Source organism: Thalassophryne amazonica, chromosome 14, assembly GCF_902500255.1.
Source record: "Thalassophryne amazonica chromosome 14, fThaAma1.1, whole genome shotgun sequence".
Taxonomy (NCBI): Eukaryota; Metazoa; Chordata; class Actinopteri; order Batrachoidiformes; family Batrachoididae; genus Thalassophryne; species Thalassophryne amazonica.
In genome coordinates this window covers 85,152,785-85,259,680 of record NC_047116.1, presented here as the reverse complement: position 1 = coordinate 85,259,680, position 106,896 = coordinate 85,152,785, and the positions used below count along the sequence as shown (strand labels likewise).

The window sequence follows — 106,896 nt, the reverse complement described above, 5'->3', positions numbered from 1 at the left end:
TGTCCTCTTGGATTTTTGGAGATGTTGATTGATTTTCTGACATTTTATGGAGCAAACAAATCAATTTAATCAGTAGACGAATCAAAGGATTAATTGATTATGGAAATTATCATTAGTTGCAACCCTGTGAGCCCAAATGATACTGATTTTTTTGTGTGTGTGGGGGGGGGGTATAGATATTGGAGAGTGGGAAAAAAAATAGCAATACTGATATCTGCTGATACAGAGACAAAAATTTGCAGCATTGCTAACATTTTGTTTTCAAACCCTTATGACAAAGAAATGTAATTTAGGCTTTATGTTTTACAATTTAAATGTGGACATTATAAAGAACAATAAATTGTATTTTGGTGTACATCATTTTTGCAGTATTCTGTTGGCAAGCGCTGGTCACATTATTGGTGTCAGACTGGCAAGGATTACATAGTTTATATTCAATTTTCACATGTTGGTACTTTACAAGCTCCTGAAGATGAAAGTCTTGATGAATTAGTGCTGTGCGGCACATGATACTGTCAAGGTTGACATTATTGTGACTCGAAGGCACTCAAAGAGTGCATACCTCTGCTAAGGCCACATGTATTCAAGAAAATATGTTCCAGATCAAAACAAAAGCCCTAACGTTTTAAGGCATGATCCATCTGCTCAACAAGTTTCATCAACATCCGCTCACAACTTTTTTGAATTAAATGTTGGTCTGTACCTATCATCGTTTTGGATCTCAGTTCCAGAATATATTCCAGATAACTTCTAAAATTGAATCACCTATTTTCCAGAACATTATCTATCTGCTCATCAAATTTTATTGAAGTCAGTTCATTATTTTTTGAGTTATCCTGCTAACAAATAAAACCAGTGAAAACATTACCTCCTTGATGGACATAATAATAGTGACACTTAATAGTAATTGTATTATTGCAATAGGGGGAGACTTTGGGTGTAAATCCACAACTACTGTAATAATTCTTACAGCCACTATGGTAATATTGTAATAGTGGTTGAGTTTCCTGGCTCATTAAAATAATTATTATGGAAGAGTTTTTGAAGAATGTAGACATGCTTATATTTGTGGAAGGAACTAATTAATCTGTTGTGATTTCACTTTGATGTAGCACATTTTTAATTTGTTTTTCTTGAGATTGATCCAGAGTATGTCCTTAAATGGTGTGCTTTAAAAAAACAAGAAAAACTGCATTCATCTTTGTTTTTGTCTTATTTAATTAGGCACAGAAATGTAACGATGTGTTCCACTTCATGGGTGCTCGTTATTAATGAGTGTTTGTGTTGCATTCTGAAACACAACTTGCACATCATAGGCGGTTCTTTAGAACCGACAAAGGTACAACACGTTCATAGTATCCGTCTCAGCTATAGCACCTCACAAATGTATTCACCTCCTTTGGGCTTTTACACATTTTAATTTGTTTAGGCATAAACAAATATTAAAATTTTCTAAAATTATCCTTTTTAAACTCCAACTGAAAGGCAATTCTGTACAATATGACATAAATAAAAATATCAACGCCAAGATGATTGTATAAAGAATAGGCCCCTTTGGTGTAACAGATGTAAATCATTCATTTTATTGCCTGTTTTCTTCAGACGGGTCAGGGGATGGATACATGAACATTTCCCAGACACTGAATATGTCTTGGATTTAATGTATGTCAGTTTTTAGCAATACAAACCGTATGGTGCTGTATGGTAAATCTGTCTGGAGAAGGCAGGCCTCAAAATCTGAGTGACGATGTAAGAAGGAGATGATTGAAAAGACACCCAGGGGCTGATGGTCTAGTGGTTAAGTGTTGGCTTGAGTCCAAAGATCATGGTTCAAATCCCCACCTGACTGGAAAATCACTAAGGGCCCTTGGGCAAGGCCTTTAATCCCCTATTGCTCCCGGTGTGTAGTGAGCGCCTTGTATGGCAGCACCCTGACATAATTGTAAAGTGCTTTGAGCATCTGATGCAGATGGAAAAGCATCCATTTACCATTTACGCCCAGACAACCCTGAGACGTTATAGACTTCTGTGGCTGCATTTGGACTTTTTCCAACTTTCTTAAAGCAAAATATTAATATTTTAACAGGTTGACCTTGTTAAGTTTTAACCTCACAAAATTTGAGTTGGGTACTGCAAAAACTCACTGTATCTACAAAATTGTTTGAATCAAATACATTTAATCAGATACATTTCTCACAATGTGTAGTTTGGCCACCTGCTGGACATGTGTGGAACTGTTGCTGTAAATCATAATGGAAATTAGGAGCAGGTGTGGTTCAACTTGCATGTCTATTTCTTTTATTTCTAAAGCTTTGGTCTCGTAGCCTCCAAAAACACCAATACTGGTGTTTAATTAATCAATACAATTTTTTTTTTCCTCCAGTAGAGCTGGAATGTGCAAACACTATGTGGAATTACAGGATCAAATTGTTTTTTCCTTGTTGAGCCCAATGCGCCCAGTTTACATAGGATAGGCCTCGTCAACCCAGTGCCCTTGGGCACCAGGCAACCCGCCGGTAGCCTATGGGGTGCCCAGAATGGATGTTCTAAAAAAAAAAAAAAACACTGACTACTGCAGTTTTCTAAATCATAGATGGCTAATTTAAAATATATATGCATTATTTTGAATGTTTTTGTGTGTTAATACTTCATGAAGTTTAGAGCAGAACCATTTTTGAAAATTTACTCTATTTAAAATGAATGTTCTATGAATTTCATTAAGAACTAGAGCACTGCGTTCGTAGAGTGCAAACCTCCACCAACACTAGTTTCCAATTACACAAAATTTTTATTTTGGAAAAAATGTTCAAGGTCAAAGTCCTGTTCGAAGTGGCTTTTCATAAGATAAATTTGATGTGATAAAATGTCAGGAGTATGAGTTTAGTTCATGCACTTGAATCAAAGTTTTTTTGGTGGTGGTGTCAGGTTTGTTAGTTTTTCAAGTTTTTCTGTTTCTGAATTCACAGAACATTGGTTATCTCTGCTATGCACAATTTGTCATCACTTTTTTGTCACTTGGTGTGCGACTGATAACTGGAAGATAGAAAAACAGGCATAAAATTGGAACTTCTATCCACTTTTGGTGGTGTAGGTAAATCTACAACAGAAAAATAATAATGATTGAGGCACTTTTGATGGAGATACAAAGCACCAAGTAAACCAAATGGGCTTTTCAATCTAAAATTCAAATGTCCACAAAATCCACAATCTGGATCTGATGTGGATCAAACTTTGTCAGTCGATAAAGGATACCATCCTACATAAGGCTCTCAAATAGGAAAGAAATCTGATCTTTCTTGACGGTTATGCATGTTTGAAAATTCTTTCAATGTTAAAGATAGGAATTCTATGATTTTTCCTGACTTTGACCTATGACCTTGAAAATTGAATCACTTCTTGCCTATCAGGAGATGAATCTTCAGTAAAAATGTCATAATGATATATGAAAAATTATGGGCTCCAGGCTGTTCACAAGCAGACAAGCGAAGACAAACGCAACCTTCGCTGGCAGAGCTAACAAACAGAGAACTTGCTTAAATGTCTACCAATGCAGCAGATAACTGAAATAATCCTGAAAATGGTGATAGAAGCACCAAATTCAGTACAAATAGTCCTTTTGAAAAACAACTGGCCACTTGAATTTTCAATAGGCAGCCCGGTAGGGTTCAAATGAAGAATTACACAGGGGTCAAAATTAAAACCTCTAATCATATTGAAAACTACACCGCATTATTTGTCTGAACATAAATATTCCAAAAGGTATAGTTTGGACTATCTATGACTGAATGTTCTGGAGGTATGAGGTAAAAACAGCAAAAATGGTGACAAAGGTCAGTTTCAGTATGTACAGGGGTCAAAAGTTAAAGTTGCTCCAATTTTGGTAAAAAAAAAAAAAAAAAGGTGCAAATTATTGGTTGAGATAATAGGATTAATGAATGGAATAGTTTTAACTTTGTTAAATGTCACCCAGTAACATAACTAAGTATGACACATGGTCCAAACTATTCATTTTTAAAGCCCTATTAACTAAACCAATACTTTGCGTCACTTTTTACCAAAATTGGAGAAACTAACTTTGACCCCTGTACAAACTGAAACTGACCTTTGTCACCATTCTTGCTGTTTTAACCCCATAACGCCAAAACATTCAGTCGTAAACAGATTGAGTATACCTTTTTGGAATCTTTGTGATCAGACAAATAATGTGGTATAGTTTTTAGCAAATAGAAGATTTTAGCTAACATTTCCTCAGTGCTGTCAAGTTTGACATAGACTCATTGAATGTTGACACTGTGACCTTCACAGTAAAAGTCTTTCAATTGCCTTTTGCATTAAAATGCTTATTGTGAAATACCGTTAGAAAAGTGAACAATCTGAGGTCTGATTTAAATTTGCTATGAGTAAAATCCAGGAGCGATTCTTAGTGCTGCTATATTTACAAAAATCAAACGTGGAAACAACACATTTTATTGACCGCTGTTCTTAAAACCCACTCTGATGGAGTTGGTTATATTTTTTTTCATCCCATTATCAAAATTGTTGCCATTCAGTTACTGGACATTCATTAATACTCGTGGTGGAATCAGGGCCTTTCTTTATTCGCTGGGCCGAAGGCAACGTGCCAAGTGAGAGTATAAGGTGGTCTGGCTCTGCTGGTCAGTTGTTTTTATGTCTGAGAAATTTGTCGTCAGGTCGATCTCATTGTGTTTTATTTTATAAGGTTTGAATTTTCCACAGTGAAGTGTGGAGAGCCTCAAGGTTCTGTTCAAGGTCCACTGTTGTTCTCTCTGTATGGTGCAGCTCTTGGTCAGATTATCTCACTGTGATGCTGATAACTTGCAGATATTCATGTCTGTTTATGTCAGTGATGTTGTAAAACTGGAGGTTTATCTGGCTGCAGTGTGTCAGTGAGGATGCTAACTGTCAGCATGTTGTCATTTATTTGCAGTGAAAATCGCTCTCTGAAACCGAGAAGGAAAAATATCACCGACAGTAGACAGAAGAGAGCGAGTGCCATTATGAACTCCACCCAGCATGGACGCCCAACAGGACTGTGAGTAAAGAGTCAGATCGAACATGTCGTCTGTTAAATGTGAGGCGTGCTTTTATGATTTCATCAATGAAGGAAGTCTCAAGTATTTTATTTTGTTTGGGGTTTTTTTTGCAGGGCATAAAGAGAAAGTCTTATAGCCAGACGGGGACTGTAGGGAGGCGTTTGATTAAAAGACAGCAGGACATTTAAGAAACACAGCCGCCATTATGATCTTTTCAAATTAAAGTCCTTCAATATCAAAATTAATCACTAGAGTTTTAATAAAATGGTGAAATGAAGCGAGATTGTTGATGTTCTTGTTATTTGTTTGCAGAACCCAAAAAAGTCCGCAAAAAGTGGAAGGAGCCACAACAAACTATCACAAGGCCGACAACGAGGTTGAAAACTAATTATTACATTTGAAGTCATGAAAGAGATTGGTGCATTTTATGGAGAGCAGCACCAACATCTGAACGGTCAACACCCGGAACAGTGCGGCCTCCCCGCAACATCACAGAGCAGATGGTAGTGTGCACGCTCTGTGCACGTGCACAAGCTTGTGTTGTGTCAGTGAGTGTGTTAACTGACGGTGTGCTGTTGTCTGTTTGCAGCAGAATTTTCGAACTGTGGAGCAGAAGAACATTTGTGTCTGTCTGTGTCACGAGTTTGTCAGAAAGGTGAGAAAGAGTCAGATCATACACGTTGTATGTTAAGGTCGCTCACACATGTAATCCTGTTTTTAGCAGCTGACATCATGTCGAAAGTCTGAATGATTTTCTTCCTTTTTGTGTGCAGGATGAAAAGTCAAAACATCTTGACACTGACAGTCAACCAACAACTTCAAGCACTTTATGTTGATTTTTATTATATATCATTATGTTTTCAATTCACCTTAATTCAGAAACATAGAAAAATGTTTTTCTGTTCTGAGGAAACCACAAAGCCAGACTCCAACTGCATGTTGAGCTCTTAAAATGGTTTTAACTACACTGTTTTTCCAAGTCTCTTAAAATCACTAACAGTCATTTTACCTGGCACACTTAAGTATGTATTAAATCTGCAAAATTGACATACTTGTGTAATTAATAGTTTTCTCTGGTGCATCAGCATGCATGTTTTTTCTTAGTTCAACATGCAGATCCACATTGGTTCAAGTAGTTTTTGACATCTGCCTACAAACAGATTTGACAGACTGTTTGTTCTCCTCAATTATTGATGGACATGAAGTTAAAAATGTATTCAGTGAGGAACAGTTCACACATCCATCCTGACTTCTCAATAAAAGTCTTATTTACTGTAAATTCTCAGCATGTAATGTTACACCTCCCTCATGTTTTGGTGCAAAATCAGGTTCAAGGTCACTGTGCAGCTCAACTGACGGTTCTTCACTCAAGATGTCCTCCAACAGATACAAAACAAAAGCTGCATAGAATAGAATTTGTGGAATATCACTTAAATTTTTCAATAACTGGTACAAGGTTCTTCAATTTTAATCATTTAGCTTTCAGGTTTTATGCTGCATTTTGTATTACATTAAAAACAAACCTCTTAATGTGGCAAATGTAATTCGTTATTGAATATGTTTTTCTTTTTCTTAATGGCACATAACCCCGTTTGGTAGTGTTTTGGTTTCAGGTTTTGCTTTATTTGGTTTATTATTCATATTTATTCAAAGTGTGCCATTAACTGTATCCTACTTTATGCACATTCATGATGTACAAACTTACATTAACGGGACATTTTACTAAATATTCTGAATACACAACATTTGAGCATTTTCTTTTATTTCTGAACATATTTTGTTTTGTACCCAAAATTCAGGGATGCTCATAATTCTGAGCAGAACCGTACAGAAAAATTGTGAACCAAAAGCATCATGCTGAGCTTCATACTGGAAAAAATGAATGTATTTAATAAAACAGCTCACTTAAGAAAGCAAAGGGAACACTGATATCGGAAACATAGAATAAATATTTCTGTAAATCTTATAAAGAACAATTTATTTTTAAATGGGTCCATTAAAAGGAGTTTAACTGACGAACTGATCAGAGCTCACGAGTCTGTAACCACACAGAGTCTTTAGAAGAAGTCTGCTGCAGTGGGTCGCTGCTTCATGGTGCTTTTGGGGGTGCTGGTGTTGTATGGCTGGGGGGGCCTGGCTGCCGGTTTGTTTGCCTTTTGTGTTTCCTCCCAGGTGGCATGCATTTGGGACTGAGTGGCTGTGTTGCTGAGGCTGTTAGGACTTCACCCTGATCACCTGCGACTCGTCAGGACTCACAGCTGAGGTGCATCTGGAGGGATTGGAGTATGTTGGCATTTAAGACTGAAGTGCACAGTGTGCATTTGCCAGAGACTCGACCTTGTGACCAGACGGGTGAGATCGTTGTCTTGGGAGCCATCTCATCAGCAGCGGATGCTGAGAATGTCCAGGTTTGATGCACGGTCTGTGAAAGAGGAGAGGGTGAGGTCTCACGCTCGTCAGCACACTTCCTGAGGTACGTTGGATTTTGTGACTAACAGTTATACAGTCAGTAAATGTGGTGTCCCTCACACCTTATTGTATTGAGCTGTATGTTAGTCATGTATCAGCTTCCACTGCGGTGGTGATTTGTGAACGGGATGTTCCATGCCTGCAGGTTGGAAGCTGATCAGTAATCAAGCCAGGAAGTGTTTGCTGTTTGTACACCTTTAAGTGTTCTGTGTGTAGAGTGTGGACTCACATAATGGTTCCTTCTTTCACAGACTCGGTTGTTGCGGCCACCTGGGGGTGTCGGCGGGGTCCTTGGGTCCGAAACACTTCTGGCTCCGGACCATTAGCGCTGCTGGGAGCGCACCACGCCAGACCGCACCTTTTATTATTATATGATCACTGTTATGTATTAAATTCAGTTAGCCTTTGTACCGTGCTCTGCTTATTTCATACTGGGTCCTTCAAACGCTGGTCGGTTCTCCGAGCTGCGTCCGACACATAACAGCTGGGTGTCCTCTTCCTGGTATTTGGGGTCTTTTTGACTTTGGTGGGAAATGGTGTGGGCGGAGACTTTAAAACCCCAAACTTGGGCTTCTGCTGAGGGTCAAAGGGCACTCGTGACGATCCATCTGGACTCACAAGCAAGCTTCGATCGCTTTTCTTAAACTCTGCAACCACAACAAAAACAGCCAATGAGGCAAAATTTACATCTGTTAAGAAGTATTAGACCATGAGCCTGAAGCCAACTTTGACCAGTTGGTACCAGTAAAGGTGACAACACTTACAAAACCAGCCTCAGTATACTACAGCCTATACAATGCAACTGTTGTGTGTTGGGGGGTTTGGCTGGATGTTTTTGTGTTGTTTTCTTTTCTTTGCTCTCCAGGTGGTATGCAAACTGGTTTTTGTCTGTGGAGAAGGTGCTGGCAGAAGAATCCTTCACCCTCATCAACATTATTGGCTGCACTTGTGGAGGATGTCCACGTGCAGGCCTAATGACTCGCAGCACCTGTGGATGATGCTCACGTGCAGACTTAAGGACTTTCAGCTGAAGCAGATAATTAGATGGCGTTCTGCATTTAAGCCATGAGTGGTTCAAGCAAAATTGCCGGGAACTCGACCTTGTGACGTTCGTTTGTGAGACGCTGAGGACCGTGCCTGTGAAGGAGGACGGGTGAGGGACACATGCTGTCAGCACACATCAGAGGTGATTGATTGTCTGAATAAGTGTTAATAGTAATTTGGTATTTTGTTACTCAGTATATTTGAACATTGATGAGAATTGTGTAGCTCGCTTCTCACGGCCGTGGCGTGCGGACTGATGATCCTCCACCTGTTGTGAGAAGCTGCTCATTTACATAAAGCTTAAAGTCAGACCTGAATGTGTTGCTGATAGCGTGTGCCTTTGAAGGATATTAGTTGTAGCTGTTGACTTACCTCACCTCTTCTATCCTTCACAGAGTCAGTTTGTCATGTCCACCTGGGGGGTGTTTGGCGGTGAATTTGAGCCCAGAAATGCTGGGCTTCGATCCCTTTGGGCGCTGGAGAGCGCGCCGTCCTTCACTCCGCCAGACAAACCATATATTATGTTGTACACAATTATTACACGGAAAGGGAAATAAATGTTTTGTTTTTGGAACCGCTTTCTGGTTTAGCGCTGGGTTCAGTCAGACGCAGGTCTGCTCCTCAACCCGCGTCGGCACATAACAGCAACAGCATTGTTTGTACTGCGTGCAAATATATAACTGAACCAGTGCAAAAATGACATAAAGCTGTCATACAATTTTCTAACATTAACAAATTATAAGAGATGGACAGTTCATATGCACAAGTCAAAGTGTGGCTCTGGATCATCAAAACCAGGCCCTTTGGAGGCCACCTCAGACACACACACAGAGCTTGAATTTTGTGATGCAGACAGGAGTTCAGCTGATGGTTTTTGCCTGATTGAGGTTCGATCAACAGATAAATTCTGTTGTCAAAGCTAGTTTTTGCCAACTTCGCCTTTTGGCTAAAATAAAGCCTTTCTCAGTAGGACTGATCTTGAGACGGCCATTCATGCTTTCATCAGCTCCAGACTTGATTATTTTGTAATGCACTTATTCGGGCATTAATCAGTCATCTCTTGCACGTCTCCAGTTGGTGCAGAATGCTGCTGCTCGTCTTTTGACAAACACTTTTAGACGTGAGCATATTACGCCCATCCTGTACTCACTCCACTGGCTTCCAGTTCGTCTTAGAATTGATTTTAAAATTTTAATGTTTGTTTTTAAAGCTATTTATGGCCTTGCACCTCCCTACTTGTCTGAAATTTTAACTTTGCGCACCTTACAGTAGGACATTAAGGGCGTCTGGGCCAGCTTTACTTAGATGTTCCAAGGGTCAATATATAAACGCTGGGGTGATCATGCTTTTGCGGTAGCTGGCCCCAGACTGTGGAATGAGCTACCTCTTGAGTTACGTACTATTCCTGACCTAGCACTTTTTAAATCTAAGTTAAAGACTTATTTATTTAAATTGGCTTTTAACACTTAGTGGGGAGGTGACATGTTCTGTTATTTTTATGTTCTTTTTTTCTGTGTTGTTTTAAAATTTTATATGTGTTTTATTTTTGTAAATTTGTGTTTTTAATGTTAAGCACTTTGGACACCAGTCGGTGCTGTAAAGCACTTTATAAATAATGTTGATTGATTGATTGATTCTGTTCCAGTTCCCCTCAGAGTGCCTGAGACCAAGTCGTGCACTTTGGATGGTTCTGGATCACGCCTCCTCACGCAATGATCCAGAATATCCCAAGGCATTGAGATCTTGGAATGTGGAGTCCATTCAAGTCACAAATATTATTTTGTCTCAACAGCAACCTAACTGAAGAGATGTTCACATTAAAAACTATTGCAACCTGGTTCTGTAGATTTGAATCCAGCTGATCAACAGGTCTTTCTCATGTTGATCTCATTGTACCACAGCCAAATATTATGTCAAAACAATGCCACGTGATATTTAAACACAGTATTGCCCTTAATTATAGGGAAAAATTTGGCAATGATAGTTTGTAATTCTACTCCACTTGTTCGAGTGGCAAAAAAAAATCTACTTTAACAACATTAAAGAATATTTAAGTCAGTTTTAAAAAAATATTTAACATAATTGCTATATCAGAAACATGGATCAATGAAGATAAAGGAATGGATTTTGAACTGGATGGATATGAATTAATTGTGTAAACAGAAAAACTAAGAGTGGAGGAGGAGGGCTGTGTATGTGGATAAGAACATGGATATAAAATAGTAGACAATATGACCAACTGTGATTGATAACTTATTAGAATGTATAACTATTGAAATATGTGAAGAAAAAAGCAAAAATGTATTAGTCAGCTGTATATATAGAGCACCAGGATCTAGTATTGAAACATTCACTGACTGTATGGGAAAAACTGTTCTCAAAAACTAATCAAAAAACTGTGTTCATTTGTGGTGACTTAATATTGATCTGCTCAATCCAAATAAGCATAAAATAACAGATGAATTTATCAGTATAAGTACAGTATGAGTTTATATCCAAAAATCACCAGGCCAAGCAGAATTACATCCCATTGTGCCACCTTAATTGATAATATATTCAGCAATGATATTGAGAATAACACTGTGAGTGGATTATTATGACATTAGTGATCATCTACCAGTTTTCATCGTTTATAATAGAAACCATCGGCGGAATCAGCCAGAGGAGAAAATAAAATACAGGCGAGGTGCGGACAGAGGAAAACATGAACACACTAAAGAAGGATTACAGGAGCAAAACTGGAAAGGTATACAGTGAAAGTGATGTTGATAGTGCATATGAAACTTTTTTACAAATACTTACATCATGATATGATAAAAATTGTCCAATTAAACAAGACTACAGAAACAAAAAATCCAAGATCGACCATGGATGACGAAAGGGTTACGAAATGCATGTAATAAGAAAAATACACTGTATAGAGAATTCATAAAACTAAAGACTAAAGAGGCAGAAAATAGATATAAGAATACAAAAATAGATTAACTAATATTATACGGGTATGTAGGAAGGAATCTTATAGTAACATATATAATAACAAAACAATATTAAAGGAATATGGATATATTAAATAGCATTATCAAAAATGGTAATAAACAGTTACCCTCAGTATTTCATGATAATAATGTCAAGAAGGAAAATAAGGATGAAGGTAGTCAACGGTTTTAATAATTTTTTTTGTAAATATTGGACCAGCTTGGCAGAAAAAATTCCCGATTCCCAATCTGAGGATTTGGATAATAATCTTATAGAAAGAAATCCGGTTCAATGTTTCCCTCACAGCAGTGGATGGAATGAAATATAGACATTGTGAATAATTGTAAATATAAAACATCTACCGATTAAATGAAATTAATATGGTGGTGGTAAAACAGGTCATTGAATGGATTGTAGAACCATTAACATACATCTGTAACTTATCATTTCAAACGGTAAATTTCCCAATCAAATGAAAATAGCTAAGGTTGTGCCGCTGTATAAGACTGGGGATAGACACCACTTCACAAATTATAGACCTGTTTCTTTGCTTCCACAATTTTCCAAATTATTAGAAAAGTTATTCAATAATAGATTAGACAAAATTCTAAATAAACATAAATACTTACTGATAGTCAATATGGATTCAGAGCACATAGTCAACATCACTGCATTAATAGAATCAGTGAGGAGATTACAAACGCCATAGACCACAAATACATTCAGTTGGAATATTTATAGACCTAAAAAGCTTTTGATACAATAATCATGACATATTAATCAATAAACTTGAAACAGTATGGGATTAGGGGGTTGGTGTTGCACTGGGTGAGAAGCTACTTAAGTAACAGAAAACAGTTTGTGAAGTTGGGGGAATATACAATCATCATGCTTGACATGCTTGTGGCGTCCCACAGGGGTCAGTATTGGGTCCAAAACTGTTTCAAATTTATATAAATGATATTGTCAATGTTTCCAAAATATTAAAATTAGTATTATTTGCAGATGACACAAGCATTTTTTTGTTCAGGGGGGATTTGCCGGAGTTACTTGAGGAGGATCAGTATAGAAATGGGAAAATTGAAATATGGTTTGACAGAAACAAATTATCATTAAACTTAAGTAAAACAAAATACATGTTATTTGGCTATTGTAATACAGACTACAGGTTCAGTTACAAGTCGAGGGGGTAGATATTGAAAGGGTACATGAAATAAGTTTCTGGGTGTGATAATAGATGATAAGATAAAACTGGAAGACTCATATAAACATATACAAAGTAAACTGTCAAGAAGCATTTCAGTTCTAAACAAAGCGAAACATATTCTGGACCACAACTCACTCCGCATTCTTTACTGCTCACTGGTTTTACCATATTTACAGTACTGTGCAGAGGTATGGGGTAATACTTATAAAGGTACAACACAATCACTATCAGTAATGCAGAAAAGAGCTATAAGAATTATTCATAATACTGGCTATAGAGATCATACAAATCCACTATTTTTACAATCCAAATTCTTAAAATTCACAGACTTGGTTCATTTTCAACAGTACAAATTGTGTATAAAGCAATAAACAATTTACTTCCAGCAAATATTAAAAATATGTTTTTAACAGATCAGGGGATTACAGTCTGAGGGGAAATTTAATTTAAAGCATCAGTGGGCACGAACAACATTAAAAGGTTTCTGTATTTCTGTCTGTGGGGTGAGGATGTGGAACAGATTGGGAGTGGGGCTCAAGCAATGTCCAAGCATGAACCAGTTCAAACAGCGGTACAAAAATATGTTTTTTTCTGGTATAGGGAGGAGGAAGGGTACTTAGGGTTAGGGTGTTTTTGTTTTTTCCTTCGGCTTGTAAATATATAGTATTTGTATGTAAGTAGTATGTGTAGGTGTATATTTATGTTTGTGTATATATATGTGTATATATGTATATGTGTATGTATGTGATGTGTGTATGTATCTATATATGTGTATGTATATGTTATATCTATTGATATCGATTTTAGGTGTGTAGGAATCTATGTGTATATGTGGCAAAGGGTATTACTGGTTGTGGGGAAGAAGGGGTAGGGTAAATAAGCTGATGCTTCACCCTACCCTTTTCGGACATGTTGGGTACACCGTAGGAACTTTTTTTGTTGTTGTCTTTACTGATCTATCTTGTAATTGTTGTTGTATCAAATGTTCGAAATAAACAGTTTTCATTCATTCATTCATTCATTCATACTTGTGCAATCAAGTGAAAAGAGCTTTAGAATAATCTGAACACAATCAAATTTTATTGCTTTAGGTTATTCGCATCCATGGCATGAACAAACATCATTATCAGTTTTAGAGCAAAAGTATTTGATATTTTTGGGTGTTGCATTAGAGGTTTGGGGCAGTGTTAAACATGGTGAACAGCCATTGGATTATTCGGCATATGTGACCCTGTAATGTCATAATTAGGCATAACAAATTATGTAAACTATTCCTTTTTAAAAGCCCAATTGTGATGCATGTATCTCCTGAAAGGATATGTATCACAATACTTGGGTGCCAATTCATACTCATCACATTGCTTGAGAAATGCAATCCTACTGCTAGTGGTTGGTTGCTCGAAAATGAAAACAGTTAATACATTTCTAAAGGTACACATAAACCTCATGTGCATTTCATTATAAATGGGTGATTCTTTAACTCTAGGCACTATTGGCCTTGTAAATGTAATTTCCACCACACCATTGCCTTACAATATAAAGCGCCTTGGGGCAACTGTTTGTTGTGATTTGGCACTATATACATGTGCTCTGATGTCACTGTTTATCTCCATAGAAACTACCCAAACAATCTTTCATACAAACTGTTTAAAAGGGACCGTTACAGTGTTGTGGTGGAAAATACATCAATAGTGTGGGACAACTACATTTTGTTTAAAAAAATCACAACAGTTGTATGACATTGAATACCCCAATTACGTTTTGATTATTTTACTGATATTTTATTCAGAGATATTTTAAAACATTAGAAAAACGTTTCTTTAGCATTCATTTTTATCATTGAAGATCAAAAGTCTGGGTGTGGGACAAGCACAAAACGGCAATATTTGCATATAATGATGCTGAAAAAAGGTGAAAAAGTCATCATAGACTACTAGAACAAATTTCTTAACACACTTTCATTGTAAAGATAACTATAAAAGTGTGATATTTCCCCTTTTTTCTGTTTTTCATACAATATGATCAAAGGACATAATAAGTGCCCGTAGTCTAAGAATCACCCAAATATGATTAATGATCAACAGTCAAGCAATACTATTTCTAAAAAAAAATGCCTGTCACATTCGTGAGTGAATAAATTCATTTCTCGCCTTAAAATTAAACTCACAACACCCCATAATGACAACATGAATAAAGTATTTTTAATTTTTGCAAATTAATTTCCAAAAAAAAAAAAATGAAGAAATCATGTGCACATAAGTATTCACACAGGGTGTGAATACTTATGAATATTTTGTGCTTGCATCATTGTCCTGCTGAAAGATGAACCGTCGCACCAGTCTGAGGTCAAGAGCACAGTGCAACAGGTTTTCATCCAGGATGTCTCTGTACATTGCTACATTCATCGTTCCCTTTACTAGTTACTTATGCAACCCATCATCTTGGCTCTTATATTTTTATGTAATTTATATAAAGTTGTAGTGATGTAACAGTTGATTTAATTGTTGCTATTGTTTTTGTTTAAAAAAGGTGATTGTGCATCTTTTTTAAATTATCGCCCTATTTCAGTCTTGCCATGTTTTTCAAAGATCTTGGAGAAACTTGTTTATAAAAGATTAAATAATCATTTGCTTAAGAACTCAATTTTATATAATCATCAATATGGATTTCGGAAAAATCATTCAACTTATATGGCTTTGATCGAACTATTGGATAGAATTCATTCAGCTTTGGATAATAATGAATTTGGTATCGTTGTGTTCTTAGAGCTTTCAAATGCTTTTGATACAGTAATTCATGAAATTTTGCTCTCAAAGTTAAACAAATATGGATTTAAGGCAACGGTACATACATAGCTTAGTAATCATTTATCTGAGAGAAAACAGTATGTTTTTCTAAATCTGAATCAGATATCAATTCGTCAGAGTGTGGAGTACCCCAAGGTTAATTTTGGGACCGTTATTGTTTACAATAAATATTAATGATTTTGTATCTGTTTCTACTACTACATTCCCATTGTTGTTTGCTGATAATACTATCCTTTTTATTTCCAGCAAAGATATAGATGGTTTGGTTAGTATCTTAAATAACGATCTTATCTTTTGAATTATTCAATCTGGTTCAAAGCCAATAGATTATCGTTGAATATTAAAAAATCAAATTTTATGTTATTCGCTGGCAATAAAAAATGTAATCATGGTCTCATTAAAATGTGCATCGGCAACGAAGTAATATCAAGGGTCTCATCTACATGTTTTTTGGGTGTGTGGATAGATGAGAAACTGTGTTGGAAAGAACATATTGATAATGTTTGTTAAAAAAAATAATCAAGTCATAAGCAAAATAAGACATTTAGTACATCACAAATGTCTTTTAACATTATACAACCCCTGGCAAAAATTTATGGAATCACTGGCCTCGGAGGATGTTCATTCAGTTGTTTAATTTTGTAGAAAAAAAGCAGATCACAGACATGACACAAAACTAAAGTCATTTCAAATGGCAACTTTCTGGCTTTAAGAACACTATAAGAAATCAAGAAAAAAATTGTGGCAGTCAGTAACGGTTACTTTTTAGACCAAGTAGAGGGAAAAAAAATATGGGACTCACTCAATTCTGAGGAAAAATTATGGAATCATAAATTTTCATCCCCAAACTAACACCTGCATCAAATCAGATCTGCTCGTTAGTCTGCATCTAAAAGGAGTGATCACACCTTGGAGAGCTGTTGCACCAAGTGGACTGACATGAATCATGGCTCCAACACGAGAGATGTCAATTGAAACAAAGGAGAGGATTATCAAACTCTTAAAAGAGGGTAAATCATCACGCAATGTTGCAAAAGATGTTGGTTGTTAGTCAGCTGTCTAAACTCTGGACCAAATACAAACAACATGGGAAGGTTGTTAAAGGCAAACATACTGGTAGACCAAGGAAGACATCAAAACATCAAGACAGAAAACTTAAAGCAATATGTCTCAATCGAAAATGCACAACAAAACAAATGAGGAACGAATGGGAGGAAACTGGAGTCAACGTCTGTGACCGAACTGTAAGAAACCGCCTAAAGGAAATGGAATTTACATACAGAAAAGCTAAACGAAAGCCATCATTAACACCTAAACAGAAAAAAACAAGGTTACAATGGGCTAAGGAAAAGCAATCGTGGACTGTGGATGACTGGATGAAAGTCATATTCAGTGATGAATCTCAAATCTGCATTGGGCAAGGTGATGATGCTTGGAACTTTTTGTTTGGTGCCGTTCCAATGAGATTATAAAGATGACTGCCTGAAGAGAACATGTAAATTTCCACAGTCATTGATGATATGGGGCTGCATGTCAGGTAAAGGCACTGGGGAGATGGCTGTCATTACATCATCAATAAATGCACAAGTTTACGTTGATATTTTGGACACTTTTCTTATCCTATCAATTGAAAGGATGTTTGGGGATGATGAAATCATTTTTCAAGATGATAATGCATCTTGCCATAGAGCAAAAACTGTGAAAACATTCCTTGCAAAAAGACACATAGGGTCAATGTCATGGCCTGCAAACAGTCCGGATCTTAATCCAATTGAAAATCTTTGGTGGAAGTTGAAGAAAATGGTCCATGACAAGGCTCCAACCTGCAAAGCTGATCTGGCAACATCAATCAGAGAAAGTTGGAGCTAGATTGATGAACAGTACTGTTTGTCACTCATTAAGTCCATGCCTCAGAGACTGCAAGCTGTTATAAAAGCTAGAGGTGGTGCAACAAAATACTAGTGATGTGTTGGAGCGTTCTTTTGTTCTTCATGATTCCATAATTTTTTCCTCAGAATTGAGTGATTCCATATTTTTTTCCCTCTGCTTGGTCTAAAAAAGTAACCGTTACTGACTGCCACAATTTGTTTTCCTGATTTCTTATAGTGTTTCTTAAAGCCAGAAAGTTGCCATTTGAAATGACTTTAGTTTTGTGTCATGTCTGTGATCTGCTTTTTTTCTACAAAATTAAACAACTGAGTGAACATCCTCCGAGGCCGGTGATTCCATCATTTTTGCCAGGGGTTGTATACTGTTGTGCTATGTTTGTTTTTGTTCGGGAGTGGGTTTTCGATAAGCCTTTTTGGCCTCCACCACTCCCTTGCATATTATTCATATTGTATCTTTTTCTTTTATTGTTTTATTTTTATATATCAATTATTTTTGTATGAATTTTATTTTTGTGCTAAATAAACAAATCAAAATCAAATAAAAAACAATGCCTGGCATTCACACCAAAGATTTCAATCTTTGTCTCATCAAACCAGAGAATTTTGTTTCTTATGGTCTGAGAGTCCTTCGGGTGCCTTTTGGCAAACTCCAGGTGGGCTGCCATGTGTCTTTGACTAAGGAGTGGCTTCCATCTGGCCACTCTACCATACAGGCCCTACTAGGAGATTGCTGCAGAGATGGCTGTCCTTCTGGAAGGTTCTCCTCTCTCCACAAAGGAATGCTGGAGCTCTGACAGAGTGACCATCAGGTTCTTGGTCACCTCCCTGACTAAGGCCCTTCTCCTCCAATCACTCAGTTTAGATGGGGGGCCAGCTGTAGTTCTGGTGGATCTTAACTTATTCCATTTATGGATGATGGAGCCCTCTGTGCTCATTGGGAACTTCAAAGCAGCAGAAATGTTTCTGTTCCCTTCTCCAGATTTGTGCCTCGAGACAATCCTGTCTCAGAGGTCTACTCCACAGACAATTCCTTTGACTTCATGCTTGGTATGTGCTCCGACATGCTCTGTCAACTATGGGACCTTATATGTAGACAGGTGTGTGTCTTTCCAAATCATGTCCAATCAACTGAATTTACCCCAGGTGGACTCCAACTAAACTGTAGAAACATCTCAAGTATGATCAGAGGAAACAGGATGCACCTGAGCTCAGTTTTGAGTTTCACGGCAAAGGCTGTGAACACTTATGTACATGTGATTTCTTAGATTTTTATTTTTATAAATTTGCAAAAGTCTCAAAGAAGGCTTTTTTCAAATTGTCAGTTTTTCAGGGTAACTGTGACACAAAGAGCGTAGCCGCTGTGTACGCACACAGAGGACAAAATCCAGACTAGTCTCACTCATCTCCTTAGCCACAAAGGCTGACAATATAGGTTGAGGGAAAGATAGCAGGAGAGACGTCGAAGGGCAGAACGTGGATCTTCCCCTGAGATCCCTGGTCCCATGCCTTCTTCCTTGCACTCCACTGAGAGTGCACACCCCGCACCTACAGCCACCCCTGCCAAGGAGCCTATACAGCTCAGCAGAGTGTGATTGACCTCAGAGGAGAGAAAGTGTAAATCAGAGGCTGGGCAGTGCCTTTATTGTAGTGCCCAAGGGGAATGTCCAGTTCGACCAAAAGGCAACGCTCACCAAAAGACCCCAGGCTATTGGTGAGCCATACTCATGCCACGGGTGACCGCACTGTGTGCCCTAAAGTCCCAGGTACATTACTTTTTGATAATCAGACTTTGCAGTTACAGGTGTTAATCAATTCGAGCGTTGATGCCAATTTCCTTGATCAAAGTGTTGTGGTGGCACTGCCCACTCCTATCCAGGTTAGCACATTAGATGGCACACAGCTTCCCACAATTACTTACAATGGTCCCTGTCACCTAACCCTAACCACCGTGAGTCCAAGCCTGGAGTGGCTAATCGGGAGGAATGTTTGAGCTGTGAGGGCCAGTGTTCACTTTTTATTTTTTGGGGGCCCTGTGTTCAGTCATGGCACTGGGTTGATCACGTATGTTGCTACTGCCATTGCTGGGCCGCCTCCATCTGGTGCGCAGGATCAGAAAGATGGTGTGGAGAAGGTCAGGATTAAAAAGAGGCAAAGCTGTTGAACTTTACCTGCAAACCACTGTTCAAGTTAATTAATTATCAGTTTAATGAACTGTGTGGTGTTGTGGCATGTAACATAACATTTTATAATGTAAATTATCAAGTTGATGAATTGTGCAGCGTTGTGGCTTGTAACATAACATTATATCATGTAAATTACAGTATGATGCGATGCCACAAAACTGGGCAACTTAACTTGCAGATCCTCAGAGACAAAGGCAAGATCCAGCACCAAGCACCAGCCATGAGCCCACAAGTCCAGAGTGGGCAGGTAGGACTGCTCATTGAGTGAATATCACTGGTATGAAGGAAGGAGACAGATGAAAATGGGTCTGTCGATAGTTTGGATGACTTTGCTCACACTCGGTGACAGGATACACGAGGTCTATCAGTATCCTACCTTTTTATTTTTTTCAAAAACTATATAAAACCTCCGTTGGAAGCCTTAAGGACAAGTTGGAACATGTCCAGCTGTTAAACAATTTCTCAGATACTCACTCAACTGAAAGCCATCAAAAGCCACCTGGTTTTTACAAATGGTTATCAACACGGAGGTGTTTTTCCTGTGGCGGCGCACCGCGCCGGCTGCCTGCCGACGCGCCAATCCGTCCGCACGTCTTTCATTACAAAATCTCCTTTAACAGTGGAATGTCCGGATAAACTGCTGATCCCGACCTCTTCTGAAAGTTCTCTGTTCTCTCACGACGTCCTGGGTCAACAGAGGCTTAAATTTGGAGGTTTTCAGCTCGAAACAAGCTGACGACGGTGCCTCGGAGCGCTGCGTGACGTCCCGCTCCGTGGGAAGTCCTTAAAGCGACGGTAACACTCCATAATCTCTCATCAGCCGTTAAATTTTTCACCGAAAACCGTCTGAATTTCTCGAATGGTGTCCACTTCGATGTGCCTCACAGGTTCTGAAAAAATTTTGATCAAGCAAAGCGCCAGTCTCTCAGGAAGTTCCCAGACAATAAAAATCCGACAAAAGGGGTGGACCACTCCTCACTCAAAGCCTGCCCACAGGCGAATGACACAACTGACAGGCGTGAAAAAACTCACGCATGCACACGAGGGTTCAAGGTTGGCTGATGTAATCGCACGTGATTCAAATCCATATAGCTTTTGAAAAAAATAAAAAGGTCGGATACTTTTCTAAGTATACCTCGTACATACATTTTTTTATCTTTCTCGTCAAACCCCTAATATTGTATACGAAAAGTTTTCAATCACAAGTGGCTGAGTTATATGTCAGTGGGACAGACTAAAGATGTCCCTTCTGGAGGGTGACACTGTCAGGACAGCTAGTCGAATGTCACAAGGAAGCAAGGAGGATCCTTCCATGGAACAGCAGGATGTTGAACAAGAGAGCAAAATTTGTTCCTCCTGCAAAAACTGTCATTTGTGTTCATCTCAAAACACCCTTTCTCTGATCCCCGGAAGCTGAACAGGCTTTTCAGTTATTAAATCACCGGTTTACCACCACTCCCATTCTCATTCAGCCCAATACAGATGGTCAGTTCATCGTGGAGGTCGATGTCTTCAACATCAGGATCGGGGCCATCCTTTCCCAGGATTTTTGTGGACTCAGTTTTTTAAACATGACCAAAAGAAAAGCCAGTAATGAGTGTTTTCATCATGAACAACATCGCTTCTCTCTGAACCTGAGCTCAGACCATGATGCCAAATGGGCATGTCAATGAGCAGCAACAGCTTTGCGCATGGCTGCATATTAGTTTTCAAATTACTGTACTGTTCTGAATATAAGACTTCATGTTCTTTGAAATGCATCTGAAAAATTGGAATTATATTCGAGGTCTAAATCCAAGGTCATGAAAAGTCAGACTGCAGACTGAATACAGACGTAGATGCCGTACTGTCTGGGCCAGGACATATAATAAATAAACTGTTCAGAATTATTCATTTTCACTGAGCATTTCTATTTTCAGGGTCGATGGCACTGCAATAGCAGCCTGGGAAACTCTCAGACTCACAGTGATGGGGACAAGCCTCATACGTCCCCATCAGAAACATGGAACATTCTCTGAGTTTTTAGCCAAATTTCACAGCAAACAAAGTGAAAATGCAAAGAAAAAGTGATGATGCGGTGGAAAGTGGACATGTGTTAGGGTTTGTGTATGACCTGGAGCTCAAACATGTCAAAGCGGTTGTGCAGACGAGAGAACACAGCCACTCTGTCAAGGTGTGTACAACCCCAATTCCAGTGAAGTTGGGACGTTGTGTAAAATGTAAATAAAAGCAGAATATAATGATTTGCAAATCCTCTTCAACCTATAGTCAATTGAATACACCACAAAGACAAGATATTTAATGTTCAAACTGATAAATTTTGTTGTTTTGTGCTCATTTTGCTCATTTTGAAATGGATGCCTGCAATATGTTTCAAAAAAGCTGTGACAGTGGTATGTTTACCACTGTGTTACATCACCTTTCCTTCTAACAACACTCAATAAGTGTTTGAGAACTGAGGACACTAATTGTTGAAGCTTTGTAGGTGGAATTCTTTCCCATTCTTGCTTGATGTACGACTTCAGTTGTTCAACAGTCCGGGGTCTCTGTTGTCATATTTTGCGCTTCATAATGCGCCACACATTTTCAGTTGGTGACAGGTCTGGACTGCAGGCAGGCCAGTCTAGTACCCGCACTCTTTTACTACGAAGCCACGCTGTTGTAACACGTGCAGAATGTGGCTTGACATTGTCTTGCTGAAATAAGCAGGGACGTCCCTGAAAAAGACATTGCTTGGATGGCAGCATGTGTTGCTCCAAAACCTGGATGTACCTTTTAGCATTGATGGTGCCATCACAGATGTGGAAGTTGCCCATGCCATGGGCACTAACACACCCCCATACCATCACAGATGCTGGCTTATGAACTTTGCACTGGTAACAATCTTGATGGTCTTTTTCCTCTTTTGTCCAGAGGACACAACGTCCATGATTTCCAAAAACAATTTGAAATGTGGACTCATCAGACCACAGCACACTTTTATACTTTGTGTCCGTCCAATTCACATGAGCTCGGGCCCAGAGAAGTGTTTCTGGATGTTGTTGATGTATGTATGATGCACGTACTGGCTTAAGCAGGGGGACATGTCTGGCACTGCAGGATTTGAGTCCCTCTCTGTGCGTAGTGTGTAGCCTTTGTTACTTTGGTCCCAGCTCTCTGCAGGTCATTCATCAGGTCCTTCCATGTAGTTCTGGGATTTTTGCTCACTGTTTTCATGATCATTTTGACTGCACGGGATGACATCTTGCGTGGAGCCCCAGATCGAAGGAAATTATCAATGGTCTTGTATGTCTTCCATTTTCTTACAATTGCTCCCACAGTTGATTTATTCACACCAACCTGCCTGACTATTGTAGATTCACTCTTCCCAGCCTGGTGCACATCTACAATGTACTTCCTGGTGTCCTTCGACAGCTCTTTGGTCTTGGCCGTGGTTGAGTTTGGAGTCTGACTGAGGCTGTGGACAGGTGTCTTTTATACAGATGAGTTCCAACAGGTGCCATTAATACAGGTAACAGGTGGAGGACAGAAGAGCTTCTTAAAGAAGAAGTTACAGGTCTGTGAGAGCCAGAACTCTTGCTTGTTTGTGGGTGACCAAATATTTATTTTCCACCATAATTTATGAATAAATTCTTTAAAAATCCTACAATGTGATTTCCTGGAATTTTTTTTCTCATTTTGTCTCTCACAGTTGAAGTGTACCTATGATGAAAATTATCGACCTCTCTCATCTTTCTAAGTAGAAGAACTTGCACAATCAGTGGCTGACTAAATACATTTTTACCACACTGCAGATAATCGGCATGTGAATGAGATATATTCAAACATCTTCAAGCTGTTTAATGATTCATTTTGTGGTGAGCTGCATGAAATAATGAAAGACCAACAAGAGCTTTTTGGCTCTTATTTTCAGATAAAACAACACAGGGACAGCATCAAACACGATACACTTTTCACTTATGGTGACAACATCATGACACTTAACTCATTAAACCAGTTGAACTATAAAACACAATAAATCAACAACACTAACAACACTGTTAAATTAACATGAACCACAATAACATTTAAAACCCCAAAACCCAGAACTCCCATAAAGAATTGCAACACAACAATTTACAGGTTTAGTGACCAGCCCGGCGATCACTCCAAATTAATTTTGCTGAGTATCATTATCATGACATTCAATTATTTTCATGATTACGCATTTCTTAATGCAGTTCAGGTTATATGATTGGTTGATTTTACTGTTCATTCATATGCAGGAGCACAGAGCGCATTTATTTTTTTTATTTCCCCTTCCCTTTCGATGACAACCAATCACAGCTTTTACAGCACCTAGCAATGAGGTCAACCCCGCCTAACCCTGCCTCCTCACTAAGATAGGAGTTTCTGTCAACTCCTTGCCCAGAGTTGCTCTCAGACACCTCTTGGGTCTCTCTGAGGCTGGGAGTCCTTGCCAGGATATTTTAGGCTAAGTTAGGAGCTCTTTGAGAGGACTTTGAGATGCACCAAGCATACGGGCCCTGGACCTTTTTTCTCCTGCAAAGATGTTAGCATCACCAATCTCCTCTGTCCAGTGACCTCATAACTTCATGAGCTCTTCCCAGGTGTTTCTTGATCTCAAAATGCTGGGGTAGATGTTTGTCACTGATGTCTATCATATAAATGGTGATTATAATATAGATTATTTTTGTTCTTATTATATTATTATGATCATCATCACTGGTTTATTATTTGTAATATATAAGAATAAAGTAATTTTGCCTAAACCCAGGAGCTTCATACACTAAATACCGTATGTAGTGTATTATTTTAAAAATGACTGTATAAATTTAAGATACATATAGAGAAGAAATCACACTCAGCCATGTCAGACCCCAGCACAGTTGTTATAAGGCAGACAGGTAAACATTTAAGGTCAACTGGATTTGGATAAGATTTTATGCTTTCAAACGAAAGTACTTGTGTCGTGTGTTGTACCACGTTCACTACAAGCAGCTCTTTCAGTTGTTTTGCAGAAAGCAGCTGCAGATTGTGAGCAGATCGGATGTTGGCCACACGGTGACCAGCAGCTTCCTTTCTGTCCACTCTGTGGACACATGAGTATGTCATCCTACCCACAGGGTGGGAGGTGCTCAGTCACTTGATCTGCCCTCTGAGCAGCAGTGCTCACCTGCTCAGGTGTCACTCTGAAGCAGGGAAGGAGCTCAGCAGGAAGACCACAGTGATGGAGGCCAAAAGAACAGAGGGAAGGAGTGAAAAGGAAAGTAGAGGACAATAAGGATAGTGATATGGTGATGGATAAAGTATGACTGATATTGGAAGATCATGGCACAATGACGAGAATCTTCAGGGACACTGGTATGTTAGACGTAATTCAAATATGTTCATCATTTTTCTTTATTACTCTGCTCTACATTACCTCCACCAGTGAAGTTAGAGGAGGTAATGTTTTCACTCCGGTTTGTTTGTCTCTTTGTTTGTGAACAGCCCGGAGCCCACAATTTTTCATATATCGCTATGAAATTTTTTACTGAAGATTCATATCCCGATAGCCAAGAATTGATTCAATTTTCAAGGTCATAGGACAAAGGTCAAAGCCAGGAAAAATCTTAGAAAATTGAAAAAAAAAATCCCTATCTTTAACACTGAATGTTTTTTGTTTGTTTGTTTGTTTTTAAGCTTAATTCAGTCAAAAAGATCAGATCTCTTTCATATTTGAGAGTTTTATGTAGAATTACGACGGAGTTTTAGGGCCACATTGACTTTCTTTTTTTTTTTTTTTTTGGACTTCGAGAAAAAAGTCATAATATTACAAGAATAAAGTCCTAATATTATGAGAAAAAAGTCAAAATATTATATTATGACTTTATTCTCATAAAATTATGAATTTATTCTCCTAATATTACGACTTTATTCTCATAATATTACGACTTTATTCTCATAATATTACGACTTTTTTCTCGTAAAATTACAACTTTATTCTCGTAATATTACGACTTTATTCTTGAAGTCTTAAAATTATGACTATATTCTCATAATATTACGACTTTATTCTCGTAATATTACGACTTTATTCTCGAAGTCTAAAAAAAAAATTCTATGTGGCCCTAAAACACCGTTGTATAGAATGGTATCCTTTATTGACTGACAAAGTTTGATCCAGATGTGAGCCAGATTGCAGGTTTTGTAGCCATTTAAATTTAACATTGAAACTTCCTTTTAATGTATATTTTACATTATTTCTTAATGAAACATGCGCCAATCACTCTCATATTTGAAGTGAGGTGCAGACTGGCACTCACCATTACCTGATAAAGTTTGATCCAGATATGATCAGGATTTTGGATGTTGCTGACCTTTAAATTTAACATTGAAACCCCCTTTTAATGTATATTTTACATTATTTCTTAATCAAACATGCCCCACTCACTCTCGTATTTGAAAGTGAGGGGCAGACTGGCACTCACTAGTGCCTGACGAAGTTTGATCCAGATCTGGCCCAGATTGTGGATTTTGTGGACATTTTAATTTAATTTTGAAAAGCCCATTTGGTGAACATTTTGCATTATATCTCAATCAAAAGTGCCTCAATCACTCTCATTTTTCTCTTATGGATTTACCTCCACCACCAAAATTAGATGGAGGTTCTAATTTTATGCCTGTTTGTCTTCCAATTATTAGTCAGAAACCAAGTGGCAAAAAGAAATGAAAAATTGTGCACAGCAGAGATAACCAATGTTCTGTGAAAATATCTGAAAAAACCTGATAACACCACAAAAAACTTTCTAGTACATGAAGTAAATACATCCTCCTGACATTTGATCACATCTAATTTATCTTATGAAAAGTCACTTCTGGACTTTGACCTTGCAAACTGTTTCCAAGGTAAAATTTTTGTGGAATTGGAAACAAGTGTTGGTGGAGGTTTGCACTCTACGAGCGCAGTGCTGTAGCTCTTTTTTTATGTGTTTCCCTGTCCTTTTCACTCAACACATTAATTTTCATCATCTTTTGCAGACAATGCTGCTACTGACACATTGAACCCCCCAACGGTAAGTGGACATAATTAAGTGGTGTTTACAGGAGTTGTGTTTTGTTCATCTTTCTGATTAACTGATTAAATCCACACATTATTTATTATCCCTAATGTTGGTCTGTGTGCTTGTGAACAAGATAACTAAAAATATTACTTGGGTGGATATGTCGAGATGATTAACTTTTGGAGAAAATCTGTCAAAGGTCAAAGTCATATGTTCTGCTATATCTCTGCAACCAACAGGGCTCGAGAGATGATCTAAAGTTTATATTGATCAGCAAGTGAGTGATGCCATGATGTCAAATTGTTCAAAAATGACATTGTTCATTTCTTTGAAGTTGCATGTTCCCTGTTTATAAATGAGTCCGGTTGGGAGTGAGCGGGTTCGAGTTAAACATCAGAAGTTGTGCTACCTTTCAACAAAAAGTTGACGGATTCTAAGAACCAGATTTTCTCCACAGGTTTTTGTCATCAAAACCTTGTGCACGCTCATAAGCTTGCATGGACTCCCAACATGAACTATTGTACATGGATAAATGTGAGTGTGCAGAGCTCACAGGGTTTACATCGGACCTCTGATGACTTTCATTTAGTTCATATACATATAACATACTGCTTAATTCTGCAATTGATTTTATATGATTTGCACTCACATTCACACTTTCGCTTAAAGTTTGAACCCGAGGATGCTCTTTCAACAACACTGCTCTCACTTCTACTTCAAACACAGGAGAAATATTATACATGTCTGTCACTTTTTCCTGTTAAGTCATCAGTAGATATTTTTTTAAGAGTTTGAATTTTTACTGTCCACGTCAGGCACCTGATTCAGAGGCTTCGGTGGAACCGGACGCCTCTATGATCGACATCGTCTCTCTGACTGAAGAAGACCTCCCCACTGTTGAAACCCCCACCACAGCCAACGTCAGCCCCCTGGGGAGCTACATCGCTTCCCCCCAGCAGGAAGAACGTCCTGTGAGCCCTGAAGAGCCCGAGGTTCCAGCTGCACCCAGCCCAGGCATGCCGATCACCAAGGTGCAGCCCTTCATGAGTGGTGAGGGTCAGTCAATGAAACAGAGAATGTGGGTTCAAACATAAACTGAAATAATTCGACACTGATCTCAGAACAGCTTTTCTGCTTTACCTTCTGCCTTCATTAATTTGGTTCAATTGAGTTTATTTATATTGCATCAAATCACAACAAAGGTGCCTCAATGTACTTCACACGGGTAAGGTGGAACTTTACCAACCCCCCTGAGCAAGCACATAGGCGACAGTGGTAAGGAAAAATATCCTCTGGCATTTTTAAAGAAGAAACCTCAAGCAGACCAGACTCAGGGGGGGTGACCCACTGCTTAGGTCATTCTAACAGATTACAGAGTTAGAAACAGTTACAAAAGAAAGTACCTAACAGTGCAAAGTCCACCTCAAGGCCAAGCCCACTGTGTCCAAAATCTTGATTTGGATGGGATGTTTCAGCAGTCACCAATACAGTAATAGACTGTCCTTGAACCGATTTCCAGCATGTAGCATCAGCCTCATCAGTCTTGCTTCCTGCAGCGGCACTTCTGGACGTCGTTGTTTTTCTGTGTTGATCCAGTTAGTTGTCATCCAAGTGGTCCAGGTCACACCCCATCCATTCACTCCACACGTGACTCTCAAAACTCTGCAGTCTCAGCAGCAATACCTCAGACAGAGAGAACAAAACCATGATCAACTGGTCAGAGCTAACATCACCTAAGGCATTAGTGTATTTAACAATAAAACAGAGAACCAGAGAGGGTACTAATGTGGTCTCCAGCAGCTAAAACCTATGCTTCAGCTAACAGACCCAGAATTTAGATATAATGAGGCTGAGACCTTCATTACCCCTCAGAGGCAGCTTTGGCCCCCAGCACCTTGGCTTTGGAAAACAAGCTCATTTCAACTTTAAAATGACCTGTGTTGAGAGAGAAGGAAGATGCCTGTTTCAGCTGCATTCATAGAAAATCCCATCTCCAGGGTTGTGTGGACTTGCGACTATGATGTTTGAATTTTACAGTCTAACTGCTGTGACAACCAGAAAATAAGGGTTTAATCTCTGATTTAGTACATTTCTGCATAGAAATTGCATGTCTGACAACCACACCTTATCCTGATTTTCCCATAATCCATTCAACATCCATTAACAATCCCAATGGGCAGACATGTCTAAGGATTATTACACAGACAAAACAACATTTCTGTTATTTATTAAAATATTACATCAGAGTTCACCCAACTTTGAGTTCATCCTCATCATATGTCCTTTTAATATGGTGAATTAAAACATGAAAGTATTTATTGTTTTTGAGTTACAATGTTAACTCAGTGATGGATGGATTAGTCTATCTATCTATCTATCTATCTATCTATCTATCTATCTATCTATCTATCTATCTATCTATCTATCTATCTATCTATCTATCTATCTATCTATCTATCTATCTATCTATCTATCTATCTATCCATCCATCCATCCATCTATCCATCCATCCATCCATCCATCCATCCACCCACCATCACTGTATTTTACTATTTGTCTAAGATTTTCCAAATGTTATTTATTTTTCAAGTTCCTGCACAGTTTGGGTTCATTAATAATTACAAAACCATTTACACTTACACCTCTTCTTTAGTGATCTTGAAGAACATGTTAAGATGAATGCAGAGATCAGAGTTTTTCTTGTCAAAGATTCATTACACAGAGTTTTTGACAGAACAGAAAATCAAAATCAACATGACTTAAATCAACAAATTCTTAATGTGAACCCCACAAAGTGAATATTCCTCATCACTGCCTTCTTCTGAGTCACACTCCAGTGTTTTAATGAGGTCCCCACTTTAATTTTTTTCAAAATCATTCATCTTGCAGAGAGTTTACCGATGTTATGTTACTGGATGTCACTTTAGGATTTCTCATCCTCACTCGACTTTGTACATGCGAAACTGTTGCGGTTATCAATCTCAGAACATGATAGGATGATATTGTTAGCTTATGCATGTAGTTATCCTCCATCCATCCATATGGAGGGAGCTGGATCCCAACTGACAGAATGCAGGAATGTCAGTTGAGTTGGGATGAACTTGTGTTACATAATGTCTGAAAGTCACTCTTCTGCATTCAGACATGTGCGGTCTATACTGGAACTTTTGAACTCCAGAACTTGCTCATGGGATATGGGAGCATTGGTTGAGGGTGAGTGAGAAGAGTATTTTATTTCAATGACTGGTCCATCATCATTACAATCACAGAATCACTAAGTTCAGTCCATTTTTACTGGGAATTTAATCACCTTCCTGTTTGCTTTTCAACCATCAATCATTGTGAAAACTGGACAACATACTTACTGTTACTGTTAATATATGTTCTGGCAATTCTTTATTGTGCTTTTAGTTTATTTTGTTAGTATGGCCGAAGCAGATGGACACCCCACTGAATCTGCTCTGCTTGAGGTTTCTTCCTCAGCTTGATTCCCCTTCAGACTGGAAAAATCACTGAGGTCCCTTGAGCAAAGACCTTAATCCCTAAGATGCTCCCGATCTGCAGTTGAACACCAGCATTAACACTGAACAAAAGCCAACAACACTACAAACATGTTTTGATTATTTTAACTCAACTGTGTTGGTGTATAGAAGCAAAACTACAAAAATGTCACTCTTCAAACACTTATAAACCCAAGTGTGGGAGTTATAGCCAATGTACAGAGAACTTCCGTTTTCAAAGCCCATAATAAATGTGACAATCACAAATTAAAGTTTGTGGCTAATAAATATAATCACTTTTACAGCCAGTTTTCTTAGACAAGTCACCACAATTGGATACATGAGCATTTCCAAGTCACTGAATACATCTTGGACTTCATTTCCAAAATTTATTAACAAATACAAAGAGTTTGGTACTGAACAGTAAATCTGTCTGGTGTAAAAAATTCTCAAAAACGCACCAAAATCTTGTCTTCGTTCAACATTTTGACAGCTTATGTACAAAATTCGAACAGTGCAGATGTTGATGATCTCTTTGTGTCTCAGCAGAAGATGATTTGGAGGTGAGCTGGAAGAGCAAACTGCTGTCGCATCACATCGAGCTGCTCTTCACGTCAGTCGTGTTGCTGGTCTTCATTCTGGTGCTGGGCATCGGCCTTGGAGGTGAGGACCTCAGAGAGCGCCGTGTGGACGTTGTTCTTTTGGCTATAAAGGAGCCATTGTACCATTGAGTGACTTTGCGGCATCAATATTTAAAGCAGCCCTGACCTGTTATATAATTTAGACTCTGCACAGTTTGGTCAGAAGGCATCAGGACAGCGACTCCCTTTTCAGCGTGTTAGCTGACCGGTATGTTAGAATATGCTGCTAAAACACAGACTTCTGCTTTGATTGGGGCCATAGAGCCTGTCAAGTTTTTGAAGACAAAGTTAATGCAGACCAAGTCATTTTCAACAAAATCCTTTCCAGTCATTGACTATCTGAAATTTACAACTCAGATGTTAGACTTTCTCAGGTTTCTACCACCATAATTCCTTATAATTCCTTGGAAGCAATTTAGGATTTTGACCCACGTGAGTTAAAATACAGCTGCATGATGCCACAAAGCACAGCATGCTCTTGTTTTGGGCTGTGACCATCTGTAGCCTGCATATCCAAATCTGCATAACAGACTGCACAGCACATCATCCAGCAGTGCCCCGCCCACATCATCCAAGAGTGCCCCGCCCACTGCCCAACTGAAAATGCAATGATAGACCTAAAAAAGTCCCCAGCGTTATCACAGTGAGCTGGCTGCAGCACCTCTGTGATACTGGATCACTGTCTCACATGTGTGACGGAGGCCACCAGGAGGCGCTGTGCATTAGTAGTTAGTAAACCACACTCCCCAACAGCTAGTAGGACTCTGGCCACAGGGGCAGAGGCCGGGTTTTAGCCTTCTGGTTAGAGTGTCTGCCTCCTATGTTGGAGATCGTGAGTTCATGTCCCGAGGGAAAATGCAGAAAAAAGCATACAGCCACTACATAAGCAAGAAAAAACACAGCAAAACTCAGTTTCCCAGCATGCCATTCAAGGGTCAAATAGCACTGCTATGCTACATTGCTACATATGCTAGTGTTAACGTCATAGAGCTGAAGAAGTGCAGTAGTCCTTCAAATATGACTGAAATTGAAACAAAAATCAGGTGTTGAATGAAATCAAGAAGACAGCGACGGACCCCATTACTAAACATATTCCATCATAGATCCTGTTGGGAAGAACTACTGGTAAAATCTGGACATATTTCACAATAATATTTTGTGAGATATCTGCTGGACACTGAAGACAACCTTCACGTCTGTCAGTTGTCACAACTACCGTGAGCTGCAAAGTTTTAACTTTTTGTTTGACAAAATGAGTCAGTGGGAGAGAAATGTTTTATCGTCTCTTTAGTAAACGTGTTTTCGGAGATGTAAGGCAGAATTCAGAGGCTTTCTCTTTGTTGTGTTGTGATTCTGATTCCTCCCACTCGCCCCCGTCAGGATGCAAACTCTTGATCTCTAACATAGGAGGTGGCCACTTTAACCAGTCGGCTAAAGACCCGTGCTCTAGCGTGAGTGGCCAAAGCAATAAAATTAGCTGCAATTTTTGTGATATTCTACAGAAATAAAGGTAGTTTATATCACAAAGTAACTTCTGTCAACTTTGTGAAAAATTTGAATGGAGTACACCTTTAAAATTTGATGTCATATTCTCAGGAAGCCAATGACAAAAGGCCAATAATGCTATGACATAACAGGCCTAGTTCTAGATTAAAACTCTATCAGCTGTATGTTGAATCGTCTAAAGCGTTCTCGTACTCTTATGTGGTAAACCAAAAAATAGTACATTACAGCGATCAGTTAGGCTCTTCTGAGATCCCCAATTCTCTAACAAAGGACATAGAAAATGTCTGATTTCTTACTAGACGTTTAGGCAAAGTCTTCTATCTCTGTATGTGAGAAAGGAATGAAGCTAACCCCCTGCATGAAATGGTATTTTCCAAGTAATTATCTTGAATCTGGCATGCAGGAACAAGATACTGACAAGTCCCCGATCGTCTTTGTCCTGGTCAATGTGGCAAGCAGAAAAAGTTGAACATTTTAAGCTTCTAATGAGACATACCATCGCTGTGTGTGGTGTTGCTCTTACAGCCAAGCAGTGGTAGAGTTTTACCATCATCGCCTCACTGAAATCAAAAGAACATCTGGTTCTACTGTCTGCAACATAATATATGAATGTAGTGTTTTTTGGAGGGTGGGGGGGCGACTCTGTGGTATTTATGGAGAATCCACTATACTGACCATTCACTGAGTCATATCAGTGGTGTACACAGAGCAGATGTAGAGCCAGATATTAAATTCCCCTTAATAGCAGTCATGCCCCACCTATTGACAGCATTTTTCCCCTCTATTTGAACCCACTCGAGGGATCTCACATGAGCCAGATTCTGGAGTGCACAAAAGCATGTGTGAGGGTTTTAGCATCTGCCATAGATATAATGGGTCTAAGTTATTGCAGTGTTATGCAAATGTAAGTGGGCAGTCTTGGCCACCTCTCTAATACACAGATCAAAAGACCACACTGAATCGAAAATCACCCCAATATTTTAACTTTATTGAATCACACAATCCTCCAGTGACAGGATTAACTGGACGTGAATATGTCTCTGTGTAGCAGGGCCAACAACAATCATCTCGGTTTCAAAGTAGAAAACTAGAAGACATTTACCTTTTCACTGCAGCCAAGCAACCCTTCAGTTTTGAGAGACATTACCTGCACAAATGGGCATGTACATCAGTAGATCATCAGGGTAAGAATGAAATTCGATCCCATGGTTATGTCGAATCTGACCAATAAGTGTTACATACAGCACAACAGTGGACCTAGAACAGAACCTTGAGGTACCTCATACTTTACTGTGTTAAAATCAGATGTAGCATTGTTGTTGCTGTTGCAGACACGCTGCGACTGACCTGACAAGTCAGATGTCAGCCACAGCTCACTCAACCAAAGAAGACAAAAATAATTTCTACAAGTCTACTGGAGGCATCCGCGCTTGTGATCAATCTTGGTGTAACTGTGTTTGTACTGTATGTATGAATGTTAGCAAGATGTCTTAAGAATGATTGATGTTATTTTGATCAATCTTGGCAGGACCATTGGGCTTGTGGATGAGAAGAAGGGACTTCATTATGATTGGTCAATGATCAATGACAGAAGTCAGATATTTTTGTTCACGAACTTGACTGTATTTTAAGAAAAAAAACAAACCCATGCAACATTTTCTCTACATGCCTGATAGTTTATTGTGGTGTTGCACACTGAGCACTTTTGATTTTTTTTGTTTCATTAACAGGGTTGTTTAAAAAATTATCAGCCCAATTTATCCAGAAGAATTTGGGTATAACTGAGTATACAAACATTAATTTTTTTTGGTAGAACAGTAAAAAAGGGCTTTTTCTGACTTCTCACATGGACCATGTTAAAGCTGGTAAAAATGTAGGAAATGGCTGGTGCTCTCAAAAAACAGCTTCTATCAACTTTTTGGATGGCTGTGGATAGAGTGAGTACCACAGGATCTACTCACCCAAACAGCGTTGGGTTGTAAATGATGTCAAGTGGTGTTGGTTTGCTGTTGGAAGCAGATCACAGCTCACAGGAGTGCAAGATGAGATGATTATCTGACTCAACATGGAGCTGAAATCAAAGAGGTCAGCTACTAAAGTTACACCAACTGCAGAAGAACACGTTGGATGAAAGTGGAAACCAACACGATAGAATCAAGTCAATCTGGACCTGGGTGTGTTATACCAGAGTTCAAGCACTGGATACAACACAGAATAGAGAATAAAACAGACGGGGCATAAAGGTGGTCTGAGTGGACGTGGAAACAGGACAATTGCTTTGAATGCATAATTCAAAAGCAGCAACGGGCCCTTTGTTTGATGTCGTGAATCATCTGTGTAGTGACATCTGATCATTTTACTCGAGTGAACCAGGTCTCGTAAGAGAGTCCTGCTGCTGTTATCATTCCAAGCTCGCTTTCACTCTCACTCAGTCAACAAAAGCCTGGATGTCGGTCGTGATCCAGGATAATCACAAACCCAAACACTCCAGCTCTTCATGCCACCTCCCATGTGCCATAATAAGGGTGTCTACTCACTCCACAAAGCGCACAGCAGCATTGATGACAAAGTCGAGGTCATTGAACCTTTCTTCCCTGATAAGGTGTGCTCAGCCAATCAGCTACTGACAGAAACCTGAATGAGCTAATCAGCTTGTGGCAGAGCAGTGAGAGGTGGAAAATGTGTAGGTTAGGTGGTTCTTGAGGATCGGGTTGCGAACCGCTGCTGTACATTACTGCTGAAAGTAGACTGCCCATTGGAACGGAACAGCAGAGTCACCTGTAAGAACCGTACCATCACTCGCCATGAGTACAGTCAGACAAGGTGTTGGTCTTAAAAAACCCAGTTCTTGAACTCTTCGGAAAGCAGGCCAGTGGTCCCTAGTTCACAAACTATGTGTCATATCCTCAACAAATACAGTTGTGCGTGAACGTTTGGGCATCACTGATAATTTTCATGATTTTCCTTTATAAATCATTGGTTGTCTGGATCAGAAATTTCAGTTAAATATATCATATAGCAGACAAACACAGTGATATTTGAGAAGTGAAATGAAGTTTCTAGTATTTACAGAAAGTGTGCAAGAATTATTTAAACAAAATTAGGCAGATGCATAAATTTGGGAACCTTTGTCATTTTATTTATTTGAATACATTTAGCACTAATTAATGGAACACAAAATTGGTTTGGTAAGCTCATTGACCCTTGACCTCCTTACACAGGTGAATCCAATCATGAGAAAGGGTATTTAAGGTGGCCATTTGCAAATGTTTTTCCTCTTTGCATCTCTTCTAATGAGTGGCAACATGGGACCCTCTAAACAACTCTCAAATGACCTGAAAACAAAGATTGTTCAACATAATGGTTTAGGGGAAGGATACAAAAAGCTACCTCAGAGATTTCAGCTGTCAGTTTCCACTGGGAGGAACATAGTGAGGAAATGGAAGACCGTAGGCTCAGTACTAGTTAAGGTCTGAAGTGGCAGGCCAAGAAAAATGTCAGATAAGCTGAAGCGAAGGATGGTGAAACAGTCATAGTCAACCCACCGACCTGCTCCAAAGACCTACAACATGATCTTGCTGCAGATAGTGTCTATGTGCATTGTTCAACTATACAGCGCACTTTTCACAAAGAGATGGTGGATGAGATAGTAATGCAGAGGAAGCCTTTTTTGCGTACATGCCACAAACAGAGTCACTTGAGGTATGCTAAAGCACATTTGGACAAGCCAGCTTCATTTTGGAATAAGGTGCTGTGGACTGATGAAACTAAAATTGAGATATTTGAACATAACAAGGGGCAGTATGCATGGCAGAAAAAGAACACAGCATTCCAAGAAAAACACTTGCTACCTGCAGTAAAATTTGGAGGTGGTTCCATCATGCTGTGTGGCTGTGTGGCCAGTGCAGGTACTGGGAATCTTGTTAAAGCTGAGGGTCACATGGATTCCAGTCAATATCAGCAAATTCTTGAGAACAATGTTCAAGAATCAGTGACAAAGTTGAAGTTACGCTGGGGCTGGATCTTTCAACAAGACAACAACCCTAAACTCTGCTCAACATCGACTAAGGCATTCATGGAAAGGAACAAGTACAACATTCTGGAATGACCATCTCAGTCCCCAGACCTGAATATTATTGAAAATCTATGGTGTGATTTTAAGCGGGCTGTCCATGCTCAGAAACCAACAAACCTGAGATGTTTTGTAAAGAAGAATGGTCCAAAATACCTTCAACCAGAATCCAGACTCTCATTGGAAGCTATAGGAAGTGTTTAGAGGCTGTTAATTCTGCAAAAGGAGGATCTACTAAATATTGATGTATTTTTTCTGTTGGGGTGCCCAAATTTATGCCCCTGCCTAATTTTGTTTAAAGAATTATTGCACACTTTCTGTAAATCCTAGAAACTTCATTTCACTTCTCAAATATCACTGTGTTTGTTTGCTATATGATATAGTTAACTTAAATTGCTGATCCAAACAACCAATGATTTATAAAGGAAACTCATGGAAATCATCAGGGGTGCACAAACCTTTACATACAACTGTACCTCCATCTCTACCCTTACTGCAAGAGGTGTAACAGGTCCATATTGGATCAGCGTCTTTACTAACAGATCAGATCATTTTAAAGATCAATTTTAAAAAGAAAAAAAAAGGGGGGGGGGGCAAATCTGATTTGCTTACCGTTCTTAAAAAGAATGTTAAGAACAATCAAAATGAGTAAAGACTGGCCATGATCCTGAATGAAAACAAGGTGTCCAATGATCCTGAATGAAAACAAGGTGTCCAATATATAAAACAGTATTTAAAATAAAATACTTAATACTTTTACATTATACTGTAATGTTACAAGCATTGGCAACACAGTGGGTTAGTGGTTGGCAATAAGGCTTCACAATGAGAAGCTCCCAGGTTCACTAACAGTACATTCACTTTCAGGTCTGCGGACCTCAGAGAGGGCTATACCACAGCAATGCAGAACATATCAAGCTCTGCCAGGAGTAGATGAACATGGTCATCCTTGCAGAGAGGACAGTTACTTCACGTACCCACCTTCAAGACCCAAATCAACTTGAGTCATGCTTCATTAGTAGGTTGTGATCACTGTCAGAGATATGTGTTAATCTTGTTTCTGTGTTTGTAGTTGGTCTGACCTGTGAGGGGAAGTTTCATTGCGGCTCAACGTCTCAGTGCATCAACGTGTTTGATCAGTGTGATGGCAAGGTGGACTGTGAGCATGGCGAGGATGAGCTCGGCTGTGGTGAGACACGCACACACAATTCTTTCAAGAAGTCACTTATCTAACAGTGTGTTTGAAATGTACTTACAGTGCAACCTGGAAAGTATTCACGTCAGTTAAATTTTCCCACATTTTGTTATGTTACAGCCTTATTCCAAAATAGAGTAAATTCATTTTTCCCCACAAAGCTCTACACACAGTACCCCATAATGACAACACAAAAAAGATTACATATATATATATATATATATATATATATATATATATATATATATATATATATATATATATTTTTTTTTTTTTTTTTTTTTTTAAATTTGCTGAAACTAAAACTAAGAAATCATGACAGAAATGTGCTGCAACCCGATCCTGGATAAGCGGTTGAAGATGAGTGAGTGAAATCATGTATGCTTAAGTATTCACACCCTTTGCTCAATACAGCACAGGAGAAAGTATGTCATAAAACTCATGTAAAAAAACTCACTGCCGGCCCTTTGAATTAAAGCTGAAACTCTACACTACAGGCACATGCAATGGTTAAATTTCAACTATATTGTGTTGGCATATGAGACAAAATCACACATAAAAAAATTAAAATCTGTTGATGTCCAAATACTTATGGACCTGACTGCAGAAACTGGTTGTGTTTTTAAATTACTCGAGGTACCAGGGACCCCAGTGTATCAGCTCCACCTTGTGTTCTATATTCAAAGATAATTTCAGTTTGTTTTCTTGAGCTGAACATGAATACTCACGTGGACATGTTTTAAGCTTTCTAAAATGCTCAGTAGCTCACGTGTTGGCGTCGTTTGTGTCAGTGCGTCTGAGTGGGAAGAGCTCGGTGCTGCAGGTTCAGACTGCAGGGATCTGGAGGACAGTCTGTTCTGAGGACTGGAACAACATGTTGGGCATCTCTGCCTGCAGACAGCTGGGATACTCCAGGTACAGTCCACACTGCATCTACATTTTCATCACCTTCTGCGTGTGCTATTGTCTCACATTTCTCACTGTTCCTCACTTTGTTGACATACTGTCTCTAGTCATGCTACAGAGCTTACAGTAAAAGTAAGTCCCTTCGGCTGCTCCCTTGTTTGCACTTGGGGTCGCCACAGCAAATCCAAGGTGGATCTGCATGTTGAATTGGCACAAGTTTTACGCCGGATGCCCTTCCTGACGCAACTCCACATTACATGGAGAAATGTGGCAGGGGTGGGATTTGAACCCGGAACCTTCTGAACTGAAACCAAGCGCATTAACCACTTGGCCACCACCCCTTACAGAGCTTACAGTGCATCTGGAAAGTATTCACTGCACTTCACGTTTTCCACATTTTATGTTAGTTTTATTCAAATTTTTCCTCAAAATTCTACTCACAGAACCCCATAATGACAACATGAAAAACGTTTTTTTTTTGTAAATTTATTAAAAATTTTAAAACCTAAGAAACCACATGCAGATAAGTATTCACACCCTTTGCTCAATACTTTCTTGATGCACCTTTGGCAGCAATTACAGCCTCAAGTCTTCTTGAATATGATGCCACAAGCTTGGTGCACCTAGCTTGAATATGATGCTACAAGCCTGGCATACCTGCCTGTCCATTCCTCTTTGCAACACCTCTCAAGCTCCATCAGGTTGATGCACAGTCATTTTCAGATCTCTCCAGATATGTTCAATCAGATTCAAAGGGTCACCCCTTTGAGTATGGTCTGCTTGAGGTTTCTTCCTCAGAGGGAGTTTTTCCTTACCACTGTTGCTCTGGGGGTTGGTAAGGTTAGACCTTACCTGTGTGAAGCGCCTTGAGGCAACTCTGTTGTGATTTGGCGCTATATAAAGGAAATAAATTGAAATTGAAAATTGAAGATTCAGGTCTGGGCTGTGGCACTCAAGGACATTCACAGAGTTATCCTGAAGTCACTCCTTTGATATCTTGGCTGTGTGCTTAGGGTCATTGTCCTGCTGAAAGATGAATTGTTGCCCCAGTCTGAGGTCAAGAGCGTTCTGGAGCACATTTTCATCCAGGATGTCTCTGTACATTGCTGCATTCATCTTGTCACGTGCCCGTGGCTCAGAGGACAGTGACAAGGAGGAGACACAAACGAGAGGATTAGAAAAATAGAAGTATTTATTTACAATAGTTTAAGTCAGTAAATTAAAAGGTGCAAAGATGTGCAGCTGTGCAAAAAGGCGCTCTGTTACCGGTCGGCGCAGTGAGACGTCGTAGAAAGAGAGAGGGAGAGAACCAAATGAATTAGTTGGGCCCACTTAAATAAGAGACAGGGACACCGGGTCCAGGTGCCCCTGATTATGGGCCCGCCCCGCTACAAGAACCCTCCCCCTTCAAAAGGGAAGTCCACCTAAGGACATTCCAAACCAATTGCAAACAGCACAATTTTTTCTTTTTTGTTAGTAGTACTACATTATATTTTTTTGTTGCACCAAAATTACAATATTTACAGCTTACCTATATTCAGCTATACATTTTTTTTCTTTACAAACTACTTTAAAATCTGATAGGACTAAGTTTTTTCTTCCATTTTCCATTATCAAACAAGAGAAGTTCTACCATTTGCAAGGAATCAAATTAGACTTAGCTATACAAGGCTAAAGATGACACCAATTGGTAAAGTCACAAGCTTAGCACACATGTCCTCTGCTGCACCTCCAGAGTTCCGGCGCCTGAAACTGGGGAGAGGCAGAAGAGAGACAGGCACAAAAATTAAGGCAACTTTGCTTTTTCCTTTTTTAAACTGGCGCACGTGACAAAGCATCAGCCAACAAGTTATCAGAACCTTTAATATGACGAATGTCTAAACTGAACGCCTGTAGAAACAGCATTTTCAACATTTTTTTCACAACTAAGTGACCAAAGTCATCATGAGCAACTCTGCGCACATCATCATGAAACATCTCAGGAACAACAATGTGAAAAATGGACTCACCAACAAAGTCACCATGACATGGGACCCACTTGCGCACCAACAGACCCTCCTGCATGAACCTGGAAGAACATTTTCAAACAAAACTGAAAGAGTTGGTTCAGACTTTTGATGCTGACTCCATTCCTTCACAGAGACAGATGCGGGGAGCTCGGGCAACAAGACCGAGCTCTCAAGCACATCCGACTCAGACGCACGTAATCCCAACTAGTCTCCCAGTTTCTGCTGCTGAAAAACATCCCCACAGCATGATGCTGCCAACACCATGCTTCACTGTAGGGATGGTGTGTGGTTTCCTCCAAACATGACACCTGGCATTCATGCCAAAGAGTTCAATCTTTGTCTCATCAGACCAGTGAATTTTGTTTCTCATGGTCTGAAAGTCCTTCAGGTGCCTTTTGGAAAACTCCAGGCAGGCTGCCGTGTGCCTTTTACTAAGGAGTGGCTTCTGTCTGGCCACTCTACCATACAGGCCTGATTGGTGGATTGCTGCAGAGATGGTTGTCCTTCTGGAAGGTTCTCCTCTCTCCACAGAGGAATGCTGGTGAGCTCTGGCAGAGTGACCATCGGGTTCTTGGTCACCTCCCTGACTAAGGCCCTTCTCTCCTGATCGATCAGTTTAGACGGGTGACCAGCTCTAGGAAGAGTCCTGGTGGATCTGAACTTCTTCCATTTATGGATGATGGAGTCCACTGTGCTCATTGGGACCTTCAAAGCAGCAGAAATGTTTCTGTGCCTTTCCCCAGATTTGGGCCTTGAGACAATCCTGTCTCGGAGGTCTGCAGACAATTCCTTTGACTTCATGCTTGGTTTGTGGGACCTTATATGTAGACAGCTGTGTGCTTTTCCAAATCATGTCCAATCAACTGAATCTACTCCAATTAAGTTGTAGAAACATCTCAAGGATGATCAGTGGAAACAGGATGCACCTGAGCTCAATTTTGAGCTTCATGGCAAAGGCTGTGAATACTTATGTATGTGAAAATTCAGTAAGGTATGTCTTCTATAATACATTCTAATTCTGAGGTAGAACTCTAGTAGTGTATACTAAGGTATATCTAAATATCTAAACAACAAAAAAAAGAGTAGAATACAAGAGTAGAATAGAGTAGAATAGAGCCACTTACATTGCTGTGAAAAAGTGTTTGCCCCCTTGACCCTTTACATGTTAGATTTTTATTAAGACATCAAAAAACAGAACAAAAATTCAGGCCTTGTATATTAGAATTCCTAAAATCATGCTCTTTAAACTCAGTGAAAGGTAATCGCTACATCATGAATTAAAAAAACTAAAATCTAAAAGCCAAAATGATGGTGTGAATAAATTAAGTGCCCCCTTTAGTATAGCACATGTAAACCATCACTTTTATATACAGTTTTCTTCGGACAAGTCAGGGGATGGATACGTGAACGTTCCCCAGTGGTGTCAAAAGTACACACATTTGTTACTTAAGTAGAAGTATAGATACTGCAGTTTAAAAACACTCTGGTAAAAGTTGAAGTATCAATTTGACCTCTTTACTCAAGTAAAAGTGAAAAAGTATGTGCTCCAAAACCTACTTAAAGTATAAAAGTATAAAGTAACCTTTAAAAAAAAAAAAAAAAAAAAAAAAAAAGGTAGATGCCACTATATGAATTGAAAGCTTAATTTAAAAACTGATTCGTTCTACATGTGGCCCAAGACCCCAAACCCAAAATTACTCCCCAACACCACCTGCACGAAAATGTTTCAATTCTAGAAGCTCTGAAATGCAATCTGGGACTATTCCAGACAATAAACTGCAGTGAGTGTAGCGTCCATTTAGTGAGAAAAAAAAAAAACAACTTTCCTTATTCACATTAATTCCAGTAGTATTCTGCTCTTACTAGGATGCAGTAGTTTTCTAGTTTAGCAGATAGTTCTGGAGGAAATCACTGAAGAAATTAACACATTGAAAATATGGTTTGACCGAAACAAACTGTCATTAAACTTAAATAAAACAGGGATGAAATGGAGGTGGAAGAGTCACTAGGTGTTCACAGGAAACACTTATTTATTTCTGTATGTATGTATGTTCATTGTTAGTTGCTTTTATATTTTATTTTCTGTTGTGTTTCTATTCAGGTTCTTTTTGTCTCTTTCTCTGAAATTGTATATAATAATTATCATTAGATTATTAATATATAAACAAAAATAAATTTAAGAAATATTACAATTTGAAAATAAATGCACCCGAACTTTTAACATTGAAAATGCCATAGACATGCTAACGCGTTAGCGTCGCTCCTGTTTTTAAGTTATAAAATACATCTATCAACTGTTTCAGAAGACCATAACAGGTTGGTTTAACATAGAAAAGGTAAATAATACTCACAGAAGTATGCTCTTTAGGGTTTTAGCGGGGGAAAATTAAGCGAAAGAAAGAAAGAATAAACGAAACAATAGGTCGAAGCATTGCTTCAATCTGCGAACCACTGCTTCGATTGGTTCAAAATCCATTCCTTTATCTTCATTGATCCATGTTTCTGATATAGCAATTATGTTAAATATTTTTTTTAAATTGACTTTATTCTTTAATGTTGTTAAAGTTTGCATACAGACTTCTGCTGTTGAAATGGATTATTGATAATTTGTTATCTGTTTTAATGATCCGATTAAACTGTTCATCTGTATAATAGCAACAACTGTCATTGATATTTGAGAAGAAATTATTGTCCGGGTCTATATCGTGCTCCAAGTCCAGTACATTGTGGTCTGTGTATTTAAATGTTCTCAGTTCTAGTTTTCCATGATCAGCAATCCTGTGAGTTATATCCTTCTTGTCTCCAGATGTAGATGATGTAGTAGATGAATAGGTTCCTCTGGTCTGTGTCATGGTGTTGTGATGTGTTTGTGTCCTCATACCTTACTGGTCATATTTGTCCAGTTCCTCGATGTTCCTGATTACCATAACCTTCGCTTGTTCTGGTGTTCCGTTCAGTTTGATGAATGTTTTGCAGTTGGATGTCCATGTCTGTTGAATTTTTCCCTGCTTTTTTAAGAGACGAGCTTTCCTGGCGATGTCTGCGTTTCTTTTGGTTAGATGTTCATTGATGAATACGTTTGTTCCTTTAAGTTTCCGTCCGTTTTAACGATGCCATTTTATGTTTTCTGTTGACAAACCTCATTATAACTGCTCGCTTGTCTCCATCCTCTCTCCTGGGCAGGGGGTGGCACGCTTCAATGTTATTACAGTCCATTTGAATACCTTTAGATTGCAGGAAGTCAGCCACCTGTTGTTCCACTGAGCTGGCCTCCTGCTCACTGGCCTCCCCTCCGCTGTCTTCTGACACTGCCCATGCGTAGGATTGAGGTTTAATATGAATTCCTGTAATAAAAACGTCGTTCATCCTTGTGTACTGTTCCAACTCCGCAACACGGTTCTCCAGGTGCACCAGACGCCGGTCTTTCTCGGCATTCTGGATCTGGAGAGCCTTCACTTCTTCCACCAGCTCCATAATGGATTTCTGCTGCATTTTAACAACAGAGATTTCCTCAGACAAAAAGTCCAGGGACTTCTTGATATCGTCTCCCTCCTCCGCCGTCAGTGCCTTCTTCGGACCCATGGTCAGATAAATCCGCGCTGGCACCTCGGTAAAGCCACGCCGGTAGAACTGCGCTGGCACCTCGGGCCTCGGTGAAGCCGCGCCAGTGGAACTGCGCTGACGCCTCGGGCTTCCGGTGGATGTGCGCTGAGGCGTCAGCGCACATCCACCGGCGCTGAAGCCAAGAGTAACGAGGCTGTTTGTTTTAAAAATGTAAGGAATAGAAAGTACAGATACTTGTGTGAAAATGTAATAAGTAGAAGTCAGAAGTAGGCAGAAAAATAAGTAATGGAGTAAAGTATAGATACCTAAAAAGTGTACTTAAGTACAGTAACGAAGTATTTGTACTTCGTTACTTGACACCTCTGACGTTCCCAAGACACTGACTATGTCTTAGACATTATTTACATGAATTGTGAAGAAATACAAACAGTATTGCACTCTATGGTAAATCTGTGTGGAGTAGATAGTTCTCAAAATGAGCGACTGTATAAGAAGGTGAAGAGTGAGGAAAGCCACCAAAACACCAGGACTGTAGGTGCCTGGTCTTGAGAACCAGGGATGGTAGGTTGAAAAGCATTTTTATCCCATGGGAACTCTCCCTACCCACCTAAGCAGCACAAGAAAATGGACATCATGTATATAAGTGATATTTACACAATAAGGGTAATAAACAACATATACAAGAAATATAGTTATATAATATTATAGGAGTAGGCTTCTAAAACCTAAATATTAATACAGGAGAAGATTGTAGTATACATATACCTAGTCTGTAGACTAGTAGTAAAATTAAATTATAGCTAGTAGGCTAAGTGACATGTGATTTCTTAGTTGTTTTTTGTTTGTTTGTTTGTTTGTTTGTTTAATTTGCAGAAATCTCAACAACAAAAAAACTTTTTCACATTGTCATTATGGGCCATTGTGTGCAGAATTTTAAGGAAAAAAAAAAGGAATTTCATCCATTTTGGAATAAGACTGTAACATAACAAAATGTATAAAAAGTGAAGCGCTGTGAATATTTTCTGGATGCACCGCATTACTCTTCAAAGGAACTTTTTATAAAGGAAAACAAAAATACACATATAGGGTGAAACACATGTAGCGCCTTTGCTCAGAAATCAATTAAATGAGAAAAGCGTTTGTTTCAGAGTGGTTACATTCCTAAAAACAAGGCAGAAGAAAAGATTTTGTATTAAATTTAGTCACAATAAAAGAAAGAAAGTGAATGAGATGTTTGAGCTCAACACAAGGTTTGCGAAATCTGCTTATAATATGTGCCTTCTTAGTGCTGTCATGTAATTTGCCTTCCAGTAATTCCCACCCCCACAAAGTCAGAGCGGTTATACTTTCATATGTTTAAAACATGGCAACACTGAGTATGTAACAGCTTCTAATGGGATTATTTTAGCCTTGTTTTTGATGTTTGGTTTCTTATCTCATGATACCTGGCAAAACTGTTCTGCACGAGATGAAAGGGTTCTGTGATATATATATATGTATAAACTCAGGACTTTACTACATTAGACAAATAAACCATTGTTTTTTTGCTTAAAATGGTTACATTCTATAACTCAAATAACATGGTCACAAACCTACACAACCCAGCGGAAAGGATTTTATGTTAATTTAGCAGGGAAAGGATGAGAGCAATGATGATGGTCAAGCGATGTACACAGTGAATGGGATCTGTGAGAGAGAGAGTGTTAATGCACAGGAATTTATCAAGCCAGAGAAGTAAATGGTTATTTTCTGATGGCTTAACAGTGGTTAAAAGTCAAAAAAGCACAGTCATAAATCCTCACAACTCTGCCACTCTTTTTTTTAAGCCGAAGCAGAGTTCTTCATTCTCTTTCTGTCTTGCTAACCTTGTGCTACCTAATAGGTGACCTGTGGGCTGTGTTTGTTCCACACATCCTACATTGTGGCCTGCCATGGCAATTGACAGATTCTCTGAAACTTAGTAAAATACTGTTGAGCATATTGAGCAATAGTGTAGCCATTATTTAGAATTTCTATTTTAGATTTAGAATATTAGTTTGTGTAAAAATATTACATTGAAATGTTTGAATATAATTAAAATTATGTAACTTGAAATTGGGTTGCCATTTCCTGTCATTACCAAAGCCTAGGTTGGGAGGCCAACTCATTGTTTATACATATGTTGGATATTTGAATTTTAGAATATAACCACACCTGCTCCTAATCTGTCATCCAACCAGTCTTCATTAACCATACATCAATTCCTGGACACATCTATGGGGTACCATGGCCAAGTCCTTAAGTATTTGAAGGGTGACACAATTTTTGTAATTTTACTTCTGTGCACTCACACAGTAAAGTTATAGTGAAATAGTCAAGATGTGCTTGTAGACTTTAGCTAGCTATCTTTAAGCAGATTTGTCATTGTTGATTACTCACACCCGTTCACTTGTTCACGTATGTGGCTCAAAAAACCGATACCCAGTCAAGACATGGGGGAATGTAGCAACCAGTCAAGAAAATTTTCAACATGTTCAAAACAGATTGTCATGTTCTGATACATTCACAAAAGTAAATAAATGGGTGTAACCTGTGTAGATAGGAAGCAGTATGAATCTTTTACTTTCATTGTACCTTTGCCTTTGTTGTTTCTGCTTAAATGTGGATTTGGCTGTGCAGTCACTTTGATCTCAGGTTCAAATTAAAGACTAAAATTAAAATACAATGCAGATTATTTTCTGTTTTGGAGCAGAGTGATTTCTTTGACTGGACCGGGAAGTGGAGCACTGCACAGGGGTCAGTGTGTGGGAAGGGCAGTGCTTTCATAGACTGTTCACTGACTTCTTTCAGTCTCCATTGGAAATGTAATATACATCCATAACTCTATGAAAAACATGCCACACTCCTCAGTAAAAAACAGTTTTCAGAAGTTAACAGATTTATCAGGGCTTTGTCGTAACGTCTTGTTATAAGCTCAGACATGAGCCTGCCCACGATATCGTTGTGAGCATGCCCAGTAGCTCCAGTGTCATGGGGCTGCATTCAGTCAAGTGGGCAGTCAAGGCAAATGTCCTCATTTTTGGAACAAGGATGTCAATCGGGGCTGAAAATTAGCAATGCAATGCAATTAGCAAAAAACTTGACTATCTAGAGGAAGTAAAAGTCGTAACAAGGTTTCCGTAGGTGAACCTGCGGAAGGATCATTAACTGACTTCCTTTTAATTCAGATCTGTCTGGTGTAGTCAGCTCTCCAAAACAGAGTGACCATGGAAGATGGAGGGTGGTGGCCTCGAAGTCAGAATAAGAACAGTGTATCACTGACTAAACCACACCTCACCTACAGCACAACATTAGTAAAGGCAGTTATTCAGTTCAAGTTTCTTCTACACCATAAACATCATCCATGATTTTGTGCTGTTGTCAATCAGCTATGTGGAGTCCCTCTACATCCCTTTGACCTCCATTGAACAAGAACTCCAGCTTAACCTTGTGTCCATCAACATGGCCCAGTCAGGGATCGTTAAACTGCAGAACACCACAAACCTCAGGTACCAAATGTTGCATGTTCTGACAATTCTGTGTTGTGTTTATATTTTGTTTGTGAGTTTGGCCAACACAGATGGTCACCTCACTGAGTCTGGTCTGCTTCAAGTTTCTTCCTCTAATCCAAGAACATCAGTGGAAGTTTTTCCTCACCACTGTTGCCAGTGTTCTTGCTCAGGGGCTGGGTCAGGGAATATCTTACTGGTGTGTAGCACCTAGGTGTGACTTGTGTTGTGATTTGGTGCTGTAAAAATGAATTCAATTGAAAACAAATCAGTGTGTGAGTGAGTGAAAACATTTGTAAATGAACGTGCACCTTGATGCATTAAAGGACAGTGAGACGTCAAACTTAGCAAACCTGAGACGCCTTTGAAAGTATTTAACGTGGATTCATGCTTTGATATTTGTTGTGTGCACTGTTTTCTGTAAAAAGTTACTGAGAATGTCAAAATGTTAGTATGCGTGATGTAACGTCCATCTTCTGTGTCCCTGCAGTAAGATGTACTGCAACACGAGGAAGGTGACCACGCTGAAATGTGTGGGTGAGGAAACACTGCACCAGTACTTTATCTTTGCTTAAATACAAATTACACACAGTTTGTAAAAATACTGTTGATTTTCTCATCTTCTAAGCAGCACAAATATGATCAAATCTGTTTGCACCCACTTTGGCCTCTGATGGATTACGTTATCCTGTTTTTTATTTCATTAAATTGCTTTTATTATCACAAGGTAATGCATTGTGTGTAGTATGCGATAGATAGATAGATAGATAGATAGATAGATAGATAGATAGATAGATAGATAGATAGATAGATAGATAGATAGATAGATAGATAGATAGATAGATAGATAGATAGATAGACAGACAGACAGACAGACAGACAGACAGACAGACAGACAGACAGACAGACAGACAGACAGACAGACAGACAGATAGATAGATAGATAGATAGATAGATAGATAGATAGATAGATAGATAGATAGATAGATAGATAGATAGATAGATAGATAGATAGATAGAGACATTTTGAGGAAAAGAGTAGCTCAGATGTATTTATCATGTCAGAAAACATTTATACCAAAATCATTCACACTGGAATATGTTATCAGTACTGATGTATAAGCATATATTTTTTTACTTTTGTTTATTGGCTTTTATATGTTTAAAAATAAAAACAGTATCCGCAAAGTGAAAAATAGAATATTGAAGGATCATTTCAAATGTGACATAAAGCCAGTAAGTATTAACTTTTAGACAATACAAAAAAACCAACAACAACCACAGAACAACAAAATATTATTAGAATATATTAGATGTATGATTAAATATAATATATAATTATATAATTATCATATAATTAAATATGCAGGGGTGGTGGCCAAGTGGTCAATGTGCTTGGTTCAGTGCAGAAGGTTCCCATGTTCAAATCCCACCCCTGTCACATTTCTCCATGTAATGTGGAGCTGCGTCAGGAAGGGCATCCGGCGTAAAACCTGTGCCAATTCAACATGCAGATCCACCTTGGATTTGCTGTGGCGACCCCGAGTGCAAACAAGGGAGCAGCCGAAGGGACTTACTATCATATAATTAAATACATTAGAATCCACCCTCAAAAAGCATTAAGGGAAAGCAAGAAAAGAAAAAAAAAACTTAGTAAATGAAGAACTTAAAAGGAGAATGTGTGTGCGTGCGTATATATATATATATATATATATATATATATATATATATATATATATATATATATAAAGCCAGTTGTGCAGTCAATAAGTGATTTGTAGAGCAGCCGCTGCCTCACTTTAACACATATAAAAGCTAAACTAGTACTAGTACTATAAAAACCAGTACAGATTGACTGAAGGAGGAATGAGTGGAAATTTTTTTTTTTTTCAACGTACTGAAAAAAGAGACGCAGCACATTCCAAAACTTATGAGCAGAGCCCTTGAGAGAGAGTCTATTTTTTTTTTTAGAATTTAAGAAAATAAAGAACATCTTGTATGCAGTGAATATAGGAAGGATTTGATGGAGATTTCCAATTAGTCATGAGTTCCCACGGGATAAAAAAGATTTTCAACCTACCATTCCTGGTTCTCAAGACCAGGCACCTAAGTGGCTCTACTCTACTCTTTTTTTTTTTTTTTTTAGATATTTAGATATACTTTAGTATACACTAGTATAGTTCTACCTTAGAACTGGAATGTATTATAGAAGACATACCTTACTGAATTTTCATGAATCAATACTGATGTTTGACCCTTCAGCCTTCAGTGCATTAACCTTCATGTGTTTCCAGAGATGGTGAAACCTATGTAACTTTAGATTATGTGTGACACGTTTGTTGTAATTTAAAGGTTTTGGAGTTTTTGTTGTTTTATTTTTATTTTTTTACACCATTTTCACTCTTACCAAAGATGGCTGCCACGCAAGCCAATTGTTCAGTATCCTTCAAGTAACCCAAATTCACTTTCATCTGTTGTTCCCCATGAAAGTGTCACAGAATATTCAGATTCCTGACGCAACTGCAGATGTACGAGATCAGCTGCTATCAACAATACTCAAGTTGGAGGAATTAAAGAAATTAATAAATGGTTTAAAAAATTAGATGAACTGTTTACAACCAACATTCTTCTATTCCTTAATCTAAGGCCTCGCCAGAATAATAATCCACATATAAGACAGGATTCATGCAGTCTGAAGCTCAGAAACGCACTGTGCTTCTTGGAACATGTGCTGACCTTTGACCCTCTGTGTGTGTGATCAGACTGTGGCTCACGCCCTCAGTACCAGACCCGCATAGTTGGAGGAAATGTCTCTGCGGCGGGTCAGTTTCCGTGGCAGGTCAGCCTTCACTTTAGCGATGCACACCGGTGTGGAGGCTCCATCATAACGCCACGCTGGATTCTCACCGCCGCGCACTGCGTCTTCAAGTAAGTCGCACAATAATACTCCTGAGTCATCAAAAGAAATCAGCTCGCCTCAGTCATTTTTTTGTACTGCAGTTTGAGAGATGGTTTTCTGCCGTCACCTCACGTCTCCCTGAAGTGATGCTGAACTTGTCTTCTTGGTGTCAGCTGAAGAAATGACTCACCTTTTACCAAAACAGGGTGTCAGATGACTCTGCCCTTTTTCTTGCCCTCCTTCGATTAAGGGTGTCGTGCCAACGTGACCACAGTACAAGGCACAAACTCTGCATCCTGCTTAAAGTTGTAAAAGATGGAGTCAGATTTCTAACCACAAGCGCCTCTAACCTGGCAGCAGGTCAGATCTCCAGCGCTACATTATGACTCCACGTGACCTGTGTCGAAATGTTTGGCTGATTACCGGAATTTGGCAAATGTGATTGTAACAGTGCAGTTTTGTGGGCTAGGAAAAGAAGATTTGGGGTTTATTCCACATTCTGACTGTATCTTGTGTTATTCTGCAGCCTTGCAGAGACCTCACTGTGGACGGTGAACGTGGGGCTGACCAAGCAGCCGCTTGACGGAGCGCGGTCTTTGGCTGTGGACCAGATTATATACCATGAAGGCTACGGACGCTCGGGAATGGACTATGACATTGCTCTGATGAAACTGAAGGAGCCGCTCATTTTCAATGGCATGGATCTCCTTTTTCTTTATTCATGAATTGTTGCTATTTAGATCAGTGTCAAAGTCTGATGAGAAAATTGATCTGAACTAGATGTTACTAGCTGATGAGAGTCAACAACTGTAAATCTGGGACATGGTACTCTGATGGAAATCTGTATACTGCCCGTCTAATTTGAGAACAGGTTACAGCTCCAAATGAGAAAATTCCACCGGAAGGACTCGGGAGCAAAGGAAAAAGTTAAATATTTAAATTCACAGTGATATTGTGCAGATTGTTAGAACAGTCTTTGGCGGAGGTCCCACTTATGATGATGTAGGGGTAGGTAGATCTTGAATGCTGCCATCAGAGGAAGACAGGGGCAGAGCCTACCCCCAGGCGTAAGACAGGGACCAACTGGTGGAAGTGGAGTGGAGGAGGTAGTGTACCGGTTAGTGACTGCAAGCAGCAGAGAGGTGAGTTAGAACTGACATTTTTAACAATGTGCATGTTTTCTATTGGTTGTGAGATGATGACTAGAAGGGGGACACACTGCTTCTTATTAGAGATTACACCTATCACTGATTAGGGGAAACTGAATGAAAGCTTTGATCTCAGTCTTCCAGGGAGAATTTACACTATGCTACATGTCTTGTATTTTGAAGTCTTTACAAGTGAGAGCAAAATATGAAATGCTGGATCCATGGATTGTCTGGAGTAGGACTGGATGTATAGGAAGGAGACAATTGTGGTAATTTAGCATCTGATTGGGATGCTTCTTTGACACCTCATGCTCTAGTTTATCAAAATGTCCTAAAATGTGCTGGAGGGATGACACATCTCATGTCTCCTGGAAATGCTTTGGGATCCCTGATGAACAACTGAAGGATGTGACAGAACAAAGGAAGATCTGAATTACACGCAGCCTTCTGCCACTGAGACCACAGCCAGATAAACAGTACAAGATGGATCACTCAAGCTCTGTATCAGTCAAACTTATGGTCTTTCACATTTTTGTTGTTGTTGTTATCAAACTGATTACAGTATAATGTAAAACGTAGTTCTATGGATGTGTTCTCTGTAGGTTTTGTGCAGCCCATCTGCTTACCTAACTTTGGGGAGGAGTTTGAGGAGGGCACCATGTGTTGGATCTCCGGTTGGGGAGCAACAGAAGATGGAGGTGAGTGTACATTTGGAAAACAAACGATGGGAGAATGAATGACTATGCAATCTATATGTCTATATGTGGCCCTGCGACAGACTGGCGTCCTGTCCAGGGTGTACCCCAACACATGCCCTGTCTCTGCTGGGATAGGCTCCAGCACCCATGGCCGATTTTGGAAAAGCAGCTGAAGATGTGTGTGTGTGTGTGTGTGTGTGTGTGTGTGTGTGTGTGTGTGTGTGTGTGTGTGTGTGTGTGTGTGTGTGTGTGTGTGTGTGTGTGTGTGTGTGTGTGTGTGTGTGTGTGTGTGTGTGTGTGTGTGAGAGAGAGAGAGATGTGAGTAGGCGTGGCTTTATATCCCAATCACACTAGAGCACAAATTGCACAAATGCCGTGCAAACTGACATTCGAACACCATTCGTGCTGCATTCAAGCTGCACTCTAACGCCTCGTACAGCATGCCGACAGCAGTCAGCACATTCATGTGTCGCTTGTGAATGGTGGTGGAGTCAGTTGTACCGCATCCATTGCCGTAGGAATGGACATTCCAACGTCATTCATGTAATTCGACCTACAGTCGAACTACATTCAACCTGCAGCACGAAATGCATGAATGCTGTGCGGTCGTACCGCTGTGTGCCTGCTAGCTCGAATAGCATACAAACTGGCATCCAAAATGGCAACTCACCAGCATTCGAAGCAGTCTGAGCACGTCCAGATTGTGCCCCCGATAAGCCAACACCCCCCCCCCCCCCCCCCGCATGCTGTTCAGTGCACAAAGGAAATATTGTCATGTGCAAAGTCTGTGTCACTCAAACATCTTGTGCAGTAGCTGTGAACATTGCGCAATCATGCTGAAACCACTGTGTCACAGCGAATCAGCGCATCTCCGTGACACACTGCGGCAGTCTGGACGGGGTCTAACAGCCATGATGACATGATAATATAGATGAATCCTCTGACACATGGGGTGGACTGACAGTGGATGTGTGATTACATGCTCATTACATTATACCGTGATCACAGACGCAGTGGCTCAGTACGTGTCAGAGCTGCGTCCCATCACGCATGGCTGAACAGACTGTTACAACTGTATTACACATCATACAACTGTTACAACATCTAACTCATATGAAGGACTGACATCGCAGCTGTACTACGGAGCCATCACAGTATGAATACGATATTGTGAACAGCTACTAGAAACTGATGGTCACTGTGTCAGAGCTCCAGCATTCCTCTGTGGAGAGAGGAGAACCTTACAGAAGGACAACTATCTCTGCAGCAATCCACCAATCAGGCCTGTATGGTAGAGTGGCCAGACAGAAGTCACTCCTTAGTAAAAGGAGGCACACGGCAGCCTGCCTGGAGTTTTCCAAAAGGCACCTGAAGGACTCTCAGACCATGAGAAACAAAATTCTCTGGTCTGATGAGACAAAGATTGAAGTCTGTGGTGTGAATGTCAGGTGTCATGTTTGGAGGAGACCAGACACCATCCCTACAGTGAAACATGGTGGTAGCAGCATCATGCTCTGGAGATGTTTTTCACCAGTAGGAACTGGGAGACTAGTCAGGCATGAGGGAAAGATGAATGCAGCAATGTACAGAGACATCCTGGATGAAAACCTGCTCCAGAGCCCTGTTGACTTCGGACTGGGGTGATGGGTCATCTTTCAGCAGGACAATGACTGTAAGCACACAGCCAAGATATCAAAGGAGTGGCTTCAGGACAACTCTGTGAATGTCCTTGAGTGGCCCAGCCAGAGCCCAGAAATGAATCTGATTGAACATCTCTGGAGAGAGCTGACACTCCTCATCCAACCTGATGGAGCTTTAGAGGTGCTGCAAAGGGGGTTTGGGGCAAAACTGCCCAAAGATAGGTACACCAAGCTTGTGGCATCACATTCAAGAAGACCTGAGGCTATAATTGCTGTCAAAGGTGCATCAACAAAATATTGAGCAAAGGGTGTGAATACTTAGCTTTTCTTTTATTACGTCTGCCAAGGACGTAATAAAATCATTGGCGTTTATTTATTTGTCTGTCTGTCTATTAGCAGGATTACATCAAAACTACTCCATGGATTTTGATGAAATTTTCACCACAAATAGATGTGTGATCATGGAAGACTTCATTAAATTTTGGAGGTGATCAGGATCCGGATTCTGGATCAAGTTTCACTTTATAGGCTTTTAAGGATTACCTCAAAACTACTTCACGGATTCTCACCAAATTTGTACCCCAGATAGATATCAGGGCATAGAAGACTCCACTGAATTTGGGAGGTGATCTGGATCCGGATCCAGATTTCACTTTATATAGGCTTTGAAGGATTATCAAAACTACTTCACAGATTCTCACCACATTTGCACCACAGATAGATATTAGGCTATGAAAGACTCTATTGAATTTTGGAGGTGATCCCGATCGGCAGACGTCAGAAATCTCAGATTGCTTGTTTTTAATAAATTGCCAAAAAATTTCAAAAAAACTTTTTCCATGTTGTCATTATGGAGTGTTGTGAGTAGAATTTTGAGGGGGGAAATGAATTTACTCCATTTCGGAAAGAGGCTGCAACATAACAAATTGTGGAAAATGTGAAGCACTGTGAATACTTTCCGGATCCACTTTTTAAATGACAAAGGCTCTTTTTCCTTAACTTTCATGTCATGGTGATGTGATGCACACAAGGAAAAAAATGGTTTTGTATGTTTGGAATAATTTAACAACTATTTTCAAATGACTGGGTTGCTCTTGGTTTTTATTCCAGGCGAGACCAGTCTGGTTCTGCATTCAGCCACAGTGCCACTTCTGTCCACCAAAACCTGTAACCAGGCAGGAGTTTACCACGGCTTCATCACCTCCTGGATGATCTGTGCCGGATACCTGGAGGGAGGCATCGACTCCTGTCAGGTACCACTGTTAGTGAGCAAGAACTTCAACTTTCACCGATTTCACACAGCGTGAATATTAGATATTTGAGATTTCTACGTGGAGACAGCTGGAGCACAAGAACATGATCCCCGCTGCAAAACAAAATATTTACTGTATAATATGTTCAAGTGTTTATCGTTCACCAAATAGAATTTAAAATAATGCAAATGACTGTAAATAGTCAAAGATACACAACAACTACAAAGCAAATTTGATGCCAACTTACTTCAGGGGATATCCTGTTCCGAAATTAGCTTGGCCATCAACACAGCCAACCTGTGACCACCATATTTGCAATTTAGCAATCGACTGGACAATGGAGAAGTGCATCATTTACAGATGTACAAACAGCAGTGCTGTTTCACAGAATTCACAAGGATTTTGTGAGGAGAAAACGAGTTGAGAGCAATTACAGGAAGGACCCGGACAAAAACACTGGGAACAGAGGGCCGTTTGTAGTGATCACCTCCAAGGTGTGCTTTCTATCACAGATGTTGTCCTTTCCTATAATTAATATGATTTTCAAACATGAGTAGCATCCATTCATTTCAGCATGTTCAGGATTCAAAAACTTGTTAGTGAATTGCATGTATCTTGACCTCAAAGTCTAGTCTCCTCACATTGACACAACAAAAACAGCACGTCACTGAATAATCAACGGCGTTATGGATACAACAAGAGACAAGACTCATTTGTTGAGTGCAGATTCTTCAGATGCTCCTGCGTGTCTCCTCAGGGAGACAGCGGCGGTGCTCTTGCCTGCGAGGTCTCGTCTGTGTGGAAGCTGGTTGGGGCGACCAGCTGGGGAACGGGCTGCGCCGTGAAGAACAAGCCGGGCGTTTACACCCGCATCACAAAGTCACTCACCTGGATCCGCCAGCAGCTGGAGGTCAGTACAGAACCACTGTCTGCCTCTTTTTAACTTCTGTAACTGAGTGACTGGACATCCACGCCCAAAGACCAAACACCACATCAAAATTCACCTTTGATCAAATAAGACCAACTCAGGATGAACGGTTCCCCTTTTATGGTGTTAATTATTTCGGTTCAGATAGAAAAACAGATCAAATGTAGTCTCCAGACTCCCATGTACCTTCTGGCAAACTGGAGCTGAAATTTCAGGTCTTTTTAAGAAAATCCCTCTCTGTGCCACTCCGTCATGAAGCTGTGTAACTGGTTTACTGTGCAGTTTGTCTGCTCGCCTTTAACTCCTCCGTACTTGTCTGTCTTGGTGGCTTCCCTCCTTCTTGCATAGATACTGTTCTTAAGAACTACCTACTCCACCATTCAGTACCAAACTGTTTTTAAAAGTAATTTTTTTTTTTGTATTAAAATGATAGTTTGCCCAGTTACTTATGGGCTCTAAAAATACAACCACTGTGACTACAAATGGCTGAAATTCCTGAATGATTAATACAATATTTTTGTTAAACTTCTCGAATTCTTACCAACAGCCTGCACAACAAGCACAACTTGTTTCATTTCAGTCCCACTGCGGAGGTGTGGCAGAATTACAAAGTGCGTTCAGATACTGTTCAAATATTTATGAAATTGATTTGATTGTAAGTGAGAGTTGTCACAAGTGTTTTGGTGGCTTCCCTCAGAGTAAATTTTGCACAGTCACACTGTCTGGAGAGACACTGATGAAGGTTCTCAGTCATTCAGGTACATTTACAGCAACCAGACTTTTGTTAGACTTCAGAGCTTTACATATTGGGGCAGCCACACAGTCTTACTTTTTAAAACTTCAAGCTGTGGATGTGGGGGCGAGCTGTTCCATTTCTGAATAACATGACCAAAGTATGTAACACCGGAAATCAACTCTAGACCTTTAATTGTTGTCTTGTTTTTCAATTTCCATTTATTTTCATTTATATAGCGCCAAATCAGAACAGAGTTGCCTCAAGGCGCTTCACACAAGTAAGGTTGAACCTTACTAACCCCCAGAGCAGCAGTGGTAAGAAAAAACTCCCTCTGAGGAAGAAACCTCAAGCAGACCAGACTCAAAGGGGTGACCCTCTGCTTGGCCATGCTACAGACATTGTTCATTAATTAAGAATTTAAAAACCACAACATACACAAAATAAATGCTTTTTGTCATGTCATTGTTTTAGTGACATCACCTTGACTACATTTTAATGATCTTGACTTTTGAATAATTTGCAAAAAAAAAAAAGTAGTAATCAGATTGAGACATTCACCTGAGGGATGTTCACCTGTTTGAATTATTTTGTGCACAGATGTACATGTGAGTGATTATAAACACACTTAGCTGTAAAACAACAACCAATTGTCCAGTTATTTTTGGCTCCACAGAGTTGAAAACCCGTCAAATCAAAGTTGACCATCTGCACAAGCAGCTCTGACAGCTAAAATGTGTGGATTTAACTTTATATGATGGCGACACCTGTCAGATGATGTGGTGTTGCTGTTTAACATTATCCTCTTGTTTTTCAGAGAGATGCAGCTCGCAGTCTGACAGGCGTCAGCATCAAACAGCTGACTCAGCTGCAGTGACGGCGTTCTGGATTCTGTTCTTTCAGGAGCTTCGACTGGACGGTTGGACAGGAAACGACAGCACGCCCAACCGGCTAGACGTTGTGCGAGACAACAACCTGCTGGATTTGTAGTCACGACAAATGAATCGAGCATTTTTTTCTGTATTTGAATTGTTTTGGCTCAGAACCACCCCAGTGCCGGTCCAGGGCCAAACCGAGGAAGCAAAATGAACAGACGTTCTGAAGACAGAGAGTTAGGCATCATTTATTCCAAAATAGAAAGCTCTAAGGCAAAACAGACAAAAGTGGACAACGGTTCAGAAAAGCAAGACAGCCGCAAGTGAGCAACAGAGAGCTGAGCCGGAGCCCACCCCACATCACGTCACGGTACGCATCTCTACAGCAGGGACGCGGACAGAACCCGGCCTGCTTCCCAACGGCTCTCTGGTTTCTTTGCAGTAGCATGTACGTGTACATAAATAAAAACTTAATGCGTGCAAAGAGTCCATCGGTTCTTGATGACCAGGGTTGGCATCTCTGTGGACACGGTCCCGGGTCCCACACACAAACTGTCCTGATTGTGTGATCAGCATAGTGTTCTGGATTGTGCATTTGAGAAGACCTACTTTTTTTTTTGTTAAATCGTAAAACCATTAAAAGACAATGTTATGGTATACACAATGTGGCTAAAACTGCAGTTGTATTTAGAAAAGTACTGCAGTTACAATTTTCTGTGCGAGATATGTTGCAGTGCTGCCGGCGCCTTACATCACCTGGAAAGTGTTCTGCAGTTTAGTGTCTTTTGGACTAATTTCACAGAGGATCAGGCGTCTATTTGTGCTTCTTGGCTAGATTTAATTTTGTTTGGTTTTTTTGTTTGTTTTTGTTTTTTTATAAAATGACACTAGTAAGGCCTTTTTAGCATTGTAAGTCTAAAACCAATTTAAATAGCAATTCTTAAATCAGCATTCAATTTATCTTTTTTTTTTCTTTTTTTTAGAAAACTTCAAAGAACCCTGGAAAACAGGGTTGCTAGTTTTAATTATGAATCTGTACATAAATACTTCTTACAAAACAAGAACACAAAAAATGAAACAAAAACCACTAGTTTAAATGTTTGTATATAAAAATAAGCATCTCTTTTTTTTAATCTCTCCGTTTGGCCTGCAGGGGCCGCTGTGAGAGCTGTGGAGTCAGTCATAAGAGTGCACACATCTACTCAAAACACAAGCATGCAAAAAAGTGAAGACAAACTCTTACACATACAACGTTAAAGTGTTGGCATCCAAAATGAGACTTTAGTCAGGGGGAGGGACCTTAAAAAACAAACAAACAAAAAAACAAACAAACTGACATTAACAAAGCAAACAAACTTGCTTCAGGTGTTTAACACTTCCTTTTTCTCTTCTGATTTAATCTTTTTGAGCTTACAGTATCATACAAAAAGTGCACTCGCCTACATCAGCTATGTTATTAGAAAACGGTATCTGAAATTACAGCCGCACACGCAGTAGAAACGGCTGGAGGACATGATCCCGCCATCTGTCCTGTGTGGTTGTGCTCTGTGTAAACCTAACGTGTGCGCTTGGGAAAGTGATTTGCTTGGCTTGATGATGTAGACCTTTTGGAGGGTTGTTCAGTGTGTAGTCGTCCGGTTGCGTGTCCTTTACTGCAACGAGTCGCTGTTGTCCAGACCCAGCCCGGCCATGTCTGCGTCATCGTCCTCGTCGCCGCTGTCTCCCGACTCATCTTCACTGTGACCACCCAGCATCACTTGCTGTACCGCCAGCGTGGCGCCGTCTGACGTCAGGCTCTGCAGACTCTCCATGTTCATGGTCACCATTGTACCTGTCGAGGAGGTGCAGGGACAAACATGAGGCTGAGGGCGTGCGGTTTTAATCACCTCCACACAATCAACAGACAGAAACTCCTGCGTACCATCTGGCATGGTAACTTGCTGGCTGGCTCCTCCTGAGGCAATGGAGTCGGGCCAAAAGCGCTGCAGCGGCCTGTTTTGAGGCGTTTTCTTCTTTGTTTTTGGCGTTTCAGAAGAGCTGGCATCAAGCATGGGCTGCAGGATTCGCCTCCGTGCATTTATAAACCTAGAAACGCCAAAATAATAGCAACTTAATTTTTGTTTGTCAGCATTCAGAAGGAAACAGGTGCACAGTAAACAAAATGTGTGTGTCTGGAGGTTGTTTTGTTTTTATATGCTGGAGCTGCTGACACATATTTCACACCTCATACCGGTTTGGCCATTTCAGTTCTTCAGGCAGAAAACTCAATTCCACCCGTCTAATGTGGGCGTACAGACATCTGCCCAAACAGCTCACAAAGAAAGAGCCAACTGATGAAGACTGAAACAAAACATGACCTGTCATTTCTCTTGCAGAAGCTTTGTTTCAGACCAACGGGCATCGAAAAACCAGACTTGCCAACCTGGACACGTTTTTCATTCCAGGCACAGATTTTGACATCAAAGTATGCTGCTACAATGTGTCACTCAAAAGTAAACATAAAAGCTCAAATAAATCTACACCTGCTGAAGAGCAGAAGAAGAGTTTGAACAATCACTTATTATGATGCCATCCTGTTGCCTGGCGTGTCCAGAATCCCGCTGGCAGAGACCACTAGCCTTGGAAGGACGCACAGGAAACGGTATACAAGGAAACGTACCAGCAGATGATTCAGTCAATTCTCTGAGCTCATATCTGTTCTCTGGACAATAAATGGTTTTATTCAACTTCATCACTGACGCAGTAATTCAGCTGGATGGGTTCATTTCATTCTGTGCTAAAGAGCACAGCAGAGGAGCTTGAGCATTCCCGTTCCCAACCTCACTACCTTCTACAGGGGCACGATCTATGAGCTGCATCGCCTCTCAGTATGGCAGCTGTAGTGCCACAACGAGTATAAGTTGCACATTTTTTCTGTATTTTCAGCTCTTTAATTTGGGATTTTTGTGCATCGCTGCAGTGTATTTTGTTGTTGTTGTCATATATTCTTTTATTTGGGCTGTTTATTTTGTTTAGTCATTTAATTCCTTGGAAAGTTTTAAAAATAAATAAAAAGGTCATTCTAATTTTATTATTAATAATGTAAGTGTAATTTTTCGGTATACAAGTCACACCAGAGTATAAGTCACAGGACCGGCCCCAAACGAGTTTAAAAAAAAAAAAAAAAAAAAAAAAAAAAAAAAACATACGGTAAATGTGGCAATATGGGTGGAATGACAGCAGAAAAATCGTGAAATCTTTGAAGGATAAATACTGACATTTTCCTGTAGTACTGCAAGTTTTGAAAGGGAGACATGAACATGGGTCAAGAATAGAACGGTGACACTAACGATCTCTCGCTGTCCTGAAAGCTGTGTTGACATGGATCTGAGACGCTTAACTCACCAGTTATTGACCTGCAGAAGAGTCAAGTTTGTCTGAGTGGCGATCTGCTTCTTTTCATCCTCTGTTGGATAAGGGTGCTGCAGGAGAAGGAAGACACTATCAGTTTTTTTTTTTTTTAAAGTACAGCTGGACTAAACCGAGAGTCAACCCACAAAGACTTACCCCAATGTGTTGGAAAAGCCACGAGCGCATGACATTGGTGGCGTGCTTGGGCAGAACGCCACGCTTGTTCTTAGTTGAGTTGTCGTCATGATTGAAGAGGTTTAAGTCCTGGTGAAACTGCAGTTGGAGCTGAGTACATAATATAATGAATAAAAAAAATAAAAAAAACACACTGTTTCCTGGTCCTCAATGATAGCAACCACAATCCAGAATTTCAGAGCTGAATATGGTGTACATTTTACAAAGTTACTTATTGAATTTTTGCTGACACACTAACTGACTGAGCAATATTAATCCTATACTTGCTTCAAGCCTGCAGTAAAACAATACGTCAGAAGTCTCTAATGAGCTGTTAGATGAGGCTCCAAGTAATGAAGCTTTCGGTGAAGCAATTGACTGGGAGTCTTGAAGTCCTCATCTTACTGTGTTTGTCATTGTATAATGTTCTTTAACAGGAAATTTCAGGCCAATTTCCATCTTCTGAAATATTCTACAAGCACCCACTTTACCAATAATTTTCTATGTAAGCAACAGTGTGTGATTGTTGCTTTTGTTCACTAAGGAGATTCCAGAAGAAAGCTATACACATTTGGACAACATCACAGAGTATACTGGTTGTCCAAACAGCTTTTCTATTTGTCCCAGACAACTGAACAAGTGTTAATGTCGAACCCTGGACAGATATCCTGCTGACAAGTAAATATTTGGGATGACATAACGCCACTGGCAGAGATAATTAATGCTAAATGCCTCACATTAATGACTGGGGTGCACTTTAAATTCATATCCAGTGTCTGGACCTTAAGATAAGTTGCCATTTTTTTTTATTATTTCTTTTATGTTAAGGTCAAAATATCACGTTTTTTAAAATTAAACTCATATGCTTTGAAACTCTGAACTCAATGCACAGTAATGATACCAGAGAAGTACCATCATACCTGATTGTTCTGGACGCGTATTGTTCCGGGTGAAAGGGCCTGTGTTACCACTTGGCCCTGAGGAGTGACTACTGTAACAGGCTGGTAGACTGTGCCACCTGGAAGGAAAGAACACACACAAACAATTATAATAAATCAGTAATATCGTGAGCTGCAGAGAGCAGGCAGCACAGCTCAGATCAAAGCGTCCCACTGTTACAGAACAACATGTAAAGAGTTATCAGAAGAGAAGAGTACCTGCGGGAGGGGTTGTATGCCATGGTGACATACCTGCGACCACCTGGGTGGGGTTGACGGCTGTCACGGTAACATTTCCTTGCTGCAGAGCAGATGCAGGAACCACAATTTGACCTTGAGGACTCATGGTCCCGGAGACAGAACTGGGAGTCTGCAAGACAAAGGTACACGGTACGATGCAGCAAGCTCAGGTCAAGTTTTTCATATTAATGGATAATTTCAGTGGGATGGAAACTCATTTCATCATATCAGCGACAAAACAGCAGAGGTTCTAAACTCTGCCCTCCTTTCAGTTTAGAAGAATTACACACTGAATTTATTTATTTTTTGTGCCAAATGTACACAATCGGGTGCCAAATTATCAGCAAGCCTAGGTCTGATGACAACCAACGCCACTGTTACTTGTTTCAGTCAACTCAAGAAAAATCTAATTTAATTTCTTCACTTGGTAGCTATTTCTCTCTCACCACACCCTCTCTTGATGAGATAATTTGAGATGTGTGCGTTACGTACCTGAGTCTTGGTCGGTGAGAAGCTTTGGGTTGGTCCTTGTACAGGGGAGTACGGACTACCAGGCTCACCACTCAGCAGAGTCTCGCTGTTCATTTTTGTCTTGAGGCAGGCAATGTAACGGCTGCAGAAGTCTTTACATAGGTCACTCACTTTCTCCAGCTCCAGCAAGTGGATCCGTAGGACCTGAATGGCTTTTACCATCTGGAGATCAAAGGTTAAAAAAATATATATATCAATGTTTTTTTAATAGACATTCATCAAATGTTGAACACTGGAGATACATGCATCTTTGCCAAAATGTATAACTTTGTTGTCTGAATACAAACCCAGTGTGGTATTTTGCTTAGAGTGTTAGCGGTACTACATATTTGGAATTTGCAGTACAGCCTATAACAACAACATGCACATGGCTTTTGTAGACTAGGGGTGGGACGACTACTGGCCCAAAGACATCAATGCCGCCACCAAGAAAAGGGAATCTCTCAACAAGTTCAACACTTTCACAGATACACTTCTGATGGCCGAGTCCAGGTCCTGGTTTTATGAAGCAGTACTAAGAGACAGCAGAGGTCACAAATCCCACTTTTTATTATATGGCTAAAAAAAAAAAAAAAAATCTATTTTGCTGTATTACGGTTTGTTTTGTAAATTAATCACAAACTATTTTCATAATGGATTCATCATTTTGAGCAATTTTTTTAAAGTTTCAAATTTTCTAATTTCAGCTTCATGTGAGTATTTTTTGAGGTTTCATTATTAATTTCTATACACCTCTTGGACAATAAACTGACTATCTTTGGATAGTCAACTAAACAAGACATTTGAGGAGGTCATCTTGGGTTTTGGGAGACACTGAAGTTTACACCATCTTCTGGAATATTCATCAAGAAAATAAATCAGATTAATCAATAATGAATACAATCATCAGTTGCAGCCCTGCACCTCAAAACTATTGGCTTGTTAGTCAGAAAAATAGTAAAACACCTGACAGTAGATTTTAGTGAGAAATATGGTGAACAAATTCAAGTCCGTCTGCAATGCAGGTCACAGCCGTCCTTAAAACTTGGTTCAAATGAAATATCAATGTGCACATGAAGCTCAGAACCAAAACATGTGCTTTAGGCAAGAATATGCATCTACTTTCTGTGTGCTCTTTGGCTGCTGATTTTTTCTTTAAAAAAAAAAAAAAACAACAACAACAAACATTGCAACCACTTGTAGTCAACCAAATTTAACTGAAAAAAGTACAGTATTTAAATATATTTAAAATGCCTAAAACTTTCAATTTCAATTTATTTTCATTTATATAGCACCAAATCACAACAGAGTTGCCTCAAGGCACATCACACAAGTAAGGTCTAACCTTACTAACCCCCAGAGCAACAGTGGTAAGGAAAAACTCCCTCTGAGGAAGAAACCTCAAGCAGACCAGACTCAAAGGGGTGACCCTCTGCTTGGGCCATGATACAGACATAAATTAAAAGAACAATTCACAAAACAAATATACAGGAAATGCTGTTGGTGCACAGGACAGGAGGGCGTCCAACACAAATAAAAATGGTAACAACTTGACTAAAGAATGGAAAAAATGCTCACAATATTTACAATAAGTAAAATATATTTTACCCATATAATTTCATTTAGGTGTGCTTCTGCAATTTATAAGACAAATTTGTATCTAATGCCCCGGTCACACGGCGTTAGCTGAACGAAGGAAAAAAATCCCAAAGTCACAAATACTTGACAAAAACTGGACGAATGAGCCTGGACTTCTCCCATCACCGAAAAGCCTGCGAGTGCAGCGTGTATAAAAGACCCAAACGAAACTAAAACTAACAAAAGAAAAAGAAAGCAAATGGCAACCATGACACTTTAAAACAAAATCAAAACATAGCACCAGCTTGTGATCAGCTGTAATGTCTTGACAACGTGTGCATGTACATGCACGTCTTAGCAAAAGACGTTGAGAGGCTGGAGGTTGGATGATGTTGGATGACAATCAACGCTGCCGGTACGGGAACTACGTACACGACGAGGAACTGTCAAGACAGAAAGCAAAATGGAATATGGACGAACTGAGGTCAGGATTCATTCACATTTTTCAACAGTTTGAGAATTCTGACCAAGCACCAGCTACAGAAACGAAGATGGACGAAGGTTAAACAACGTCTCTGAAAGTCAACATAAGTCCATATTTCTTATTTGGTTTGGCTTCGGTGTTCTTCGCTAGTGCTGTGTGACCGAGGCTTAACTTGATTTTTTTTTTTTTATAGTTATTTGTAGCCGTGACTAATCACCGGCTGCTCTCTTTCTGTTATGTACACATACTAACTAATTAATTCATGTTTGAATTTTAAAAAATTAGTTTTCTTACTGAATAATTTGTTATGTGAAATAGAAAAACATTTTCACTTGCTCAAAATAGTAGTCGGCAGCACTTGACATTTGCGTGCGTGCACACATACACACAGAGAACTCCATAGCCTGACCACCAGCGGCATCTCACCAGGTTGTCTAGTTCAGGGTCCTCACTGAAAAAGGGTTTGCCCTCCTTCTCCTGACAGCGCACAAAGTTCTCAATGTCCACGTCAAAGCTGGCAGAGGTAATGCAGTCGGAGCTCAGCGTGGACTGTTCACACTTCTCAAACAGCAGAGCCAGCAGAGGGAACAGGGGGTGCCTGCAAATGACAAATATTGTGTATGGAGAACTGTGCATGGCTCATATGTGCACATACAGTGAGGAAAATAAGTATTTGAACACCAAGCAATTTTGCAAGTTCTCCCACTTAGAAATCATGGAGGGGTCTAAAATTTTCATCTTAGGTGCATGTCCACTCAGAGCCATAATCAGAAAAAAAAAATAATAATAATAATTTATTTGTATGTTACTGCTACAAATACGTATTTCAACACCTGTGAAAATCAATGTTAATATTTGGTACAGTAGCCTTTGTTTGCAATTAGAGGTCAAACGTTTCCTGTAGTTTTTCACCAGGTTTGCACACACTGCAGCAGGGATTTTGGTCCACTCCTCCATACAGATCTTCTCTAGATCTTTCAGGTTTGGAGTTTCACCTTCCTCCAAAGATTTTCTATTGAGTTCAGGTCTGGAGACTGGCCAGGCCACTCCAGGACCTTGAAATGCTTCTTACGGAGCTCCTCCTTAGTTGCCCTGGCTGTGTGTTTGGGGTCATTGTCAGGCTGGAAGACCCAGCCGTGACCCATCTTCAATGCTCTTACTGACGGAAGGAGGTTGTTTGCCAAAATCTTGCAATACATGACCCCATCCATCCTCCCTTCAATACGGTGCAGTCGTCCTGTCCCCTTTGCAGAAGAACACCCCCAGAGTATGATGTTTCCACCCCCATGCTTCATGGTTGGGATGGTTTTCTCTGGGTTGTTCTCATCCTCTAAACATGGTAAGTGGAGTTGATTCCAAAAAGCTCTATTCTGGTCTCATCTGACCACATGACCTTCTCCCATGCCTCCTCTGGATCATCCAGATGATCACTGGTGAACTTCAAATGGGCCTGGACATGTGCTGGCTTGAGCAGGGGGACCTTGCTGCCCTGCAGGATTTTAAACCATGACAGCATCATGTGTTACTAATGTAATCTTTGTGACTGTGGTCCCAGCTCTCTTCAGGTCATTGACCAGGTCCTCCTGTGTAGTTCTGAGCTTTCTCAGAATCATCCTTACCCTACAAAGTGAGATCTTACATGGAATCCCAGACCGAGGGAGATTGACAGTCATCTTGTGTTTCTTTCACTTTCTAATAAATAATCATAACAGTTGTTTTCTACCAAGCTGCTTGCCTGTTGTCCTGTAGTCCATCCTAGCCTTGTGCAGGTCTACAGTTTTGTCCCTGGTGTCCTCAGACAGCTCTTTGGTCTTGGCTATGGTGGACAGGTTGGAGTGTGATTGATTGAGTGTGTGAACAGGTGTCTTTTATACAGGTAACAAGTTCAAACAGGTGCAATTAATACAGGTAAAGAGTGCAGAATAAGAGGGCTTCTTAAAGAAAAATTAACAGGTCTGTGTGAGCCAGAATTCTTGCTGGTTGGTAGGGGATCAAATACTTATTTGCAGCAGTAACATACAAATTAAAAAAAAATAAAAATCATGTATTGTGATTTCCGGATTTTTTTTAGATTATGTCTCTCACAGTGGACATGTACCTAAGATGAAAATTTCAGACCGCTCCATGATTTCTAAGTGGGAGAACGTGCAAAACCACAGGGTGTTCAAATACTTATTTTCCTCAATGTAATCGGGAGGAAAAAGAAAAACCTTTAAATATGCTGCTCCTTCCACATGGAATAATTTACACACACACAAATTTTTTTGTATATTTGTTGTGTATGTTATATCTCTTGGTTAAAAGCATAATATTGTGCATGCCAAAAATTTGACAACCTCGCGTACTATGCCATATACCAGCGTGCTTCAACGTGCTATTAACTTACATGAAACCTACCTATAACTTGTACACCGGTGTATTCAGCATATTTTTTCAAACTTCATTTACTGAACTTTTTTCTTTTAACAAAACCCGACAAACAGTAAAGCAAGATAGTTTATATATTTACTGCATGTCAACAACCACCTCCCCAACCAAAAGGCAAAACACACATACACACACAGACACACACACACAGAGTAACATTAGTGACTATATGGAAACTCAAAATAAATAAATCGATTATATTATTATTGATTTTATTTAACATTTTTAATACTTTGGCGTATGCAAGATAAACTGTCAAGGTGTAACAGGGCCTTTAACAAGCAAAATCAGTGGGATGTGGTTATGTTGCAAGGTATGCATTTATTATTTGTTAGTTAGTTTATCCAGTCTGGTTTATGCTTATCGGATGTATTTTTAATGCTGGCTGCACCAGTTAGAATGCAATCGGAAGACCAGTTAATCTCAGTAAATCTCTTCAAAATAAGGCAAATAATAATAATAATAATAATAATAATGATGCGCCCCCTACTGTGGCCCAGAGGGAGTGTCATTATCATTTTTGTATTTGAACTGCAAGTGTTATACAAAGTGTGCATGAAAAAAAGAGACAAGGATTTATCCTTCAACACGTAAAATGTTTTCTGAATCTTTGATTAGTGTGAAACATTTACCAATCTGCCAGGAGGGAGAGAGACAGAAAAAAAAAAAACAGTTAAAGTTCTACCGATATATGGAGGCTTTGTCTGCGTCCATTGGTGTCTGCGGCTCAGTGGGTGCTGGGCTAGGTGGCTCTGCCAACGTCCCCTCGATAAACTGCTGCTCCAAATTGTTGTCTGTTTTCACTATACCTTGCATCTATAGAAAATTAAAGATGTGAAGGAGAAAGTGAGGAAAAACAAAATCGGTCGTTAAAGGCGCTGACAGCAGATGTGAAGAGAGGCAGAGGATGAAAGGCATCATGAAGATGTCATGTGATGACAGAATAACTGCAGGACAAATCCTGTTACAGAGCTCACTTCATCATCAACACAACTTGGGAAGTCACAAGAGAATGATATGAAAACCACATCTAAAGAAAATAAAAAATAAAAAATAAAAGATTGTTATTAATACATTGTGGTAGATATAAACATCACAATATACGTATTGTGGCATGTACGCATTTAAATCTGCATCCCTTTCTGCTCATTTGACATTACAGTAACTACCAATCCTACAGTGTCTAATTCACATCTCAAAACTCAGAGAGAGAGAGAGAAAAAAAAAAATCACCTTTGGTCAGATTCATATCTGGCAATCAGATCTATCTGCAGATGGTATCATGATTTGAACCCATGTGCGCGTACCTATCACCTGATACGTGCTGAGTTCAGAAACATGCAACTATGACAGTGCTTAGTCCAACTGCCCGCTCCAGGCACGTTCACTGGCGCAGAGCCTAGTTGCTCCTGCTTTTTCTTTCAGACAGTTTCACCCCCATCTCTCTACCAGTGAGCCAGGAACCAAAACCATGTGACTTAGAACAACAATGACTTAGATTGAGCACAAACAGACTAAAAATAATCACATTCTTGGGGTGGAAAATTTGTCATTAGCCATAGGCAGCTCTCAGCTCTCTACATCGTCAAATTAGCTACTTAAAATGGTTTTGTAAACAATATGCTCGATAAAAACTGGGTGTTGCACGTTCGTACAATGATTTATTTTGTCAAGCTTATCAGACGAAATCATGTCTGCAACAGATTACCAGCACTGATGTAATGGCGGTAATAGCTCATCGGTTCTTCTGTTACATGCATGAAGCGTTCCCTGCATTTGGGTATGCACGCTGACTTATCACCACTAAAAATAACTCCACTGCCAAAAAGCCTAACACGCATACGTAGGTACTGTCATAGATGCTGACCTTTACCAATAGTCTGCTCAATAAACCTAAGCAAATAAGGTGAGAAAAACAGCACAAAATATAATTTAGAACTCAAAACATTTCATGCTTTTCAAAAGAAAGTTCTTTAAGTATTCATTCTTACTGCCAAACCCCTTCTCTCTTACCCACCTGCTGCTCTCCCTTTGTATACTTGTCTATGGAAAGGGACTGGGCTGCCATCACGTTCACTGCAGAGACTGCACACGCTGGAGCATTATAGAGAGCTGGGACAGGTGGCCAACCTACACAATACACATAACCGTCAGTCAGACCACCACACATCATCTGCACAGCGTCAAAAAAAAAAAAAATAAAAGTCTGCACCCTCTTCACAACTTCCTATATTTTTGCACATTTATTACAGATGTGCAAAATGTTACCCGATTATGAAATTCTGAACAGGAAACTGTTGGCGGTGGCTTTGGTGGCCTCCAGACCTAGACTTTCAAAAATAAAATAAAACAAAACTGACGAGTTTATTTAAAGCCACATGTAACTTCAAGATCACCAGTAGCGGTTTTTGGGAGAACTGGACAGCCGCCCTGGGTGGCACTTTTTTTTTCTTTTAATCACATATGGGGGGCACAAGCACTTTAAAAAAAAAAAAAAAAAATCATCCTGCATCACAAAGTGGTTATCACATCACTGTGTGAGGAACTTGCAAATTGGCACCCTGCTGCTGCAGGCAGGCGCCCCTGTGTGCTGAGGTGCACAGTACAGAACAGAAGCAGTGAGAGTGAGAGGTTCAGCGGTTGTCTCCTGCATAACTGGGGACAGGCACTCTCCTCCCCGGGCGTGCGCTCTGCTCCGCTTTGGTTCAGTCCAGACAGAGCATCCTGCTGCCCGTTTCCCTGCTCAGTGGGACCCTGCTGTCCAGCTCCACACCGTCTCCTCTCTGGCAGGGCAAAGTCCACTTAGGATGCAGCACAGAACCAGAACTGTCTGCGCCACATTTCTCTCTGCAGATCATCCAGTGAATGAGTCAGATAGCTAGTTTGTGAAATAAAAAGCATTTGAAAGCAGACAGACGGGGTGTAATAGGTCTTAATCTCACCTGAGGAAAAAAAAAACAAAAAAAACTGCCCACTCGCGGGGCTGCATTCGCATTACTAGCTGAAGTGACTTGAATCTGACCTTTTTCTTTCTTTTTTTTTGCATGCCTGCAATAGTGTGTCATTTTCCAGAAGCTGGAAACTCTCTTGTCACATACACTGACAAAATAATAATAATGAAATTTAAAATAAGGTTCATCTTCATAATTTACTGGTTTATTTAATGGAGAAAAAGAATCACATTTAATTTCATTGGCATGGGAATGCTAGTAAAATTTCAGTTTAGATTTTCTTTTGACCCACTGATGAAGACCAAAAATTATGGATAAAAAGGCAAACACTACATTATCAAATTTCTGCCATACATAAAACTTTTGCAGATTAGTTAATGCTAAGTATTTACATATTTAGCCTAATATTTACAAACATCAAGCTAAATATTTAGCTAAATGTTGAGACAAATATGCAGCTTAATAAAAGAGCTAATTGTTACTGCTCTAATGACAGACACCTACCATGTAAGGGCGTGTTTATTCAAATTTGCAATTCATGGATGTTTTCTATAAGAGTTACATTGTAGCCTGCGGTCTTTTGATGTCAATTTCCACTGCAATTTCAGGGGCACTTCAAAAATATAAAAAATAATAAAAAATGGCTGTTTGTGCAAAATGTGTTTTTTTTTTTAAGCATGTATATCCCGTTTAACATCTACTCATAACATCTAGATCAGGGGTAGGCAACCTGTTCCAGAAAGAGCCATGAGGGTGCAGGTTTTCTTTGCAGCCACTGACTCCACCAGGTGATTTTACTGATTAATATCACTTTGAGCAGATGGAATCAGTTAATCAGTGAAATCACCTGGTGGAGTCAGTGGCTGCAAAGAAAACCTGCACCCTCATGGCTCTTTCTGGAACAGGTTGCCTACCCCTGATCTAGATGGTGTCAGTTCAAGGCATTGACTAAGCCACTATAAATGAATTTATTTTGAGGATACTACTCTTAAGCTTCAGACCAAAGGCTGAACTCATTTGTTTTGTTTCTCCTATTTTTGCTTGGGGTCACCATATTTGGCATAAATTTAACATCGGATGCCCTGGCTGATGCAACTTAAGTGGAGTGAGGCAAATTGGTGGCCTCAAACCAGGGATCTTCTCATTTGAAGCATGCAGACTAATCTGCTAATGACATACTGATTTCAGACAATTCTGCTGGACAGAAGTGTTGATGGTTCTGTCAGTGAAGTGGTTCAGTGGTTAAGCAATGGGACATGAAACTCACTAAGGGCCCTTGGACAAGGTTCTTAATCCCCCAGTTGCTCCTGGTGTGTAGTTGAACACCTTCCATGGCAGCACCCTGACATCAGTGAGTGAGTGAGTGATTGCAAGGCATCAATATAGGGCAGTACTGTGGCTTAGTGGTTAGCACTGGTGCCTCACAGCAAGAAGGTCGTGGGATCACTTCCCACCCTTTCTGTGTGGAGTTTGCATGTTCTCCCCGTGTCTGCGTAGGTTTCCTCAAAGTACTCCGGTTTCCTCCCACAATCAAAAACATGCTTATCTGCTTCTTTCTTTCTCTGCCCCTGACCAAGGCAGAGTCTCTACATCTAGGGTTGGTCCCCGGGCGCCGGACTGTGGCTGCCCACTGCTCCTAGTGGATGGATTGTGTCTAACTGTAATTAGGATGGGTTAAATGCGGAGGACAGATTTTGTTGTATGTGTGTATATATGTACAATGACAATAAAGGCTATATTTTATCAACGTAAAGCACTTTAAGCTTCAGAGTTGGATGGAAAAGCGCCATATAAAGGCAGTCCATTTACCAGTTATAGCAAGTAACAGCCCCACACTATCACCATATTTTGACTGTTTTATAACAGTCAACAAATGTTGGAGCTTTATGTCAGATGTAACAGACTCGTGCCTTCAAAAACATTACACTCACGGTTGCACTAGACATCCCAAAGCCAAAAGGCTTTGGGTTCAAACTGTTGAATGATAACAGAGGTTTACAGGCCTTTGCATGTCTCTTTAATTTTTCAATGAGTCTGGTCACTCCTATGAAGGTTCACCATTCAAGTTGCAGAGCCTCAGAAATACACATGCTCAAAATAAGTGTTAAAAAAAATAAGAGTAAGATCAAAATCTTTATAATAGCTTTATTTCCATACATGCAAATGATTTGGGAACACTGCCCATTCTATTCCTCTTCATTGTATTTTTTTTTTTTTTTAAATACAATGCTGTTATTTTGAACACAACTGTACCTTTGTAATCCTTTCAAAATGTCTATATTTGAAGCATGTCTGATCTTCAGTCAAGTTTTGTTGCATCTTGTTGAGGCATTTTAGCTGTTTCATAGCACCATGAAAGATCTATTCAATTATTTGGATTAAAAAGAGCTGCAGTATTCAAGCCTTTGGACTGTCTTCTCAGAACTGAACCAAGTTTTCAATTACCAGCACTTGAAATTATAACATGCATGTCATCACACCACCAACTATACATAACATTTAGTAAGCAAATAAGAGTACATACTTTTCTTTTTCTTTTTTTTTTAAGTACGTACAGTGCATCCAGAAAGTATTCGCAGCACTTCACTTTTTCCACATTTTATGTTCCAGCCTTATTCCAAAATAGAGTAAATTCATTTTTCCCCCCAAAATCCTACTCACAACATGAAAAAGTTTTATTTTTATTTTTGCAAATTTATTAAAAAAAAAAACACTAAGAAATTACATGTACATAAATATTCACACCTTTTGCTCAATACTCTGTTCATGGACCTCTGGCAGTAATTACAGCCTCAAGTCTTCTTGAACATGAAGTTACAAGCCTAGCATACCTGCCTGCCCATTCCTCTTTGCGGCACCTCTCAAGCTCCATCAGGTTGGATGGGGAGCATCGGTGCACAGCCATTTTCAGATCTCTCCAGAGATGTTCAATTGGATTCAGGTCTGGGCTCTGGCTGGACTACTCAAAAACATTCACAGAGTTGTCCTGAAGCCACTCCTTTGATATCTTGGCTGTGTGCTTAGGGTCATCATCCTGCTGAAAGATAGCTGGTTGCCCCAGTATGAGGTCAAAAGCGCTCTGGAGCAGGTGTTCATCCAGAATGTCTCTGTACATTGCTGCATTCATTTTCCCCTCAATCCTGACACCTGGTATTCACGCTAAAGTGTTCAAGCTCTGTTTTATTACACCAGAGAATTGCGTTGTTCATAGTCTGAGAGTCCTTCAGGTGCCTTTTGGCAAACTCCAGGTGGGCTGCCAGGTGCTTTTTACTAAGGAGTGGCTTCCGTCTGGCCACTCTACCATACAGGCCTGATTGGTGGATTGCTACAGACATGGTTTACCTTCTGGAAGGTTCTCCTCTCCACAGAGGAATACTGGAGCGTTGACAGAGTGACAATCAGGTTCCTGGTCACCTACCTGACTAAGGTCCTTCTCCCCCGATCGCTCTGTTTAGACGGGCGGCCAGCTCTAGGAAGAGTCCTAGTGAATCTAAACGTCTTCCATTGATGAATGATGGGGGCCACTGTGCTCACTGGGACCTTCAAAGCAGCAGGAATGTTTCTGTACCCTTCCCCAGATTTGTGCGTTGAGACAATCCTGTCTCAGGGGTCTACAGACAATTCCTTTGACTTCATGCCTGGTTGTGCTCTGACATCTGTGGGACCTTATATGTAGACAGGTGTGTGTCTTTCCAAATCATGTCCAATGAACTGAATTTACCCCAGGTGGACTCCAATTAAGCTGGAGAAACATCGCAAGGATAATCAGTGGAAACAGGATGCATCTGTGCTCAATTCTGAGCTTTATGGCAAAGGCCATGAATACTTATGTACATGTGATTTCTTAGTTTTTATTTTTAAGAAATTTGCAAACCTCCCCCCCACCCCACCCCCCCCAAAAAAAGAAAACAAAAAAAAACAGACATTATGGGGTATTGTGTATACAATTTTGAGGGAAAAAAATGAATTTCATCCCTTTTGGAATAAGGCTGCAACATAATATGGAAAAAGTGGAGTGCTGTGAATACTTTCTGGATGCACCCTACATTTCTATCATGTATTGTTAAATATATTGTGCTCAGAAGAGAAGACGCTTGTCTTATTAATATTCAAATTTATGCAACCCCAACCCCCCCCCCCCCCCCCATCTAATAACTTGACATGCTGCCCAGGGGCTACTAATGTAAATAAAAAGTGTCTCACATGTATCGTTAGAGTTATAATGTTCACAAAAGAAATCCTTTTATTCTCATTCACATGCAAATATATGCACACAACACCCCTACCATCGAATCATCTCATCTGCTGACAAGGAGGTCTGCAAGTTGTAATTTACAAGCATCTACCATGTATTGTTAATGAGTTACGGCATTCACCAGAACATGTCCATCCTCACCGATGTAAGCACAACGGCATCAAGTTTGCATATTGTGCTGAAAGTGGTGGGACATAATGTCGCCATGTGTATTTCTGTTTGTGTGTGTGGACACATTAATATGAACAAAATACTTGACATTTACAACATATGCATTATACGCAACTGTGTGCAACTACCAAGCCCAGCACAATATGATGACATTGTTAAGACAAAAAATGAACCTCTGCCAACAATGGAGTTCAAACTAAATAATCAAGACTTTCGGCTTCAACTCAAGAAGTCTAAAAAAAATTCTCCAAGTAATTAAGTCCCTTTGGATTCTCCATTTTTCACTCAGGTCTGCCACAGGAGTAAGTTTCTCCATTTTCAGAGGACATGAATAATTGAACAAACTAAATATATGGATTACTGCTGACACAAATCACTTTTACAGCCAGGTGTCTTTAGAAAGATCAGGGGATGGACATATAAACAACTACAAGTTATTTAATATGTTATCTACAACAACCAAAAAATAGCCTTGTGAGGTAAGCCACCAAGATACCCAGACAACTCTGAAGGAGTTATTGGGCAGCACAGTCTCATTTGAGGACGGGCGCTAAAGGAGTAAAATATGATGCATACGATGTAATTTCTCTACTTCCGGTGGAAAAATGCAGCATTTTCTCTGAGTTTTTGGGCAAATTGCACAAAAAGTGAAAATGCAACGAAAAAGTGGTGGGAAAGTGGACGAGTTGCAGTTTGTATAAGACCCAGTGATCAAACATGTCGAGGCGGTTTGGCAGGCAAGAGAACGGAGTTAATGTGGTTAGCTGTGTAGGCTAACACTTACCGACACGTCTCACATCTGTCTCATCTTCACTTCTCCACTGGGAACCGAAAAAAAAAAAAAAAATTCGACTACTTCGGTGATTGCAGCCAAAAACAAAACAGTACACCATTTTTCCATCTGAAGTTATGCTGCACAACGGGAGCGGAGGTCCCCATAAGTGGTCAACTCTGCGATATAACGCAGGGTTCAAACGAGACGGCGCTGCCCTAATGGCTTCTGTGTCTGTGATTGGAGATAATGCAATTTTTGTGTGTTGTATCACCAACCACAACTTTATGGTTGAGTGGCGCAGACAAGAAAATGCATCCAAGTTGGCTTGAATCTCACACATCCCTTGTGATTAACTATGGCTGAAATTTCAAATCTTTAAGAAAATCCTTCTCTGTACCACTCCACGAAGCTGTGTAACGGGTGGAGTCAGGTGATGTCACAAAAAGTGTCACTCTCCATGTACTTAAAGACCCAACTTCATAAAAAATGTAGAGGGGAGGCAAAATTTTTTGTAATTCTTGAGGCTGATAACATAATATTACCAAAAAATAAATAAATTTATCATAGGCATTGGCCATTGGTTTGTCTAACTATGGAATAAATGAATTAAGTGGCTATCCTTACATAGTCATGATCCACAGGGTAGAGGTGGGTGGATCGATCCTAATATTGATACCAATGCTGGTATTGATATTGAACAATCCTCATGTAAAAAGATCGATACTCAAGCTTGCACACGCAGATTCATCAAAGTCTACTGTCTGTAAGAACAGCGCTGCACTGTCACACAACACGTAGCAGCGCACCCTTGTATTGTGGTTTTGTCAGCCCTCTACCTCAGGAGATTTTAAGTTGTGCTGAATGATATTTTTTAAACAAAAATGTTGAATGTGATAAAGTATTTTGTTGTCGCGTACAATGTTTGGCAAAATTCTATCCTAAGTCTTTTGAATCGTTCGGATCTATGAAGCTTAAATATGAAAAAAGTATCTGTATCGATATCGGCAATACTGGGCCTGTATTTACTTGGTATCGGATCAATACCAAAATTAACGGTATTGCCCACCTCTACCACAGGGGTGGTGGACAAGTGTTTAGTGCACTTGGTTTCAGTGCGGAAGGTTCTCGGTTGAAACCCCACCCCTGCCACATTTCGCCATGTAATGTGTAGTTGTGTCAGGAAGGGCATTAGGCGTAAAACCTGTGCCAAATCAACGTACATATCCACCTCAGATCTGCTGTGGCGACCCCAAGTGAAAACAAGGAAGCAGCCAAAGGGACTTACTTTACTTACATAGTCATACCCATACATAATTACAAGTATTTTGGAACCAGTAAAGTGTTTATCACAGTCACTTCAAAAAGGTAATTTTAGTCCTATGTATGGATAGAAAACAAGTGAAGAGGCCTGTAATCTAAATAACATGACTTAAGAGTGAGCAATCACAAATGCTACATACAAATAGAATTGACCATTGCCATAAAAGAAAAAAGTATTGCAAGTTTCAGGAAAATATGGAAAGTATTTTTATACATATGCTGACAGCAGGAAGTATAATCAACAAATAATTTTGACAAGCAAATATAGCAAAGTGTGTGAAATGTGAAAACCTGTTTTTATCCAGAAAATTTAATATATTTTTGAACTTGTATAAAATACGTACAGACGACAGACAGCTTGGGCTGCTGGAATTTGTGATGCTAATTTAATAGTTTCACACATTTTATACACAAAATGATTATTATTCAAAAACATAGCTGTCGGATCAGTAATAATGATAAACTATAATAATGCGAATGATGTTGCTTCAACAACATAAGGCAAATGGAGGGGGGAAATAGGTTTTCTGCTTTTATTCATTTAATGCTGAGGGAGCTAACGTTAAAATAAACACCCACCCACCGCGGTGTAGCTCTTAGCCCTGAGCTAACAGATGAGCTGGTGCCAACATTGGAAATAAAAGTTTAGGCGACCCTTTAATCTGGCGTTAACCAGTTATCCTCCGACAGGAGCTAACAAAGCAGCTTAGTTAGAATCTAAAAAAAAAAAAAAAAAAAAAAAAACGAGCAGTTTGCCCCCCGAGACAATGGTTCCCAACTAGTCGCGCTGACACGGCGAGCCCATCTAAGGTTGTTAGCATGGACCGTATGCTTGTTAGACAATTTTCAAATAGAATAAAAAGATCACAGTGCTAAATGGAGCTAACCGCTAGCTAACTTTAAAATGTTGGTCGTGTTGTTACGGCGCAGCCAAAATGCAAAGCGCCATATTTAGCTGCGCGAACCACTGTGCCAAAAAAAAGAACGCTAGCACTGCTAGCCAGGTATCAAATAAGACCCCGCTGCGGATTGATACAAAACGAGCACTTTGCCCAAATAACACGGCTTCAGTCGCTTTGTTTTCCTACATCAGTGTAATTCCCGCTAATCCACACAGTAAATCGCCTGTAGTGTCTCTAAAAGCATTGTCTGCCGCCACGCTACACCGGCTGAAGCTCAAATCCTGCCCACAGCAGTCAATCAATCAGCGGGGACAGCTGCTCGCTGCTTCCCCTCCCCTCCGCGCTAGCAGCGTTCCCTCGGCCGGGCCTCGTTTGCAGCTCTCGCCTTTAGCTCTTCCACAGTCCTCCTCTGCCCCCAAAATGCCGACATATTTTTTACCTCCCCCCTCTCTGCATATATATATATATATATCTTTTTTTATTTCTTCCCGAAGCTCCGCCGCTTTTCCTCCCCTTTTAAAAACATGCTCCGACGCTCTGACTAGGACCGCGCTCCTCACCCCAGGGCATTTTTGCGTGCGGCCCAGATTGTTTGATTGATAGGGAACGGAAAAAGAGGGATTTTGAGTGACAGCTTACCTGAGTGCCAATCTTCGTCACACTGACAAGCGGCTGCAGCAATCGGGACCCGCAGTTGTCGCGTTGCGTCATCGCGTAAGGGCACGCAGGGGCGCTAGGCGCATGAATATTTATGAGGTGGGCGGAGACATGACGTCCTGCAATTAGAGTCCCTCTTCCTTCTCCCTGCTGGGATTTTTTCCCCTCCTTTCTTTCTTTCCTGCTAAACCTTATGCATTGCTCTCATTTACGCATCTTCAGCTTTATGCATAATTGCTCGACATCCACCCACAAGAGCACAGACAGAACAGATGCAGATTGCTTGCCCCTCGCACAAGACATGGAGCCAGGATAATTAGGCCATAATGTTCAAACAGGCAGGATAGGAGTCAAAATTGGAATCATTAAAATAGAAACAGATAAACCCCTTTGCACACTCAGCTCTATTCAAATGAGCCCCCCAAGGAAGAAAAGCAGCATAAAAGAAGTGTTTGATCTTTGCCTATTCCTTTATACACCCAAGACAAAACAACCACACACCAGGCAAAACAGGCTTTGCTTCTCATTTATGTACTTTAATAATAGAACATTTTAAACTGCAGGAATGCATGCAGCTGTGACAAGCGGAGAGCGATCACACAGAGTGTGGGCATGGATGTCACTCTTAAAAGACCTATAGTTTTAAACCACGTGCTCCTCTAGTGTCGGGGAGACGGCCGGCCGGTGGAGGGCTGCGGCAGACGATACTTGGACATCTCCACATCCATATCTACGAATGTGAATGGCGTGTAGCTGTGGTGCTGGTTGTTTCTGTAAGTGCTGTTATCGAAAGGCTCCTCGGGCTCGGGAGGTGCCGCCGCCGCTACTGCAGCCTCTGCAGAAAATGAGGAACAAACACAAAGGCGTGGGAAAGCATCAAAGCATCTTCTTACTGTCCCAAGTTTTAAAATCCAGTGTGGGTGTAGCTGAGACGCAAACAACAAAAACTAAAAAGCTTTCTTCTCTCCCAGCAGGACTGTTAAATCACTTTAAGGTAACAAAGGCATTAAGACTTGATCAAACTGTAATAAGTGAAGGGAGAATGTAACTAAATTTGTAAATATTCTAAAAAAAAAAAAAAAATGGAACAGAGCACATTTACATCTTCACATGTGCTGACAAAGGGTTTCTTTTATTTTATTACTGTGGGGCATTACCTATGGTCACAGGCTGAGCCCCCTGGAAAAAGACTAGTGTGAAAAACCTGAACGATGATTCATAGTACAGCAGATAACAGAATATTTACAGAGGAATCCTGCAAACTGTGATACAAGCATCAAATTTGGCACAAATACTAGATGTTACTCTTTTGAAAACAACTGATTGGCCGCTTGAATTTTCAATAGGCAACCATGTAGGGGTCAATTGCACAATTACACAGGGGTCAAAATTACAAGATGCTCCAATCATATTGAAAACTATGCCACATTATTTATCTGATCACATAGATTCCAAAAAGGTATAGTTTGGACTATCTATGACTAAATGTTATGGAATTATTGTGTAAAAACAGCAAGAATGGAGACAAAGGTCAATTTCAGTTTGTACAGGGGTCAAAAGTTAAAGTTGCTCTAATTTTGGTAAAAAAAAAAAAATAAAAAATAAAAAAGTGATGTAAATTATTGGTTGCATTAATGGGGTTTATAAAGGAATAGTTTGCACCATGTGTCATGCTTAATTATCATGTTACACGGTAACATGTCATGTCATAGAATCCAATGGACGCTGACATTGTTTGACCTTTAGTTTGGAGACAAAGCACAGTCAGAACTATTCCACTTATTAATTCTTTTAGGTCAAACAATAATTTGCACCACTTTTTTTTTTTTTTTTTTACCAAAATTGGAGCAACTTTAACTTTTGACCCCTGCACAAACTGAAATGACCTTTGTCACCATTCTTGCTGTTTTGACCCCATAAAATTCAGTCATACTCCAAACTATACCTTTCTGTAATACTTATGAGCAGACAAATAATGTGGTATAGTTTTCATATCTTTACATTTTGACGCCTGTGTAATTGTTCAATTGACCTCTACCTGGCTGCCTACTGAAAATTCAAAGTGGCCAATCGTTTTTTTGTTTTTTCAAAACAGTAATGTCGAAGGAGTATTTGTGCCAAATTTGGTGCTTGTATCACCATTTGAAGGATTGTTTCAGGGATCTCCTGCACTATCATGACTGAAAGGGGAAACCACGTGCAGACAGCCTGTAACTAAAGAAACAGTGACGCTGGCAGAGGCAGGTGTGAAATAAAGTCCATCAGGTAAAACAGCCAAAAATTACGCAGCATGCTGAATAAATAACTTTGACACTTTTGATTATACAGAGGGACATTATGATCTTTTCTCGATTCTATGACAAGGGGGAAAGCTACTGTATTAAGATAAAACATGTCTGCAAATCCTTTAAATATGCCACAGAACAATTACAAACAACTTCACGGGAGAGGCAGAAAGGCCGTGCGTGTCAATAATCACAGGCATACATTTAGACATTTTACAAAGTTTAATTTATAGAGGCCAAAGGATTCCAAAGAAAGAACAGATTTACATAGATCAAAGAAAAACACAAAGTAAAAAATTATATATAGTAATAATAATGGTTAACGGGAGAACTCTGATTTTCTAACCTGGGCTGTACATATATTTTTATAAATAGATGTTTTGGGGGACATCTTTTCAGTCAGGACACAGCATCTCATCGGCAGGCGACTTGTAATTGCTCGGCGGCAAGTGGTGCCAGGGTAGACGACACCGCTAAGGTAAGCAGCTAACTATAATCAATCATAAAAAACAAACAAGAAAAAAAATCCATTTTGTGACATAAATGTGGCCATATTTACCTCTCCAGGGATAGTCTCCATGCTAAAGGATGCTTTGAATGACTGTTTTTTTTTTTTTTTCTGTTCTGTTGAGACAAGACATGACACCCCAAACAGAGCTCTTAGACAGACTAGCCATCCTGCACTGTGTACTGAGATGTACACTTGCCCAGAAATTGATGTTGGGGATCATGTTTGCAAGTTTTGTCAGGTGCTTGAAGATTAAATTAATTTTATGACTGTGTGTAAAAAGTATGACCAGGAAAGGAAAGCTTTGTTAGATTTTTTTTTTTTTTTTTTTAATTGATTCCAAATCTTTAGCATCTGGATGACACCAGAAATCTATTCTAATGTTGACATGTACTTATTGAGTGTTTTTAACTATCCCTGTGCCATTGCATTTATTATCTGGTTAGCCTGTGATGGTGTTTGTGTTTCATTTTGACTTTTGTTTTCCTGAGTGAAAAACTGACCCCTAAACATCTTAAATTAAAAAAGAGAGCCCAGATTGAAAAACTTAAATTAAAAAAAGAGAGCCCAGATTGAAAAACATTCAACCTCCCCTTCAAGGAGAGAAGGAGTTTGTCCCAGGAAGCAGAATTAAGTGTTTGATAAAGTGAGCATTTCAATTCAATCTGCAAACTCCATTTTTGTAGAATAAGTGACTGAATGCTCTTCACTTTTTCATCAAAGCCTCGTTTTCACTGGATTTTTTTTAAAGTATTGATAATTTTGTTGTAATTCTGCTTTCTGAATGATTTCTCTCTGATCACAAACCATGACCATCCTGTGCTCATAACATCCATCCAGAACTGTCAGGTCACCATTAGCAACAGCACAATTACCTAGCAAAATGAAACAAAACACTCACAGCATGCAACCTTCAACAACAACAACAACCCAAAAACCTGTAATGAAAAAGACATTAGATAAAAACTCAACATTTACAAAAAGATAAAATGAGCTCAAATAGGAGCAAATAATCTGGGGAGTGAAGATGTATTTGGGATAAGAAATGGCTACAGGGGTGGGACTGACAAAACAAGATGGTAGGTTAGTGCGTTATCACCAAGAAAGCACAAGACCATTAATATTTATACAGCAGATAAGTATGAAATTAGTCAGTGCAACCAGAATCATCACTTTCATCTTACGTTAAGGTCACACACAGGGGTGTACCATCACCAGAGACAAACCCGGTGAATTAAACAAAAAAAAAAAAAAGAAATTGGTAAAGGAAGCCCCTGAGAAGCCACTCATATTGGCACATTTTACAATGACAACTATAAACCCTTTAAACCCCCTATGAAGGCACTATACAGTGCAACACTAACATCTCTAAAACCCTTTAAGTGGGCCCCCCCTTTTATAGCTACAAAATAACAGCTGGATATCAGTTTGGGGCTCAATGGGTTTCTTTATCTGGGACCACCTCTGAGTCTAGGATTGCCACTGATCATACCTACACCAAAACCCACACCGTCTTATCTTATCTCATAATGATAAAATATTCTTTCAAACCTACAAGATAACATTAGCATCATTCTGGAATAGTTAACAAAATTAATCAAACTCAATTCCAACTCCAATTAAGTGGCCAGTTTTGCAATAGTACGTCAATCCACCAATACGTTCCCACTAACTTATCCCTTTCAGGGGTCAGAGGGGACACTGGAAGGTCTTACTCACGTCTACAGTGGGTAAGATGTAGGGTACACTCTGGACCATCCACTCACCCTCACATTATTTGTGGTCTGGCTTTGTTCCTTTTATCCAGATCTGTCCCAAAAGCAGGAAATGCCCCATTTTTCACCAAGTTTTGTAAACAATGGACCTGTGCATTTAAAACAACTGTTTTACAATGTCTGACAACACCTCTTTCTCTAAATCTCCCCTAAAATTTCATGGTTTCTGTTCAAAGTCAGAACCCATGTTTTCAGAGTTCTGTAAAAAAAATCATTATTTGTTTTTGAGTAATTTACCAACAATCAGCACACCAAAACAACAACAACAAAAAAAACTCTACAGTCCTGGAAGAGGTAACAACTGAAGTGCTAAAAGAAAGACTCAACTGCAATTTGTAGAAAGTGAGCAAAAGAATAATTCCAAGAAAAGCTAAATTCAGAGAATGCAAAACGGAATGTTTGAAGAAGCACCACAAGCATGAAGAAGACATGCATGATTTACTGACAAAATCCATGCAGTATGTGAATACAGCTGTGGGAAGTAAGAGGTCACTTAAGAAAAAAAAAATAGTTTATATATATATATATATATAAATTCAGCAATGATATTTGAGACCTGTGGGGGGGTTGTGTCTGGTTAACACTTGAACCATAAGCAGCATGTGTTAGGAAGGACAGATGGAAAATGTGGCCAACTGCACGGGCTGAAAGATCCACAAAAATGAGAGAGGCATAGATTTTAGTGGTGGGGAGAGGTGTGATGTGTACCCTCAGGTGGTTCAGCTGGGGCCTCCTTTTGTAGCTCCTCCCCTTCACCTTCAGCTATGACTGGAGCAGGGTCTAACAGCTCCTCAGTGCTCCCCACTCCGGCTGCAGTCCCAGCAGCTGTTTGGCCAGTGGTGGCTTCAGCTTCTTCAGGCTCTACAGTTGCCTGCACAAGTGGTTCTGTGGCAGCGTTGTCAGCTTCTCTGGGGTCTTCAGCAGAGGCAAGTTCTCTGCTTTTTCCTGGAGTGTCAGCTGGAACTTCACTTTCTGTCTGGGATTCAAAAATAGTTGCAGCATCAGACACTTCGGTTACACCAACAGCTGGAGATTCCACTTGGGCATCAGGAACAGCAGGATGTGCACCATCTGCTGTGGCATTTGGCGTGGGTTTGGACCGCACCTTCAGACATGGTCCTAGACAATTCAGGAGTGCCTTGATCTACAGTGCTGAACTTGGGTGCAGAATCGACAAACTCCTCAGAACTGCTGCTGGGTGTCTCCACACCACTTTGAAGTGGTTGACTGGAGACCGCTGCTGGAGAATCCTCCTGCACAAGCTCACTTGCACCTTCGGTTGCTGGTGCAATTTCCATTTCTGCTTCATGTCCCTTCTCCCTCACCACATGTGGGACTTCATGGACATTTGCTCCTTCTTTCTGAGTGGTGAATTCTGACACCTCTGGCAAGACCCCAGTTTCACTTTTAACTTCTGATTTCTCATCATCAGAGTCTGAGTCAGAATCTGAATCACTGGCTGATGAGGAGGATGATGATGACTCGAGTGCTCCTGGATCATCAGGCGGCAAGTGGGCAGCAACTGATGTGGTTGCACTGCCTACTGTTGAAGCGGCAACTGAGGCGCCACCTGGAGCAGATACTTCATCAATTGCATCATGCAGGGACTCAGTACCTGCATCAACTAAAGGTGGGACTTTGTCAGTGATAACTTCAGCATCATCAGGGAGAACAGCTGGATCTGAGGTGGGAGCGTCTGCTGGCTCTGGCTCAGGGACAACTGGCTCACTGGCAGCAGTGATGGGTTCTGTTACCGGTGCTGATGAAACTGTTTTTGCAGTGGCTGTGGAGGTTGCCTCCGAGTCATCAGAAGTTTTTGTCTGGAAAATTCCAGGTTCTGAAAGTCTAACTGGGAAAGCAACTGCTGTCTTGTAGGCTAGAAGAGACGTTCTCTCATCAGGAGACTCTGCTGCTGAGGAAAATGGAAAATTGAACAGGAGTTGCTTTAATACAAATATTTGCAGTTGCATAACATGACCTCTACATGGAAGAAGAAGCAACTCTGACACAGGCCCTGAGGCCCATCGGTGCTGGGGCTTATCCCCGGACACTGTGGCATGAGGTGAATGAGAGTCCATGTCCTCCCCTGGATGGGGCGCCAATCCATTTTGGGTTACTTCCCCAGCAAAGGTCGGTACCCATTTACAGCTGGGTGGACTGAGACAATCCAGATGAAGCATTTTTTCCAAAGATACATACAGGAAGCGTGACAGGGAAATGAAACATTTTATACTGAAGGGTAAAAAGCCTTACTTTTGCTTGTAGGCTTTGCCTTCTTCTCTGGCTTTGTAGGTTTTCCTGCCTGAGTGCAGAGTGCAGCCGGGTAATTCCTCAGGATAACCAAGCGCTCCAACTGGAGACACTGTAGAAGACAACAGGCGGCTTTTAATTTAAGATGCAGTGTACATAGCACTAATACAATTAAGAGCTCAAAGATATAATTCCTAATGTAAATTAAATTAAAGAGAGCTATAATGAAGCCAACACTTGCATGAAAACATCCATCCATCCATTTTCTGAACACATTTATTCCAGTTAAGGGTCACGGCAAGGTTTGAGCCTATTGCATGAAAAGTCATATCAAAAAATTTCGAGTGCAACTAATAATTATTTCAATATCAAAAACAAACCCCCCCCCACACACACACACACAAAGGAACCGGATGCTGGACCAGTCAACATCAACCTACCCCTGGAAACCATACAGGCCCGGCAGCACGTGATTTCAACCATGAAGAGAGGCAAGGACAGAATTCACTTATTTACAACTGCACTTATTGCTTTACTGATAAGGACATTAAGTAGAAACGAGGTGATAAACAGTGAATCACTGCTGACGCTACAAAATGAGGCATGCGCATTAAAGGAGCGCCATTACACACATGATGCAAAAGTGCAAATAGCTGTGCCAGGAAAATGCATCAGATTTCTTCACCCACGGTACTTGGTATTGAAATAAAGGCGAAGGAGGCAGAACTTTTCAGCCAGCCATGGTATGACTGATGGTGGATCAAAGTTCAAAACCAGCTAAATTAATTCAGCCTCAATACATGCCGTTTTTAGTTTTGTGATTTGCAAGATGATAACATTTACAGTTTGAGTCTTTTTTTTTTTTTTTTTAGTCATCATCTACACAAGCTGTTGGATAAACTCACTCACGTCACCCACTCATCTACATTTCAGCTCTCCAAACTCATATACACGTTTTTACAGAAAGTACACTTGAAATGTAAATACCTTCATAACAACAAAAGAGAGGAGTTAAGTTCTAGTGTAAGTTAAACATAGCTGTAAAGTTGAGTTTGTTGTGTTTAAAGGTGACAAAAGTGGCGTGGAACCACAAGAACGCGGATGTAAAACATTCAGTGTGCACAATTATTTTACCGCCTTATTAAATAACGTCATACCTGTTTGCATACCTCCGAGTAATCAGATTTAACAAACATAAAACATTTATTTATCTGTTCTTACCTTGACAGAACCAAGTCGCCCCAAACGCAATAAGGTAGTCGCCATTTCCTTCTGCTAATATTATGTTCCGCGTGGAAACGACAAACCGCTAATACTTTCGTTCCGCTCTTGTCGACGCCTAAATCTCCCACCCTTTGTGTATATTATGTAACTTGATTAAATGTTACTTCCGCAGAGTATGTAATTAAGTTAAACCTTATTTAAAGACCAGGGATTTATAGTTTATACGAACGTATAGTAAATAAATTGATCCCTCGAAGCTTCTGGTGAGTAGTAGCGACATCTAGTGGCCAAGGTTGTGTATTACAAGCACTTCCTTCCAAAAATTAACCATTTTCCGTATCAATTGGCCTCATTATAATAAATAATGACAGCCTTCTGTGTCAGTATTAACCCTGCAGTGTAAATATACCATCATATGTCACTAATAGTTTATCCTCTGATTGTTTTGTTGTGAACAAAATGATAAAGACTATATTGACTGAGAATTTTAGCCTCAATGACTGTAAATGTGTTGTAAAAAAGTATAAGACAGTAAAATAAATCATACAGGATACTGAATATACTTTTGTACACAGAGCTGGATAGTACATCCTAGAAAATAAGCATTTTTAATTGAAGACAAGGCATCCAACCACTTAAAGAGCCTTACAACTGCCAGTTTATTTATTTATTTATTTTACTTCATCATTTACATCATCATGTGATGTCTGAGATGTGAAGAAAACTGTTAAAATATCTCATCTACTTCCTGAGCAATGGTCATTAATGTTATATTTAAAACAGTGACCTCTGATTTGACTCTGACATGACTTGGGTTTATGGCACAGACAGAAAACCCCAATGCAGAGAACCACAACGATGGTATGTAAAAGCTGATTTTATTGCAACAGCTCCAGCAGGTAGTGGTAAAGTGCCCGCCAAGCGTCTGCAAACTTTAACAGGCTTTAGATTGGCAGACAAAAGACTTGGCGTCTTACTCTGGCAGGGGTTTAGAACACGGGACATCAGTCCAAAGGGCAACAGTATCATGATAGGGAGCAGCAACAAGAGTTGTCCACAAACACAAGAAGAGGTTTAAAACATTAGTGAGCTGTCATACCAGGTGACAAAACCAGGAGTAACAGGTAATGCTCAGTAAACATGAAAAGGCAGCATGGGTTAATAATAAACACAAGGAAATACAGCGAGACAGCAGACATGAAGCAAGACAATCTGGTGAGGAGGTAATGCTCAAGGAGAGGTTTTAAAGACCAGCAAACAGCTAACTGTGGGAGTGCAGAGACGTGAAACAGGAAGTTACATGGAGTGAACAGGGAAGAGATGTCAGAGTAACGGGAGACAAACACGGGGAGAACAACGCTAGAGATGGTGAAAATAACTAACATGCAGGGAACTCACAACAAAGCAATGAATAAACCAGGAGAATACGTGGAAGGTAATCGCAAAACCCCACTAAACAGAAAGCAGAATCAAACACTAGAAATGTGACCCATATCAGTTGGCGAGATGATGGTTTGCTGTGTTCATCCACCAAGATTGACTGAAATTGTTCTTTCTGCTTTGAGTAAATTACCACAGACAGACAGTCATGCTCAGAGAAAATGGTGGAATACTGAACATGAGTAGGACACATAACTTGATATGGACCTTCAACAGAAACCTGGCACACATCAAATAACAGAGCAGGCAGCTTAGTAGACATCCAATGTGTCAACCTGAGTTTGATCCAGTCATGGTACCCATTTCCTTGTGCATTGTCTCAGACCACCCAGTTGCAAATTGTTGGCTGGGAAAGTAGCCTGTGATGGACTGGTACCTTGTCCAGGGGGAGATGTTGACGCTATTCCCAATTCACACTACAGCATCCAGCAATATGCACACACACCAGTGTGTATCAGGGCGTATATAAGAATTAAATGCAGCAAAGCTATTCCAGCGTCAACGTCACTAGAACTACTATTTAGCCATTATATATACTTAATTCAGCAAGACATGATCAAATGCTGGTTTTCTGCATGAGTGTGGAATCCAACTTGTTGGAAAGTTTGTATTCAACATGTAAAATGCATGCTTGGTTGGACTTCTTTTACAGCATGCTTTGGATCCTCGGCCATGCAGACTGTATGATTAATGGGTGTCCAATGAGTTTAGATCTACACTCACCGGCCACTTTATTAGGTACACCTTGCTAGTATGGGGTTTGACCCCCTTTTGCCTTCAGAACTGCCTGAATTTTTCATGGCATAGATTCAACAAGGTGTTGGAAACCATCCTCAGAGATGGTCCATATTGACATGATAGCATCACGCAGTTGCCCATTCAACCAATCTGCCCAGTCTCGCCCGACCTCTGACATCAATGAGGCATTTTTGTCCACATAACTGCCTTTCAATGGATATCTTGTCTTTTTCTGACCAATCTCTGTAAACACTAGATGGTTGTTCGTGAAAATCACAGATGATCAGCAGACTCTGAAATACTCAGACCGGCCCCTCTGGCACCAACAACCATGCCACGTTCAAATCCCCTTTCTTATGCTTGATTTGAACTTCAGAAAGTCGTCTTCACCACAAGTAGATGCCTAAATCCATCTAAAGCATTTTATCCTGCTGCTAGAACCACTTTTATTAGGAGTCAGGTTTGATCTTTTTCAATCTCTTATCCGATCTTCCTGTTTTTCCAGGCTTAACAATAGTTTCTGTCTCCTGGTAAACTCTGTATTTAACCTGAAGCAGTCTTAACTGTTGACTCTACAGTACACCCGCACCCTGGGGGGTATTCTTAACGAGAAGGGATTTTACTTCACAACAGAGAAAGAAGTCATAATCCATCTCATTTTGTTTCCTAAAGTCTTCTGGGTGTTTTGGAATACCCGAGTTCATCAGTGCATTCTCGATGTTAGCTGGTTTTCTCATAGAATAAATGAGCGCGTCAATAATGCAGAGCACATCCGGGTGTATTCTTCAAACTATTTCTACATGATGAGGTTGGCGAAAATTATGATATACTGAAAATATAATACTTTGTCAACTGCTGTAAATTTTGCAAGATTCATGTCAGCATTTACACTACTGTGTAAATGCACTTTTCAATAAAACCTGACCTACCATGTGAAACGTTTAACAGCAGTGTGTAAACGCTCTCAGGGGATAGTCATTTATACACTGCTGTAAGTACTCTTGCCGCTAGTTGAGGTTCTTTTCCAATAGCTTTACAATTTTTCCATGAATGGTGTGTTATTTTGGCGATTTTGCAGGGAAGACTTATGAACAGTACTTACATGAAGCAAACAAAAGCATCAGAATCCAAAGCCATCAAGAACCGAAGATGAACTTTGGTAAGGTTAGACCTTACTGGCGTGAAGCTCCTTGAGTCAGCGTTGATGTGGTTTGGCGCTATGTAAAAATTAATTGAATTTTGGTTGAATTTACACCAAAAAGTCTGTATTTTCCTTAAAATTTCATAATTCTGTGAAGAATTATGAACTGTGCTTAGATTAATCAAACAAAACCATCAGAATAAAAATCCATACAAAACTGATGAAGTACTTTCTGTGAATTGTGGGCAGATGGACACTGTCATGACCTCATGACATTAGCTCGTCCGGACAAACATCATGTGATTTGCTTCATTAGCAACGGCAGCTCTTTGGGAATCATTCTGAATGTTCTAGCAACAGATTCAAAATGGTAAAGATCACAAGACATAACTCAGCCATGCAAAAGATGCACAGCCAACTATCCCCCTACTTTGGTCCTTAAAAAAACAGAGAAGGTTCTGCAACCACATAAAAAGTGCATACCTCCAGTATTCACTCAATTTGGAAACAAATACCAATAAATCCACAGAGGAAGTTTACACACAGTCAACTTATATTCAGAATTTGCATTTCACAGCTTCAATAAGTAGATAGTTGACCATAAAAATGACAAGACCTTCCAAAATTAAGTAGTTATGGAGCTGACTTATAACCAACAATTGTAGTTTTAATATTATGATTCAAAATAGAAAACAGTACATTACAGTTTGAATATTGTTTATTTCCCTTGCAATAATCCATCATTCACCATAAATTCATTCACATTATGTAACCCAGTAGTCATGTAAGCTGGTGTTAAACACAAAATATATATGTTAAAAAAAAAAAATCCCCATCTACTGAAACATTTAACAGAGGGAAAAAAAAACATAACACACACACCACAAACAAGAGTACATTTCACATTATACATTTGAAGGTCACAAAGGTCTTCAATGTTTACATGACTGAGTGACTGATCATGGATTCACATTACTGTTGTAAACTCAAAGTGTGGAACTTTGTTTTCCCAGTCAATGTACGTATATGTGTAAACTTTCAAGAGTGTATGATAATTTTTTTGAACACGAGGAAGGAATGTTAACTAATCAAATCCCTTGCCCAGCACATTTCTGTGCCGTTCTCACATAATGACAGCCTATATTCATGATTTGCCAAGTAGCCAGATGCTAATCCAGAATTAAAACTGTTGCAGTTTTATTATTTTAAAATTATTTATTATGGTAGAGGTGAATAAATGAGTTTCTCTTTTTAAATTGCAATGAATGTTTTCTGCTGTACATGCATTTCAAGTGTGACATGATGAAAACAGTGATGAAGGTTTTTCTGCAACCCTCCTGTCATGTGCACCGGCAACATTCCTGTATATTTGTTTGTGAATTGTTTTGTAATTGTGTCAGTAGCATGGCCCAAGCAGAGGGTCACCCCCTTTGAGTCTGATCTGCTTTGGGTTTCTTCCTCAAATCATCAGAGGGAGTTTTGCCTTAACCACTGTCGCATGTGTGCTTGCTCTGGGGATTGATAAGGTAGACCTTACTTGTGTGAAGTGCCTTCAGGCAAATTTGCTGTGATTTGGCGCTATATAATGAAATAATTAAAAATTAATTAGAAGGTGAAATACTACCGACAGAAAACAGAGTGACAATTATAAAGCACGAAATTCATCTATTACATCACATGAGGCTGATAACCCACCGACAGAGAGGAGAGAAAAACTAACTAATGACAGTGTCACAATTACAACCCAATTCCAATGAAGTTGGGATGCTGTGTAAAATGTAATAAAAACAGAATACATGATTTGCAAATCCTCTTCAACCTATATTCAATTGATACACCACAAAGATAAGATATTTAATGTTCAAACTGAAACTTTGTTTTGTGCAAATAATTTGCTCATTTTGAATAGATGATTGCGACACGTTTCAAAAAAAGTGGGATGGGGGCAACAAAAGACTGGGAAGGTTGATGAATGTTCAAAGAACACCTAATTGGAAACACGCGAGTGTCATGATTAGGTATAAAAGGAGCATCCCAAAAGGCTCAGCCATTCACAAAGCAAATATGGGGCGAGGATCACCACTTTGTGAACAAACTGCGTGAAAAAATAGTCCAGCAGTTTAAGACAATGTTTCTTCAACGTTCAATTGCAAGGAATTTAGGGATTCCATCATCTACAGTCCATATACAGGGGTGCCAAGTTCGGTCCTCGAGATCTACCTTCCTGACACTCTAGTTGTCTCCCTGTTCCAACACACTGAATCCAATGAAGACTCGTGAGCAGCTTTTACTGAGTCTTTCATTGGATTCAGGTGTGTTGGAAACAGGGAAACAACTAAGAGTGTCAGGAAGGTAGATCTCGAGGACGAATTTGGGCACCCCTGCCATAATATAATCAGAAGATTCAGAGAATCTGGAGCCTTGCCGCTTATGTGTAGAAAACACAATAAGCGGCAATGGTCCAAAGCCAACATGAATGCTCGTGACTTCGATCCTCAGGTGCACTGCATTAAAACCAACATCACTGTGTAAAGGATCTTACTGCGTGGGCTCAGGAACACTTCAGAAAACCATTGTCAGTTAACACAGTCCATCGCTACATCTATAGTTAAAACTCTACCATGCAAAGTGAAAGACCTACATCAACAACATTCAGAACTCCGCCGCCTTCTGTGGGCCTGGGCTCATTTGAAATGGACAGACGCAAAGTGGAAAAGTGTGCAGTGGTCTGATGAGTCCACGTTTCAAATTGTTTTTGGAAATCATGGACGTCGTGTCCTCTGGGCAAAAGAGGAAAAAGACCATCCAGATTATTACCAGTGCAATGTTAAAAAGCCAGCATTTGTGATGGTATGGGGGTGTGTTAGTGCCCATGGCATGGACAACTTAAAATCTGTGATGGCACCATCAATGCTGAAAGGTACATCCAGGTTTTGGAGCAACATATGCTGCCATCCAAGCAACGACTTTTTCAGGGACGTCCCTGCTTATTTTGGCAAGACAATGCCAAGCCACATTCTGCACGTGTTACAACAGCGTGGCTTCATAGTAAAAGAGTGCAGGTACTGGACTGGCCTGCCTGCAGTCCAGACCTGTCACCCATTGAAAATGTGTGGCGCATTATTAAGCACAAAATATGACAACAGAGACCCAGGACTGTTGAACAACTGAAGTCGTACATCAAGCAAGAATGGGAAAAAATTCCACCTACAAAGCTTCACAATTAGTGTCCTCAGTTCCCAAACGCTTATTGAGTGTTGTTAGAAGGAAAGGTGATGTAACACAGTGGTAAACATACCATTGTCCCAGCTTTTTTGTTGCAGGCATCCATTTCAAGATGAGCAAATATTTGCACAAAAAGAAATAAAATTTATCAGTCTGAACAATAAATATCTTGTCTTTGTGGTGTATTCAGTTGAATATAGGTTGAAGAGGATTTGCAAATCATTGTATTCTGTTTTTATTTGCATTTTACACAACGTCCCAACTTCATTGGAATTGGGGTTGTACTATTCTCACATACAAATCCAAAGGCATGTTTATTATTATGTTAATCTTCCATTATGAAACACTGATGTAAAGGAAACTCAGAAAGTCCATCTCTGGAGTGCTGATGTTCACTTCTGGGTGACTTCTTCAAATATGGGCTCTAAAAAGATAAATAAAAATACATAAATATAATTGCATATATATATAATATATATATATATACACACACACACACATACATACACACACATACACACACACACACACACACACAGTGAGGAAAATAAGTGTTTGAACACCCTGTGGTTTTGCAAGTTCTCTCACTTAGAAATCATGGAGGGGTCTGAAATTTTCAAAAAAAAATCCGGAAATCACAATGTATGATTTTTTAATAATTTATTTGTATGTTACTGCTGCAAATAAGTATTTGAACACCTGCCAATCAGCAAGAATTCTGGCTCACACAGACCTGTTAATTTTTCTTTAAGAAGTCCTCTTATTCTGCACTCTTTACCTGTATTAATTGCACCTGTTTGAACTTGTTACCTGTATAAAAGACACCTGTTCACACAAGCCCTCTTATTCTGCACTCTTTACCTGTATTAATTGCACCTGTTTGAACTTGTTACCTGTATAAAAGACACCTGTTCACACACTCTGTCAATCACACTCCAACCTGTCCACCATAGCCAAGACCAAAGAGCTGTCTAAGGACACCAGGGACAAAACTGTAGACCTGCACAAGGCTGGGATGGACTACAGGACAACAGGCAAGCAGCTTGGTAGAATACATCAACTGTTATGATTATTTATTAGAAAGTAGAAGAAACACAAGATGACTGTCAATCTCCCTCGGTCTGGGATTCCATGCAAGATCTCACTTTGTGGGGTAAGGATGATTCTGAGAAAGCTCAGAACTACACAGGAGGACCTGGTCAATGACCTGAAGAGAGCTGGGACCACAGTCACAAAGATTACATTAGTAACACATGATGCTGTCATGGTTTAAAATCCTGCAGGGCAGCAAGGTCAACCCTGCTCAAGCCAGCACATGTCCAGGCCCGTTTGAAGTTCAACAGTGACCATCTGGATGAACCAGAGGAGGCATGGGAGAAGGTCGTGGTCAGATGAGACCAGAATAGAGCTTTTTGGCATCAACTCCACTTACCATGTTTAGAGGATGAGAACAACCCCAAGAAAACCATCCCAACCGTGAAGCATGGGGTGGAAACATCATACTCTGGGGGTGTTCTTCTGCAAAGGGGACAGGACAACTGCACCGTATTGAAGGGAGGATGGATGGGGTCATGTATTGCGAGATTTTGGCAAACAACCTCCTTCCCTCAGTAAGAGCATTGAAGATGGGTCATGGCTGGGTCTTCCAGCATGACAATGACCCCAAACACACAGCCAGGGCAACTAAGGAGGGGCTCTGTAAGAAGCATTTCAAGGTCCTGGAGTGGCCTGGCCAGTCTCCAGACCTGAACTCAATAGGAATCTTTGGAGGGAGGTGAAACTCCAAACCTGAAAGATCTAGAGAAGATCTGTATGGAGCAGTGGACCAAAATCCCTGCTGCAGTGTGTGAAAACCTGGTGAAAAACTACAGGAAACGTTTGACCTCTGTAATTGCAAACAAAGGCTACTGTACCAAATATTAACATTGATTTTCACAGGTGTTCAAATACTTATTTGCAGCAATAACATACAAATAAATTTTAAAAAAATCATACATTGTGATTTCTGGATTTTTTTTTAGATTATATCTCTCACAGTGGACATGCACCAGATGAAAATTTCAGACCCCTCCATGATTTCTAAGTGGGAGAACTTGCAAAATCGCAGGGTGTTCAAATACTTATTTTCCTCACTGTATATATATATATATATATATATATATACACATACATACATACATATGTATATATCCATCCCCACAAGCTGATCCCAGATAAGTGGTTAAAGATGTATGTATATAAAAACATACTTTTTAGGTACAATATGTATGTAGAGTACTGTGCAACAGCTCTAGGCTCCCAGTTATTTAGATAAAAAAAAAAAAAATTAGAATCTTTACTGTCATTGTAACATGTACAACGAAATTAAAAATGCTTGACCAGTCAGTGTAACATGCAACAACATTCAGGTCATATAAAACTACAAGACTCAAACTATAAAAACATAAAAATATATATAAATCAATCTAAATAAATAATTGTAATACAAACCAGCAAACACTCAAACATTCAACATTAATTGCACAATCCCTTAGTTGTACTAACAGCAGTATTACATTGTGGCTTTTACTATTGTGGCTTTACTACGGCAGCCGTTGCCCTCTCCTCACTCTCCTCACTCAGTCAATCCTACAAATAGTTGTGTTTGTAGGAGTGACTGCCAAATCAACAAGCAGATCCATATTGGTTTCACTGTGGTGACCCCGGCCAACAAGGGAGAAGCCAAAATAAGAAAATCCATCATGAAACAAGTAAACTGTCCATAAGGGCAAAACTGGCTAAATAAACATAATGACTGTAATTCCAGAGTTGCCTTTCTCGGCTGAAAGCTGTTCTCAGAAGAAGCCACAGTTCATGCATATCTGGACTTGTACACATTCATGTGTCAGCTTAGATCCTGTCTGTTTTCTTGTTGACTGCACAACTTTCAAGACTACAGCGGGGAAACGCCTCAATTGCAGCGATTTTCAGACATTGCCACTCCGAGATTATTTTCCACCGATTTATAGTTTGTCACCGAGTTGTTAGTTGTAGGTGGACGTGACATTCTTGCTACTATCAAGGAATTCATGCTGAAAAAGCTCTCGATATGTTAGCTACTACAGAAAGTAATAAAGTACCGCATCTGTCTTTGTTTTCATCCATGGACGTAGACATACAGACTATCCCATGATGCACTGCACGAGGGCTACTTGCGAGCATGCACAATGACATATGAAATCCCCATATTACTATTAGTGACATAAGCACATGAGGCGGTATACAAACTAAATATAGGATTATTATAACCTATAAACGATACGCCAATATGATTGGATAAAACACTAAAGAATAAATAGCAATACACCATTGTGATATTTTTCGGACCAGTAATATTTTTCATACCACCCGAGTAAGTGAATGTCGCCTTGGTTATCAGCCAATCCATACATATGTTGTGACGTCACAGTGCGTGCGATCCTAGATATTGTCAATGTGTAATTTAATACAGTGGTCCCTTGCTATATCGCGGTTCACCTTTCGCGGCCTCGCAGTTTCGCGGATTTTTTTTAGTGCAATTTTGCATGCTTCCTTTTTTCTTTTTTTTTTTAAACAGCGCATTGTGTTCTGCGTCCTTATCAGGCGGGCCAGTCGCGGCACCGGTTGGCATCACCGCAATTGCTCTCACTGCCTCCGATGCACTTACTGAGTCTGCTGGCTCGGTAAGCACCGCAGCAGGCCACTCACACCGCCCCCCCCGTCTGCAGTGCCAAGCTACATCCAACTCCAGCAACAGGACCAGAGACTATGCTTGCTGTTTTGATGCGCAGCGCCCGCTGCATGGTCTCGGTAACTGCAGAGCTCCGTGGCCATGATTTGGATTCTTTGCGGGTCCAGCATCCATACCCCCAGAGGCAGTGAGCGAAGGGAGAGCACACGCATTGTGTTCTGCGTGCATTTATCATTTATAGGTATATGATAAAATCGTTATCAAGTTGTTCGCCAATGAATATGGCTTTTTACACCCTTCAGAAAACCATACACCCTTCGGCCTCAGGGTGTATGGTTTTCTTCAGGGTGTATACTGCCATATTCATTGGTGAACAACTTGATAACTGATAATAACTATGGATCAGAATGATGGCATAAAAGGCTTATGAGATAATCGACAGCTCTTTTTTAAAACCCCTGAGCAAAGTGATCAGCAACTTTCAGGCTATAATGCAGCTAAAACACAACATTAAAAAGGTTCTAAAGCAACCACCAACTAGACAATTGCGTCTGTGGCAGATTCCCATATGAGCTGCTCGCACTCCAAAAATCTCTAAGTCCTACACTGCAACATGGAACATGGATGAATTCTCATAAAATGACCCATTTAACTTCTATTCCTGGATGTGATGTTACAGCACTTTATATGTGTTAGACAACCATAGTAATAACAGTAGTAGTAATACTAATAATATTATTTAAAAATTCCATATATACTCAATTTGATAGTTTTTGTTCAGTTCTTCTAAATGACCATCATTCATTCATTCATTTGCTGCTACGTATCTGGGTTTGGATTGTGGACATGATAGTAAAATCTATTTTTTAACCCCTACATTAAACCCCCTTTACACAGGGACGAGGTCTGTCCAGCAGTCCTTGTGATGATGCCAAAGAGGTGCTCAGTTGCCGCCAGGAGCTTGCAAGGTCCTCTCAGTATCCTTTCAGAAACTGCCATGATCACGGTGCAGTATGAAGCACCTGTTTCACGCAGAAGTGTCGCTAAGCCCGGGGAGATGCACAAATACCATATGGGCCACGCAAAAACACCCCACAGCCCACCCAATGACTGCCCCAGGGGCATGCAATGACCACTGCATTTTCCACCACAGCAACATCAGATTGTCCACTGACTCATGACCAGAGTAATGTGGGTTTGGACATGAACTCAGAAAGAATAATATTTCACTGTCACAGCCAACAGGGGCGCAATGATCGGGGTGTTTTTTTGCTGTGGCAAGAGCGGATTGCCCACTGTAACATGACCAGAGTGACGCGAGTTTAGACATGAACTCGGTGGGGGGAAGAGCAATATCATTTCAATATCACAGCCAACAGGGGTGCCATGATCGGGCTGAGTGCCGTGATTTTTATGAATAAAGTTCATTTTATAAAGCGCTGTTATAAAGTGCAAAATGAGTTCCTTATCAGCTGATATCCACAGAGTTCATCAGAAACTTTTGTGTGTGTTCAAATCTGAACAGATCAGGCGGAGACATTTGTATTATACTTTTCCTGCAGCTGATGGTTCGTTCTGAAAGCTCCGGTGTTCATTCAGCACAAGTGGACATGCAGCTCAGCTGTCACTGAAAGGACACGTCACGTCAAACACGTCAGACAAGTAATCTGCACCCTGATTACTGATGACAACCTGTAACACCAAGTAATGAAAAAGCTGTCACCATGAAGACAAAATGAGCTAAATATTAAATGACTCCCTTTTCCACATGTGCACATTCAGTTTGGGTTATGTGTGCATGTTTTTTCCCCACTGCTGTGCGCCTGGCATCACCTGTCTAAAACACCTTGCGTGGAACATTTTAATACACAAGTAGGTACATTCAGTTCATTGTGGACTCGACAGTTTTGCCCTTTTTCAATGAATTGTATAACCCAGAATTTGAATGACAGAGTGCATGTTGCGCTCCAGTCAAAGAAGAAGAAAAAAGTGAGTTTTCTGAAGAGGACAACAGTCATGTGACTTTTTTCAGTACCTCTATTTTTTATTTTTTTAAATCCGTTTATTTTTCATGGCTGGGTTGTTTCTAGCCATAAAAAGTCCAGTGATTTAGCGGACGCTGCCTCTCCTCTCTCTCTCAACAGTGAGGAAATCTGACAGCAAACTGCTCAAAATCCAAACATACATGTTAATCCCAGGTGGACTCCAATTAAGCTGGAGAAACATCGCAAGGATAATCAGTGGAAACAGGATGCATCTGTGCTCAATTCTGAGCTTTATGGCAAAGGCCATGAATACTTATGTACATGTGATTTCTTAGTTTTTATTTTTAGAAATTTGCAAACCTCCCCCCCACCCCACCCCCCCCAAAAAAAGAAAACAAAAAAAAACAGACATTATGGGGTATTGTGTATACAATTTTGAGGGAAAAAAATGAATTTCATCCCTTTTGGAATAAGGCTGCAACATAATATGGAAAAAGTGGAGTGCTGTGAATACTTTCTGGATGCACCCTACATTTCTATCGTATTGTTAAATATTGTGCTCAGAAGAGAAGACGCTTGTCTTATTAATATTCAAATTTATGCAACCCCACCCCCCCCCCCCCCCATCTAATAACTTGACATGCTGCCCAGGGGCTACTAATGTAAATAAAAAGTGTCTCACATGTATCGTTAGAGTTATAATGTTCACAAAAGAAATCCTTTTATTCTCATTCACATGCAAATATATGCACACAACACCCCTACCATCGAATCATCTCATCTGCTGACAAGGAGGTCTGCAAGTTGTAATTTACAAGCATCTACCATGTATTGTTAATGAGTTACGGCATTCACCAGAACATGTCCATCCTCACCGATGTAAGCACAACGGCATCAAGTTTGCATATTGTGCTGAAAGTGGTGGGACATAATGTCGCCATGTGTATTTCTGTTTGTGTGTGGACACATTAATATGAACAAAATACTTGACATTTACAACATATGCATTATACGCAACTGTGTGCAACTACCAAGCCCAGCACAATATGATGACATTGTTAAGACAAAAAATGAACCTCTGCCAACAATGGAGTTCAAACTAAATAATCAAGACTTTCGGCTTCAACTCAAGAAGTCTAAAAAAATTCTCCAAGTAATTAAGTCCCTTTGGATTCTCCATTTTTCACTCAGGTCTGCCACAGGAGTAAGTTTCTCCATTTTCAGAGGACATGAATAATTGAACAAACTAAATATATGGATTACTGCTGACACAAATCACTTTTACAGCCAGGTGTCTTTAGAAAGATCAGGGATGGACATATAAACAACTACAAGTTATTTAATATGTTATCTACAACAACCAAAAATAGCCTTGTGAGGTAAGCCACCAAGATACCCAGACAACTCTGAAGGAGTTATTGGGCAGCACAGTCTCATTTGAGGACGGGCGCTAAAGGAGTAAAATATGATGCATACGATGTAATTTCTCTACTTCCGGTGGAAAAATGCAGCATTTTCTCTGAGTTTTTGGGCAAATTGCACAAAAAGTGAAAATGCAACGAAAAAGTGGTGGGAAAGTGGACGAGTTGCAGTTTGTATAAGACCCAGTGATCAAACATGTCGAGGCGGTTTGGCAGGCAAGAGAACGGAGTTAATGTGGTTAGCTGTGTAGGCTAACACTTACCGACACGTCTCACATCTGTCTCATCTTCACTTCTCCACTGGGAACCGAAAAAAAAAAAAAATTCGACTACTTCGGTGATTGCAGCCAAAAACAAAACAGTACACCATTTTTCCATCTGAAGTTATGCTGCACAACGGGAGCGGAGGTCCCCATAAGTGGTCAACTCTGCGATATAACGCAGGGTTCAAACGAGACGGCGCTGCCCTAATGGCTTCTGTGTCTGTGATTGGAGATAATGCAATTTTGTGTGTTGTATCACCAACCACAACTTTATGGTTGAGTGGCGCAGACAAGAAAATGCATCCAAGTTGGCTTGAATCTCACACATCCCTTGTGATTAACTATGGCTGAAATTTCAAATCTTTAAGAAAATCCTTCTCTGTACCACTCCACGAAGCTGTGTAACGGGTGGAGTCAGGTGATGTCACAAAAAGTGTCACTCTCCATGTACTTAAAGACCCAACTTCATAAAAAATGTAGAGGGGAGGCAAAATTTTTTGTAATTCTTGAGGCTGATAACATAATATTACCAAAAAATAAATAAATTTATCATAGGCATTGGCCATTGGTTTGTCTAACTATGGAATAAATGAATTAAGTGGCTATCCTTACATAGTCATGATCCACAGGGTAGAGGTGGGTGGATCGATCCTAATATTGATACCAATGCTGGTATTGATATTGAACAATCCTCATGTAAAAAGATCGATACTCAAGCTTGCACACGCAGATTCATCAAAGTCTACTGTCTGTAAGAACAGCGCTGCACTGTCACACAACACGTAGCAGCGCACCCTTGTATTGTGGTTTTGTCAGCCCTCTACCTCAGGAGATTTTAAGTTGTGCTGAATGATATTTTTTAAACAAAAATGTTGAATGTGATAAAGTATTTTGTTGTCGCGTACAATGTTTGGCAAAATTCTATCCTAAGTCTTTTGAATCGTTCGGATCTATGAAGCTTAAATATGAAAAAAGTATCTGTATCGATATCGGCAATACTGGGCCTGTATTTACTTGGTATCGGATCAATACCAAAATTAACGGTATGCCCACCTCTACCACAGGGGTGGTGGACAAGTGTTTAGTGCACTTGGTTTCAGTGCGGAAGGTTCTCGGTTGAAACCCCACCCCTGCCACATTTCGCCATGTAATGTGTAGTTGTGTCAGGAAGGGCATTAGGCGTAAAACCTGTGCCAAATCAACGTACATATCCACCTCAGATCTGCTGTGGCGACCCCAAGTGAAAACAAGGAAGCAGCCAAAGGGACTTACTTTACTTACATAGTCATACCCATACATAATTACAAGTATTTTGGAACCAGTAAAGTGTTTATCACAGTCACTTCAAAAAGGTAATTTTAGTCCTATGTATGGATAGAAAACAAGTGAAGAGGCCTGTAATCTAAATAACATGACTTAAGAGTGAGCAATCACAAATGCTACATACAAATAGAATTGACCATTGCCATAAAAGAAAAAAGTATTGCAAGTTTCAGGAAAATATGGAAAGTATTTTTATACATATGCTGACAGCAGGAAGTATAATCAACAAATAATTTTGACAAGCAAATATAGCAAAGTGTGTGAAATGTGAAAACCTGTTTTTATCCAGAAAATTTAATATATTTTTGAACTTGTATAAAATACGTACAGACGACAGACAGCTTGGGCTGCTGGAATTTGTGATGCTAATTTAATAGTTTCACACATTTTATACACAAAATGATTATTATTCAAAAACATAGCTGTCGGATCAGTAATAATGATAAACTATAATAATGCGAATGATGTTGCTTCAACAACATAAGGCAAATGGAGGGGGGAAATAGGTTTTCTGCTTTTATTCATTTAATGCTGAGGGAGCTAACGTTAAAATAAACACCCACCCACCGCGGTGTAGCTCTTAGCCCTGAGCTAACAGATGAGCTGGTGCCAACATTGGAAATAAAAGTTTAGGCGACCCTTTAATCTGGCGTTAACCAGTTATCCTCCGACAGGAGCTAACAAAGCAGCTTAGTTAGAATCTAAAAAAAAACAAAAAAAAAAAAAACGAGCAGTTTGCCCCCCGAGACAATGGTTCCCAACTAGTCGCGCTGACACGGCGAGCCCATCTAAGGTTGTTAGCATGGACCGTATGCTTGTTAGACAATTTTCAAATAGAATAAAAGATCACAGTGCTAAATGGAGCTAACCGCTAGCTTTTAAAATGTTGGTCGTGTTGTTACGGCGCAGCCAAAATGCAAAGCGCCATATTTAGCTGCGCGAACCACTGTGCCAAAAAAAAGAACGCTAGCACTGCTAGCCAGGTATCAAATAAGACCCCGCTGCGGATTGATACAAAACGAGCACTTTGCCCAAATAACACGGCTTCAGTCGCTTTGTTTTCCTACATCAGTGTAATTCCCGCTAATCCACACAGTAAATCGCCTGTAGTGTCTCTAAAAGCATTGTCTGCCGCCACGCTACACCGGCTGAAGCTCAAATCCTGCCCACAGCAGTCAATCAATCAGCGGGGACAGCTGCTCGCTGCTTCCCCTCCCCTCCGCGCTAGCAGCGTTCCCTCGGCCGGGCCTCGTTTGCAGCTCTCGCCTTTAGCTCTTCCACAGTCCTCCTCTGCCCCCAAAATGCCGACATATTTTTTACCTCCCCCTCTCTGCATATATATATATATATATCTTTTTTTTATTTCTTCCCGAAGCTCCGCCGCTTTTCCTCCCCTTTTAAAAACATGCTCCGACGCTCTGACTAGGACCGCGCTCCTCACCCCAGGGCATTTTTGCGTGCGGCCCAGATTGTTTGATTGATAGGGAACGGAAAAAGAGGGATTTTGAGTGACAGCTTACCTGAGTGCCAATCTTCGTCACACTGACAAGCGGCTGCAGCAATCGGGACCCGCAGTTGTCGCGTTGCGTCATCGCGTAAGGGCACGCAGGGGCGCTAGGCGCATGAATATTTATGAGGTGGGCGGAGACATGACGTCCTGCAATTAGAGTCCCTCTTCCTTCTCCCTGCTGGGATTTTTTCCCCTCCTTTCTTTCTTTCCTGCTAAACCTTATGCATTGCTCTCATTTACGCATCTTCAGCTTTATGCATAATTGCTCGACATCCACCCACAAGAGCACAGACAGAACAGATGCAGATTGCTTGCCCCTCGCACAAGACATGGAGCCAGGATAATTAGGCCATAATGTTCAAACAGGCAGGATAGGAGTCAAAATTGGAATCATTAAATATAAACAGATAAACCCCTTTGCACACTCAGCTCTATTCAAATGAGCCCCCCAAGGAAGAAAAGCAGCATAAAAGAAGTGTTTGATCTTTGCCTATTCCTTTATACACCCAAGACAAAACAACCACACACCAGGCAAAACAGGCTTTGCTTCTCATTTATGTACTTTAATAAGAACATTTTAAACTGCAGGAATGCATGCAGCTGTGACAAGCGGAGAGCGATCACACAGAGTGTGGGCATGGATGTCACTCTTAAAAGACCTATAGTTTTAAACCACGTGCTCCTCTAGTGTCGGGGAGACGGCCGGCCGGTGGAGGGCTGCGGCAGACGATACTTGGACATCTCCACATCCATATCTACGAATGTGAATGGCGTGTAGCTGTGGTGCTGGTTGTTTCTGTAAGTGCTGTTATCGAAAGGCTCCTCGGGCTCGGGAGGTGCCGCCGCCGCTACTGCAGCCTCTGCAGAAAATGAGGAACAAACACAAAGGCGTGGGAAAGCATCAAAGCATCTTCTTACTGTCCCAAGTTTTAAAATCCAGTGTGGGTGTAGCTGAGACGCAAACACAAAAACTAAAAAGCTTTCTTCTCTCCCAGCAGGACTGTTAAATCACTTTAAGGTAACAAAGGCATTAAGACTTGATCAAACTGTAATAAGTGAAGGGAGAATGTAACTAAATTTGTAAATATTCTAAAAAAAAAAAAAAATGGAACAGAGCACATTTACATCTCACATGTGCTGACAAAGGGTTTCTTTTATTTATTACTGTGGGGCATTACCTATGGTCACAGGCTGAGCCCCCTGGAAAAAGACTAGTGTGAAAAACCTGAACGATGATTCATAGTACAGCAGATAACAGAATATTTACAGAGGAATCCTGCAAACTGTGATACAAGCATCAAATTTGGCACAAATACTAGATGTTACTCTTTTGAAAACAACTGATTGGCCGCTTGAATTTTCAATAGGCAACCAGGTAGGGGTCAATTGCACAATTACACAGGGGTCAAAATTACAAGATGCTCCAATCATATTGAAAACTATGCCACATTATTTATCTGATCACATAGATTCCAAAAAGGTATAGTTTGGACTATCTATGACTAAATGTTATGGAATTATTGTGTAAAAACAGCAAGAATGGAGACAAAGGTCAATTTCAGTTTGTACAGGGGTCAAAAGTTAAAGTTGCTCTAATTTTGGTAAAAAAAAAAAAAAAAAAAAAAAAAAAGTGATGTAAATTATTGGTTGCATTAATGGGGTTTATAAAGGAATAGTTTGCACCATGTGTCATGCTTAATTATCATGTTACACGGTAACACGTCATGTCATAGAATCCAATGGACGCTGACATTGTTTGACCTTCAGTTTGGAGACAAAGCACAGTCAGAACTATTCCACTTATTAATTCTTTTAGGTCAAACAATAATTTGCACCACTTTTTTTTTTTTTTTTTAACCAAAATTGGAGCAACTTTAACTTTTGACCCCTGCACAAACTGAAATGACCTTTGTCACCATTCTTGCTGTTTTGACCCCATAAAATTCAGTCATACTCCAAACTATACCTTTCTGTAATACTTATGAGCAGACAAATAATGTGGTATAGTTTTCATATCTTTACATTTTGACGCCTGTGTAATTGTTCAATTGACCTCTACCTGGCTGCCTACTGAAAATTCAAAGTGGCCAATCGTTTTTTTGTTTTTTCAAAACAGTAATGTCGAAGGAGTATTTGTGCCAAATTTGGTGCTTGTATCACCATTTGAAGGATTGTTTCAGGGATCTCCTGCACTATCATGACTGAAAGGGGAAACCACGTGCAGACAGCCTGTAACTAAAGAAACAGTGACGCTGGCAGAGGCAGGCGTGAAATAAAGTCCATCAGGTAAAACAACCAAAAATTACGCAGCATGCTGAATAAATAACTTTGACACTTTTGATTATACAGAGGGACATTATGATCTTTTCTCGATTCTATGACAAGGGGGAAAGCTACTGTATTAAGATAAAACATGTCTGCAAATCCTTTAAATATGCCACAGAACAATTACAAACAACTTCACGGGAGAGGCAGAAAGGCCGTGCGTGTCAATAATCACAGGCATACATTTAGACATTTTACAAAGTTTAATTTATAGAGGCCAAAGGATTCCAAAGAAAGAACAGATTTACATAGATCAAAGAAAAACACAAAGTAAAAAATTATATATAGTAATAATAATGGTTAACGGGAGAACTCTGATTTTCTAACCTGGGCTGTACATATATTTTTATAAATAGATGTTTTGGGGGACATCTTTTCAGTCAGGACACAGCATCTCATCGGCAGGCGACTTGTAATTGCTCGGCGGCAAGTGGTGCCAGGGTAGACGACACCGCTAAGGTAAGCAGCTAACTATAATCAATCATAAAAAACAAACAAGAAAAAAAATCCATTTTGTGACATAAATGTGGCCATATTTACCTCTCCAGGGATAGTCTCCATGCTAAAGGATGCTTTGAATGACTTTTTTTTTTTTTGTCTGTTCTGTTGAGACAAGACATGACACCCCAAACAGAGCTCTTAGACAGACTAGCCATCCTGCACTGTGTACTGAGATGTACACTTGCCCAGAAATTGATGTTGGGGATCATGTTTGCAAGTTTTGTCAGGTGCTTGAAGATTAAATTAATTTTATGACTGTGTGTAAAAAGTATGACCAGGAAAGGAAAGCTTTGTTAGATTTTTTTTTTTTTTAATTGATTCCAAATCTTTAGCATCTGGATGACACCAGAAATCTATTCTAATGTTGACATGTACTTATTGAGTGTTTTTAACTATCCCTGTGCCATTTCATTTATTATCTGGTTAGCCTGTGATGGTGTTTGTGTTTCATTTTGACTTTTGTTTTCCTGAGTGAAAAACTGACCCCTAAACATCTTAAATTAAAAAAAAGAGAGCCCAGATTGAAAAACTTAAATTAAAAAAAGAGAGCCCAGATTGAAAAACATTCAACCTCCCTTCAAGGAGAGAAGGAGTTTGTCCCAGGAAGCAATTTGTTTGATAAAGTGAGCATTTCAATTCAATCTGCAAACTCCATTTTTGTAGAATAAGTGACTGAATGCTCTTCACTTTTTCATCAAAGCCTCGTTTTCACTGGATTTTTTTTAAAGTATT

The 106,896-nt window shown here is 39.9% G+C and overlaps 3 protein-coding genes across 8 annotated transcripts in view; 1 reads left to right on the top strand and 2 right to left on the bottom strand.

Moving 5' to 3' along the window:
* The first annotated feature begins 27,495 nt into the window (after positions 1–27,495).
* tmprss3a (transmembrane serine protease 3a) lies at positions 27,496–58,258 on the top strand. Its single transcript, XM_034186302.1, has 12 exons — positions 27,496–27,725; positions 30,725–30,838; positions 37,467–37,583; positions 38,381–38,504; positions 47,476–47,595; positions 48,086–48,132; positions 50,358–50,523; positions 51,021–51,190; positions 52,245–52,340; positions 55,091–55,233; positions 55,991–56,143; positions 57,712–58,258. Exons 1-12 carry the CDS (start codon positions 27,530–27,532, stop codon positions 57,769–57,771), a joined length of 1,506 nt encoding a protein of 501 aa, XP_034042193.1. The 5' UTR covers positions 27,496–27,529; the 3' UTR covers positions 57,772–58,258.
* A 131-nt stretch (positions 58,259–58,389) lies between these two features.
* On the bottom strand, positions 58,390–86,736 carry pknox1.1 (pbx/knotted 1 homeobox 1.1). 6 transcript variants are annotated; one of them, XM_034186296.1, is made up of 13 exons: positions 86,581–86,736; positions 85,363–85,471; positions 78,524–79,376; positions 69,528–69,640; positions 68,196–68,326; positions 65,510–65,681; positions 63,004–63,204; positions 62,491–62,641; positions 62,254–62,351; positions 61,316–61,444; positions 61,154–61,230; positions 59,691–59,854; positions 58,390–59,600 (listed from the first exon to the last, which is right to left on the bottom strand). In XM_034186296.1, exons 4-13 carry the CDS (start codon positions 69,576–69,578, stop codon positions 59,419–59,421), a joined length of 1,356 nt encoding a protein of 451 aa, XP_034042187.1. In that variant the 5' UTR covers positions 69,579–69,640; positions 78,524–79,376; positions 85,363–85,471; positions 86,581–86,736; the 3' UTR covers positions 58,390–59,418. The 6 variants fall into 6 exon arrangements, with proteins under 6 accessions (XP_034042187.1, XP_034042191.1, XP_034042185.1 ...); XM_034186300.1 differs by having other exon boundaries at positions 62,524–62,641; XM_034186294.1 differs by lacking the exon at positions 69,528–69,640.
* A 17,272-nt stretch (positions 86,737–104,008) lies between these two features.
* Positions 104,009–106,896, bottom strand: part of ndufv3 (NADH:ubiquinone oxidoreductase subunit V3) — a 9,518-nt gene continuing 6,630 nt past the window's right edge. Inside the window, exon 4 of the mRNA XM_034186075.1 lies at positions 104,009–104,198. Within this exon, the coding sequence (XP_034041966.1) occupies positions 104,023–104,198 (176 nt within the window). The 3' untranslated portion in view covers positions 104,009–104,022. The remainder of the gene's footprint in view (positions 104,199–106,896) is intronic.

Bases quoted from the DNA above. Each gene is read 5' to 3' on its own strand.
- tmprss3a (XM_034186302.1), top strand. From the start codon at position 27,530: ATGATCGACATCGTCTCTCTGACTGAAGAAGACCTCCCCACTGTTGAA. The intron at 30,839-37,466 runs GTGAGGACCTCA...CTGTGTTTGTAG, and splicing joins GCTGGGCATCGGCCTTGGAG to TTGGTCTGACCTGTGAGGGG. The intron at 55,234-55,990 runs GTACCACTGTTA...GTGTCTCCTCAG, and splicing joins GAGGCATCGACTCCTGTCAG to GGAGACAGCGGCGGTGCTCT.
- pknox1.1 (XM_034186294.1), bottom strand. From the start codon at position 78,595: ATGACGCAACGCGACAACTGCGGGTCCCGATTGCTGCAGCCGCTTGTC. The intron at 65,682-68,195 runs GTAGAACTTTAA...TGTCATTTGCAG, and splicing joins GACAAAGCCTCCATATATCG to GCACCCCCTGTTCCCTCTGC. The intron at 59,601-59,690 runs GTACGCAGGAGT...CCTCCTCGACAG, and splicing joins GCAAGTTACCATGCCAGATG to GTACAATGGTGACCATGAAC.